General features: G+C 42.6%; 4 protein-coding genes across 10 annotated transcripts in view; 2 read left to right on the top strand and 2 right to left on the bottom strand.

Annotated features, from left to right (window-relative positions):
* cecr2 (CECR2 histone acetyl-lysine reader) overlaps window positions 1-20,110 on the top strand; it is a 178,097-nt gene extending 157,987 nt beyond the window's left edge. For 2 of the 3 annotated variants that reach the window (XM_068050654.1, XM_068050652.1), the window contains 2 exons: window positions 13,722-13,818; window positions 17,409-20,110. In XM_068050654.1, coding sequence (XP_067906755.1) covers window positions 13,722-13,818; window positions 17,409-17,414 — 103 coding nt within the window. In that variant the 3' untranslated portion in view covers window positions 17,415-20,110. The remainder of the gene's footprint in view (window positions 1-13,721; window positions 13,819-17,408) is intronic. The other variant, XM_068050653.1, reaches the window with a different exon arrangement.
* A 42,464-nt stretch (window positions 20,111-62,574) lies between these two features.
* LOC137379594 (V-type proton ATPase subunit E 1-like) lies at window positions 62,575-89,504 on the bottom strand. The gene is made up of 9 exons (XM_068050651.1): window positions 89,228-89,504; window positions 84,671-84,736; window positions 82,418-82,527; window positions 81,528-81,594; window positions 71,355-71,444; window positions 70,175-70,243; window positions 64,674-64,768; window positions 63,794-63,881; window positions 62,575-63,156 (listed from the first exon to the last, which is right to left on the bottom strand). The coding sequence occupies exons 1-9, from the start codon at window positions 89,258-89,260 to the stop codon at window positions 63,094-63,096; spliced, it is 681 nt and encodes a 226-aa protein (XP_067906752.1). The 5' UTR covers window positions 89,261-89,504; the 3' UTR covers window positions 62,575-63,093.
* Window positions 89,505-89,938: 434 nt separating this feature from the next.
* On the top strand, window positions 89,939-136,581 carry bcl2l13 (BCL2 like 13). 2 transcript variants are annotated; one of them, XM_068050645.1, is made up of 7 exons: window positions 89,939-90,210; window positions 91,085-91,225; window positions 91,977-92,081; window positions 97,057-97,213; window positions 109,340-109,409; window positions 118,137-118,271; window positions 135,067-136,581. In XM_068050645.1, exons 2-7 carry the CDS (start codon window positions 91,120-91,122, stop codon window positions 135,904-135,906), a joined length of 1,413 nt encoding a protein of 470 aa, XP_067906746.1. In that variant the 5' UTR covers window positions 89,939-90,210; window positions 91,085-91,119; the 3' UTR covers window positions 135,907-136,581. The 2 variants fall into 2 exon arrangements, with proteins under 2 accessions (XP_067906746.1, XP_067906747.1); XM_068050646.1 differs by lacking the exon at window positions 89,939-90,210 and adding an exon at window positions 90,236-90,889.
* A 6,035-nt stretch (window positions 136,582-142,616) lies between these two features.
* The window catches only part of LOC137379593 (BH3-interacting domain death agonist-like), a 17,671-nt gene continuing 16,108 nt past the window's right edge, over window positions 142,617-144,179 (bottom strand). For 3 of the 4 annotated variants that reach the window (XM_068050649.1, XM_068050650.1, XM_068050647.1), the window contains exon 5: window positions 143,834-144,179. This exon is cut by the window's right edge and continues 225 nt beyond it. The gene's annotated coding sequence lies outside the window, so the exon portion shown is untranslated. Of the gene's footprint in view, window positions 142,734-143,833 lie in introns of those variants that run through there. The other variant, XM_068050648.1, reaches the window with a different exon arrangement.

Here is a 144,179-nt window from a genome sequence, read left to right as displayed (position 1 = left end):
GCTGACTCAGTAGTGTGTATAAGCTGGGGATGTTGGCCGCTTCAAGGACTTCTGTGTTGGAGATATAGTCCTGCCACCTGATGCCAAGTATTCTCCGAAGGCAGCGAAGATGGAATGAATTGAGACGTCGCTCTTGGCTGGCATACGTTGTCCAGGCCTCGCTGCCGTAGAGCAAGGTACTGAGGACACAGGCCTGATACACTCGGACTTTTGTGTTCCGTGTCAGTGCGCCATTTTCCCACACTCTCTTGGCCAGTCTGAACATAGCAGTGGAAGCCTTACCCATGCGCTTGTTGATTTCTGCATCTAGAGACAGGTTACTGGTGATAGTTGAGCCTAGGTAGGTGAACTCTTGAACCACTTCCAGAGCGTGGTCGCCAATATTGATGGATGGAGCATTTCTGACATCCTGCCCCATGATGTTCGTTTTCTTGAGGCTGATGGTTAGGCCAAATTCATTGCAGGCAGACGCAAACCTGTCGATGAGACTCTGCAGGCATTCTTCAGTGTGAGATGTTAAAGCAGCATCGTCAGCAAAGAGGAGTTCTCTGATGAGGACTTTCCATACTTTGGACTTCGCTCTTAGACGGGCAAGGTTGAACAACCTGCCCCCTGATCTTGTGTGGAGGAAAATTCCTTCTTCAGAGGATTTGAACGCATGTGAAAGCAGCAGGGAGAAGAAAATCCCAAAAAGTGTGGGTGTGAGAACACAGCCCTGTTTCACACCACTCAGGATAGGAAAGGGCTCTGATGAGGAGCCACCATGTTGAATTGTGCCTTTCATATTGTCATGGAATGAGGTGATGATACTTAGTAGCTTTGGTGGACATCCGATCTTTTCTAGTAGTCTGAAGAGACCACGTCTGCTGACGAGGTCAAAGGCTTTGGTGAGATCAATGAAAGCAATGTAGAGGGGCATCTGTTGTTCACGGCATTTCTCCTGTATCTGACGAAGGGAGAACAGCATGTCAATAGTCGATCTCTCTGCACGAAAGCCACACTGTGCCTCAGGGTAGACGCGCTCGGCCAGCTTCTGGAGCCTGTTCAGAGCGACTCGAGCAAAGACTTTCCCCACTATGCTGAGCAGGGAGATTCCACGGTAGTTGTTGCAGTCACCGCGGTCACCTTTGTTTTTATAGAGGGTGATGATGTTGGCATCGCGCATGTCCTGGGGTACTGCTCCCTCGTCCCAGCACAGGCATAGCAGTTCATGTAGTGCTGAGAGTATAGCAGGCTTGGCACTCTTGATTATTTCAGGGGTAATGCTGTCCTTCCCAGGGGCTTTTCCGCTGGCTAGGGAATCAATGGCATCACTGAGTTCCGATTTGGTTGGCTGTATGTCCAGCTCATCCATGACTGGTAGAGGCTGGGCTGCATTGAGGGCAGTCTCAGTGACAGCATTCTCCCTGGAGTACAGTTCTAGGTAGTGCTCAACCCAGCGGTCCATCTGTTTGCGTTGGTCAGTGATTATGTCCCCCGATTTAGATTTGAGGGGGGTGATCTTCTTGATGGTTGGCCCAAGAGCTCTCTTCATGCCATCATACATTCCTCTGATGTTTCCGGTGTCTGAGGCCAGCTGAATATGACTGCATAGGTGTTGCCAGTAGTCGTTTGCGCAACGCCTAGCTGTTCTTTGTGCAGTACTTCTGGCTGCTTTAAGTGCTGCGGATGTTAAATCGCTGGGGGCTTTCTTGTAGTTCAAAAGTGCAATGCGCTTAGCGGCTATGACAGGTTCCAGCTCTTCATTATGAGATTGAAACCAGTCTGCATTTCTCTTCGCACTTTTGCCGTAGGTGGTCAAAGCTGACTCATAGATGGCGTCTCTGATGTGGGCCCACTTGGTCTCAGCATCCCCTGTGGGAGTGTTTTGAAGGGCTGTTACAAGTGAATTTAGAAATTTTTGTAACAGCTGTGGGTGAGAAATTCTGCTCGTGTTGATGCGCGGGTGGATCTTCTGCTTGGAATGATGCAACTTCTTTGGTCTGAGTCTAACCTTGCTGCACACCAGGGAGTGGTCGGTGTCGCAGTCCGCACTGTGGAAGCTGCGTGTGATTTGAACACTGTTTAAGGCGGCTCGCCTTGTGACAATGAGGTCTAGCTGGTGCCAACGACGTGATCTTGGGTGCCTCCATGAAACCTGGTGACAGGGTTTAGTGTGAAAGAACGAGTTGGTGATGCAGAGGTTATGATAGGTACACAACTCAAGCAGTCTCTGCCCGTTCTCATTCATCCTTCCAACGCCATAGCGCCCAAGGCAGGAGGGCCATGAGTCATGGTCGGCCCCAACCCTGGCATTAAAGTCCCCCAGCAGGAATAGGTGTTCGGTGTTGGGGATGCTGCTAATGATGTTATGGAGTTGTTCATAGAACTGGTCTTTAGCTTCAGGTGCGGAACAGAGTGTTGGAGCATAGATGCTGAGTAGGTGTACTGGACCAGAGGTGGTGAGCAGTCGGATGGACAGTATGCGTTCCGAGCCATTTGAGGGAGGCTCTATCATGCTGAGCAAGGAGTTTCTGATGGCGAAGCCCACTCCATGCTGTCTTGGTTCTTCAGGATCCCTGCCCTGCCAGAAGAAGGTGTAGTCTTGCTCTGCTAGAGAGCCACTCGCGGGGAGGCGAGTCTCCTGAAGTGCTGCAATGTCCACATTGAGTCTACTGAGCTCGTTGTTAATGATGGCGGTCTTCCGAGAATCGTTGATTTGTGTAAGGTCTTCCGACAGGCCAGGACACATAGTTCTGACGTTCCAGCTTGCAAAGCGAAGGGCTGGTACCTTCTTTCCTTTTTTCATGTTGTTTGGTGCGGTGTATCAGTCCACTTTTCGGGCAATGACCCTGAGCTCCAAGCACCCATTGAAGCAGGCAGACTGTGGCGGGACAGAACCTTATTGACCGGGGGCTGCCCGGTTTGAGGCGGGCGGTAGCTGTCCAGTGAGGTGCAATGACCTCTCCCACCGACAAAGGCAACCCGTGGCGCCCAGTTTCTACGCCAATTTATCTGGACTTATAACCCGTAACTGCTGCCTTCCGTGTTGTTTCAGTCGCTGTGAGGCAACTATGGAGTGACCTCTCCATGGCGCATGCCTGGGCAAATTTATGGAGGTTGAGAGTTGCCCAGTCGTCAAAACCCCCCTCTCGGCCTTTCTGGTGGGGTCCAAAGGAGTGCAGGACACGACGTTTGGCACCAGTATGTCTGCAGGAACTGCCGGAAACATGCCAAAGGTGACACATGACCGCCTACGGGGTTCCGCTACGGATTTTCTGTTAGGGTTTACTCCCTTAGCCTTGGTCTCTCCCGAGACGCCCACAAGGCAGTGGGGTTGTTGGGGCCCCTACACAGGTGTAGGATGGTGCCGGTGGGAGGAGGGGATGCAAGGGGGAGGGGTAGAGGGAGGGGGTGGGGGGGGGGGTGCAGGGGAAGGGGGTGCGGGGTGAAGATGGTGCGAGGGGGGGGCGGGCTGGGACGGGGTTGTGAGGGGGTGAGCTGAGAGGGTGGAGCAGGGAAGGGGACGGGGGTGGAAGGGGGGTAAAGGGGGGGGGGGAGGGGGGGTGGAATCTGGTGCAGGTAATAAGCCATTTCCTCAGTGCCCACCATCGACGTCCGGAAAGCTCATCCACGTCCTTCGGGAGGTGAAGCATCATTTGGCAGACTTAGAGGTGATTACATTTGCTAAGGGTTTTTTTTGCAGTGGTTTAAATAAAGGCATGCAGCATTGCCGACAGTGCGCTGCAGATGCTCTCCGAGCCATCTCCCGCGGGCGCTTTGAAGTTGCGGCCGGGGGGGCCGTTCGTGGATGTTTTGGGTGTTCGGGGCACCTTTTCCCAGGACTTCTCTCGGGTCCCGCAGCTCCTTCTTCACCTCAATGGACTTACCGCATGCCGTGGCTGCAGACACTCTGGACTGTGAAGACAGCAGGATCGGAGATTAAAGTATCGGCAGCTGTTCTCGTCAGTTTCATCCGGATCAATTTCATTGAGAAAACAAAGAGCAGGTGTGGCTGGGGGAGGGCAGTGGGCCCAGGTAACATACACTGAACTAACTGTTAACTTTTAGATAGGGCTAAAATGAACTGATTTAAAGACTGGTATATGGCTTGATAGAATTGAGTATTGCTACAATTGACCATCTCTGAAAATGCTCTGATGTATTTCAGTATCCTGTGGAGTGCTGGGAGTAAACTAGAACAGAGTGCTGTCTGGAGCTTAATAGATTTTGATCCATCTAAACTACTTAGGAATGCACTGAAAAATATTAGTTCATTTTACGTTTTATTATTCATTCAATGGCAAGGCCAGTATTTATTGTCCGTCCCTAATTGCCCTTGAGAAGGTGGTAGTGAGCTGCTGCCTTGAACCACTGCAGTCTGTGTGGTGTCGTTACACCCAAAGTGCTGTTAGGGAGTTCCAAGATTTTGATTCAGTGACGATGAAGAAATTATATCTTTCCAAGTCAGGATGGTGTGCAACTTGGAAGGGAAATTGCAGGTGATGGTATTTCCATGTGCCTGCAGCCCTTGTTCTTCTCGGTGATAGAGGTCGCAGGTTTGAAACGTGCTGTCGAAGAAGCCCTGGCTAGTTGCCACAATGCATGTTGTAGATGGTACACACTGCTGCCACTGTGCACCAGTGGTAGAGGGAGTGAATGTTTCAGGTGGTGGATGGGATGCCAGTCAAGCTGGCTGTTTTGTCTTGGATGGTTTCAAGCTACTTAAGTGTTTGTGGAACTTCACTCATCCAGGCAATTGCAGCATATTCCATTACACTCCTGACTCGTGCCTTGTAGATGGTGGAAATGCTGTGGGGAGGTGGGTCACTCGCTGCAGAGTACCCAGCCTCTGACCTGTTGTAGCCACGGTATTTATGTGGCCGGTCCAGTTAAGCTTCTGATTCAATAGTGACCCCTTGGATGTTGATGGTGGGGTATTCAACAATGGTAGTGCTGTTGAATGTCAAGAGGAGATGGTTAGGCTTTCTCTTGTTGGAGATGGTCATTGCTTGGCACTTGAGTGCCGTGAATATTAGTTGCCACCTGAATGTTGTTCAAACCTGAATGCTGTCCATGTCTTGCCGCATACACGCATGGACTGCTTCATTATCTGAGGATTTGTGGATGGTACTGAACACTCTGCAAACATCAGCGAACATTTCCACTTCTGACTCTATAATGGAAGGTCATTAATGAAGGAGCTGAAGGTGGTTGGGGCTAGGATGATGTCCTGGGCTGAAATGAATAGTCTCCAACAACCACAGCTCCAACCAGTGGTGAGTTTTCCTCTGATTCCTATTGATTTAAATTTTACTAGAAGGCCTTAACGCCACACTTTGTCAAATGTTGCCTTGATGTCAAGGGCAGTCACTGTCGCCTTACCTCTGGAATTCAGCTGTTTTGTCCATGTTTGAACCAAGGCTTTAATTAGGTCAGGAGCTGAGAGGTCCTCGTGGAATCCAAACTTGGCACCAGTGAGCAGGTTATTGATGAGTAGCACTGTTGATAACTTCCATTTGCTTTGCTGATGTTTGAGAATAGCCTTGGGCAGTAATTGGCCAGATTGAATTCGTCCTGCTTTTTGTGGACAGGACATACCTGGGAAATATTCGACGTTGTCAGGTAGATAGCTGTGCTGTAGCTGTACTGGAACAGCTTGGCTAGGGGCGTAGCTAGTTCTGGAGCACAAGTCTTCACTAGAGCCATAGCCTTTGCTATATCCAGTGCGCTCAGCCATTTCTTGATATCACATGGATTGAATCGAATTGGCTGACGTATGGCTTCTGTGATGCTGGGGACCTCCAGAGATGGCTGAGATAGATCATCTACTCAGCTCTTTTGGCTGTAGATGATTGGAAACACTTCAACCTTGACTGTGATGTGATGTGTTAACAGAGCTAAATAACCAGATTATTTGAAGTAGCAACTATACAAGCTAATAAAGAAACAAAAAACCATTTACCTTTTTGCTCCCAGCCACGAAAAGCAGAACTCAACTGCTAAGTTTTCCCACTAACTTTATTTACCAAATCAACCCAGGGACAATATGTGATCTCAGCCCAATTACAAACTCTTCCTATAAATACTGTAACAAAGAAAGGGTCTCAGTGTTGAATTTTGCATGTTCGTTGGTTTCTTTTTGCCAGTTCTAAAGCTTGTATTCAAATTACTGTGGTTTTCTAGCCTTGTAATTTCTGTTCATTAAATAACCTAATTTCTTGCTTTCATTAACACACACTAAAGTAAAATAAGATGGCTATTTCAAGGAATATAAATTTTAAAAATGGGTAGATGTTAAAATAAGGAAATTGATGGAGCATTGAGTTTGAATACTCTCTTTTCAGTGATCAGTACTACTGGTAGGGAAGTCAAGTGTATGTCTCTAATTGGAGGATTCTGTGTAAAATTAGTTTTCCTCATTTCCATCTAGTTCCCAGTGGATGCAAGTCTTCATTATATTATAAAACTCCTATATTTGGAAACTTGTTGGCAATTTCAGTCCGAGACACCTTGGGGGTGGCTGAAATGAGAAGCGGTTATGGTGTTCTAGAGCAGTAGAGGTACACTTCAGGGGTAGAACAAAGAACAGTACAGCACAGGAACAGGCCATTCGGCCCTCCAAGCCAGCGCCGATCTTGATGCCTGCCGAAACTAACACCTTCCGCACTTCCGGGGCCCATATCCCTGTATTCCCTTCCTATTCATATATTTGTCAAGATGTCTCTTAAACGTCGCTATCGTATCTGCTTCCACCACCTCCCCTGGCAGCAAGTTCCAGGCACTCACCACCCTCTGTGTAAAAAAGCTTGCCTCGCACATCCCCTCTAAACTTTGCCCCTCACACCTTAAACCTATGTCCCCTAGTAACTGACTCTTCCACCCTGGGAAAAAGCTTCTGACTATCCACTCTGTCCATGCCGCTCATAACTTTGTAAACCTCTATCATGTCGCCCCACCACCTCCGTCGTTCCAGTGAAAACAATCCGAGTTTTTCCAACCTCTCCTCATAGCTAATGCCCTCCAGACCAGGCAATATCCTGGTAAACCTCCTCTGTACCCTCTCCAAAGCCTCCACGTCCTTCTGGTAGTGTGGCGACCAGAATTGCACGCAATGTTCCAAGTGTGGCCTAACTAAGGTTCTGTACAGCTGCAACATGACTTGCCAATTTTTATACTCTATGTCCCGACCGATGAAGGCAAGCATGCCGTATGCCTTCTTGACTACCTTATCCACCTGTGTTGCTACGTTCAGTGACCTGTGGACCTGTACGCCCAGATCTCTCTGCCTGTCAATACTCCTAAGGATTCTGCCATTTACTGTATACCTCCCACCTGCATTAGACCTTCCAAAATGCATTACCTCACATTTGTCCGGATTTAACTCCATCTGCCATTTCTCCGCCCAAGTCTCCAACCGATCTGTATCCTCTGACAATCCTCATCATTATCCGCAACTCCACCAACCTTTGTGTCGTCCGCAAACTTACTAATCAGACCAGCTACATTTTCCTCCAAATCATTTATATATACTACAAACAGCAAAGGTCCCAGCACTGATCCCTGCGGAACATCATTAGTCACATCCCTCCATTCAGGAAAAACACCCATCCACTGTTACCCTCTGTCTTCTGTGACTGAGCCAGTTCTGTATCCATCTTGCCAGCTCACCTCTGATCCCGTGTGACTTCACCTTTTGCACCAGTCTGCCATGCGGGATCTTACATTTACCTTGTCAAAGGCTTTACTAAAGTCCATATAGACAACATCCACCGCCCTTCCCTCATCAATCATCTTCGTCACTTCTTCAAAAAACTCAATCAAATTAGTAAGACACGACCTCCCCTTCACAAAACCATGCTGTCTCTCGCTAATAAGTGCGTTTGTTTCCAAATGAGAGTAAATCCTGTCCCGAAGAATCCTCTCTAATAGTTTCCCTACCACTGACGTAAGGCTCACCGGCCTATAATTTCCTGGGTTATCCTTACCACCCTTCTTAAACAAAAGAACAACATTGGCTATTCTCCAGTCCTCTGGGACCTCACCTGTAGCCAATGAGGATGCAAAGATTTCTGTCAAGGCCCCAGCAATTTCTTCCCTTGCCTCCCTCAGTATTCTAGGGTAGATCCCATCAGGCCCTGGGGACTTATCTACCTTAATGCTTTGCAAGACACCCAACACCTCCTCCTTTTTGATAATGAGATGACTGAGACTCTCTGCACTCCCTTCCCTCGGCTCATCATCCACCAAGTCCTTCTCCTTGGTGAATACTGATGCAAAGTACTCATTTAGCACCTCACCTATTTCCTCTGGCTCCACGCATAGATTCCCATCTCTGTCCTTGAGTGGGCCAACCCTTTCCCTGGTTACCCTCTTGCTCTTTATATATGTATAAAAAGCCTTGTGATTTTCCTTAATCCTGTTTGCCAATGACTTTTCATGACTCCTTTTAGCCCTCCTAACTCCTTGCTTAAGTTCTTTCCTACTGTCTTTATATTCCTCAAGTGCTTCATCTGTTCCTAGCCTTCCAGCCCTTACAAATGCTTCCTTTTTCTTTTTGACTAGGCTCACAATATCCCGTGTTATCCAAGCTTCCCGAAACTTGCCAAACTTGTCTTTCTTCCTCACAGGAACATGCTGGTCCTGGATTCTAATCAGCAGATGTTTGAAAGACTCCCACATGTCAGATGTTGATTTACCCTCAAACAGCCGCCCCCAATCTAAATTCTTCAGTTCCTGCCTAATATTGTTATAATTAGCCTTCCCCCAATTTAGCACCTTCACCCGAGGACTACTCTTATCCTTATCCACAAGTACCTTAAAACTTATGGAATTAAGGTCACTACTCCCGAAATGCTCCCCCACTGAAACTTCGACCACCTGGCCGGGCTCATTCCCCAATACCAGGTCCAGAATGGCCCCATCCCTAGTTGGACTATCTACATACTGTTTCAAGAAGCCCTCCTGGATGCTCCAGAATAAGGAGGGAGCATTATCCTGTATCTAATATATGCTGCTGTACCTGCCCTGGGACAGCTTCTTGCTGATTTTGATGGGAAAATATTCCATTTGCCAGTACCGTGATGAGCACTTCATTCAAAAATCACATATGGTAGCATTCAGCCTTCTAGGCCAGGAAGGTTTTGGGTTGTGGCTCATTTGATCTTCACCAGAGTAATAATGGGGAATTGCAATTAACCCAAGCACTTGGGGGAGGGCAGGGGTTGGAAGCAAGATTTAACCATGGGTTTTACTTGTGACATCCAACAACATTCTGTTGAAAGTGCATGTGTGTAGTGCTAATTGAACCCAGAATAAGGCTCAGGTTCAGTTGTGATGTATCCATAGTTGAATAGTCCATTAACTCTCAATGCCCAGACTGTCATAGGAAGTTGGACCGGACACCCAACAATGATGGTGTGTCGCTCGCCATAAATCGCCACCTTCAGGAGAGGAATGGTTGAGGGACAGTGGAGGAAAGGAACGTAAGCTCAGAAAGTATGAAATGATAAAAACCCGTTCCACTTGTATAGAACACCCCTCTGTAAACTATATTCAATCTACTACTCCATCATAGACTCTTCTCCACTCACTTAATCTGAGCACTGGTTCTATACAAAGGTGCTGTTAATTGCCTAAAGCTAATCAAACAAAATGACAGAAATTTCATCCATCCTTTCATCTCCACTATTCAGTTCTGACCTGCTGCCTTCCCCCAACATTTCCCTCTGTCATACATGTTACCTGCCCTTGTTTTGCATGAACAGCCAGCTGTCTCTGCTACATTCGCTCTGCACAGATGTGCAAATGGGGGCTGAAACCAGTTGGCATGTTTAGCCTCTTCCAGCTCATGCAAGTGACAAGAGAAACCTTCAGCCTCAGTTTTGTTGACTCTGCCAATAACACTGTGACATGCCAACATGGGAACTTACATGGTAGCTCGTGTTGGTAACTGTAAAACTATAGTGCATAGATGAGACCTTACTGATCTGATAATTTCAACCGCATTCTCTTGTTTCATGACAACAGCCCAGGATCTAGTAGAGGCAATATAGTCCGCTCTGGGAGAATTGAGGGTTTTTTTTGTCCTCCAGTGGAAATACAATACTCTTATAAATTTCAGGAACAGAAAGGTGAAGGAGGAAAAGAGGAAATCAGAAGGTGGCAGGGGAAATCAGACTATCTGAGAATGAACTGAGGAGGAATAATATATGGAAGAACACAAATGATCTGAAGTACTGGAGAAACAAAACTAGAATTGTGCATGAGTGAAATTTGGAGTGATTCAAAAGGTAAAGCAGAAGCACAGAACTGAAATGAAAGATCTCAAGAATCTGCTGATGACAGAACAAAACAACTTTTATTTATGAAGCACCTTTTAACATTAAAAAGTGCTTAGGTGCTTTGTGGAAGTGAGTGCAATATTGGGCACTAACCCAAAGGAAGAAAAGTTAGGGCAAAATATGCAAAAGCTTAATGAAAAAGGTAGGGTTGGAAGGGGCTTAAAGGATGAGAGGAACGTGGAAAGGAATTTATGAAAGGAAACTCGGAGTATGGGACCTAGGCATCTGAAAACGTAGCCAGTAGTGGTGGGGCAAAGGGAGGAAAGAATGCAAAGAAGGCCAGAGTCAGAGTATGGTTATAGAGGGCAAAACAGTCTGATAGCAAAGAGGTAGAGGGGTCAAGATGAGAGGTACCGCACATGTGGAAACTGGTCCTACATCTATGGATGAAGTATCAAAAGTGCAACTAGTAGTTGAGTAAGAGAAGAGAGGTTCCAAGGATGCATCGTTGGAGAACTCTGGAAGTTATTCTGGAGTGAGAAGAGATGTAAAAACAAAATACTTACAAACAGAAAATGCTGGATATGGTCAGGGAGCAACAGTGGGCAGAGAAACCGAGTTAATATTTCAGGTCGATGACCTTTCATTTGAACTGGAGAAAGGTTTTAAGCAAGTACAGAGAAAGGAAGGAGGGAAGGAAAGAACAAAAGGGAAGGCCTGTGATGGGGTGAAAGCCAGGTGTGATTAAATGGCAAAAGGGATGACGGTGCAAAGCAAAAGGTGTTGGTGATAGGACGAGTAAAAAATAAAAGACTGATGTAGAGGAACTAAAAATGACAAAAGTAGAATCATTACCAGCAACTACTGTCCAAAAGAAAATGGGAGCAGTGGTTATGATTTGAAATTGTTGAACTCCGTTTTGAGTCCAGAAGGCTATAAAGTGCTCAGTTGAAATATGAGGTGCTGTTCCTTGAGCCTGCGTTGGGCTTCATTAGAAAAGTGCTGGAGACCATGGACAGAGAGGTCAGAGCAGGAGTGGAGTGCAGAATTAAAATGACAAAGTGATCATAAACTCGGTATTGCTTGCAGACTGAAGGGAGGTGTTCTACAAAGTGATAACCCAATCTGCGTTTGGTCTCTTCGCACCACTCCACCACCCCCCCCAACCCTCCCCCCAACCAATGTAGAGGAAACTAAATTGAAAGAAGTACTAACAAATCACTCTTTCACCTGGAAGGAGTGTTTTGGGCCCTGGATGGTGGGAAAGGAGGAGGTAAAAGGGTAGGTGTTGCATCTCTTGCGCTTGCACAGGTAGGTGCTATGGGATGAGGAGGACGTATTTGGGGTGACTGAAGAGTGGACCAGAGGTTGCAGAGGGAATGGTCCCTTCTGACTGCTGAAAGGGGAGGGAAGATCTGTTTGGTGGCATCACCCCGGCGATAGCAGAAATGGCGGTGGATGATCCATTGAATGAGGAGGCTTGTGGGATGGAAGGCGAGGACACTGGGAGCACATGGATCCCTATCATTAATCTGGGAGGGAGGGGAAGTGGTGAGAGCGGAAATGTGACAAATGGGATCGACACAGTCAAGGACCCTGTCAACCACAGTGAAGGGGAATCCTCACTTGTGGAAAAAGGAAGACAGTCGGAAGTGCTAGTATCGAAGATGGCATCATCAGAGCAGATGCGACAGAGACGGAGAAATTGGGAGAAAGGATTAGAGTCCTTACAGGAACCGGGGTTAATGAAGTGCAATCAAGCTGGCTGTGGGACTTGGTGCGCTTACAGTACATATTGGTCGACAGTCTATGGCAGAAATGGAAGTAAATAAATTCAGGAAGGGAAGAGTCAGTGATGGGCCATCTGAAGATGAGGGTAGGGTGGAAATTGGAAGCAATATTGATGAGATTTTCTAGTTTGGGTCATGAGCAGGAAGTGACACAGATATAGTCATCGATGTCCAGGAAAAAGAAATTAGAGAGGGAATCTGCTATTGTTAGAAGTAATCCAGCAATGATTGGGTAGGTAAGAGTAGAATCCATGAAGCTCTGTGGGTCATTACCAGTAACAAAATTGTATACCATCACAATCTGTAACCTCGTGACCCAGCACATCCCTCACTACTTGTTCAGTGTAAATTGTAGAAGGTACATTGACAGCACCAAGCATAGCTTAGAATGAGTTATCAACCTGTTAAACCTACCACTAAGGGCTACCTACATTCTAAGCACTGAAAGCAGCAGGCTATGGACAGTGGCCCCACAGGTATGCATCAGGACAAAGCTCTGTTGCCCTACTGCATCCATTTGAGAATGGTGGTATGAACATTCTCATCCTTAGCTGTGATTGAGGCTAGCAGGTACATGCAAGAGACAAGCTTGGAGTGCTTGTAAGTGTCTTTAGCCAAAGTGCTGAATGAATGATCCTACTTGAGCTCCTCCTCATGAATGATCCTATTCAACCTCCGCCTTACGTGCCCTCCATCATATACACCAGTGCACATCATATGTGCATCATATTAAGAAGTGGCTATCTGCATTGGATGCAGCAACAGCTATGGCCCCTCATAGCATCCTGGCTCTGGTGCTTAAGTGCAGACCAAGTTAGTCCCTCATAAACTAAGATCTGATTAGAGACGAGAAACAGTACAAAATTTTCTTTTAACCACATCCAACCAGTGAGTCACTCAAAATTCTCAACCAACAGCTGGGAGCTCTAAATGTGCCCACAGTCAAAATAGAGAAATATTATAATCAATCTCTAATTGCCTTCAGAGGGTGAAGCATACAAGCCAACAATCTACTTTTTATTCATTTCAATCAATTCCTGATCATATATTTATTCAAAACACAAAAATAAAATGGGTTTCAGTGCCTTTCCACTTCTGAAGTGTGCTGCCTCTGTTCGCTGTCATTGGTGAGTTTCAGTGCCTTGTGTGCTAGTTATACTGAAGTGTGTATTTGGAGTCGAGGCTTTTGAATCCACAAGAACGAGTTTCTGAAATTCACACCAATATGATGGCAGTGGTTTTAGGAAAACAGTGTAGAAGCAATCGAGCGATCTGGATTTTATTGATTCGAATTGCCCGAGGGGAAATCATTCTGATACAATTGCAGGATGCATTTCTCAGTAGTGATATTTTGTCCAACTGGCAGCCATTTTTCAGATGCTGCCTTCCCTTGTGCAGTGTACCCGTAATCTTAAAGTGGTTGATAATGTGCACTGTGGACTTACTGATTGCAGAATGGAATTTACAGCTTTCCCAAGAATTGCAACTGTGATTTAGTTGAACTATAACCTCCCCTGTGTGGGAGAAAGTTGTTGGCATTTTACAAAAGTTAATATTTTGCTCAACAACTGCTGAATGCATCTGTCTCCTGTCCTTGAACTCAGGAAATGTTTCCACACCACTTTAGTAAATATATATTAGTGGGATCTATGTTGCTTGGTTTTAATAGAATGCCTGTCCAGGAGCACCCATATCAGAAGTCGTTGTCAGGAACAGAAATGGGTAAGGAAGTTGAGCAGAAGATGCCTACTTCATTTGCTGATCAGGTGAGTAATTATTCTTTCACAATGTTAGGAAATACAGCAGAGACATTTTTAATCTCTGCAGCCCATATTTATTAAATTAAATAGTTTGCATTTATATAGAGTCTTGATATGGAAAACCATCCTAAGGCAGAATCACAAAAGAAGTACGTCACGTCAAAGAAGGCAGTAATAGGGAAAGGGCTAAAGATGGATCAAATAAGTGTGTTTTAGGGTCAGTCTTAAATAAGGAGAGACGGGACAAACCTTTAGGGGGGGAATTCCATAATTTAGGGATCAGCACTTGAGATTGGGATACGGGCACAGCAAGTTAGTTCTGTGTTTGAGTAGTTTTAAATATTAAAGGTGGAAATGAAGGAATTATTTCCGATTATTAAACTGTCTCTAAATATGTATCTGTTTTGGGAATATTGTCATCCTGATCCTGTTCAGCTCTATTCCAACAATAATTTCTAAACCTTAGAAAGAAAGAAAAAATTGCATTTATATAGAGCCTTATCACATTCTCAGGGCATCTCAAAGCACTTCAAGTGCAATGAATAACCTTTTGGAAGTGCACTTATGTATTGAAGTTTTTTTTTCAAGTTATTTAGTTTAGTTTAGTTTAGAGATACAGCACTTAATCAGGCCCTTCGGCCCACCGAGTCTGTGCCGACCATCAACCACCCATTTATACTAATCCTACACTAATCCCGTATTCCTATCACATCCCCACCTGTCCCTGTATATTTCCCTACCACCTACCTATACTAGGGGCAATTTTATAATGGCCAATTAACCTATCAACCTGCAAGTCTTTGGCATGTGGGAGGAAACCCACGCAGACACAGGGAGAACTTGCAAACTCCGCACAGGCAGTACCCAGAATCGAACCCGGGTCCCTGGAGCTGTGAGGCTTCGGTGCTAACCACTGCGCCACTGCCGCCCCTTACTTATGCTAAGTAAGAAAGAAAAACTTGCATTTATTGGCATCTTTCATGATTGCAGGATGTCCCAAAGTGCTTTACAGCCAATGATGTACTTTTGAATTGTTTTCAGTTTTGTAATGGGACTGTTTGGGATAGGCTTCTGACTCACAAGGAAATGCATTTGTGAAACAAACAGCAGATTTCCAAGTCGCTTGATTTGGCGACTCTTAAATGTGGCGATGGGTTCCTGCACATCAATACCTGGCCAGCCCAAAAGAAGTTAGCCGATTAATCTGTGAAGAGGAAATGTATTATTCATTTCCCCCCCCATATACTTAATTGGCAGTAGTTTGTCACTATTAACTAACGTCCACTGTTTTTATTGATAACTATTATTGGGGCAGGCTGCAATTTTTAGGAAATGGTGGGTTGGATTTTCAAATACCCATGGGGTTGAGATTGGCTGCAGGCAAGCTTTGAAAATAGCACTCCTGGATGGCATGTCAGTCTTCTGACATCTTCGGAATGTGCTGCAATTTTCAAAGCAAGGGCAGAGGGAGAGCCGGCAACCTGCTCACCTCCAGTTAACTGCCCATTCAGCTCAAAGAGCTTGTTATAGGGCTGGATTGGTCCAGAAGAAAGTTTTCAAAGTGGCGAATGTGAAAAGCAAATGGTCTGGGGCACGTTAGTGTACACCTGTCAGGAGCACTGTGGGCAGTCATGATGTAATGTTGCTGCTGAATTAGTGCTGGAAAAAAAGGTTATTCAAACTGAGGTGCTAAAATTGTGACACCAAGTTGCCATCGCTTGAGCAGAGTGGGTCAAGTACCTTGTGATGAACCGTTTGGCCATTTGTATGCAACATGAAACTGCTGACCTTCTGCTCTCCTACCTGCTCCAATCTGCAAGGCGATAGCAAGCCCAGTTATGGCCGTCGTCTGCCTTTGAGCATTGTATTCCAGGGCTGTTCCTGCCTCCAGGCAGCACCCAGCTCCACTAATTGGGCATCAAGCTCTCCTGCAGCCCGATTAAGGGCTTTGCATATTAAAATAGTGTAGTGACGGGGACGCAGTAATGATCTGGACATTGGATTCCCGACCCCAGATTGAAAATCCAGCCCAGTGTGTCTCCAGTAGATGAATTTAGAAACTGCATCACTTGTTCATCAAGTTGAGAACCAGTTTTTAATTTATTATTGTAATATTCTATGCAATATTAATGACATCCTTCGTAGAAAATGGATAAACATCCAATCTTGCCAATAGTAGATTTGGTGAGATTATGACTTGAGAAAGGGGTGAAATTATGACACAAAAACTAAGGATTATACGAGGGAGTGACTGATGGGTCTTCAAATTGCAGACTGTGTCTTAAAATTAGAAATAAATAAATATATTGAAAGCTGTTTATTTGCTTTATTACTACAGTCAGTTTGTATAATGAGCAGGTCAAGTAAATTTGTTCTCCCTTTGTACTTTAAGATTTAATATATTATTTCTATCAACATTGCTATGTAACTTGTAATGACGGTGCTTCTATTTTTTTTTACATTTTTTTTTGAGGACTAATGTTAGAATTCTGGACATTGTTTTATTTGGGAAAACTGAAAAGGATTCCCTGGATTTTTTTACACTGGGGTCATTGAAAGGACACACAGGTCTTGTTTGAAAACAACATTTACTGGAAGTCACATAAATATCCAGCCAGGGCTTTTTGCTTTGGGGGAGATGTTTACAGAGAAGTGACATCAAGATTTATAGGGGCAGGAGGCTTGACTCTTGAGATATTGTTTTTGGTTTCACTTTGGACAGTGTGTTGGGGTGTGGACTGTTTTGAAGGCAGTTGGAGAAAACAAGCCAAGAGAGCAGCCACCATCAGCTCACCCTTTTCCATCTCTTTGAGAACTTCCTGAGAATCAAGTGTAAGAAATAGAGAAACTGACACCGCATTTCTCCTGAAAAACCTGCCAGAAACCCCCGTTGTCACATTTCTCCTGGAAAGCCTGCCAAACTAATCCTCAATATCGCTTGAAAAAAACTGTTCTAGAAAGATCCAGTGACAGTCATTTATGCATATTTGGGACACCAAACCAAAAAGGGACAACTGACATCTTTCCATATCTTTTTTTTTTCCCCAGACGTATTAGCAAGTATTTGGCCAAAGTGTTCTTTTTTGTCTTTTTTTGTAACAGAACTCTAAAGAGAAAATCTCTATTTTTTGGTTAACCGATGTGTGTGTCTGTGTGAGGAGCTAAGGTTAAAAGGGAACTTTCATATTTCAATCTGTGTTAATGTTTTGCTTTGTTACTGGTTAAGTCTTGTTTTATAATAAATTGATAAATTTGTTTATTAAAGAAAACCTGGTTGGTGTATTTTATTCTGGGATAAAAATAGAGTCTATGATTGACCGTATCGGTAACTGGGTAAACATTTAAATATATGTTGTGACCTGTGAAAAAGTGTAACTAGAAAAAACAGTGCATTCCTCCCGCCCCAGTCGTAACAAATTGAAACTATTTACCTGCAATATAAAAGTGCTAAATAAGCCTTTTATATAATTGCTAAACAGGTCTCATCCATTTTTATTTTTAGGGATATTTTTGAACTATAACTATACTTGGAAGAACATATTTGCTATTCTTCATTTGTATTTGGTGAATGAACACACGTTCTTTTCTATTCACAGAAATGAGCAAGATGGATGATTGGAACTGGAGCCAAGATCTAAGAGGACATTGTTGTGACAGCATTTCAGTGTTCTAGTTCAATGGGTAGATGCAATTTTTCATTTTTAAAAAAAAATAGGTATTATGAGAAACTCAGGTGTAAAAAATGTACTTTAAATTGTAGCATTTCTATCTGTGTAGGGATTTGGTTAAAACTGGTTTACAAGAATAAATGATGCCTTTTTCTCTAGTCTGTTGAATGTATCTATGAACAGGTAGCAACCAAGTAAGCAATATCTCATGGATGTAGCACTGCAGTAAGATACCCAAGCATCCTTTTAACAAACTGAGAATCATTTTGGAAGATTTCTGTGGAAATCAATTCTTGTTACTAAACCGTACAGCCACAGTTTTTTTTTGTGATACAGTAACTTTGTTGAAGGGTTGCAAGCTTTTGTTTCTATTTTGTATGTTTTTTTTCCCCTGGTTTATTCTGTGATGTTACAGTTGATACACTAAATTGTTGACATGAAAACCATTCTGCACTGATGCACAGAATGTTTGTTGTTTTGCATTTCTTTGTTTAAAATTGTCTTACTTTTGTAACATTTGATGTGTTCTCTGCTGCTGAAATTGTAATATTTAATCGCCAGTCTCAGGTTTGCTTGCAGTGACTATACCACAAATGCTAAATCCCAGTAAGAAATCAGAGACAACACTAAAATAAACTTTATTTTATTTAAAATATTTGATACAGGTTCACCAGCAAAACATTAGTTCCTGTACTGTATAAATCGACTGAGATAAAAGATAGGATAGACTATAGGTCATTTATTGATGTTTGATGCAATCAGCAACTCTATGGTATTGCAGCCTCAAAAACACACAATCTATCACAGCTGCATGTGTAAAGTTTTTTTTTAAATAAACCAGTTAAGTTGTTGGTGTGGGTACTGGAATTAATCAATTGATTTTTGGGTTTTTTCCCCGGTCTGCCATCTCCATTTTCATTTTGGCTCTCAAATGGGCAAATTAATCTATCACAAAGAAATTATGATGTATATTGTTACTGTGCTCTCTACTGCCCTCTTGTGCACTTGTTAATCAGTACAATTGGTGACCACGAAACCGCATCAAAGGATGTTTACATTTTCTCCTTTGAGTCAACCTGAAAAGCAGCTAGTTGAGAGGACTGTTTGACGAGATGGGGCGTGGTTCATATACAAAAAACAAAATCTGCTGTAAGAATTCCCAAGCCTGAAGTGTGCCATCAATATGTCAGCTTTATCACACCCCCCACCCCCCCCCCACCCCCCCCACACCCTCTCCCCAAAATCAGCTGGACACAATATGTTGCAGCAGGGGTAGAGGGGGCAGCTATGTCTACCTTGGAATTCCTGGAGTTAGAAAGGGGAAAGCTAACAAGGGATCACTATCGGTCAGCGCCTTGTTGGAAAGCACATGTGTGCGTGGAACTCATTGAGGGCAGGTTTGGGCTAGGTTATGATGCTGCTCTCAGTTAAAAGCTTGCTGACATGTGGTTACACTCTTAACTCAAAAATGGCAATTTTACATTTACCGGAGGACTGCCAGCACCTGTGGATTGGTACCCTAGGACAAAATATGGAACTTGCATTTAATTAATGGCTTTTACATCCTCATGATGGCCCAAAGTGCTTCACAGCCAATGAATTATCTTTCTTTATAAATTGTAGTTGTTGCTGTTTTGTAGGCAAACATGGCAGTGAATTTGCACATAGCAAGGACCCACACACACAGATGAGATAAATGACCAGTTTTAATGATGGTGGTTAAGGAATTAATGTTGGCCAGGACACTGGGGAAAAACTGCTCCTCTTTAAACAGTGGCATGGGAACATTTGCATTCACTCAATCCAGGTAGACAGTGTTTCAGTTTAACGTCTCATTCAAAAGATGGCTCCTCCAACAGAGCAGCATTCCCTTGATACTGCACTGGAGCATCAGCCTAAATTATCTGCTCAAGTCCTGCAGTGGGGTTTGAACCCACAACCTTTTGACTTAAAGGTTAGAATGCTACCACTGAGCCATGCTGGCACTAATGTCAGCATCTTTGGGTAAGCAGCATAGAAATTGAGAACAATGAAAGTGCATTGGATCCTGTTGCTCAATTTCTGACTTCTATTTTTGCAGCTACTTGAATTGCTTCCAGGAGCTCTGGAAAATCTATGCAGCAATAACCCCACTTATTTCTTTTATCAAAGCCTTGCTGTAGCATTTGATATTCCCATTGTAGAAAGGATATTTGTCTTGTCTGAAGGCAGCTAAGATCACACCCACTGAAAACACTCCAACAATTAATAATCTTTGATCAGACCACGTGGTTTTTAACCATTTTTTAATCATATAAAAGACATACCTCAGACTGTCAGTCCTGCAGTCTTCCACCAAGTCTGCACTAGCTACAGCCAGTATTTTACTCTTGTCCAAGGCACTAGATGCTGGGAAACATAAAACCTATTTATTTGTACTTTATATTTTGTATATGTTGAAATTTTTTAATGAAATGCAATGTCAAGTCACTTTGGTTACAGTTGTGACACATACCTCAGTTGTTCTGTACTAGGGCCCTTATTATGTAAGAAAACATTTTTATTGTTGCTTGACTGACATAGATTATTTTCCATATGAATTTACTATTTTCTATATTGTACATACTTAGAATAAATGTTTGAAAACCTCAGTCTAGTGGAGTCTATCTGTATGTTGTGGGGCTGCAAAATTTTATTTGAATCGGTCATATGTGTAAAATGCAAATCTTTCAGTATTAGTAAAAGTACAATTCTGGAGTCATTCTTAAAACTGAGGTAGAGAACACTGTTGAGTTACATTCCATTTCATAGGAAAAATATATGTTAAAAAGATGCGAAAGGCCAATCAGTCTGGCTTAAGATCCTGCTATTTTTAAATCTATGTATAACAGACTATTTTTATACACTTCACATTGAGACCTGCATCCCCCTTTACAGGTTGGTGCCTCTATTCCTCTACTGTAATTGAATCAGCAATCCTTACACTTTTTGTGCACTCAAATTGAACCCTCAATCACTGCACAATTGGAGTTGACTCCTAAGTCTGCAATTGGTCACGTTTCATTCATCTCCATTTCTTCTGCCTAAGAGTATATATATGTTGAAAGGAGAAGTGTTTTAATAGAAGTAGCATTGAATTATAGTAAAAACACTACAGATACAATACTGCCAAATAGGCAAAATCAGAAACATTAATCCTGAAATGTCACAACAGAATTATGCTGTGCAATCCAGCTGTACAGTTGAAGAGAGGTGCTGAACAGAGGCTGGATGCACCCCTATAGGGAGGAGGAAAATTAGAGGGCAAGGTCCACTGACTGGGTTGAAAGAGTGACATTGGCAGAGGCTGTTAAGACAGTCACTGGCATACGGTGCAGTATGAAGAGTACGGTATATAAAAGGAAGGAAACTGAGTTTTTTTTTTAAATAGCAAAAGCTTATTACCATGAATCTATTTACAATGGCTGTTACTTTTGTAGACATTGGGCTGAATTTTATAGGCGGCCACACATTGCGGCGGCACGCTTTTGAAGTCGGTGGACTTCAGGCGCGGATGAGCTATCGCTGAGCCCCCGTGATATTTCGCACGGGGTCTCATTTAAATGGAGAGGGCGGAACAGCTGCCCACAATGACGTAGAGGGGGTGGCCGTTCCGTCCCCAGCAATGGCGTCCGGCACCACGCGCAGTCCTGGCACCATTTTTAAAGGGCTTCAAACACTTTAGGAGCATTTGCATTGTTAAAGTGATAGAATGTTGAAAATTAAAGTAACACATTTAATAACATTCTCAATCCCCACACCCCCCAAGGAAGAGTTGATTGATTAATTGGACATTCCCCCGCCTCAAAAAAAAATTTGTACAGATCCTGACCTTTAATAAATTTAAACCTTGACCCCTTCCCACCACCCCCTCCACCAATCAAAAGGGTTCCCCTTCTCTTCCCCCCCCCCCCCCCCCTTGAAATTTTCACTCCTCCCTTCTTCCCACCAGTGTCACGGAACGGAGTTCCAAAGGCGCGCAGGTTGTGGCCGGCGGCCGTAATATCAGCGTGGGAAGGCCGCTGGGACAAGGTAAGTTGATTTGCATGATTTTAAAATTAATTTGAATATTTAAATAGGAGAACCCCTACCGGTAAAATGCAGTGGGGCCTTCTCGGCATCAGGGATCATGGCAGGCCACTCCCACAAGTATTTTACAGTCACCCCCTCCCTCCGACCACAACCCCTGACGTCGAGGGGCTGCTAAAATTCAGCCCATTATATCAGTAGCTCTGTGTCTCTGAATTTATTTCATGTTGCACTTAATTAATGATCCATGAACTCGAGGTAATACCAGCCTGATGGAACATCTTGTTGTGATGACTCAGATTTCCACAACACATTAGGACCCAGTTATTGTATGTGTTTTTCCCCATGGTGAACATCTGCTCTCAGCCAGATACTGAAGTGAGCTACTTTCCCAGTGGGAGGATGGGAAAATCTGAGGGAAGCTCTGCACCATTTTGTTTCATATCCAAAGTGCAGTTACTATTGTGGAAGTGTGCATGAGTGGGCATTTGATGAGAACAAGATCTGGTTCGGGTATGATACCCCATTTTCCCCCTCCCCCCCCCCCCCCCCCCCCCCCCCCCACCCCACCTCGCTCTCCTCCACCACAAAACTCACTTTATAGTTTCACACGTGAATGAGCATTTGGGCAAGATGTTGAAATGGAACTTCTACCTGTGCATCTGTACTCCAGTAAAGGAGGAAATAAATGGCAAATATTACACTTGTGCAACAAGATGTGTTCTGAGTTTAAGTTGGAGTATCGCTCAAGGTACTGGACTGTATCTGATATGTGCTAAATCTCACCTGGGTGTGAAATAGAAACACTGCCCCATTGAAAGCTAACATCCTTCAGCCTGGTCATGTAAAAAGGAAAAAGTGTAATTCTGAAATCACCAATCAGCATGGAGTATGTTTTCATAGTTGTATTTGCAAATCTGTGAAAATGAGCATTTTAGCTTTAAAATTACTGCACGCAATGTTATTGTGAAAAAACAATGCGCTTGTATCAAATTCCTCTCTGCTATTTTATTGGAGCTCGTAACCCAATAATTTGGTCACCTCCAGACTTTTTTTAAGGAAAATTTTATAAAGAATTTATTTTGAGTCTGTAGTGTGAATATGAATGCATGCCAGTTAGATCCAATGTGCTATTATTTGACTTTACTCAGCTCACTAATCCTCTAGCACAATCCCCAACTTGCTCTATCTGCTCTGTTAATTCATGCCCTACCCTTGTTAACACATACTCATTTTAACTGCTGGAGCAATTGTTTTTAGTTTTCTATAGCCTGTTCATCAGTTACAGTATGTAGCTTAAGTTCCTACTAAATACTTTTTACACTGGAATTCTACCCGGAAGAAAATCACAACTTTCTTCCAAACTTACCTTTCTTGCACAAGCCACTGAAAGATAAATATCAGAGGATCTTGGAGACCTACCATTATTGTGAAGTCCAACTCTAAGATTATCGACTGTTATTTCTTCAAAAGAGAAATGGATCTCTACACAGATTGAATCTTTTCACAAGAGTACACCAGCAGAGATCCATCTATCATCCAATCCACAACCCTTTTTAAAGAAGATCTATATCATGGCCGTGACTTCTGAACTGAAGGAATTGTTGAAATGCTTACCTTTGTCATTTTCCAGAAGTAAGATCTTTTCAGTAATTTCTTGTTTTTAAATGCCCTGAATCCTGGAAAGTCCAAGGAAATCATTGCCTCTGTGGGCTTGACAGTATTTTTAAAAATTTCAGCTTGCACCTTCTAATTCTCAGTACAAATTCACATTTTTGTAGAAATAACATTTTCCTTGAAACATCACCTATGTTTGATTTGTTCTATGGGTAATAGTACCTTTCTATGTTTGTTGTGATCCAGGTGGCATAAGCAATCCATTGCAGATATGAATTTTGCATTTTTTTCCACAGCTTCTGTTTTTAGAGGTTAACACAATACTTGCATTTATATAGAAATTTCTCATGTCAAAATGCTTCATACAATGGATTCACTTTGGACTGCTGTACCTGTTAGGTAAACAAAGATGGCAGCAACATCCCACAGTTCTTAACCTCCCTGCAATGTTGTATCAAAATTAAAATAATTATCTAATTATAATCATGTAAATTATGGAGTACAATTATTTTGTAGTAATCAGGCCACAATAACTTTTCAAACATTGAAATCACTACAGTTGTATAATGAAAACTTGTTTCCTTTTAAAAGAAATTGGGTTTTATGGTATTTTGTCAAATGATTGGCAAGGTACAAGGTTGTAATCCATTCCATGGTTCAGACTTTGTGAACAAACAAGTAACAAAAGTTGTGATGTAATCGGAGTCTCAATTAATTGGAAACACATTGCTCTTAAGCTAGAATTCAGTCAAAGTTACCAAAATACACATCAGTGTTTACTCTGTGTCTCTTTATGGCTTGGACCCGTAGAGCATCCTTGCAGAGTCTCACTTGGGTTCGGAGCCATACTCTGGACATAACAGGAATGAGTGATCAATACCAAATAATGTGTTAAAGCAATAATTTTTATTAAATAATTATTAAACAATTACTGAAAATAGGAGATAAATAATTTTATTAAAAAGAAAGGAAGGAAAAGAGTCTAGAAAGACAACAATCTTATAGCACAACTGCTATAACCCCAAATTAGTCTCTTCAGACAGCTCCCTAAAATGGTACCATTTCCCCCTTGGTACATACATCACCAAGTCTCTGGAGAGCCTTGCATGGGGTGGACTCTCCGGTCAGTTACTCCATTGACGTCCCTTCCTCCATTGTCTTCAGTGGTTTCATCTACTCTGGCTGCAGCCCTGAATGTCGGATGCTCTGCCCCTTTAAGCCCAATTTTCTGGCTCCATTACAGCTTTCAGAGGCCTCCATCAGACTTTCTCAAAACAAGAGTCTGACAACCATGACTCCTTAACAAATTCTTGTCAGGCACGACGAGGGTGTTCAGGCTGTTCACACATCCTTTGATGGTGTCCCTCACCTGCCATCCATCAGGTTATACTGTCCGTCATTTAAACTCCATCTTCTGACTTCTCTCAATAGTGGATTAGGTTATCCATTGTCCTGGCTTGTAATTCAAGGGTCATTGAATACCATAAGAACTGACTTCTGTTTTAAAACAATGGGAAACTGTTAGTTTCAAAAAGAGAAAGACAGTGGTTCAGACAAAACAACAGCTGTGCATAGCCTGCTTTGACCAGCATAAAAACAAAAGGAAAGAGTTCTTGGGAAAAACAAGTTCACAGTTAATAATATTACTAAATCAATGTCTACAAAGTAACCTTTAAAAATTCACTGCAGGTTTAACAGGTTTTTTAAAAAAAATCAAAAACAAGGCAGAAGTAAAATGGAGGCCTTCGACCTGCAAACCTCAGTTAAAGGAGCTCCATCAGTCACAAAATGTAGCATCACTAATACTGTGATTCTGTCATAAGCAATTTGCCAACTAAGTTTCTGGAAAATATCTCCTTAATTAAAGTTGGTTGACCTTCCATAGGTTCAATGGATAAATGCACTCCTCAGTATAGTACTGAGCCATACTATACCTCAGGAATATCCCAGATTGAGTCTTGGGGCTGAACTATCATCTTTAACACCCTAGACAGCAAGCTTCATCTAGCAGGAGTGCATGTCAGGAAGTTGGACACAATCCAATTTCTAGGCTTCACTGTCAATGTTCGTATATGAGGAATAGTCATTTGGGTGAGATACTGGAGGCTCCGGGTGCATGTGGAACTGCTCTCCAGCAATTACTGTTTTCAGAGAGGATGGATGAGGGAAAAAAATTATATTTGTTCTGCCTCATAATATTAATTAGCACTTTAGTACCCTGAAATTTACATTGTGACGATTAGCATATGAATGCCTAAAGCATTTGTATCCTTCATCTGTTATTTTAACAGAGGCACCAATGTATTTAAAATAAACTGGTTAATGTATCTATCAAATAGAGACAAGGAAATTGCACCTGAAAGCATTATATCCTGGCATGTTAATAACTACTGTGAAATACATTGTATTCTGCCAGAAATGTTTTGATTTTTTTAAATTACAGAAAAGCAACTAAACCAATCCCTGTTTACAGATATTCAATATCAGCAACTTCTCTTTAGTAACAACAGAGGTGCTGGTGTACCGATGGAGCATGCTGCAAGTTTTGCATTAAACATTGTGACAAGAGCTGTCCTGGTGGCTCAGTTGGTAAAGTGAGCATTCCCTGCTGGAAAGTATGCATATGTGGATGTCAAGTGGGAGCAGGATGGGGCTCAGCTGTTACCACTCCAATCAGTCAAATAGCTTGTCAACACTTAATAACTAAACTCACATACCAATTGTCACTTGGGTAAGGTATCACAATTCAACCAGCACCAATGGAACTGCACCTTAACAAAAGTTAACACTTTTTCAGGAGGGAGGAAAAGGGAGACAATTGTCCAGAAAAATAAGATGTGATGTGACGGGTATTTAATCTGTCTGCTAACTATAATTCTGGAAGAGACGCCGGAGAAACAGACGCCGAGATCCCCATGTCTCCTCTTCGATGGAAGGCCTGTGGAATTTAGTGCCAATCAGGCACTTAAGTGGACAGCGGTGGGCATTCCATGGAATCAAGGACCCCATCTCCGTAAGTTCCATCCTTGCAGAGCTGTCGGCCAATGAAGGGCTAGCAGCTGTAGTGCCAATGTGGAGGCAGTAGCTGCCGCAGGTGCACCCACTGGAGGCCGTGGAGCATCGCTGGATCCAGATCTTGGGTAGGTCAGGGTGGGAGGGGTCTCATGGGGTGCTGGTTGACAGCCAGGTCCCTTGTTCAGGCACTAAATGCCTGAACAAGGGACCCCACCCCGCCTCCCACCGGAGCCGGTAAGCAGCCCGCACGGTTTTCCTTGCCGTGAGGCGACAGGGCTGCCCATCGCATGGCTAATTGCGACTGGCAGGAAGAGGCCCTTAATTGGGGGTTAATTGCCTAGTTAAGGGCCTCAATTGGCGGCGGGACTGCAAGGCCATTCACAGGTCTTCCGGCCCCGGACCAAACTTTGGAGGAGGTAGGATGGTGGCGGGAACACACCACCGCCTCCAAACCTGCTGCGGGGGAGAGCATAAAATTGTCCCAGTGTCCCTAGAGTAGGACTGAAATTTCAGATAAGGTTCTTGCTTCTGATTGCTATGACTGCTGGTAAATACCCATTTGTAGATGTTGGGTGATAACATCAATCTCAGCAGGTTCACTGGATTGTCCTCTAAGGAGAGCTTAAGTAAACTAGGCCTCTCTTCCCTAGAGTTTAGAAGAATGAGAAGTGATTTAATTGAAACATAAAATATTTAAGGGGCTCGAAAGGGCAGATGCTGAGAAGATGTTTCCCATGACTGGGGAATCTAGAATACGGGGTCACAGTCTTAGAAAAAGGGGTCGGCCATTTAAGAGTAAGATGAGAAATTTCTTCACTCAAAGAGTTGTGAATCTTTGGAATTCTCTACCCCAAAGAGCTATGGATGCTCAGTCGTTGAGTATATTCAAGTCTGAGGTTGATAGATTTTTGGGTACTAAATTGTGCGGGAAGGTGGAGTTGAGGTAGATGATCTTGTTGAATGGTGGAGCAGGCTCAAAAAGGCCAAGGAGCTTACTCCTGCTCCTATTTTTTATATTATGTAAAGCACTCCACAGTTGAATACCTGGTCAATGCTCACAGTCTGTTTCATACATGAGTTGTGATTTGGCGGGGAACAGCTGCCACCTTCAAACTCGTTTTTAACCTCTAATTAATTTTAATGTGTAGGTAATATTTCATATGGTGAGAGTCATAAGGCATGAGTTTGTTACTCCTGAGTTATAAGAATTTTTTTCCATTGAGGATGAACAACATTCCATAATCTTGATAACTGCCTTATCGCCTCAACAATGGTTTTAAAAAAGGGCTAATTCTTTACATGGTCACAATAACTGATTAAAATGCAGCAGTTACCTTGCGACAGCATAACATACTTCAATATTTCAAACTTTTTAAGAAGCTTATCTACAACAGGACTTTTATAGCAAGGGTAAAACACTCTCTAAACTCTGGGATAAAATCTATTTTTTCACTTATTAAATATACTTCTTGGATAAATTTGACAGCCAAAGGAACTCCAGTGCATATCTTCTGATCGGTTGGCTTTTTTCCTCTCCTGTCCCCACACGCACCCCACAGATTTTCAGGATTACTCTTGTCTCTTCATCAGGTGAGGGGAAAGAGGAGTTTTACTTCAGTATATTCAAATTGATGTGCTATTTATAGTTACAGTGATTGTTGAAACAATTCTTTCAGATACGCCAGAGGGGCAGGACTACAGGTTCAGGACTATAACAAAGAAATAGCATTTATATAGTGTCTTTCACAACCTCTGGGTATCCTAAAATGCTTTATAACCGATGAAGTACTTATTGAAGTTTGTTTATGTAGGGAAACAACAGCTTATTTGCACACAAGGTCTCACAGCCATAAGATAAATGACCAAGATAATCTGCTTTAGTGAAACAGGTGAGCCCTTTAGCACTTAAAGTGGCACATATTCCATCCACTGGTACTGGTGCCAAAGAGCCTCCTTTCTAATGCTTACTGACTGTGCAATCCTTTAACCTCTCTGTTAACATTAAGGTCAGAAGTGGGGATGTTTGCTGATGATTGCACCGTGTTCAATTCCATTCACAACTCCTCAGATAATAAAGTAGCCTGTGCCCACGTACAGCAACATCTGGCCAACATCCAGGCAATGTTCCCTTTAAAATTTATTTGTTGTGTGCGGCCTCTTTAAGTTCTATTGCGCTCCCATGCACATAGGTTATTTCTGACAGAGAAAGGCCCGCACAGTATCTTTCCGGCTATTGCGTGGTCATACACCCGTGCAGTTTAGGAAAATATTGCATCTAGGCTTGGGCTGATATGTGGTGCAAATATTACTTGCCACTTAAGTGCCAAACAAAAACCATCTCCAAAAAAAGAGAGATTAAACACCTCCCTTTGACATTCAACAGGATTACCATTGTTGAATTCCCTACCGTCAACATCCTGAGCATCATCATTGACCAGAAATGTAACGGAACCAGCTACAGTAGTGATCGGAGATTCGTTAGTTAGGGGAACAGACAGGCGTCTCTGTGGCAGTAAACGTGACTCCAGGATGGAATGTTGCCTCCCTGGTGCCCGGGTCAAGGATGTCACGGAGTGGCTACAGGACATTCTTCTAGGGGAGGGTGAACAGCCATGGGTCGTGGTCCACGTTGGTACCAATGACATAGGTAGGAAGAGGGATGACGTCCTGAAAGCATATTTTAGGAAGTTAGGAAGGAAATTAAAAAGTAGGTCCTCCAAGCAGTAATGTCAGGATTACTACCAGTGCCACATGCTAGTGAGCATAGGAATAGGAGGATTGATCGATTGAACACATGGCTGGAGAATTGGTGTAGGAGGGAGGGCATCATTTCTGAGGCATTGGGACTGGTTCTAGGGCAGCTGGTACCTGTACAAGATGGGCAGGCTACACCTTAACAGGACCGGACCTAATATCCTCACAGGGAGATTTGCTAGTGCTGTTGGGTAGGGTTTAAACTAGCTTGAGGGGATGGGAACCTGAGGCGGAGCTCAAATTGGCAGGAAGTAAAGCTGGTAACAGGAGGTAGAAAAGTAGCAAGCAACATTAGAAGGCAGGAGAAACAACGGCGAGCATCAACTAGGCTTAGAATGCAGAATAACGTCAAGAAGGCAAGGTTAAGGGCACTCTATCTGAATGCATGCAGAATTCGCAATAATGTAGATGAATTAAAGGCACAAATAGGGTGTGATATAATTGCCATTACGGAAACATGGTTACAGGGTGACCAAGACTGGGAACTGAATATTCAAGGATATTCGACATTTAGGAAGGACAGGAAAAAGGAAAAGGAGGTGGTGTTGCACTGATAATAAGGGATGCGATCAGTACATTAGTAAGAGAGGATCTCAGATCAGAAGAACAAAATGTGGAATCCGTTTGGGTGGAGCTAAGAAACAGAAAGGGGCAGCAAACATTGGTAGGAGTTGATTATAGGCCACCAAACAGTAGTGGTAGTGTGGGGCATAGCATTAATCAAGTTAGAGAAGCATGTAGCATGGGTAATACAGTAATCATGGGTGACTTCAATCTGCACATAAACTGGGTAAGCCTAATGAGCACTAATGCTGTGGAGGATGAGTTTCTGGAGTGTGTTAGGGATGGTTTTCTGGAGCAATATGTTGAGGAACCGATTAGAGAACAGCCTATTTTAGATCTAGTATTATGTAATGAGAAAGAGCTAATTAATAATCTTTAGGGATTTAGGGATGAGTGACCATAATAGGTAGAATTTTACATTATGTTTGAAAGTGAGGTAGTTCAATCTGAAGCCAGGGTGTTAAATTTGAACAAAGGAAATTATGAAGGTATGAGGGGAAAATTGGCTGAGTTGGATTGGAAAAATACATTAAAAGGTATGATAGTGCATAGATAATGGATGGTCTTTAAAGAATTAATACATAGTTTACAGCAACTATACATTCCTTCAAGGTACAAAAACCCCAAAAGTAAAGGCAGTCAATCATGGCTAACAAAGGAAGTTAAGGGTTGTATAAGATTAAAAGAAAAGGCCTATAAAGTTGCCAGAAATAGTAATAAACCTGAGGATTGGTAGGAATTTAGAATACAGCAAAGGAGGACCAAGAAACTGATCAAGAAAGGGAGAATAGAATATGAATGTAAACTAGCAAAAAGCTTCTATAGGTACGTAAAAAGGAAACGTTTGGCTAAGACAAATGTGGGTCAATTACAGGCAGAGTCAGGGGAATAGAGAAATGGCAGAGAAGCTAAATGATTACTTTATGTCTGTCTTCACTGAGGAAGATACAAGAAATCTTTTAGAATTAGAGATCCAAGGGATTAGGGAGAATGAGGAATTGAAGGAAATTAGTATTCGTAAGAAGGTTGTATTGGAGAAATTAATGGGGCTGAAGGTTGCCAAGTCCCCAGGATGTGATATTCTACATCCCAGAGTGTTGAAAGAGGCAGCTGTGGAGATAATGGATGCATTGGTGATCATCTTCCAAAATTCTATAGATTCTGGAGCAGTTCCTGCATATTGGAAGGTCGCAAATGTCACCCCACTATTTAAGAAGGGAGGGAGAGAGAAAACAGGGAATTACAGACCTGTTAGCCTTACATCAGTAGTAGGGAAAATGTTAGAATCTATTCTAAAGGATGTGATAAATGGACACTTGAATAATAATGATCTGATTGGGCGTAGATGGATGGATTTATGAATGGGAAATCATGTTTGATGAACCTGTTGGAGATTTTTGAGGATGTTACTGAATTGATAAAGGAGTCAGTGGACGTGGTATACTTGGATTTTCAAAAGGCCTTTGATAAAGTCCCCCACGGGAGGTTGGTTAGCAAAATTAAAGCATGTGGGATAGGAGGCAATATACTGGCATGGATTAAGGATTGGTTAACAGGCAGAAAACAAAGAGTAGGAATAAATGGGTCGTTCTCATGTTGGCAGGCTGTGACTATTGGGGTACTGCAAGGGTCAGTACATGGGCCCCAGCTGTTCACAATATATATCAATGATTTGGATGTGGGGACCAAATGTAATATTTCCAAGTTTGCAGATGACACAAAACTAGATGGGAATGTGTGTTGTGAGGAAGATGCAAAGCAGCTTCAAGGGGATTTGGACAGACTTAGTGAATGGGCAAGAACATGGCAGATAGAATATACTGTGGAAAATGTGAGGTTATCCATTTTGGTAAGAGCAATAGATGTGCAGAGTATTTCTTAAATGGTAGGAAATTAGAAAGTGGAGATGTACAAAGGGACCCGGGTGTCCTTGTCAATATGTCCTTGAAAGCTAACATGCAGGTGCAGCAAGCAATTAAGAACTAGTGCCATGTTAGCCTTTATCACAAGAGAATTTGGGTACAGCAATAGTGAATTCTTGCTTCAATTGTATGGAACTTTGGTTAGATAGCACGTGGAATACTGCCTTAGGAAGCATATTATTGCCATAGAGGGAGTGCAACGAAGGTTCACCAGACTTGTTCCCGGGATGGTGGGACTGGCCTATGAAAAGTGATTGGGGAAACTGGGCCTGTATTCTTGAGAGTTTGGAAGAATGAGAGGTGATCTCATTGAAATCTACAAACTACTTAAACGGATAGACAGGTTAGATGCAGATAAGATGTTTCCCCTGCTTTGGAGTCTATAACCAGGGGACACAATTTCAAAATAAGGGGGAAGCCATTTAGGAAAGAGATGAGAAATTTCTTTACTCAGAGGGTTGCGAATCTTTGGAATTCTCTACCCCAGAGGGCTGTGGAAGTTCGGTCATTGAGTATGTTTAAAGTAGAGATGAACAGATTTCTAAATACCAATGACATAAAGGGCTATGGGGATAGTGTGGGAAAAAGGTATTGAAGTGGATGATCAGTCATGATCGTATGAATGGCGGAGCAGGCTCAATGGGCTGAATGGCCTACTCCTGTTCCTATCTTCCTATTTCTGACCAGCGTCCCACCTTGCACCCTCCATAAACCTAAACTCAGCTAAAACTCTGCTGCCTGTATCCTATTCGCACCAAGGCCCATTGCTGACCTACATTGGCTCCTAGTCTAGCAATGTCTCAATTTTAAGATCCTCATACTGGTTTTCAAAACCCTCCATGGTCTCACTCCTACGTATCTCTTTACCCTCCTCTAGCCATACAAACCTCCAATTCTGGCCTCGTATTCATTCCTGATTTTCGTCATTCCAACATTGGCAGACATGCCTTCAGTTGCCTAGGCCTTAAGTTTTGGATTCCCTCCTTAAACCTTTCCAGTTCGCTGCTATTTTCTCCTCCTTTAAGACGCTCCTTAAAAACCTACCTCTTTGAGCAAGCTTTTAGTCACCTGTCCTACTTACTGGCTCATTGGCAAATTTTGCTTGATAACACTCCTGTGAAGTGCCTTGGGAGTTTTACTACATTAAAGGTGCTATATAAATGCAAATGTTGTTTTGAAGTTATCCAATTTTCACCACTCTTGATGATTCAAAGTTGTATTTTATCTGAAATAGGAACTCTTGGGCAATGCAGAGGTGCAACAAATCAGAGCTCCTAAACACCACAGCATGGAATGGTAGACGTGTGTGTAAGTTCAAGGGTAAGTTATGGATGGCTTCTCACTCGGGATATTTTTGTACATCTTCTATCATCTAATTATACAGTAACATTGATCAAAGCCTGGCAGTGTCTATGTTTTGTCACATTCGAAGTGTATCCAGACCTCAAACGTTCACCAATCTTGGAGATTATGCTTCAGTTATTCAGGGCACTGGTGAGACCACATGTGGAGTACTGTATACAGTATTAGTCTCCTTTGTTAAGGAAGGATATAAATGCATTGTAAGCAGTTCAGAGAAGGTTTACTACACTAATATCTGGAATGGGCAGGTTGTCTTATGAGGAATGGTTGGACAGGCTAGGCTTGTATCTGCTGGAGTTCAGAAGATGAAGAAGCAACTTGATTTAAACATATAAGATCCTGAGGGGTCTTGACAGGGTGGATGTGGAAAGGATGTTTCCTCTTGTGTTGTCCATTTAAAACAGAGATGAGGAGGAATTCTTTCTCTCAGAGGGTCGTTAGTCTTTGGAACTCTCTTCCTCAAAAGGCAGTGGAAGCAGAATCTTATTTTTAAGGCAGAGGTAGATAGATTCTTGATACGCAAGGGGTGAAAGGTTATTGGGGATAGGCGGGAATGTGGAGTCGATGTTACAATCAGATCAGCCATGATCTTATTGAATGGCGGAGCAGGCTCGAGGGGCCAAGTGGCCTACTCCTGCTCTTAATTCATATGTTCGTATGAGCTTTGGAAGAGCATGATCTGATTTTTGAAGTAGGGATCTGATGACATCATATAGACCGAGATGCGATTTTAACTGGATCAGTGGTCCCATCCAGTCGACAACCTGCTAAGTAAAATTTAGCCAAATAGGCTTTACTGATGGATATGACTGGAAGCTGATTTTAAAGACACACTACTTGCAAATACTCAGGCCATTTGGATCAATGTGCCAATGTGAGTGGTGCATTTCCAAGTCAGCTTTGAGTCTCCAGTTTGCTTTTTGGATTTTTTTTATCCCTTACCTACTCTCATTAAGATTGTAATAAAAACAAGAAATGCTGGAATCACTCAGCAGGTCTGGCAGCATCTGTGGAAAGAGAAGCAGAGTTAACGTTTCGGGTCAGTGACCCTTCATCGGAACTCATTAAGATTGTAATGGGTTCTGCAGAAATGGGTAAATAGGGAGGTGGCAAAGGCTTTAAACTAGTAAGACGTGGGGTGGGGGGATACTACAAAAAATGAAACAAGCATAAATGTAAAGGAAACAGGAGAGGAGAGCATGGGACTGACTAAATTAAAGGAGGACATTAGAATTAGAATTAGAACATTACAGCGCAGTACAGGCCCTTCGGCCCTCGATGTTGCGCTGACCTGTGAAACCATCTGACCTACACTATTCCATTTTCATCCATATGTCTATCCAATGACTACTTAAATGCCCTTAAAGTTGGCGAGTCTACTACTGTTGCAGGCAGGGCGTTCCACACCCCTACTACTCTCTGAGTAAAGAAACTACCTCTGACATCTGTCCTATATCTATCACCCCTCAACTTAAAGCTATGTCCCCTCGTGTTTGCCATCACCATCCGAGGAAAACGACTCTCACTATCCACCCTATCCAACCCTCTGATTATCTTATATGTCTCTATTAAGTCACCTCTCCTCCTCCTTCTCTCCAACGAAAACAACCTCAAGTCCCTCAGCCTTTCCTCGTAAGACCTTCCCTCCATACCAGGCAACATCCTAGTAAATCTCCTCTGCACCCTTTCCATAGCTTCCACATCCTTCCTATAATGCGGTGACCAGAACTGCACGCAATACTCCAGGTGCGGTCTCACCAGAGTTTTGTACAGCTGCAGCATGACCTCGTGGCTCCGAAACTCGATCCCCCTACTAATAAAAGCTAACACACCATATGCTTTCTTAACAGCCCTATTAACCTGGGTAGCAACCTTCAGGGATTTATGCACCTGGACACCAAGATCTCTCTGTTCATCTACACTACCAAGAATCTTCCCATTAGCCCAGTACTCTGCATTCCTGTTACTCCTTCCAAAGTGAATCACCTCGCACTTTTCCGCATTAAACTCCATTTGCCATCTCTCAGCCCAGCTCTGCAGCCTATCTATGTCCCTCTGTACCCTACAACATCCTTCGGCACTATCCACAACTCCACCGACCTTCGTGTCATCCGCAAATTTACTAACCCACCCTTCTACACCCTCTGCCAGGTCATTTATAAAAATGACAAACAGCAGTGGCCCCAAAACAGATCCTTGCGGTACACCACTAGTAACTAAACTCCAGGATGAACATTTGCCATCAACCACCACCCTCTGTCTTCTTTCAGCTAGCCAATTTCTGATCCAAAGCTCTAAATCACCTTCAACCCCATACTTCCGTATTTTCTGCAATAGCCTACCATGGGGAACCTTATCAAACGCCTTACTGAAATCCATATACACCACATCCACTGCTTTACCCTCATCCACCTGTTTGGTCACCTTCTCGAAAAACTCAATAAGGTTTGTGAGGCATGACCTACCCGTCACAAAACCGTGCTGACTATCGCTAATGAACTTATTCTTTTCAAGATGATTATAAATCCTGCCTCTTATAACCTTTTCCAACATTTTACCCACAACCGAAGTAAGGCTCACAGGTCTATAATTACCAGGGCTGTCTCTACTCCCCTTCTTGAACAAGGGGACAACATTTGCTATCCTCCAGTCTTCCGGCACTATTCCTGTCGACAATGACGACATAAAGATCAAGGACAAAGGCTCTGCAATCTCTTCCCTAGCTTCCCAGAGAATCCTAGGATAAATCCCATCTGGCCCAGGGGACGTATCTATTTTCACATTTTCCAAAATTGATAACACCTCCTCCTTGTGAACCTCAATCCCATCTAGCCTAGTAGCCTGAATCTCAGTATTCTCCTCGACAACATTTTCTTTCTCTACTGTAAATACTGACGCAAAATATTCATTTAACACTTCCCCTACCTCCTCTGATTCCACACACAACTTCCCACTACTATCCTTGATTGGCCCTAATCTAATTCTAGTCATTCTTTTATTCCTGATATACCTATAGAAAGCCTTAGGGTTTTCCCTGATCCTATCCGCCAATGACTTCTCGTGTCCTCTCCTTGCTCTTCTTAGCTCTCCCTTTAGATCCTTCCTGGCTAGCTTGTAACTCTCAAGCGCCCTAACTGAGCCTTCACGTCTCATCCTAACATAAGCCTTCTTCTTCCTCTTGACAAACGCTTCAACTTCTTTAGTAAACCACGGCTCCCTCGCTCGACAACTTCCTCCCTGCCTCACAGGTACATACTTATCAAGGACACGCAGTAGCTGCTCCTTGAATAAGCTCCACATTTCGATAGTTTCCTTCCCCATCCTACGCATCCTAAATCTTGCCTAATCACATCATAATTTCCTTTCCCCCAGCTATAATTTTCGCCCTGCGGTATATACCTGTCCCTGCCCATCGCTAAGGTAAACCTAACCGAATTGTGGTCACTATCACCAAAGTGCTCACCTACATCTAAATCTAACACCTGGCCGGGTTCATTACCCAGTACCAAATCCAATGTGGCATCGCCCCTGGTTGGCCTGTCTACATACTGTGTCAGAAAACCCTCCTGCACACACTGGACAAAAACTGACCCATCTAAAGTACTCGAACTATAGTATTTCCAGTCGATATTTGGAAAGTTAAAGTCCCCCATAACAACTACCCTGTTACTCTCGCCCCTGTTGAGAATCATCTTCGCTATCCTTTCCTCTACATCTCTGGAACTATTTGGAGGTCTATAAAAGACTCCCAACAGGGTGACCTCACCTCTCCTGTTTCTAACCTCTGCCCATACTACCTCAGTAGACGAGTCCTCAAATGTCCTTTCTGTCGCTGTAATACTCTCCTTGATTAACAATGCCACATCCCCCCCTCTTTTACCATCTTCTCTGTTCTTACTGAAACATCTAAATCCCGGAACCTGCAACATCCATTCCTGCCCCTGCTCTACCCATGTCTCCGAAATGGCCACTACATCGAGATCCCAGGTACCAACCCATGCTGCAAGCTCACCCACCTTATTCCGGATGCTCCTGGCGTTGAAGTAGACACACTTTAAACCAGGTTCTTGCTTGCCAGTGCCCTCTTGCGTCCTTGTAACCTTATCCCTGACCTCACTACTCTCAACATCCTGTACACTGGCACTACAATTTAGGTTCCCATTCCCCTGCTGAATTAGTTTAAACCCCCCCGAAGAGCACTAGCAAATCTCCCCCCCAGGATATTGGTACCCCTCTGGTTCAGGTGAAGACCATCCTGTTTGTAGAGGTCCCACCTACCCCAGAAAGAGCCCCAATTATCCAGGAAACCAAAACCCTCCCTCCTGCACCATCCCTGCAGCCACGTGTTCAACTCCTCTCTCTCCCTATTCCTCGCTTCGCTATCACGTGGCACGGGCAACAACCCAGAGATAACAACTCTGTTTGTTCTCGCTCTAAGCTTCCACCCTAGCTCCCTGAATTTCTGTCTTAAATCCCCATCTCTCTTCCTACCTATGTCGTTGGTGCCTATGTGGACCACGACTTGGGGCTGCTCCCCCTCCCCCTTAAGGATCCCAAAAATACGATCCGAGACATCACGAACCCTGGCACCTGGGAGGCAACATACCAACCGTGAGTCTCTCTCGTTCCCACAGAACCTCCTATCTGTTCCCCTAACTATGGAGTCCCCAATGACTAATGCTCTGCTCCTCTTCCCCCTTCCCTTCTGAGCAACAGGGACAGACTCTGTGCCAGATACCTGTACCCCATTGCTTACCCCTGGTAAGTCGTCCCCCGCAACAGTATCCAAAACGGTATACCTGTTGTTGAGGGAAACGGCCACAGGGGATCCCTGCACTGCCTGCTGGTTCCCTCTCCTTCCCCTGACGGTAACCCATCTACCTACTTCTTTTACCTGAGGTGTGACTACCTCCCCATAACTCCTCTCAATAACCCCCTCCACCTCCCGAATGATCCGAAGTTCATCCAGCTCCAGCTCCAGTTCCCTAACGCGGTTCTCGAGGAGCTGGAGTTGGGTGCACTTCCCGCAGATGCAGTCAGCAGGGACACTCTTGGCGACCCTTGCCTCCCACATTCTGCAAGAGGAACATACAACTGCCTTAACTTCCATTCCCTCTATTCTAAATTCCCAACAAATCTACTGAAAAACCAAAAAAAAAATGTCAAAACTTGTTAGGTTAGCAATCCAACGGACAGAACTTCTTAAATAAGAAGCTTACCTTATCAACACAACAGAGTCCTTTTTTTTTGGTTAGAGGAGAAATGGTGAGAGAATAAATAAAGTTATAGAACAGGAATGTAAAAAGATGCTTACAAATAAAGTGAGAGGTGCTGCTATTAAAAATAAACTAAACTGTGCAACAATGCATTGAGTCCATAATAAAGCAGGGGAACTGGAAGCAATAATACATTGTGAGGAATCAGCTGTAGGAGTAATTAATCAGACATTGGCTGCAGAAAAATCAGGTCTGGGAATTAAACATTGCAGGGTGTATAATGTATTTAGAAATGATAGGGCAAAAAAGGAGGTGGATTAGCTGTATTTATGAGAGATAGTGTAGTGGCAGTAGAAAAAAAAGTGGCGTATCCATCAGTAAGACAGAAATAGAATCAATGTTTATAGAAATAAAAGATACTAAAGGATAAATCACACTAATAGGGGTAATCTACAGAACACTTAATAGTGGAAGAGAGGCAGAGGAAAAAATACACAAACAAATTAGGTAAATAATTGAAAAACAGAATAACAATCAGGGAGAATTTCAACTATCCTGCAAATTATTTGCCCAGAAGAGGTAGGTAAAGGGGATAAGAAATGGAAGTTCCTATAAAGTGTACCAGACTCCTTTTGTAATCCAATATGTAAAAAACCCAACAAAGGAGGATTTACTACTGAATCTAGTAATGGGGAATGAACCACAGCAGATAAGAAAAGTAAAAAAAGGGGGTACATCTTGGTAATAGTGACCATAAGATAATACGGTTTAAAATAATTAAGAAAGACATCAGCTTAACAAGACCAGGGTAATAGATTGGTAAACATTTGATTTTGAGGAGCTGAGAACAGAACTGAGGAAATAAAATGGATAGCAATATTGGAAAACAATGATGTAGAAGAGCAATGGGAAATATTGAAAACCGTGTTCAACACAGTCCAGAAAATATATTCCTCTAAAAAGCAAGAACAAAATAAACACTAATGAGACACCATGGATGAATAACAGCATAAAGGAAAAATTCACGGTAAGGAAAGAGATGTACACCAAGTACATGGACAACAGGAGACAGCATGACAAGTGAGAATAAAAAGGGATTAGGAGAGAAGTAAAAAAAAATTAAGAAAACAAAGAGGAACTATGAAATTAAATTATCAAGGAACATAGAACTGAGGGAGTGCTGCACTACTGGAGGTGCTATCTTTCAGATACCAAGGCCCCAAAAAACAGCAGTATCCTGGCCAACATTTATCCCTCAATCAGCATCACAAAAATGGATTATCTGGTTATTATCACAATGCTGTTTGTGGAAGTTTGCTTTGCACAAATTGGCTGCCACATTACAACAGTGACTACACTTCATTGACTGTAAAGCACGTTAGAATGTCCTATGGTTATGAAAGGCGCTATAAAAATGCAAATCTTTCTTTCTTTAAAAGAAGCTGTCAAGTTTTCAGATGCACTATTACACAAATTTACTCATTTGTTTTAAAAAAAGGTGTAGTGCCAGAGGACTAGCAGATAGCTAACGTTATACCTACATTTAAGAAGGGAGATGGAACATGTCCAGGGAACTATAGACCAGTCAGCTAAACAGCAATGGGAGGAGAGATGACAGAATTCCTACTAAAGGAGAAAATAGAAAAACATCTAGAAATCAAAAATATAATAATGAATAGTCAGTGTGGACTTAAAAAGAGGATGTCTTGCTTGACCAACCTCATTGAATTCTTTGAAAAGATAGCAGAAAGAGTAGACAAGAGTAATGTAATGAATGATATATATGTAGATTTCCAAAAGGCCTTTGATAACATACCACACAATAAACCAATGAATAAAGTCAGAGCATGCGGAGTAAGGGGACAAGTAGCAGAATGTTTAGCTAGCTGGCTGGCTGCAAGACAGAAAACAAAGAGTAGGGATAAAGGGTAGTTATTTAGAATAGCAGATGGTGGGAAGTGGGTCCCACAAGAATCAGTGCTGGGATCAGTCTTGTTCACAAATTTATGTTAATAATTTAGACTTTGGAATCAAGTTCTGAATGCTGGTGAGAGTGATGGTTCCTCAGGGGAGTGCAGCCAGACTCTAGCCCACAGCATCATGGCTGGCTCAACAGTACAGGGGATGCAGGAGGAAGCTTGGAAAATTAATAATGATAAGAGATTCTATAGTTATGGGAACAGCTAGGCGTTTCTGTGGCTGCAGACTTGAATTCAGGATGGTATGTTGCCTCCCTGGTGCCAGGGTCAAGGATGTCACTGAGCAGCTGCAGAGCACCCTGAGGGAGGAGGGTGAGCAGCCAGTAGTCCTGGTCTATATTGGTACCCAACGACACAGGTAGAAAGAGGGATGAGGTCCTGCAGGCAAGGTTTAGGGAGCTAGGAAGGAAACAAGCAAGCAGAACCTCAAAGGCAGTAGTCTCCAGATTACTCCCGGTACCACACACTAGCGGGTACAGAAATAGCAGGATAGAGCAGGTGAATGGGTGGCTGGAGAGATGATGCAGGAGGGAGGGTTTCAGATTCCTGGGCACTGGGACCAGTTCTGGAGATGGGCCACGACTGCTGGCTACTCACCTTCCCCCCTCAGAGTGCTCTGCAGCTGCCCAGTGACATCCTTAACCCTGGTACCAGGAAGGAGATTGAATCTGTACAGGTTGGACAGGTTGAACCTGAATAGAGCCAGGACCAATGTCCTTGCTGGGTGATTTGCTCGTGCTATTGGAGAACGTTTAAAGTAACTTGGCAGGGGTGTGGGAACCAGGAGGTAAATTTAGAGAGAAAACCAAGGTGCACAGAGAATTGGGACAGATAGCAGTAGAGTAGAAAATAGTAAGGTATTAGGTGGGTTCAGTGTAAGAGGGAATGTAATAAAGTCTAAATTAGGTTTACTGACATGTATATGAATGCACTTGAATGCACAGAGTGTGGTAAATGAGGCAGACACACATAGCCGTATGGAAATATGATGTCATGACGATCACGGAGACCTGGCTCAAAAAAGAGCCAGACTGAATACTAAATATTCCTGGTTGCAAGGTGTTCAGGAAAGATAGGGAAGGAAGGAAAGGAGGAGGAGTAGCTGTATTGATTAAGGAGAATATTACAGCGGTGAAGAGAGAGAATGTCCTAGAGGGCTCAGTGACAGAATCTATTTGGTTACAGCTAAGAAACAATAGAGGTACTATTACACTGCTGGGGGTATTCCATAGGCCACCAACTAGCAGGAAGGATATAGAGGAATAAATCTGCAGGGAAATTACAGAGAAGTGCAAGAATTATAGAGTAATTATAACTTCAATTATCCTAATATAGACTGGGATAGTAATTGTGTAAAGCGCAGAGAGGGGCAAGAGTTTCTAGAGTGTGTTCAGGAGAATTTTCTACATCAGTATGTTTCCAGTCCAATGAGAAAGGATGCATCACTGGATCTGGTTCTGGGGAATGAGGTAGGTTAAGTGAATCAAGTGTCAGTAAGGGAATATTTAGGGGACAGTGATCATAGCATCATAAGGTTTAGGTTAGCTGTGGAAAAGAACAAGGTGCAATCCAGAGTAAAAATAATTAATTAGGGAAGGGCCAACTTCAATGGCGTGAAAATTGATCTGGCCCAAGAAAATTGGAATCAAGGAGTGGAAGGCAAAACTGTAACTGAACAATGGGCTGTTTTTAAAGAGAAGATAGCTCGGGTACAGTCAACTACATTCCCAGGAGGGATAAAGGGCAAATAGATCCAGAGCTTCCTGGATGACAAAAGAAATAGAGAGCAAATTGAAGCAGAAAAAGGGTGCCTATGACAGATGTCAGGTAGATAGTACAACTGAGAATCAGGCTGAATATGGAAGGTTCAGAGGGGAAGTGGAAAAACAAAGAAGAGAAGCAAAGAGAGAGTATGAGGAGAGACTCGTAGCTAACATAAAAGATATTCTAAAAGTCTTCTCGGCACATAAATAGTAAAAGGAAGGTAAAAGGAGGAGTAGGGCTAATTAGGGGCCTAAAAGGGGATTTACACATGGAGGCAAAGGGCATGGCTGAGGTACTAAATGAGTACTTTGCATCTGTCTTTGCCATGGAAGAAGATGCTGCCCAAAGTCATGGTGAAAGAGGAAGTAGTTGAGACACTGGATGGGCTAAAAATTGAAAAAGAGAAGGTATTAGATAGGCTGGCTGTACTTAAAGTTGATGTCACCAGGACTGGATAAGATGCATCCAGGGATACTTAGGGAAGTAAGGGTGGAAATTGCGGAGGCACTGGCCATAATCTTCCAACCCTCCTTAGATACAGGTGTGGTGCCAGAGGACTGGAGAGTTGCAAATGTTATACCCTTGTCCAAAAAATTGTGTAAGGATAAGCCCAGCAACCACAGACATGTCAGTTTAAACTCGGTGGTAGGAAAGCTTTTAGAAATGGTATTTCGGGACAAAATTAACACTCACTTGGGGAAATATGGATTAATTAAGGAAAGCTAGCATGCATTTGTTAAGGGCCAATCATGGTTAACTAACTTGCTTGAGTTTTTTGATGAGGTAACAGAGAGGGTTGACAAAGGTAATGTAGTTGATGTGCTGCAGATGGAGTTCCAAAAGGCATTTGATAAAGTGCCGCACAATAGGCTTGTCAGCAAAGCTAGAGCCCATAGAATAAATGGGACAGTGATAGCATGGATACAAAATTGGCTGAGTGACAGGAAACAGAGTAGTGACGAATGGTTGTATTTTGGACTGGAGGAAGGTATATAGTGAGATTCCCCAGGGGTTGGTGTTTGGACCCCTGCTTTTCTTGATGCATATTAATGACCTAGACTTGGGTGTATAGGGCACAATTTCAAAATTTGTGGATGATACAAAACTTGGAAGTTTTGTGAACTGCGAGGAGGTAAGTGATAAACTTCAAGAGGCCATAGACAGGCTGGAGGAATGGGTGGACAAGTGTTAGATGAAATTTAATGCAGAAATGAAGTGATTCATTTTGGTAGGAAGAACAAGGAGTGGCAATATAAATTAAAGGGTACAATTCTAAAGAGGCTGCTGGAGCAGAGGGTTCTGTGGGTATATGTGCACAAAACATTGAAGGCTGCAGGGCAGGTTGAGAAAATGGTTATATGGGATCCTGGGCTTTATAAATAGAGGCATAGAGTACAAATACAAGGAAGTCATGATAAACCTGTATAAAACACTGGTTCAGCCTCAACTGGAGCATTGTGTACTGTTCTGGGCACTACACTTTTGGAAGGATGTTAAGGCATTAGAGAGGGTGCAGAAAAGATTCACAAGAATGGTTCCAGGGTTGAGGAACTTAAGTAAGGTGGATAGGTTGGAGAAGCTGGGGCTGTTCTCCTTGGAGAAGAGAAGATTAAGAGGAGATTTGATAGAGATGTTCAAATCGTTACAGAGTATATAGGGAGAAACTATTCCCATTGGCTTAAGGGTCAAGAACCAAAGGACACCAATTTAAGGTGATTGGCGAAAGAAGCAACAGCGTCATGAGGAAAATCTTTTTTATGCGGTGAATGGTTAGGATCTGGAATGCACTGCCTGAGAGTATAGTGGAGGCAGATTCAATCATGGCCTTCAAAAGAGAACTGAATAATTATAAGAGAAATAAATTGCAGGGCTACGGGGAAAAGGAAAGGGAATGGGACTAGGTGAATTGCTCTTGCAGGGAGCCAGCACAGACATGACAGTCCGACTGGCCTCCTTCTGTGCTGTAACCATTCTATGATTCAAAAGGCACAATTTCTAAATTTTTGGAAAACACCCAATTGGGGGAATAGTCAATAGTGAGGAGGACTGCAACAAAGTACAAAAATACATGAATAAACTTGCAAAATAGACATATAATTGACAAATGAATTTCAACATAGATATGTGTGAAGTATTATAATTTGGTAAGAAAAATAAGGAGGTCACATATTACTCGGAAAATAGGAATCTAAATGGATTAGAGGAGCAAAGGGATCTGGGAATAGAAATACACAAATCACTATGTAAAAATACAGGTTAGTAAAGTCATTAAAGAGAAGCAAACCGGGCACTTGAATTTATTTCTAGAGGGATAGAATTGGACAACAGAGAGGTTATGCTAAACTTGTATTGAACCTTGGTTAGACCACGCTTAGAGCGTTGTGTACAGTTCCGGTCATCATATTATAAAAAGGATATAGATGCACAGGAGAGGGTGCAAAGGAGATTTATATGGAAAATAGCAGAACTGCGAGGTTATACTGATCAAGAAAGGATGAACAGACTAGGTCTCGTTTCTCTTAAAAGAGAAGGCTGAGGGGTGACCAAATAGAGGCCTTTAAAAGATTGAAAGATTTTGATAGAATAGACAGAAAGAGAGAGAGTTTCCACTTGGGGAAGAGCAAAAATAGAGGCCATCTATATAAGGTAGCCACCAAGAAATCAAATCGGGAACTCAGAATTAATTTTTTTACCCAGAGAGTGGTGAGAATGTGAAACTCACTACCACAGGGAATAGTTGAAGCGAATAATATAGATTTGTTTAAGGGGAAGCTAAATAAGCATATGATGGAAAAGGAATAGAGGGTCATGGTGATAGAGTTCATTGAGGAAGGAAGGGGAAGAGGCTCGAGTGGAGTATAAATACCGGTATGGACTGATGGAGCCAAATGGCCTGTTTCTATGCTGCATATTTTGTGTTTTGAGACAAGGGCCGGGATTTTACATTGGGCGGATGGGAGCTGGCCATCGACTGAAAAGTCAGTGGCGAACCTGCTTCCGCTTCACCTGGGGATTCCATCCGCTTGAGCGAGGAAGTCCCGCCTCATTGAGCTGCTGGCCAATTAGCGGGCTGGCAGCTCTTAGGCCCAACAGTGCCACCGGGCGCAGTGGCCACTGCTGGGACTGCAGCCCAGCCGACCGCAGAGGAAGACATGGAACCGGGAGTTAAGGTAAGTTTTGGTTGCCTCACCTGGGGTAATCGGTCAGGCCCCGGTGAGGCAAGGATGGTCGGATGCGGGAAGGGGGCCATATTGGGTGTTGGGGGTGGTTGGGGTAGCAGGGGCGGCCCTCCTTCAGGCACCCTGTGCCTGATCATCAGGGCCCCACCCCGGGACAATCATCAGCCGCCTGTTTTTCCCAGGCAGCTTTTCCAGGCTCCAGGGCACCCGGTTGCCACACAAAAAATCCACGTGGAGGCGGGCAAAGGCCCTTAAGTGACCATTAAGTGGCCACTTAAGGGCCTTGATTGGCCTGGAGCAGGCGGGCCATTTTTCGCACCCTCCCATTCATTGTGGTGGCGTAAAATTTCAGCCTAGATTTTACATGGCAACCTTTTGATCTGCAAAACCTGTGAACATTGACTCCTGTTGTGAGGGCCCAGCTGCAGCCTTCTGCAAGTAACAAACTGCCTGAAGTAAATTGCAGAGCACTGATGCTGAGAGGGTAAGACACCACGTAGGCTGGAAGTGGACTCCCCGCAACCTTGGAGGACTTCCAATAACTGATGTAACTGCGAGTGTGAAGCAAGCTGTTTGCTTCGCATTACCGGCCCCCTGGTCTGCACCTCTGTCCACCTCAACAGAGCTGGGAGAAGACCTCGCCCTCCATTTAGCTATCACCTGGGCTGTCCTGTTACCAGTACCTGCTGCTGCTCAGTAATCCTTGGTGTCCGGACCCCTCTGCCTCACTCGGTCAGTGTGACCATCTCTGTACTGCTACTTTTGAGGGATGAACTTTTCAGAAGCTCCCCCCCCCACTGGTCCTAGTCATTTCCTCCTTTGTGGTGTCTTCTTTGTTGGGCTGAAGCTGTTGAGGTTGACCTGAAGGAAAGATGAAGGGACAGTGGCAGATGACAAGCTTAACAATGCAATTTGATGTAGTCAAGCTGCATGATTATACTTTTTGCCAATTTGTAAGGGGTCGAAGTGATAGAGACTCTGTTCACAGAGGCGCCAGCCTTGAAATGTCCTAACCTGACAGCTCTTGCTGGGCCACTGATCTGCACGCTTGTTTCTGCAGCTCTGACAACATTTTGAGGTTGGATGGCCCTCCCCGGTCCATGTCCTCTTCCTGTTGATGTGCACTGTCTTGTCCTTCAGAGGAGTGGAGAGTTATTGAGTGCCTTGTACAGAGAGTGCGCATGTTAGGCTTATGCATTTTGTGCAGGTGCCAAGACAAGACGAAGCAAGAGGCAATCCGGAATGGAAGATGTTGAATGGGAAGGAAGTGTGTGAAGCGAGGAAAGAGCCATGATAGAAATTGGTGATTCTGCTAAGGCTAACGAGCTTGAAAAGAATGGTGTGAATGACTGCTGTGAAGGGAGCAAGAGGTGTGTATCTTTCTATTGAGAATGCAAAGTGGTATAATGTGGCCTTCTGCTGGGGAAGGAGGTGGTGAAGGGGAGGGACTGATTGAGACTGGTGGGGGAGGAAGGAAAGGAATATTATTACATGTTGACAGATATGGAGCAATGCAGAACATGACTCACCCTTGCTACTGTAGTGAGGTCATTGAAACATTTCCTGTAATGGGCCACATCCTGAGGGTGATGCTCATAGAGCTGACAACCTCAGCAATCTATCTCCACACCTAGTGAACTTGCTTTTTGAGAGATCCTCTAGGCTGGGAAGAGAACGTATCCTCACCCTTATCTTTTCCTGCAGGACCTCCAAGTCAGTCTCGGAGAACCTGGGGCCTTGCCCATGACTCACGCTTCCTCTCTTGCTCCACTATTCCAACAGTGAAGCCTTGCAAAACCTCACTTTCTGAGAAGCATTCCCAATTTAAATCGGCCTCAGGGTGACTCACTGCGGAAGTGGATGGGTTCCCCAGTACGTCAACAAATCAGGTGGAAAACTCAACAGTGAGATTATGATGAAGCTTGGGAACTAAAATACCCCAAGGTTATTTTTGACTGCAGTGGGTGAGTTTTGAACAAAGTCTATTTCATCTGCCGAAAATTGATCCAGAGTTAAAATCAGGGCTCAAATCCTGAATTAGTTGTACTTCCCGAAAGTGCAATGAGGGTAAAGATAATGGGCAGACTTTTATCTAAACAGACCTGCTAACGGCACAGGGACCGGCAACAGGTCAGGAACTCATTTCTTTTATCAGAAAGCTTGGCTGTGCTCTTTAACTCAAGCATTCTGAATCCGTGTTTCCCAACCAAAGTCAGTGGGGGTGTGATGATGACCTGCATCAGTCAAAGGAAGGAGTTCTATTTAAAGGGACCCCAGTAGGGGTCAGAGTGACTGAACTGTACATTGCTTCCTGAGGCTTCAGCAACCACAGGAATGGAAAGGAGACATGGGAAGGCTGCCCCCTGTGTCTCTGAATATTACCTGGAGGTCTTGCTATGGGATCTGAGGGACTAAAGTGAAGTGCTGTATCTAAGGGATGGGATTAAGAGGCCAGCCTCTCAAATGAAGCAGGTGTAGATGGAAATGGCCGAGGAACTGAATAGCAGGAGTGTGGCCCCTTGAACCTGGATACAGTGCCCCAAGAGAATCAATAACCTTATGAGGGCAGGGAAGGTAGGTGGCATAATGCTTTCAGGTGCCAACTGCCCACACTCTGACTTCAACAGCATTCTCCTGCACAGCAGTCCTCAGACCAACACACCTTGCAGCCCCACTCATTCCTCTCTCCAGGCACCTCTTCACTTCCCCATCTGAATGGCCAACACTTGCACTCACCCTTACCTTACTGATATCTCACATGCATGGCTCATAGTCACCTCCACAAATGTTATCATTTGCTCCTCTCACACAATATATTTCACACACTCATAAATTCTACTTTCTCCTCTTGCAATAGAAGAGAATGCAAATCTTCAGTGAAAGGCAGAGAACCAGGGGTCGCCCTCCAATGATAATCACCTTGACGGTCAGTGGCAATGTATTCTCATCGGGTCCACTGCGAACGTAAGAGCATAGGAAATAGGAGCAGGAGTAGATGAAACGGCCCCTTGAGCCGACTCCACCATTCAATATAATCATGGCTAATTGTCTGCCTCAACTCCACTTTCCCACCTGCTCCCCAAGTACCTTGATTCCGAGAGACCAAAAAATCTATCTATCTCAACCTTAAATATATTCACTGATGGAGCATCCACAACCCTCTGGGGTAAAGAATTCCAAAGATTCACAACCCATTGAGTGAAGAAATTTCTCCTCATCTCAGTCCGAAATGATCAGCCCTATCTGGAGACTGTGCCGCCGTGTTCTAGATTCCCCAGCCACAGGAAGCAACCTCTCAGTGTCTACCCTATCCAACCCCTTCTTGTATGTTTCATTGAGATTGCCTCTCATTCTTCCAAATTCCTGAGAGTATAAGCCCAATTTACTCAGTCTCTCATCATAAGACAACCCTTTCATGCCAGGAACCAATCCAGTGAACCTTCACTGTATCACCTCCAATGCAGGTATATCCCTCCTTAAATATGGAGACCAAAACTGCACATGGTACATTAGGTGTTATCTCACCAAAGTCCTGTACAATTGTAGCAAGACTTTTTTATTCTTGTACTCCAATCCCCTTGCAATAAAGACCAACATGCCATTTGTCTTCCTAATTGCTTGGTGTAACCTGCATGCTAAAACTTTCTGTGTTCCGTGTATGAGTACACCCAAGTCTCTTTGTACATCAACATTTATAAGTTTCATGCCTTTTAAAAAAATATTCTGTTTTCTGTTCTCACTACCAGAGTGAATAACTTCCCCACATTATTCCCCATCTGCCACCTTGTTGCCCATTCACTTAACCTGTCTATATCTCTTTGCAGCCTCTTTTGTCCTCACAGCTTACATTCCCACCTAGCTTTCTATCATCAGAAAATGTAGATACATTACTCTCTGTCTCTTTGTCTAAGAGATTAATGTGGATTGTAAATAGCTGAGGCCCCAGCACTGATCATTACGACACTTCACTAGTTACAGCCTGACAACTTGAAAATGCCTCGTTTATCTCTACTCTTTGCTACCTGTCCATAAACCAATCCTCTATCCATGTTGCTATATTACCCCAAACTCTATGCACCCTTATCTTGCATATTAGCCTTTTGTGTGCCACTTTATCAAATGCCTTTTGGAAATCCAAGTACACTACATCTACTAGTTCCCCTTTATCTACTCTACTAGTTAGATCCTCAAAAAAACTAAAAAAAAGAATTTGCCAAGCATGATTTCCCTTTCGTAAAACCCTGTTGACTTTGTTTGATCCTACTATGATTTTTCCGGGGCTTCAGTTCAGATCCGAGTTGGTTCTGGGTCTAAACTCACTGTAATAGACAGGTGGGGGAATGTGTTAAAGTATTTTAAACTGAATTGTCTTTTTAGATGTTGAAGGTGGAATCAATCTTCATGTTTTACTGAAATCTCTTGTTTAGTTTTTGTTTCATTATATCTAGAGGGTGTAAAGTACAGTAACGCCTGGGGTGTAAAGTCCAGTATCACTGCAGGGGGAGAGGTGGGGAGGGGAGTGTAAAGTACAGTAACGCCTGGGGGTGTAAAGTCCAGTATCATTGCAGGGGGAGAGGGGGGGTGCGGGAGTGTAAAGTACAGTAACGCCTGGGGGTGTAAAGTCCAGTATCATTGCCGGGGGGGTGGGGGGGGTGGGGAGTGTAAAGTACGGTAATGCCTGGGGGTGTAAGGTCCAGTATCATTGCAGTGGGGGGGGGGGGGAGTGTAAAGTACAGTAATGCCTGGGGGATGCTCTCAAGGATAAAACACCTCCAAATAACGAGAATTCTGTGGTCGGTATTATTCAGGCATTTAAAGAGAAATTCAGATCCCCTGGCGAGCAGGCCAGCCCACAGCCTGCACGGCCTCCTCGATGTCGACGTCCTCCAGGCTGACATTGCGCTCGTGGTCGCCATCCAGCACACAGTTGCCAATCCCAACCTGTCTGCTCAACCTGAGGAGCTCAAACTCCTGCTGCTCGTTTAATGCCGGAGCAGCTATAGGGCCGCGTCGGAGCCGGAGCCGCAGTGCCCGGACTGGGGCAACGATGAGCGCTGGTCTCGGACGGAAAATCCTTGATCAGATCCCGGGAGAAGAAGCTCCACATCGCGGCCGGCCATAGCACTGACCCTCCCCTCCCACCCTCGCACCATCTTCCCCCATCCCCTCCCCTTTCCTCCCCACACCCATTCCCCCCTGCACCCCCTTCCCCCTCGCACCCCCTCCACCCTCGCACCCCCTTCCCTCACCCCCTCCCCCCTCGCGCCCCCTTCTCTCACCCCCTCCCCCCTCGCGCCCCCTTCCCTCACCCCCTCCCCCCTTGCACCCCCTTCCCCCTCACTCCCTTCCCCCCACCCCATCCCCCTCGCAGCCTTTCCCTCCTCGTAGCCCCTCCCCCCTTCCCTCTCCCTCCATGAAATCGCACAGTTTACTTGTTAGGGCCCCTGCCCAGGGATAGGAGCTAACAACCTCATTGCCTTGTGGGCGTTTCGGGAGAGACCAAGGCTGAGGGAGTAAACCCTAACAGAAAATCCAGAGAGGAACCCCTAAGGTGGTCATGTGTCACCTTTGGCATGTTTCCGGCAGTTCCTGCAGCCATACCGGTGCCAAACATCGTGCTCTGCACTCCTTTGGACCCCCTAGGAAGGCCGAGAGGGGGGTTTTGCCGCTTGAGCAACTCACAACCTCCATACATCCCGCCCAGGCATGTGCCATGGAGAGGTCACTCCATAGTCGCCTCACAGCGACTGAAACAACACGGAAGGCAGCAGTTATGGGTTATAAGTCCAGCTCAATTGGTGTAGAGATTGGGTGCCACGGGTTGTCTTTGTCGGTGGGAGAGGTCATCGCATCTCACTGGACAGCTACCACCCCCTTCAAACCAGCAGCCCCCGGTCAGAAAGGTTCTGTCCCGCCACAGTGCACCTGCTTCAATGGGTGCTTGGAGCTCAGGGTCATTGCCCGACAAGTGGACTGTAACACTGCACCAAACAGCGAGGCAAAAAAAGGAAAGAAGGTACCACCCCTTCGTTTTGCAAGCTGGAGCGTCAGAACTATGTGTCCTGGCCTGTCAGAAGACCTTACACAAATCAACGACTCTCAGAAAACTGCCATCATTAACAATGAGCTCAGTAGACTCCATGTGGACATTGCAGAAGTTCAGGAGACACGTCTCCCTGCGAACGGATCTCTAAGAGAGCAAGACTACACCTTCTAATGGCAGGGTAGGGATCCAGAAGAACCAAGACAGCATGAAGTGGGCTTTTCCATCAGAAAATCATTGCTCAGCATGATAGAGCCACCTTCAAATGGCTCGGAACGCATACTGTCGATCCGACTGCTCACCACCTCTGGCCCAGTACATCTACTCAGCATCTATGCTCCAACACTCTGCTTCCCACCTGAAGTCAAAGACCAGTTCTACGAGGAACTCCATAATATCATTAGTAGCATTCCTAATACCGAACATTTGTTCCTGCTGGGGGACTTTAACACCAGGGTTGGGCCCGACCATGACTTATGGTCCTCATGCCTTGGGCGCTATGGCATTGGAAGGATGAATGAGAATGGACAGAGACTGCTGGAGTTGTGTACATATCACAACCTCTACATCACCGACTCGTTCTTTCATACTAAACCCTGTCACCAGGTTTCATGGAGACACCCAAGATCACGTCATTGGCACCATGAGCTGGACCTCATCATCACAAGGCGAGCCTCTATAAACAGTGTCCAAATCACATGCAGCTTCCACAGTGCGGACTGCGACACCGACCACTCCCTGGCATGCAGCAAAGTTAGACAAACCAAAGAAGCTACATCACTCCAAGCAGAAGGGCTGCCCGCGCATCAACACTAACAGAATTTCTTATCCACACCTGTTATTTAAGTTTCTAAATTCACTTGGAAAAGCCCTTCAAAACACTCCTGCAGGGGATGCAGAGACCAAGTGGGCCCACATCAGAGACACCATCTATGACTCAGCAATGACCACCTTTGGCAAACATGAGAAGCAGAATACAGACTGGTTTCAATCTCATTTTGAAGAGCTGGAACCTGTCATAGCCGCTAAGCGCACTGCACTGTTGAACTACAAGAAAGCCCCCAGTGAGTTAAAATCCGTAGCACTTAAAGTAGCCAGAAGCGCTGCAAAAAGAACAGCCTGACACTGTGCAAATGACTACTGGCAACACCTATGCAGTCGTATTCAGCTGGCCTCTGACACCGGAAACATCAGAGGAATGTATAATGGCATTAAGAGAGCTTTTGGGCCAACCATCAAGAAGATCGCCCCCTTCAAGTCTAAATCAGGGGACACAATCACTGACCAACACAAGCAAATGGACCGCTGGGTGCAGCACTACCTGGAACTGTACTCCAGGGAAAATGTTGTCACTGTTACTGCCTTCAATGCAGGCCAGTCTCTGCCAATCATGGATGAGCTGGACGAACAGCCAACAAAATCGAAACTCAGTGATGCCATTGATTCTCTAGCCAGTGGAAAAGCCCCTGGAAATGACGGTGTTACCCCTGAAATAATCAAGAGTGCCAAACCTGCTATACTCTCAGCACTCCATGAACTGTTTTGCCTGTGCTGGGATGAGGGAGCAGTACCATAGGACATGCACGATGCCAATATCATCACCCTCTATAAGAACAAGGGTGACCGCGGTGACTGCAACAACTACCATGGAATCTCCCTGCTCAGCATAGTGGGGAAAGTCTTCGCTCGAGTCGTTTTAAACAGACTCCAGAAGCTGGCTGAGCGTGTCTACCCTGAGGCACAGTGCGGCTTTCGAGCAGAGAGATCCACCATTGACATGCTGTTCTCCCTTCGCCAGCTACAGGAGAAATGCCGCGAACAACAGATGCCCCTCTACGTTGCTTTCATAGATCTCACCATAGCCTTTGACCTCGTCAGCAGACGTGGTCTCTTCAGACTACGAGCAAAGATCGGATGTCCACCAAAGCTACTAAGTATCATCACCTCATTCCATGACAATATGAAAAGCACAATTCAGCATAGTGGTGCCTCATCAGACCCCTTTCCTATCCTGAGTGGCGTGAAACAGGGCTGTGTTCTCGCACCTACACTGTTTGGGATCTTCTTCTCACTGCTGCTCTCTCATGTGTTCAAGTCTTCAGAAGAAGGAATTTTCCTCCACACAAAATCAAGTGGCAGGTTGTTCAACCTTGCCCGTCTTAGAGCGAAGACCAAAATATGGAAAGTCTTCATCAGGGAACTCCTCTTTGATGACGATGCCGCATTAACATCCCACACAGAAGAGTGTCTGCAGAGACTCATTGACAGGATTGCGGCTGCCTGCAACGGATTTGGCCTAACCATCAGCCTCAAGAAAACGAACATCATGGGACAGGACGTCAGAAATATTCCATCCGTCAATATCAGCGACCACGCTCTGGAAGTGGTTCAAGAATGCACCTACCTAGCTCAACTATCACCAGTAACCTGTCTCTCGATGCAGAAATCAACAAGCGCATGGGAAAGGCTTCCACTGCTATGTCCAGACTGGCCAAGAGAGTGTGGGTAAATGGCGCACTGACACGGAACACAAAAGTCCAAGTGTTTCAAGCCTGTGTCCTCAGTACCTTGTTCTACGGCAGCGAGGCCTGGACAACGTATGTCAGCCAAGAGCATCGCCTCAACTCATTCCATCTTTGCTGCCTCCGGAGAATCCTTGGCATCAGGTGGCAGGACTGTATCTCCAACGCAGAAGTCCTCGAGGCGGCCAACATCCCCAGCAGATACACCCTACTGAGCCAGCGGCGCTTGGGATGGCTTGGCCATGTGAGCCCCATGGAAGATGGCAGGATCCCCGAGGACACATTTTACAGCGAGCTCGTCACTGGTATCAGGCCCACCGGCCGCCCATGTCTCCGCTTTAAAGACATCTGCAAACGTGACACGAAGTCCTCTGACATTGACCACAAGTCGTGGGAGTCAGTTGCCAGTGATCGCCAGAGCTGGCGGACAGTCATAAAGGCGGGGCTAAAGAGTGGCAAGTCAAAGAGTCTTAGCCGTTGGCAGGAAAAAAGACAGAAGTGCAAGGAGAGAGCCAACTATGTAACAGCTCCGACAACCAATTTCATCTGCAGCGCTTGTGGAAGAGTCTGTCACTCTAGAATTGGCCTTTATTGCCACTCCAGGCGCTGCTCCACAAACCACTGACCACATCTAGGTGCCTACCCATTGTCTCTCAAGACAAGGAGGTCAAAGAAGAAGAAGACCATGATTTTCTAAGTGCATTGTTCCTTAATAATTGATCCCTGCATCTTCCCAATGACTCACGTCCAGCTAACTGGCCTGTAGTTCCCTGTTTTCTCTCTTCCCTCCTTTCTTGAATAGTGCCGTTTCATTTGCTAACTTCCAATCTGCTGGAACCATTCCAGAATTAAGAGAATATTGAAAAATCATAACCAGTGCCACTATTGCTGCAGCTGCCTCTTTTAGAACCCTAGAATGTAAGCTGTCAGGTCCTGGGGATTTGTCAGCTTTTAGTCCCTTAAGTTTATCCAATTCTTTTTCTCTGCTGATATTAACTTCCTTAAGTTCCTCACTCTTATTAACCCCTTGGTTACTCCATATTTCTGGTATGTAATTTGTGTTTTCTACTGTGAAGATGGACAAAATAATTGTTCAACGTCTGCCATTTCCTTGTTCTCCATGATAATTTCTCCTGTCTAAGGGACCAATATTTATTTTAGCTACTATCCTTTTTATATACATGTAAAAGCTCTTAAATTTTTTTTTTATTTTCTTGGCACGCCAACTCATTCTATTTTTTTCCCTTTTTATCAACTTTTTGGTTGCCCTTTGCTGATTTCTAAAACACTCCCAATCCTCAAACTGGCTACTATTCTTTGCAACATTATAAGCCTCTTCTTTTAATCTAATACTATCTTTAACTTAAAAGCAAAATACTGCGGATGCTGGAAATCTGAAATAAAAACAAGAAATTCTGGAAATACTCAGCAGGTCTGGCAGCATCTGTGGAGAGAGAAGTAGAGTTAACTGTCTTTAACTTCCCTAGTAAGCAACAGATGGATCTTTTTTGCTAAGTTTTTGTTTTTTAGTGGAATGTACTTTGTTGAACATTTTGAATTGTTTCTATAAATGTTTTCCACTGTTTATTGACCGCCATACCTTTTAGTTTATTTACCCAACCAACCTCAGCCAGCTCTGCCTTCATAACTATGTAATTGGCTTTCTTTAAGTTCAAGATTCTTGTTTGGGACTGGAGTACATTGCTTTCAAACTTGATATGGAATTCAATTGTATTAGGATCACTTTTTCCCAGAGGACCTTTTACAATGAGATTACTAATTAAACCTGCCTCATTGCACAATACTAGATCTATAATAGCTTTATCCCTAGTTGGCTTATAACATATTGTTCCAGGACAGTGTCATGAAAGCATTCTACAAATTCATCTTCTAGACTATCTTTGCCAACTTGTTTTGTCCAGTCTATATGAAGATTAAAGTCCCCCACAATTATTACATTGCCTTTGTTACAAGCTCCAATTATTTCTTGCTTAATGTTCTGTCCAATGGTATAACTGCTGTTATGGGGCCTCTTAACTACTCCCACCAGTGTTTTCTGACCATGTTTATTCCTGATCTCCACCCATTCTGATTCTACTTCTTGATCTTCTGAACCAGGATCCTTTCTCACGACTGTCCTTATGTCATCCTCTACTGTGAGGGATACTCCTCCTCCTTTTCCATTCGGTCTGTCTTTTCAAAATATTGTGTACCCTGAAATATTTATTTCACAACCTTGGTCACCTTGTAACCATGACTCTGTAATGGTGATTAGATCTAAACTATTTATGCCACTAGGTCATCTATCTTATTGCGAATGCTTTCCGCATTGCGATAAAAAGACTTTAATTTTATTTTTTACATTTTATTCTTTGCATGGATTTTATTTGCTGATGCACTATTATCATGAAACACTCTGTCCCTTCCTGTCCCACTCTGCTTGTCTTTACCCAAATCGTTAACACTGCTCTATTGGCTCAACTTTTGTCTTTAGATTTCTAAATATCACTTCACCTAACCCTGCCCCCTTCTCCTTTATTTTAAACCCCTATCCACAGCCTTAGCTATTCAATTTGTCAAGACACTGATCCCAGCCTGGTTTAAGTGGAGCCCATCCCAAGCAACAGCTCCGTCTATTCCCAGTATTGGTGCCAGTGCCCGATGAATCAAAACCCCTTTCCACACCATTCTTTGAGCAACACGTTTAATTCTCTAATCTGTTTGACACTATGTCAATCGATGTGTGGCTCAGGTAACAATCAGAGATTATTACTTTTGAGGTTCTGCATTTTAATTTGGATCCTAACTCCTCAAACTCTTTCAGCAGTTGATGAGCCTAGGGAAGGGAGTGTAGATAGTCTCAGTCATCTCATTATCAAAAAGGAGGTGTTGGGTGTCTTGCAAAGCATTAAGGTAGATAAGTCCCCAGGGCCTGATGGGATCTACCCCAGAATACCAAGAGAGGCAAGGGAAGAAATTGCTGGGGCTTTGACAGAAATCTTTGCATCCTCATTGGCTACAGGTGAGGTCCCAGAGGACTGGAGAATAGCCAATGTTGTTCCTTTGTTTAAGAAGGGTAGCAAGGATAATCCAGGAAATTATAGGCCGGTGAGCCTTACGTCAGTGGTAGGGAAATTATTAGAGAGGATTCTTCGGGACAGGATTTACTCCCATTTGGAAACAAATGGACTTATTAGCGAGAGGCAGCATGGTTTTGTGAAGGGGAGGTCGTGTCTCACTAATTTGATTGAGTTTTTTGAGGAAGTGACGAAGATGATTGATGAAGGAAGGGCAGTGGATGTTATCTATATGGACTTCAGTAAAGCCTTTGACAAGGTCCCTCATGGCAGACTGATACAAAAGGTGAAGTCACATGGGATCAGAGGTGAGCTGGCAAGATGGATACAGAACTGGCTCGGTCACAGAAGACAGAGGGTAGCAGTGGAAGGGTGCTTTTCTGAATGGAGGGATGTGACTCGTGGTGTTCCGCAGGGATCAGTGCTGGGACCTTTGCTGTTTGTAGTATATATAAATGATTTGGAGGAAAATGTAGCTGGTCTGATTAGTAAGTTTGCGGATGACACAAAGGTTGGTGGAGTTGCGGACAGTGATGAGGATTGTCAGAGGATACAGCAGGATATAGATCGGTTGGAGACTTGGGTGGAGAAATGGCAGATGGAGTTTAATCCGGACAAATGTGAGGTAATGCATTTTGGAAGGTCTAATGCAGGTGGGAAGTATACAGTAAATGGCAGAACCCTTAGGAGTATTGACAGGCAGAGAGATCTGGGCGTACAGGTCCACAGGTCGCTGAAAGTGGCAATGCAGGTGGATAAGGTAGTCAAGAGGGCATTCGGCATGCTTGCCTTCATCGGTCGGGTCATAGAGTATAAAAATAGGCAAGTTGTACAGAACTTTAGTTAGGCCACACTTAGAATATTGCGGCAATTCTGGTCGCCACACTACCAGAAGGACGTGGAGGCTTTGGAGAGGGTACAGAAGAGGTTTACCAGGATGTTGCCTGGTCTGGAGGGCATTAGCTATGAGGAGAGGTTGAATAAACTCGGATTGTTTTCACTGGAACGACGGAGGTGGAGGGGCGACATGATAGAGGTTTACAAAGTTATAAGTGGCATGGACAGAGTGGATAGTCAGAAGCTTTTTCCCAGGGTGGAAGAGTCAGTTACCAGGGGACATAGGTTTAAGGTGAGAGAGGCAAAGTTTAGAGGGGATGTGCGTGGCAAGTTCTTTACACAGAGGGTGGTGAGTGGCTGGAACTTGTTGCCGGGGGAGGTGGTGGAAGCAGGTACCATAGAGACGTTTAAGAGGCATCTTGACAAATACATGAATAGGATGGGAATAGAGGGATACGGACCCCGGAAGTGCAGAAGGTTTTAGTTTAGGCAGGCATCAAGTTCGGTGCAGGCTTGGAGGGCCAAATGGCCTGTTCTTGTGCTGTACTGTTCTTTGTACTTTTGTTCTTGTTCTTGTTCAGAACATCATTCCTAGTTCTACCTATGTTGTTGGTTCCTATGTGGACCACAACAACTGGATCCGCCCCCTCCCACACGAAGGTTGTCTCCAGCTGCAAGGAAATACCTATGTTCCCCGTTGGAACTCCCAGTCGCAGCTGCAGAAAACGGTATCTATCTGCTGACTATATTGTCCCCTATCACTTCTACATTCCTAATCACTCCCCTCACTTGAATGGGCTCCTGCATCATGCTGCTATGGTCAGTTTGCCCATCCACCCTGCAGTCCTTATTCTCATCCACACAGGTAGCAAGTGCCTCGTACCTGTTAGTCAAAATCAAGGTCCGAGGCTCCTCCATCACGACATCCTGGTTCCCCATACCTGCCTGACTCACAGTCACACCCTCCTGTCCCTGACCATTGACTAACTCTAAAGTTCTACTTAACCTAAGGGATGTGACTTTCCTCCTGGAACAAAATGTCCAGGTAATTCTCCCCCTTGCTGATGCCCTGCAATGTCTGCAGCTCGGACTCCAAGTGAACAACTCTGAAGTTGCTCAAGCAGACATTTACCGCAGATATAGTTGTCTGGGATTACAAAGCTTTCCACAAACTCCCACATGTTGCAGTTATGGCACACAACCTGCCCTGCCATGTCTGTCTAACCTTATTTATTTCTTTGATTATTTAACTAGTTACTAATTTAGTAGTAAAGTAACAGCACATTGCAGTCTCCAAGCTTGGAGACAAAAGATCACTCCAGCTACTGGAGGATTTTTTTGTTCTTTCATGGAATGTGAGCATCACTGATTATGCCAGCATTTGTTGCCCATCCCTAATTGCTCTTGAGAAGGTTGTGGTGAGCTGCCTTCTTGAACTGCTGCAGTCCACCTGGTGCGGGTACACACACAGAAGGGAGTTCCTGGATTTTGATCCAGCGACAGTGAAGGAACGGCAATATAGGTCCAAGTGTGACTTGGAGGGAAAATTGCAGGTGGTGGTGTCCCCATGCATCTGCTGCCCTTGTCCTTCTAGGTGGAAAAGGATGCAGGTTTGGAAGGTGCTGTCGAAGAAGATGTGGTGAGTTGCTGCAGTGCATCTTGCATATGGTACATACTGCTGCCACTATGTGCCAGTAGTGGATGGAGTGAATGTTTAAGTTGGTGGATGGGGTGCCGATCAAGCAGACTGCTTTGTCCTGGATGGTGTTGAGCTTCATGAGTGTTGTTGGAGCCACAATCATCCAGGCAAGTGGAGAGTATTCCATCACACTCCAGACCTGAAAAACAAAAAGAATAAAAAGCAGCACCTCCTTCCCGCTTGCACCAAATTTCTGACTTCAGCACTCAATTAAACAAAGCACTCTGTTCCCTGATCACTATATGCTCCACATTCTGTACCCTACACTGAAGGAGGCTTCAGACATCAGCACAATCTGCTGTGAAAGTCTGATCCTCATGTTCAATCATGTCAAGAAAGCCGTTAGACCCTGTGTTGGGGGTATCACCTCCTTCAAGCTAGATCTCTATGTCCATCCCCTCTGTCCTCTGGAACATCATGTGGTTGAGGAGAAGGCAACTGGAGGCAGCGAAGATGGAATGAATTGAGACGTCGCTCTTGGCTGACATACGTTGTCCAGGCCTCGCTGCCATAGAGCAAGGTACTGAGGACACAGGCCTGATACACTCAGACTTTTGTGTTCCGTGTCAGTGCGCCATTTTCCCACACTCTCTTGGCCAGTCTGGATATAGCAGTGGAAGCCTTTCCCATGCGCTTGTTGATTTCTGCATCTAGAGACAGGTTACTGGTGATAGTTGAGCCTAGGTAGGTGAACTCTTGAACCACTTCCAGCGCGTGGTCGCCAATATTGATGGATGGAGCATTTCTGACATCCTGCCCCATGATGTTCGTTTTCTTGAGGCTGATGGTTAGGCCAAATTCATTGCAGGCAGACGCAAACCTGTCGATGAGTCTCTGCAGGCACTCTTCAGTGTGAGATGTTAAAGCAGCATCGTCAGCAAAGAGGAGTTCCCTGATGAGGACTTTCCGTACTTTGGACTTCGCTCTTAGATGGGCAAGGTTGAACAACCTGCCCCCTGATCTTGTGCGGAGGAAAATGCTGTGAACATAATCCTTTCATATAGGCAGGACAGCAGCTATCTCTTTCACTGTTCAAAGGTTTTCAAGCCTGTTAGTATCAATGAACAATGACTTCCTGCTGTGATCTTGCCTTGCTGATCCTGGCAAATTCCACACAGCTCGGGAAACCTGAGTGCTGGCTGTTAAAGTCAGAATGCTGGGTTAAATTCACAATTAATTGTCTATTTCCATGTTGAAATTACCTACCCAACAGTTCCACAGGACTTTCCCACTTGTCTGCAAACTTGCCGGGGTTAAACCCACAAGTGGGTGAAATCATGACAGGTTTCCACCCAATGTCACCTTTCGACGCTTTGACCCCCTGTCCGCATTCAAACCTGACCTTTTGGCAGTCCAAATTCTGCCCAATGTCACCTCCTTAGCTTTTTCCAGCATCTACTGCTTCTAGTGCCACTTATATCAACTTTCCTGAGTTTTTTCTGAGTGAGCTCAGTGGTGCACAACTTCAGTATTCTATTTGACTCTGAGCTAGGCTCTGTTTATCGACAAGACTGCATTCTTTCACCTTCAGAACATTGTCCACTCAGGCCCATAGCTCACCTCCTCTACAGCCAAAACTCTTGTCAGATCTTCATTTCTCAAAATTGCCAACCACCCTGCTTTTACCCTTCACAATCTTTAGCACTCCATTCAGCATAAAATCATGTACAATCATCATCCCAGATTTCATCCAGCTCCACTGGCTGCCTAAACTCAAATGAATCAACTTCAAATCTGTCCATGGCCTCACCCTGCTAATTTCTGGGTACTTTGTCCAGCAAGTATCTCAGCCTGGTCTCTCTATTGCTCTAATTCTAGATTGCTGCTGGTCCCCTGCTTGATCGACCACTATCAGAGGCTCAACACTTCAGCCTTTCTGTTCGCTGGAATGGGATTCTGCTGCTGAATCCCTCGTTCATGTCTTTATTACCACTAAACTTGACTATTCCATTCATGCATTCCAAGCTGCACCCATCCAGGCAAGTGGAGAGTATTCCATCACACTCCTGACTTGTGCCTTGTAGATGGTGAACAGGCTTTGGGGAGTCAGGAGGCGAGTTACTCACCTCAGGATTCCTAGCCTCTGACCTGCTCTTGTAGCCATAGTATTTATATGGCTACTCCAGTTCAGTTTCTGGTCAATGGTAGCCCCTAGGATGTTGATAGTGGGGGATTCAGCAATGGTAATGCCGTTGAATGTCAAGGGGAGATGGTTAGATTCTCTTAGAAATGTTATGAACAAGCATTTTCAGTCCAAAAGTGACTAAGAACTAGGTTTACACTGACATATAATCCACAAAAAAAAAAAAAATCTATGCAACCAGCAGTAAAAAATTGCCATTTCATTATCAGTGGACTGTTTTTCACACCTCACCAGTAATTAACCAGCTCTGCTCCTAGTTCTCAGGCAATAAAGTTGAAGGAGGGTCAATATAGAAATGGTTGCTGGCTCTTCTTTCTGTCACACATCCAGTGCTACTGCACCCATGCAACTATCTATAGCCTTGTCACTACGGAGCTATTCCCATCCAGTGTCTCCTCTTGGATCAGACAGAGTGGATGATTTCTTCAGTCCATCCTTAAAAACCAAAAATTTACCACAGCAAAATCCAGGCTACTGGAAAAAGCTGCCCAGAAGTGCACAATCAGGTCCTTTGAAGAAAGTTGAAAATGGCCAGTAAAAATGCATATCTAACACCCTTAGACAATCCCACCATTTAAATTAGGACAGTAAAATAAACATGCAGCAGTCTTAGAAATAGGAACAGCTTAGGAACTTCGCTCAAGCCAAATACAGCACAAATGAAATATGAAGACATTCAGGGAAGAGTGTATTATTTATAGTGTACAAATTGGAAAGGAGACAGTTACAAGGTGATGTCAATGTTAAATGCATCTTACAGATATGTTTCTATCCATTTTGAGGGCCCGAGATTACCATAAATTGGGCCTTTATTCTCTGGAGTTTAGAATCGAGGTGATCTCATTCAAACATTAAAAAAAAATTTGTAAGAACAGGGCTCAACAGGGCGGATGCAGGAAGAATGTTTCCCCTGGCTGGGGAGTCTAGAACCAGGGGACATTGTTTCAGAATAAGGGTCAGGCCATTTAGGATTGAGATGAGGAGGAATTTCTTCACTGAGGGTGGCGAATCTTTGGAATTCTGTCTTAGCAGGCTGTGAAGGCTCAGTCGTTGAGTATGTTCAAGACAGAAATCGACAGATTTCTACATATTAAAAACATTAATGGAAACAGAGATAGTGCAGGAAAATGGTTTTGAAGTAGATCAGCCAAGATCTCAATGAATGGTGGAGCAGGTTCGAAGGGATGAATGGCCTACTCCTGCTCCTATTTATGTTCCTATAAATCATGCATAGAAAATGATAACTGTATAACATTAAATACCAAATGGTCAAATAACTGAAGATAAAACATTGAAAACTGCAGTCTTGAAATGGCTAATTGTCCAAACAAAATAAAGATACAATCCAAACAGATTCAGGATCCAGCAAGAATTTTATTTCAGAACCATATATACATATACAGTACCTGAAACACAAAATAACCATTTAAATTTAAATAGTATGAGATTGACATATCAGCAATACTGGATGCAATATATTTTCTACAGATTTCACTACTGCTCTACATTTTGGGAAAATCACCCATCTGCTGCAATTTCAACGACTGATGCCAAAATGAAAAGTAGCTGAAGCTTTGTTCACATTTAGAAAAAGAACAGATTAATATATACAAAAAAATACAACAGATGTTGAGACTCCAATAATCTGGGGTTACTCAATAAACCGAGTGATCTCCCAATGCTTCTGGCAATTTCCCTTAGCCAATAGATACAGAAACTACCAAATTAAGTAGTTTCAAACACATTTTAGATGTAACACCACATAAAAGCAAGTACAATGGATTACTTTTCTTTAAATATAAGTCTGTAACTTTTACATCTTTTTACTATATTCTGTGTGCCCAGATACAGTAGTGGGTCTAAAGCACAGCTTTTAGTCCAAGAACTTCCGGTTTTGATTGGCACCAAACAAAGCCACTCGGATTTCTGGCATCATCTAAAAGACAAAATGAAACATTAGTGTTTGTACTTCTATGATAATGAGCTACGCTGCAATCAGCACGGATGCCTTCTAATGTGATCTTCATATATCCATGTAAAATAAATTTAAGTGGCTCAGTGGCCAGCCACACAGAAACCTGAAATTTAGCAGGCTTACATTCCCCATCCTTTTACATTTATCCTCACCATCAGAGATAGCATCTGGGTTGTAAAATGGCTGCTTAAGAAATGTCTCATCAGGACTTCAGGACCAGACACACAAATGCAAGAGAGAGAGTGAATGCAAGTGTTATGTAATCATACTAGAAGTACTTGATAGCAATCAGCAGTTGGTTATTACTTTTAATTTTTAATCACAGAAACACTGAGGCTCTATAGTGTTTCCACTGCCACTTCAGCAGAGATGGGTTAGCTGGGAACAAACTTAGAAACTTACCAGCTTGTGTGGCTCAACACATTACTCAGTACATTAGTCCACTGAACCAAAGGAACACTCTAAAAGGACATACTGTACACAGTAAATGCTACACAAAAAAAGGGAATGAGCAGCTTGTTTCAAACACATGGTTGTCACTGTTTACCAGCCAAACATTCATTTCATTTTCACAGTGCTTCATGAACAATTTCCTTACCTGCTGTGCAATGAGGTCCAACCTACTCTCCAAGGTGTTGGAAACCTTTATTTTCCCAGTAGAATTATACATCTCAACACCTCCAGCACTGAAGAGAAAGGAAACTTTTATACGAATATTCTTGACACTATGTATTTGTTGCCCAGTGACCAACTTTTCTTTTTAAAAGAAAAAAAAGGCCCCTACAACCTACATCAGTTAATTCGTGAGCAAAAGCAGTAGGTACATGTGTAAATAACAATTTGCATCTGTAATAGAGATCAGTTACCCCAACATCTGTTGTCAGGACATTACTACAATCTATAATTAAGAATAAATAAATCAAGGCAATATCACAAGTCTTCCTGTAAAAGGTATGGTCAGAGATTTGCAAAAGACTGTATTTCAATTCAGATTACACACACAGCTGTCAGTAAGTTACTGGAGAGGTAGGAATAGGCTGATCAGTTTGAACTTCCACTTGCTGTGATGGAGGACTCTGCTCCTGAGCAGCATTACAACTGGAAGCCCGAAGGCAAATGCTGTTGTGAGTGGAACTACAACTTGCATCTCGCCAGTCCAGGATTAGGAATCCAGAATGTTATAATGGGAAATACTGGGCTGCTGAAATAGTTCAAGTCTATAAAAATGGATATTTAAACTTTGAAAACTGTAAAAAAAAAATCTACCTGTATGTGAAACTAACAAAGTTCAAAATATTCATGTGTGTTGGATTATAAAAACTGTAAGTGGTTATCACTGAATCAGAACAAGATTAGACTAATTGCCATTTTGTAAACCACATTTTTTCCTGCTAAATATACCATACTTTAAATGAATGTGTGGAAACAAGCTGAATCCAAGTCTCTTCAAAACAAAGAAAGCTGCAGTAGATGCTTACATGTCTTCAGGTAGAAAGTTTTCCTGGTCAATGTGAACATCAATATCCTTATTTATGCAGTTCTTGTAAATGGGAACATTCTTGTTGATGGAGGTCTGTGTGGAATTGAAAAAAAAAAGTAAAAATACACAGAGATTTGTGACATTTAATGCAAAACAGCCTTTCCTCTGACCATGAACAGTGGTAGCACTGCAGCAGGGGACATGATTAAACCTGAACGAATTAACAGACTTTTTCATTACAAAACGTTATCAGAATTTATAATTGGCTCAGATTTTGCCACCAGAAGCAAAGCATGTCCTTTAGGGAAGGAAATCTGCTGTCCTTACCTGGTCAGGCCTACACGTGACTCCAGATCCACAGCAATGCGGTTGACTTTTAAATGCCCTCTGAAATGGCCTAGCAAGCCATTCAGTTGTATCTAACTGCTACGAAGTCAATAAAGGAAGAAAACTAGACAGACCACCCGGCATCGATCTAGGCACCGGAAACAGCAGCAAACACAGCCCTGTCAATCCTGAAAAGTCCTCCTTACGAACATCTGGGGGCTTATGCCAAAGTTGGGATAGCTGTCCCACAGACTAGTCATGTAGCAGCCTGACAGTCATACTCTCAGAATCATACCTTACAATGTCCCAGACACGACCATCAGGACAGACCCAACATAGGTGGCGGCACAGTGGTATACAGTCGGTAGCGAGTTGCCCTGGAGTCCTCAACATAGACTCCAGACCCCATGAAGTCTCATGGCATCAGGTCAAACAAGGGGAAGAAAACCTCCTGATTACCATCTACTGCCCCCCTCAGCTGATGAATCAGTACTCCTCCATGCTGAACACCGCTTGGAGGAAACACTAAGGATGGCAAGGGCACAGAATGTACTCTGGGGGACTTCAAGGTCCATCATCAAGAGTGGCTTGGGAGCACCACTACTGACCAAGCTGGCCCAGTCCTAAAGGACATAGCTGCTAGACTGGGTCTGCGGCAGGTGATGAGGGAACCAAGAGGGAAAAATATACTTGACCTCGTCCTCACCATTCTGCCTGCCACAGATACATTTGTCCATGACCGTATTGGTGGGAAAGACAATCGCACAGTCCTTGTGGAGACAAAGTTCTGTCTTCATATTGAGGATGCCTTCCATTGTGTTGTGTGGCACTACCACCGTGCTAAATGGGATAGATTTTGAACAGATGTAGCAATGCAAAACTGGGCATCCATGAGGCACTGTGGGCCAACAGCAGCAGAATTTGTACTCAACCACAATCTGTAACCTCATGGCCTGGCATATACCCCACTCTACCATGGCCATCAGGCTGGGGGAATCAACCCTGGTTCAATGAAGAGTGCAGGAGGGCATGCCAGGAGTAGCATCAGGCATACCTCAAAAAATGAGAGGTCAACCTGGTGAACCCAGGACTACTTGCATGCCAAACAGCGCTAAGCAATCCCATAACCAACGGATCAGATCAAAGCTCTGCCGTCCTGCCACATCCAGTTGTGAATGGCGGTGGACAATTAAACTAACTGGAGGGAGTGACTCCACAAATATCCCCATCCTCAATGATGGGGGAGCCCAGCACATCAGTGCGAAAGAGAAGGCTGAAACATTTGCAACAATTTTCAGCCAGAAGTGCAAAGTTGATGATCCATCTCAGCCTCCTGAAGTCCCCAGCATCACAGATGCCAGTCTTCAGCCAATTCGATTCACTCTGCGTGATAGCAAGAAACAACTGAAGGCACTGGATACTGCGAAGGCTCTGGGCCCTGACAATATTCTGGCAATAGTACTGAAAACCTGTGCTCCAGAACTAGCCATGCCCTAGCCAAGCTGTTCCAGTACAGCTACAACACTGGCATCTACCCTGCAATATGGAAAATTGCCCTGGTATGTCCTGTACGCAAAAAGCAGGAAAGTCCAACCCAGCCAATTACTGCCCCAGTCTACTCTCGATCAGTAAAGTGATGGAAGATGTTGTCGACAGTGCTATCAAGTGGCACTTGCTTAGCAATAACCTGCCAAGTGACGCTCAGTTTGGGTTCCGCCAGAGACACTCCGCTCCAGACCTCATTACAGCCTTGGTTCAAACATGGACAAAACAGCTGAATGCAAGAGGTTAGGTGAGGTAAGACTGACTGCCCTTGACATCAAAGTAGCATTTGACCTAGTATGGCATCAAGGAGCCCTAGCAAAACTGGAGTCAATGGGAATCAGGGGAAAAACTCTTCACTGGCTGGAATCGTACCTAGCGCAAAGGAAGATGGCTCTGGCTGTTGGAGATCAATTATCTGAGCTCCAGGACATCACTGCAGGAGTTCCTCAGAGTAGTGTCCTCGGCCCAACCATCAGCTGCTTCATCAATGACCTACCTTCAATCAGAAGATCAGAAGTGTGGATGTGCGCTGATGATTGCACAATGTTCAGCACCATTCACGACTCCTCAGATACTGAAGCAGTCAGTGTCGAAATGCAGCAAGACCTGGACAATATCCAGGCTTGGGCTGATAAGTGGCAAGTAACATTTGTGCCACACAAGTGCCGGGCAATGACCATCTCCAACAAGAGAGAATCTAACCATCTCCCCTTGACATTCAATGGCATTACGATCGCTGAATCCCCCACCATCAACATCCTGGGGTTATTAAAGAAGAACAGTACAGCACAGGAACAGGCCATTCGGCCCTCTAAGCCTGTGCCGATCTTGATCCCTGCCTAAACTAAAACCTCTGCACTTCAAAGAAAATGACCAGAAACTACCATGGCTACAAAAGCAGGTCAGAGGCTAGGAATCCTGCGATGAGTAACTCACCTCCCGACTCCCCAAAGCCTGCCCACCATCTACAAGGCACAAGGAGTGTGATGGAATACTCTCCACTTGCCTGGATGGGTGCAGCTCCAACACCACTCAAGAAGCTCGACACCATCCAGGACAAAGCAGCCTGCTTGATTGGCACCCCATGCACTCCCTTCAACACCGACACACAGTGGCAGCAGTGTGTACCATCTACAAGATGCACTGCAGCAATGCACCAAGGCTCCTTAGACAGCACCTTCAAACCTGCGACCTCCACCACTCAGAAGGACAAGGGCTGCAGATGTATGGGAGCACCACCACCTACAAGTTCCCCTCCAAGTCACACACCATCCTGACTTGGAACTATATCGCCATTCCATCACCATCGCTGGTTCAAAATCCTGGAACTCCCTTCCTAACAATGTAAGTGTACCTACCCCACATGGACTGCAGCGGTTCAAGGAGGCAGTTCACCATCACCTTCTCGGTCAATTAGGGATGGGCAATTAATGCTGGTTTAGCCAGCGACGCCCGCCTCCTAGGAACAAATTTAAAACAAAAGGGTTCTCACCGCTGACCTCGAAGTAAGCTGCCCATCAAAGATCTAGCAATCTCTGGCATGGTTTTACCTTTTCCCCAACAGCAGTTTAAAGTCTGGCACCAAGTCAAGTGTATGCATTAGCATGCAGCAATGATGTCAGAAAGCAGCTAAGGAACCAAATACATTTAAGTATTCACACAGAGCAAACCAGGAAGTTAACACCATTTGAATCCCTTCATTTTTAATTTAAATTTTCAGATAGCAAAATAAGTGACTACAATTGGATCAAGACAGAAGCTAAAACAAAAAAAAAAAAAACTTTAAAAATGTTATATGGGGAAATTAGAGAAAAATTTAATATTCCACAAATTAAAAGCATCTTTTCAGGGCCAGTGAGTGTGTTTAGTAATTAGGAAGTTAATAGGCTGTTAAAAACCCAGTTACACTTCATTCAAAGTGCAACTTTTAAGGCTGTTTACAATGAGACTAGCAACATGAGTAGATGTTTTCGTCAAATCACGTATTTGAGATTGCAGTTAGTGAGAACCTCTGCATTGCACCCTGTGGAGGAGCTTAGACTCTGAAAACAACTTCTAGATTTCAGTTTTATTTTTGCACATGTGCAGACTCCCAAAGTTACTGTTAGTTTCAGTGGAGTAATGGTGGCAAAACTATCAGCATTCGCAATCATTACCGCAGCAAAATCCAGGCTACTGGAAAAAGCTGCCCAGAAGTGCACACAGATGGAAGAATGATATATTCAATACCATTATTCTGTCTGTCACACTGTTATCTGTCAGGCATTCACGCTTTTTCCAAAAAAAAACCAAAGGCAGTCATTCGTTAAGAACAGAAAACATCCCAGTCACAATGCCTGCAGACTCTTAATTGACCTTCCAACAGGAAAAGCCTAAATGTTCTGACCTCTGCATGAGCAACAATTAAACAACTCATTGGGATGTTACCAATTGAGCAAAAGTTGTAGATTTAAAAAAGATATACATGTCTGCATTTTAGCATTATACAATGTAAAACATGGCGTGCTGCAATGTTCTACTGCTTATAAAACACCAATTCCTAATTCGAGTAGTACCACTGTAGACTAGATATGCATGCAAATCTCCCATAACCACAGTCTAATTGATAAGCAAGCACAATCTCTGGCCAGAGTTTAACTGCTTTTCAGAAGTGGAGCGGGGAAGAGGAGGAAGAAATAAGACACCAGAAAAGGGAATCTGCAGATTGGAAATTGCTTTTGAATTTCAGAGACCAGCTGAGAAGCATTCAGCTAGATGCAAGACCTCCTGAAGTACTAGATTCTTGGTGGGAAATACAACAGGTAAACAAAAATTAGTGTTTCAAGAGAAAAAGTATACCAAGTTGTGTAATTATGAGAAATGCACATTTCCATTGAAAGGATTAGGATTTAGAAAGTCAAACTCTCCAGAAACAGTGAAATAATTAGTACCTGGAGTTAGGGATGTGGAAACAGGTCTAAAAATAACATTCCCAGCCACAGTCAATCTTGCTGTCAAACATAGAAGTTGTAGGCATAGATGTAAGCTGAGAGCAGTGGGAATAGGCCCATGGAACTACACATGCTAATAGGAATCATCTTTAGGAAAGGATGGAGGGAACAGGAATGATGAGTTGGGGGGGAAGCTCATCAAGAATAGAAGTGTTTTGTTAACACATTCATTCAAATAATATATGATTCCATCTGTTGAAAAAGATTTGAAATTATATCTAAAATATCATACATGTCTCAATGCAATAATCACAATAAAAGAGTTGCTAGGACATATAGCCATTTTAACAGGACATACGTTTTAAAGTACAACGCCATTCTCCACCCCGACCCCCCTTTTGTTCATAAGTAGTGATAGGCCCACCATTCAGCTAGATGCAAGACCTCCTGAAGTACTAGATTCTCCATCACTACCATTTTTTCAGTCAATAACTGAAAGCAAGGTAAAAATGGACAGTTTGTTAACATTCCTTTTTCTTTGTTTGATTCAGGTTATAACGTGCCCAACATGCAAGCACACCATATTAAGGCCATACAGGATTCTAGGTGGTATATTAGCAAAATATTCACAGAAAATAAATGTGTTAATATAAAGTCACTTCGGAATGGTAGTTTGAACTGAACATCCACACATTACCTTAACTACTGCAGTGTCTTGTTTGCGGCATCGAATAATGACTGTGGGTTCCAGCAGTTGATAAAAGCCCTAAAATGGGGTGGGAGAAAAATCAGTTACTAACAATGTCTAAGGTCACACATTTTACATTACAATAGAAAATAGGAATAACAAAACCAAGAGTACATTGATGTGACAGTTTTAACCCTCAAATCAGGAAATAGACCATTTACAATAAACAATGTAAAGATGTTTAACAGTATTCTATGTGCTGTTCTAAAAGTAATTTTTCAGCATTTATAAAAATTTAGTTCCATGCTCGGTGCAAGTCCATTTTACTAATTTTTGCCAATGTCAAGACCATCAAGGCACCTCTAGCCTTGAGAAAACAGGACTCCTGCATTCCACTTCCATTGGTTGGCATCCTTTCATCTACGAAAGGTGGACACGCAGCAAACAATCTATTTAGGTGGAGTGTCTTCTCTAGGTTCACCTTCATTGATGGCTCTGAAGGCCAATCCTTGAGAGGCAGGTTCTGCCACAAGTGCCACACATGAAACTGCCATGTGACACTGCAAGTTGCTTTCAGCACTGGCACCTGTTGCCAGCCTGCTGTAGCCATTGGTTGTCCTGATAGTACATGTCAGTCCACAGGATGTGTCACCATTTCTCTCTTTCGCCACCTAGTGACTCCCAGGTGCGATAGTTGATATTTAGTGCCTTCATGTCACACTTGCAAGCATCCTTGAAACGGAGCTTTGGGTGCCCCATTGGTCGTCTGGCAACAGCTACCTCACCGATCAGAAGATCCTTGGGTATGTGACCATCTTCCATCCTGAAGACGTGTCTGATCCACCAAAGCCGTCTGTTTGATTAGGGCCAAAACACTTGGGAGTTGTGCCTTTGAGAGGACTGCTGTTTGTGATTTTGCCCTGCCAGGATATATCCAAAATATACCACAGCTACCACGAAAAGCAGCTGACGAGATTCCAGCACACCAAGCAAAATGTGAACCGCTCTCTCTCTATTTCCCCCAGCACCCTGTCCCCCACCCACCCCAAGAGCAACCAGAAAACAGATTTCAACATGGCATCTAGTATCATCACTCACCGATATTCTACATGGGAGGGACTGGACTTATGCAGTGCAGCTGAGATCAGAAACTATAGTTTAATACTTGTGCAATACTACCCATCCTTACCTGCAGTATCAATCCATCCAGCATTGTTTGGTATCTCACAGCATCTTTTGTCACTCTGCCCAGTCTCTGTCTGGCTTCATTCAACAGATCCTGGAAGCCAAATAAAAGCACCCAATAAGAAGGAGCCAATCTTGAAAACAAGCAATAGCTGACCACCCACAAATGATCTTAATAAAAAAGTCTGACATTTCACAACACAAGGTCATAGAGGGATCGGAGGACATGCCCAACCCACTACATCACCTCCCAAATAATTTTTTTTAAATGTTTTGTAAATTCCAAAGTAATGGATGTAAGCATTGCATTTTTGTTTTCTCTACAAGAAAAAATTATGCTCACTTTCATCAAAAACTGCTTTATTGCAATTTGGAAATGAATGATCCCCGATTTAAAAACTTTTCTTCCATTATCAGCAGATGGCCTGGGAGGAGAAAATACTTTAAATTCATTTTCCCTTTCTTAAAAAGTTGCTTAATGCAAAAGCAGGATTATGAATCCTGCCGCATTGACCAGTGCATTATTCTGGTCATAAGAACACAAATAGGAACAGAAGTCCATACAGCCCTTCAAGCCTGCTCCACCATTCAATAACATAGCTGATCATCTACTTCAACTCCACCTTCCCAAACTATCCTCATCCCCTTTAGTATCTAAAAATCAATCTCAAATATACTTAATGACTGAAAATCCACAGCTCTCTGGGGTATAGAATTCCAAAGATTCACAATCCTTCAAGGTGAAGTAATTTCTCATTTCAGTCCTAAATAGCCAACTTTTTATTGAGACTGCGACCCTTAGTTTAGTTCCAGGTTCCCCAACCAGGGGCCCTTAAAAATGTTATATATTTAAATGAGATCACCGCTTATTCTTCTAAAGTCCAAATATAGGCCAAGTCAACTCAATCTCTCCTCATAGGACAATCCCTTCATCCCAGGAATCAGTCTAGTGAACCTTGTTGCACTCCCTTCAAGGCAAGTATATCCTGCCTTAGGTATGGAAATCAAAACTGTACAAAGTACTTCATGTCTGGTCTCACCAAAGGCCCTATAAAATTGTAGTAAGACTTTATTCTTATACTGGAATCCCTTTGTACTAAAGGCTAACATACCATTTACTTTCCTAATTCCTTACTGTACCAGTATGTTAACTTTATGAATTATGTACAAGTACACCCAAATCCTTTTGAACAGCGACATTTCCCAGCCTCAACAAGTAGGAAAAATGCTTTTCTATTTTTCCTACCAAAGTGGATAAATTCACAATTCTCTATTATATTCCATCTGCAACATTCTTGTCCAATTACTTAACCGTTTTATTTAAATCGTTTTGCAGCTTCCTTGCATCTTCTTAGCTTATTTCCCACCTAGCTTTGTATCAAGGGCAGAAAATTTAGAATTGTGCTCACTTTTCCAATATTGCCTCATATTCCTGGAGTGGGAGGTTGCTAGGGCATATCCTAGTACACTGATTTTTTTTTTTTTAAAAACACTAGAATTTGTACATTCTGGCTAATGTTACCTGAAATATCAATTGTGAAATTTTTTTTTATTCATTCATGGGATGTGGGCGACGCTGGCCAGGCCAGCATTTATTGGACATCCTTAATTGCCCTTGAGAAAGTGGTGCTAAGCTGCTGCCTTGAACCGCTGCAGTCCATTTGAGGTAGGTATACCCACAGTGCTGTTAGGAAAGGAGTTCCAGGATTTTGACCCAGCGACAGAACGGCGATATAGTTCTAAGTCAGGATGGTGTACGACTTGGAGGGGAACTTGCAGGTGGTGGTGTTCCCATGTATTTGCTGCCCTTGGCCTTCTAGTTGGTAGAGGTCGCGGGTTTGGAAGGTGCTGTCTAAGGAGCCTTGGTGCATTGCTGCAGTGCATCTTGTAGATGGTACACACTGCTGCCACTGTGCATCAGTGGTGGAGAGAGTGAATGTTTGTAGATGGGGTGCCAATCAAGCGGGCTGCTTTGTCCTGGATGGTGTCGAGCTTCTTGAGTGTTGTTGGAGCTGCACCCATCCAGGCAAGTGGAGAGTATTCCATCACACTCCTGACTTGTGCCTTGTAGATGGTGGACAGGCTTTGAGGAGTCAGGTGGTGAGTTATTCGCCTCAGGATTCCTAGCCTCTGACCTGCTCTTGTAGCCACGGTATTTATACGGCTACTCCAGTTCAGTTTCTGGTCAATGGTAGCCCCTAGGACGTTGATAGTGGGGGATTCAGCAATGGTAATGCTGTTGAATGTCAAGGGGAGATGGCTAGATTCTCTCTTGTTGGAGATGGTCATTACCTGACACTTGCGTGGCACGAATGTTACTTGCCACTTATCAACCCAAGCCTGGATATTGTCCACGTCTTGCTGCATTTCTACACTGACTGCTTCAGTATCTGAGGAGTCACGAATGGCGCTCAACATTGTGCAAACAGCGAACATCCCCACTTCTAACCTTATGATTGAAGGAAGGTCATTGATGAAGCAGCTGAAGATGGTTGGGCCCAGGACACTACCATGAGGAACTCCTGCAGTGATGTCCTGGAGCTCAGATGATTGACCTCCAACAACCACAACCATCTTCCTTTGCGCTAGGTATGACTCCAGCCAGCAGACGGTTTCCCCCCCGATTCCCATTGACCTCAGTTTTGCTAGGGCTCCTTGATGCCATACTCGGTCAAATGCTGCCTTGATGTCAAGGGCAGTCACTGTCACCTCACCTCTGGAGTTCAGCTCTTTTGTCCATGTTTGAACCAAGGCTGTAATGAGGTCAGGAGCTGAGTGGCCCGGGCGGAACCCAAACTGAGCATCACTGAGCAGGTTATTGCTAAGCAAGTGCCGCTTGATGGCACTGTTGATGACACCTTCCATCACTTTACTGATGATTAAGAGTAGGCTGATGGGGCGGTAATTGGCCGGGTTGGACTTGTCCTGCCTTTTGCGTACAGGACATACCAGGGCAATTTTCCACATTGAAGGGTAGATGCCAGTGTTGTAGCTGTACTGGAACAGCTTGGCTAGGGGCACGGCAAGTTCTGGAGCACAGGTCTTCAGTACTGTTGCCGAAATATTGTCAGGGCCCATAGCTTTTGCAGTATCCAGTGCCTTCAGTCGTTTCTTGATATCAAGTGGAGTGAATCGAATTGGCTGAAGTCTGGCATCTGTGATGCTGGGGACTTCAGGAGCAGGCCGAGATGGATCAACTCGGCACTTCTGGCTGAAGATTGTTGCAAATGCTTCAGCCTTATCTTTCACACTGATGTGCTGGGCTCCCCCATCATTGAGGATGGGGATATTTGTGGAGCCACCTCCTCCAGTTAGTTGTTTCATTGTCCACCACCATTCATGGCTGGATGTGGCAGGACTGCAGAGCTTCGATCTGATCTATTGGTTATGGGATTGCTTAGCTCTGTCTATCACATGCTGCTTACGCAGTTTGGCACACAGATAGTCCTGTGTTATAGCTTCACCAGGTTGACACCTCATTTTGAGGTATGCCTGGTGCTGCTCCTGGCATGCCCTCCTGCACTCTTCATTGAACCAGGGTTGGTCTCCTGGCTTGATGGTAATGGTAGAGTTGGGGACATGCCGGGCCATGAGGTTACAGATTGTGGTTGAGTACAATTCTGCTGCTGCTGATGGCCCACAGCGCCTCATGGATGCCCAGTTTTGCATTGCTAGGTCTGTTCGTATTCTATCCCATTTAGCACGGTGATAGTGCCACACAACACGACGGACGGTATGCTCAATGTGAAGGTGGGACTTCGTCTCCACAAGGACTGTGCGGTGGTCACTCCTACCAATACAGTCATGGACAGAAGCATCTGCAGCAGGCAGATTGGTGAGGACAAGGTCAAGTGTGTTTTTCCCTCGTGTTGGTTCCCCCACCACCTGCCGCAGACCCAGTCTAGCAGCCATGTCCTTTAGGACTCGGCCAGCTCGGTCAGTAGTGGTGCTACGGAGCCACTCTTGGTGATGGACATTGAAGTCCCCCACCCAGAGTACATTTTGTGCCCTTGCCACCCTCAGTGCTTCCTCCAAGTGCTGTTCAACATGGTGGAGTACTGAGTCATCAGCTGAGGGAGGGTAGTAGGTGGTAATCAGTAGGAGGTTACCTTGCCCATGTTTGACCTGATGCCATGAGACTTCATGGGGTCCGGAGTCGATGTTGAGGACTCCCAGGGTAACTCCCTTCCCTCCCTACTGTATACCACTGCCCTGCCACCTCTTGTGGGTCTGTCCTGCCGGTGGAACAGGACAAACCCAGGGATGGTGATGGCAGAGTCTGGGACATTGTCTGTAAAGTATGTATCGGTGAGTATGACTATGTCAGGCTGTTGCTTGACTAGTCTGTGGGACAGCTCTCCCAACTTTGGCACAAGCCCCCAGGTGTTAGTAAGGAGGACTTTGCAGGGTCGACAGGGCTGGGTTTGCCGTTGTCGTTTCCGGTGCCTAGGTCGATGCCGGGTGGTCCGTCCGGTTTCATTCCTTTTTATTGACCTCGTAATGGTTAAGTATAACTGAGTGGCTTGCTGGGCCATTTCAGAGGGCATGTAAGAGTTAACCACATTGCTATGGGTCTGGAGTCACATGTAGGCCAGACCAGGTAAGGACAGCAGATTTCCTTTCCTAAAAGGACATTAGTGAACCAGATGGGTTTTTACAACAATCGACAATGGTTTCATGGCCATCATTAGACTAGTTTTTAATTCCAGATTAATTGAATTCAAATTCCACCTTCTGCTGTGGTGGAATTCGAACCCATGTCCCCAGAGAAATACCCTGGGTCGCTGGGTTACTAGTCCAGTGATAATACCACTATGCCACCGCCTACCTGAGAATAAAAGAAAAATCAGTTGACTTTTGGGTTTTCATTACACCAATCAGACGATCACTTCCCCAAAGGCTACCTATCGGTATCCAACTTTCAACCCCCACCCAAGTACACTGGAGCACTCTGTCACCTACAGAACAGATTAGAGACACTGTATCCCCTCTAATCCTCCCCGTTCAAGCGGTCAGTTTTCTTTTCCCCATCCTTGAGCAAGACAATACTCTTTCTTCATAGTCTACATTGAATTTTGGCCACAAAACTGAATATGCTGATAGCACTATTGAAACGTTAAGCACAGATGGTTACCATGGATTTGTTTGCAAAAGCTATAAACCAAATTCTTAATTGGGGTGGGAAAGTACTATAATTTTCATTACTAACAGTAATGCGTCATTTCTGATGGGAAAAATTAAAGTCAATTTTTTTTTTTATTATTCGTTCATGGGATATGGGCATTGCTGACAAGGCCAGCATTTATTGCCCATCAAAATGTGGTGGTGAGCTGCCTTCTTGAACCGCTGCAGTCCATGTGAGGTAGGTACACCCACAGTGCCATTAGCAAGGGAGCTCCAGGATTTTAACGCAGCAACAGTAAAGGAACGGCGATATAGTTCCAAGTCAGGATGGTGTGTGACTTGGAGGGGAACTTGCAGGAGGTGGTGTTCCAATGCATCTGCTGCCCTTGTCCTTCTCGGTAATAGAGGTCGCAGGTTTGGAAGGTGCTGTCTAAGGAGCCTTGGTGCATTGCTGCAGTACATCTTGTAGATGCTACACGCTCCTGCCACTGTGCGCCGGTGGTGGAGGGAGTGAATGTTTGTGCATGGGGTGCCAATCAAGTGGGCTGCTTTGTCCTGGTTGGTGTCAAGCTTCGAGTGTTGTTGGAGCTGCACCTATCCAGGCAAGTGGACAGTATTCAATTACAGACCTGACTTGTACCTTGTAGGTTGTGGACAGGCTTTGGGGAGTCAGGAGGCAAGTTACTCATCACAGGATTCCTAGCCTCTGACCTGCTCTTGTAACTACGGGATTTATATGGCTACTCCAGTTCAGTTTCTGGTCAATGGTAACCCCCAGGATGTTGATAGTTGGGGATTCAGCATTTGTAATGAATGTCAAGGGGAGATAGTTAGATTCTCTCTTGTTGGACAAGGCCTGGCACTTGTGTGGCGCAAATGTTACTTGCCACTTATCAGCCCAAGCCTGGATATTGTCCAGGTCTTGCTGCAATTCTACATAGACTGCTTTAGTATGAGTCATCGTGAATGGTGCTGAACATTGTGCAATAAGCAGCACACATGATTGATTGTGAACTTATGATTGAAGGAAGATCATTGATGAAGCAGCTGAAGAGGCTGGGCCTCGGACACTACCCTGAGGAACTCCTGCAATGATGTCCTGAGGCTGAGATGATTGACCTCCAACAACCACAACCATTTTCCTTTGCACAAGGTCCAACTCCAACCAGCAGAGAGATTTTTACCCAATTCCCATTGACTCCAGCTTTGCTCGGGCTCCTTGATGCCATACTCTGTCAAATGCTGCCTCGATGTCAAGGGCTCTCACCTCTGGAGTTCAGCTTTTTTCTCCATTTTTGAACCAAGGCTGTAATGAGGTCAGGAGCTGAGTGGCCCTGGCAGAAGCCAAACTGATCATCACGGTCGGGTTGGATTTGTTCTACTTTTTGTGTACAGGACATACCTGGGCAATTTTCCACATTGCTGGGTAGATACCAGTGTTGTAGCTGTACTGGAACAGCCTGGCTAGGGGCACAGCTAGTTCTGGAGCACAGGTCTTCAGTACCATTGCCAGAATGTTGTCAGGGCCCATAGCCTTTGGAATATCCAGTGCCTTCAGTCTTGATACCACACGGAGTGAATCGAATTGGCTGAAAACTGGCATCTGTGAATTCAGGAGGAGGCAGAGATAGATCATCCACTCAGCACTTCTGGCTGAAGATTGTTGAAAATACTTCAGCCTTATCTTTTGCACTTATGTGCTGGGCTCCCCCATCATTGAGGATGGGGATATTTGAGCCTCCTCCTGTAAGTTGTTTAATTGTCCACCACCATTCACAACAGGATGTGGCAGGACTGCAGAGCTTGGATCTGACCCATTGGTTCTGGGATTACTTAGCCCTGTTTATCGCTGCTTCTGCTGTTTGGCGCGCAAGTAGTCCTGGGTTGTAGCCTGACCAGGCTGACGCCTCATTTTGAGATATGCTTGGTGCTGTTCCTGGCATGCCCTCCTGCACTCTTCATTGAACCAGCTGGATGGAAATGGTAGAGTGGGGTATATGCCAGGCAATGAGGTTACAGATTGCAGTTCAATACAATTCTGCTGTTGCTGATGGCCCACAGCGCCTCATGGATGCCCAGTTTTGCGTTGCTAGACCTGTTCAAAATCTATCCCATTTAGCACAGTGGTAGTGCCACACAACACGATGGAGGGCATCCTCAACGTGAAGACGGGACTTTGTCTCCCTAAGGACTGTGCAGTTGTCACTCCAACCAATACTGTCATGGACAGATGCATCTGCAGCAGGCAGATTGGAGAGGACAAGGTCAAGTATGTTTTTCCCTCATCACTGCCGCAGACCCAGTCTAGCAGCTATGTCCTTTAGGACTCAGCCAGCTAAGTCAGTAGTGGTGCTACCGAGCCACTCTGGTGATAGACATTGAAGTCCCCCACCCAGAGTACATTCTGTGCCCTTGCCACCCTTAGTGCTTCCTCCAAGTTGGGGGGGGGGGGGTGGGGGGGTGCGATAGGTGGTAATCAGCAAGAGGTTTCCTTGCCCATATTTGACCTGATGCCATGGGGTCCGGAGTCAATGTTGAGGACTCCCAGGGCAACTCACTCCCGACTGTATACCACGACCACCACCTCTGCTGGGTCTGTCCTGCCAGTGGGATAGGACGTACACAGGATGATGATGGTGTTGTCTGGGACACTGTCTGTAAGGTATGATTCCATGATTATGACTGTCAGGGTGTTGCTTGACTAGTCTGTGGGACAGCTCTCCAAATTTCGGCACAAGCCCCCAGACGAAGGAGGATTTAGCAGGGTCGACAGGGCTGGGTTTGCCATTGTCGTTTCCGGTGCCTAGGTCGATGCCGGGTGGTCCGTCCAGTTTCATTCCTTAAATAAAAGCAAAATACTGCGGATGCTGGAAATCTGAAATAAAAACAAAGTGCTGAAAAAACTCAGCAGGTCCGCAGCATCTGTGAAGAGAGAAGCAGAGTTAACGTTTCAGGTCAGTTCTGATGAAAGGTGACGGAAACATTCCATCTGCTTCTCTCTCCACAGATGCTGCCAGACCTGCTGAGTTTTGGTTTCATTCCTTATTGACTTTGTAGCGGTTTGATACAACTGAGTGGCTTGCTAGACCATTTTAGATGGTGTTAAGAGTCAACCACATTGCTGTGGGTCTAGAGTCACATGTCAGCCAGACCAGGTAAGGACAGCAGATTTCCTTCCCTAAAGGAAATTAAGTGAACCAGATGGGCTTTTAGGACAATCAACAATGGCTTCATGGCCATCATTAGACCACCTTTTAATTCCAGATTTATTAACTGAATTCAAATTCCACCATCTGCCGTGGTAGGATTCGAACCCATATCAATACTTTGAGTCTCTGGGTTACTAGTCCAGTGACGATAGCACTACGCTTTGGCTCTTACTACCAGATTTCTCCTTTTCCACAATTTTTATTGGCCAACATTAGTAGCCCTCTAGTAACTTATCAAAAAGGCTATTATTCACATGTGAGCCAGTGAGTTTTGTGGACTAGTTGTTCAGTGAAAGCTAAAGGCCGGCTCAGGTCTGCAAATGAAACTCGACCCAAGCCCTTTCATTTTTTCTGTGCCCAACCCAACCATCAGTTAACCTAGCTTCCGTTTTTCACTTTGTTGCTTATCTGCACAAGCTTAAAAAAACCTAAAAAATCTTTCAAGTCCAAAAAGCACATTCACATTGCAGCCACGTACCAGAGGTGGTGATACAGTGTGTCCGACCAGAAGAGCCACCCAAGCCCGAATGCCGGACCCGGAAGAGCGACCCGACCCAGACACATGTCGTCGGGTCCAGGTCAGTTAGCCATGTTCTAGTGAGAGCATCAAGTAGGAGCCTAATTCAAACGTTGGTTAACGATTGGCAATGCAAACTCTAATTATTCCCTCCCGCTCCCGCCACCCCCAACCCCACCCAAATGTAGTCCAACGGCATTTCTAACACCAAATCTGCTGCCCCAAATCAGCACAAAAGAACAACTGAAGCCGGGATCTTTCGTCTGTATGGGTTTGTGCCAACAATGCCAAAATGGTGGCACAGTGGCTAGCACCGCAGCCTCACAGCTCCAGCGACCCGGGTTCAATTCCGGGTACTGCCTGTGTGGAGTTTGCAAGTTCTCCCTGTGTCTGCGTGGGTTTCCTCCGGGTGCTCCGGTTTCCTCCCACAGCCCAAAGACTTGCAGGTTGATAGGCCATTATAAATTGCCCCTAGGTAGGTGGTAGGGGAATATAGGGACAGGTGAGGATGTGGTAGGAATATGGGATTAGTGTAGGATTAGTATAAATGGGTGGTTAATGGTTGGCACAGACTCGGTGGGCCAAAGGGCCTGTTTCAGTGCTGTATCTCTAAATCTAAAAAAATTAGTCATTTATTTTGTTCCCACATAATGCTTCATGCTTGGTTGAGGAAAGGCAAGATGACCACCATCCACCAATTTGCCACAGTCATTCTGTAATCTGGACCCAGGTAGTGCACAAACATGGCTAGGCAATTTTTCTTTCCTCTCAATGCAGAAGATACCCTTTCAGTGACAGGCCCAGACTATAATTTCACCACACAAAGTAACTGAGTATAACTTCTCACTCCATAATAACTATTACATGTTTAGAAATTCAAACATGCTATAACAACCTTTACTTATATTGTTCTTGCAACAGTCCTTCAATAAAGATCAGTGTTACCATGACAAAATTGTATTTTTAAACCAAAACCTGCATCAGTCTCAATATCTAAGAATAAAAAGTCAGTAAGTCTACTACTGCAACTTCAACTTCCAAAGGGTTGAACATTAGCCAGACAATACTTTGTAAAAGTTGTGTTGCTCTTGGCTCATGTGAAAATAAGCAACAGTTTACGACCTGATTCGGACTACATAAAGTCCTACTGACGCAATGTGATTAACAGCCAATATAAAAGGCATGGCTGCAATTAACTAATCAATGGCTTGGTGCATGTGATCTTCATACCTTACGGCCAAGAAAAACCATTACAAACATGCTTTTCCACAAACTTAAGCAACCATGAAATTGTATTTCTGTTCATTTAATAGATTAGCAATCTCACCGAAATCAGATCATCTCTGGCTTTGAGGACCTTCAACCTAGCCTGGTTCAGCAAATTGGACATTTGACTAAAAGCAAGAGGTTAATAAAAAAGTCAGTCAATTTAAACGCAAGAAAAATGTCAGTACACCCAACATACTCAGAATATTCAGTGTAGTCGCCAAAGAACATTTTTTCAGAATGATCTTAAAATGAAAATGGTTGCATATTTTAAATTTTCATGCTCCCTAAATAAAATTACATGGTTTCTTTACCTCAAGTAAACTGGCATTGCAAGTCAAGAAACACATTTAAACAAGGAAATTTGAAAACTACTGAAATATTAGCATTCGATGAATTTTATTTTCAAAGTGATTCTTCACAATGCAGCCAGCCAGTGACATCATCCGACTGCGCCAACCTGCGCACATGTGCAAACTGGCTCCTGCTTGTGTGCTGTGCTCCGCACTGCCAGGACCGGTTGGCACATGCGCAGATGAAGTTATCGCGTAAATTGCCAGGATTGGTACACGCATACACAGATGAGGTCATCACATAACGTGGGATAGCTCGCAAGCGGAGAAGCGGGGACAGAGCGCGGGGGGGGGGGGGGGAGCGGCCGAAGACCTTGGTGACGGCGGTGGGTGCGCACTCCTCCTGCGCGCCCCCCACCCCCCGCCCTCACTCTCTGGCCATTCCCCACCGCCCTCACTCTCCGGCCATTGTGTGCTACCATGTATTCACGTTGCCTTTGTGTGATTATTTGAGCAGCACCATCGTTAGTCCTGGCAGCTGCTTGGTCACTGACTGACGTTTTAGTTGAACAGGTTGCATTTGCACATGTGCCAGTGCAGTGCCACCTAGTGGCTGCATTGTCAGCAAACGCACCCTTTTATTTTACATAGTACTTACATTTTCTTCTGCTGTTCAATTTGCTTTTCCTTCTTTTCATAATACTCCATGATCTTTAACCTTTGGGTCTGTACAAGACGACCCTTTTCAATGTTAAACTCCTCTTCTGCCTGCAATCCAAGGCATTCATTTTCAACATATTTCCTTCATTTGAAATTAGATACAAGTATATGGCTTTGCAAACTTAAGTTTGCACAGGCACAATCATAGTGAGCTCTGTGTACGTTCCATAAAATATTCTATATCTTACTGCATGTAAACTATTTTAAAGCTCTGAGGAGGGTAAACTATTTTCATATCCTTTATGTTTTCCTTGGTATCTGGTAGCTTAGTACCATCTGCAGTGACCTCTTCACAGGTCTGACAATGGCACTCAACTATCCACGAGGAGTTTGAACAATTTCCACCTTACTCTGTGGAAAAGCAACTCAATTAAAATGAGGCTACCAGTAAATTCAAGGGAAGTAAATTTGAAGCTGCATCTACCACGTGGTACAGAACCACTCCAGCAGAAATTGTCCAAATTAATCTACCGATCTATGCTAGATTGGCTAATCTCAGCAGAAAGAGCATTAACAATCTAAAAGCATCCCAGGCAAACGAGGGTCCCATCTTCTGACTGCATTTCAGCCGTCATTGGAACTGTTCATCTGGAGACACCAAATACAAACATGGCATAGGGTCTGATCGATTCAACTTGTTAACATTCATGTCCAGACTCTCAAAAAGAATCGCCAATCAGGCAAGGTGTCAGAAGCCTAGTACTTTTGTTTTCTCCAAATTAGGAATTGCCTAAAATATTATGCAGATCCAAATGATGCAACTCTTCTCCCAAAAAACAAACTACCCCTGTAGTTGTGACATGGGCGTTTTCTGATGAGCATAGATTTATTTAGGTCCAATCACATTCTAAACAGGTACAGTGCAAGTTCTAACATTATTTGTGTTACAAAATTCAGACATTATATTTTAGGAAGTCTAATATTTTATTTCCCTGCTTCCACATATCTCACTATATACTAGTATATAGTTTGCGAATGTCACAACATACATTATTCTCGGGACGTTGGTGCGAGAAGGTGACGGTGGGCCTCCTCTTGAACTGAAATGGCTTGGTGGGCCATTTCAAAGGGTTAAGAGTGAACCACATTGGTGTGGGACTGTAGTCACATATAGGGAAGATTAGATAAGAACGGCAGGTTTCCTTCCCTAAAGGACATTCACAAATCAGTTGGATGTTTATGACAATCCAATAACTTCATAGTCACTTTTTAAAAAAAATAAACCGGATTCAAATCCTACCATGGCAGTTTGAGAATCTGAATTCATGTTTGCTGGATTATTAGTCCAGCCTTGGGTTTACTAGCTAGGTACATAATCACTACACTACTACATTGTAAAATGCATTTTTATCTGAAGATCATCTGCCTCGTGCTGCATTACAAAGCAGCAATAGAAAACTGCTCTGGCATAATCATCTATTTTGCATAAATCTGCATAAACATTCCCTAGTTGCTATTTGAATCATCTTCTAAATTCTGTTGTATAAAGCTTTTCTCGGTATCAGTTCTCATTCTTTATTGCAACAATCAAGCTTTGAATGCAGAATGAGGAAGGGCTGAGAACCAACAGGGAACCATTAGGCAAGACGGCATCATCTGCCACGTTTATTTATTGCAGTGAATTCTGAGAATACTCGGAATTAACTGTAAGAAATAAATGTACTGACCTTACTGAATTTGTTATATGGGATCTTTAACCAATGAAGGCAGCAACTGGCTTGAACCTGAGTTTTCTCAGATAATACTGCAGGAATAGATTTTGCTTTCTCTGAGCAGAAAATATTTTTTTACATAAAATATGCATGACAGACAGGGTGCAGGAAAGACAAAAATGTACTGAATTATAAGCACTTTTTGATAGCATATTCACCTAAAAGGTGGGAAAGACTTGCAGCAAAATTCAACAGCTTGTTCTACAGCGCTAAATTAATTAGGCTAACATACTTATGTTAAAGTATTAAATACAAATAATGAAATGGACCAAATCATGTCAAATAGTGACAATTCTGCAAGCAAACTATACGACAAGGCCCAATTTGGATCAATACTGCTTTAGTAAATTGTACATAAACACAGAATTATAAATCTGAGAGACTGATGTTCTCCACAACAATGATTTGGTTGGAATAATCCAGAATGCCATCACAAACTAGAAGTCTAAAAAGAAATACAAAATAAGACAAAATCTCACCTTTGCATCTATTTCTTCTGCTTTTTCATTGGCCTCCTGCTCAATGAAGGCCATCATGTGTTTGATCTATAGAATAAAAAAATTGAAAAAATCTCGAGTCATATCATGACTTTTTATGCTAGATATCTTCTTTGGTTCAGCACCAGTTGGCACTTCTTACGCACAGAATCTCTCACCCCACACAAAGAAGGGCATCTTTACCTTTTTTTTTAAGTGAGAACCTCTCTCAAGTTCCAGTTTACTGAAATATACTGTGCGCTGCCACATGATCAACTGCAATAGGCAGAAGAATAAGGCATTCAGGCCATATAGCTCAGTTATGAACTAACAGACAAATGTGCTTAAATATTATAGATAGTTGAGCAGTACTCTATGCTTCTACCTGGTATCAAACCAGGGACCTTTAACATGCAAGGTGAATTTGATAACTACTACACTATAGGAACAGGCTGCCAAAAAGAGAGTATATTTACAGTAGTTACAAATGTATTAATTTCCTAAAAAAGGAAAAAAATAGCCATCACATCCCATGTGAATCTTCAACATAAACCAGAATGTTGAAACAAAAAGATCCTTTACTTCTTACATAGTTATCCATGATCAATGAACCTCTGACTAGCTCTGTATTGCTCTTAGTTTCAGATCAACTAATTCAGTCACGATACAGCCACAATTTCTTTGGGGATTCTACAGAACAAAGGAATTAAAAACTATATTTGTTTTAGCTACATTAGACTGTCAGCCAGTGGTTTCCAAGTGTTATTTGCCCACAAATATACAGCAGCCAATACAGTAGGGCTGAAAGGTATTACTCAATCACCAACCAATTAAATAGAACGGCAAAAGAAAAGTCCATCAAAACCATGTTTAATTGTATAGGCCTCATCAATCCAATCACCATGCCAACTGCTCATTTACCACTGTAAGGTAGAATGTCTACCATAGTGGGCCAATAAGTTTATCCTGCGATAAGATGGACCATGCAGAACAGGGAAAGATAAAAGTTAAACCTCCTGGATATGCACAGTGTGACACTGGACAAGAAAATGGTCAGGCTTGGTAGTGATGTCTCCTATGACCGATAGCTCTATTAACACTCTTCAACAGGCTCATACATAAGGGTGCAAAAAAAAAGCCACTGGCCGATACATTGGAAGATAAATGGCACTCAAGGAACCATATTACAGCAAGGAGACAATACCTCTGGCCAGGGTAAGAAATTAAACAAGTAAAAAAAAAAGTGATGAGTTGCACTAAACATAGATTAAACAGAGGGTTTAAGTATAAAGTCTCTCACTGAGAGCAGTTAGGTTGCACATAGAAATAAGCCATTTATCCCCGACTGTTTCACTAATGACATTATGGCTGATCTGTATCTATACACTATTTACCCACCTTTTCTCCTTATCCCTTGATAGCTGTAATAACCCCATTATTATCCTTTTGACACTGCACAGATACTGTCGCTATGCCAATGTTATGTAGATTCTTTGTAATATTAGTTAGAAGTGTATTAGGATTTCTGCTGCATTACTGTTTCATAAAATATACAAAGTTACTTAAACATACAATCCTGACTACCAAGTATCAAAAGTGTTAAACAAAAAGTTTGCAGTTAATTGTTAATAGATTTGAAATAGTCAACCTTTCAGGTTTTTTTTTAAAAACACACACAGACCTTTCGGGATAGAATTTCTAAATAAGCAAGCTAACTCATTTGTGGTTTGTATTGCATGTAAATACAGTTAATAAAGAGAAACTGTTCCCAGTGGCAGAAGGGTCAGTAATCAGAGGAGACAGATTTAAGGTGAATAGCAATTCTTTTTTTTTGTTTATAAACACAAGTTGTTGTGGTCTGGAACACACTGAAAAGGTGACGGAAGAAAATTCAATAGAAAAACAAACAAACATTCAAAGAGAGAAGTGAACAAATACTTGAAGGGAAATCTACAGGGCTATGGGGAAAAAAGCAAGAGAGTGGGAATAATTGGATAGCTCTACAAAAGAGCCAGCACAAGGAAGATGGGCTGAATGGCCTCCTTCTGTGCTCTATCATTCTATGATTCCAAACCAACACAGTAAATTACAATGGTCTAATCTGCAAATTATTTCTCCGTATCTTTATTGCATATTCTCAAGAATAGGCTATGGAAAAGACATGAAACTGGGGACAACTGAATCTATTCCATGGGCTAAATTGTGGGAACAGACACAAAGTTTTTCTGATACAAGACAGAAAGGCTCTCCAAGGAGCAGAGGGACCTGGGTGTATATGTCCATAGGTCATTGAAGGTGGCAGGGCAGTTTGAGAGAGTGGTTAATAAAACATACAGTATCCTGGGCATAGAGTACAAGGGCAAGGATATTATGTTGAACTTGTATAAAACACTAGTTCGGCCTCAGCTGTAGTACTGTGTCCAGTTCTGGGCGCCACACTTGAGGAAAGACGTAAGGGCATTGGAGAAAGTACAGAAAAGATTCACAAAATGGTTCCAGGGATGAGGAACTTCAGTTATGAAGATAGATTGGAGAAGTTCAGGCTGTTTTCCTTGGAGAAGGCTGAGAAGTGATTTGATAGAGGTATTCAAATCATGAGCGGTCGGGACAAAGTAGATAGAGAGAAACTGTTCCCACTTGTGAAAGGATCGCAAATGAGAGGGCAAATGACTGAAAGTACTGGGTAAGAGAAGCAAAAGTGATATGAGGAAAAACTCTTTCATACAGAGAGTGGTTAATGTTTGGAATGCACTGCCGGAGAGCATGGTGGAGGCAGATTTAATTGAACCATTTAAAAGGGAATTAGACTGTTATATGAAAAGGAAGAATGTGCAGGATTACAGGGAGAAGGTGTGGAAGTGGATCTACAAAGGCAGGGGAATGGAACTGAGTAAATTGCTCTTTCGTACAACCACTTTTCTCCCTGCAGGGAAATGTAGACTCAACTTGGGATGAACTCATACCGCCAGGAACTTAGTACAAGTAGCTCTGCCTCCCACGCGAGAACAAACAAGACTCCAACTCCTTCCAACCAGGTGCTCTAGCTCAAACCAGATTACAACGCATCACAGTACAGCTCTGCTTACTGACAACGAGGATTTGGCTAAAGTCAAAACAGAGCAAGAGACACTAGTTCCAGTTTAAAAATGTGAATATGTGTAAAACATATTTCATTTAAAATGTTCATAGAAATACATGTCTAATTCAAAATAATTTAGATGTTCCGATCCAAAAGCTTGAAAATTAACCAAACTGAATAAAAATGAACAATGGCATTCAACAAGGTTAAACATTAGCTCAAGTTAGAAAATATCAGCTATTTTAACTGTTTAATGTAAACACATTTAGGTTTTTGTTCAACATTATACTTAAATCAGCCATTTATCTTTGCTAACTTTATATAAATTTAAAGAGACTGAGTAAGTGGCAGTGAACTTTTTTTTTAAAAGGCAAAATCTTTTAAACTATACTCAATTGAATTATGTTTCTGGAGAAGAGGAAAACTGACTTAACATTTCTACTTAATCTATTGTTACTAGCTCTCCACAGATGTTAACCAGTCTTTTCAGATACTTTTTTTTTAAATAAAAAAAGATCCAATATTCAGGTTTTTAAATCTCCGTCCATTGCAATTTTGTAGCCCAGTACAAGAGCACTGCTATTGTTACCAAGTTAACATTTGCCCAAGGTATAGGATACAGTAATTGAAATTCACATCTGAAGTGATTATTCAAATCTGAAATTTATTCCATACAAAATGTACAAATCTTCAATTAAACTGAAAATGTATTTACTTCACAATTAAAGTTTTTTTTGTTTGAAATAGCCGATTACAAGTTTCCTGAAATTGCGTAATATTGTACTGGCAAGATGTGGAAGCCCATTTCCATGACTCAGTACAATTTAAGGGACAATTCAAATGTTATGAAATGTTAGGAGCAGCACAATGGCGCAGTGGTTGGCACTGCAGCCTCACAGCTCCAGCGACCCAGGTTCAATTCTGGGTACTGCCTGTGTGGAGTTTGCAAGTTCTCCCTGTGTCTGCGTGGGATTTCTCCGGGTGCTCCGTTATAAATTGTCCCTAGTATAGGTAATTGGTAGGGAAATATAGGGACAGGTGGGGATGTGGTAGGAATATGGGATTAGTGTAGGATTAGTATAAATGGGTGGTTGATGGTCGGCACAGACTCGGTGGGCCAAGGGGCCTGTTTCAGTGCTGTATCTCTAAACTAAACTAAAAATCACATACACATACAAAACCCACTAATATCATAATGTCATCCCTCTAGCTCCTCCCCCTAACCGCCATCTTGCAGGCTAAAGCAGATCATTTTTGGATGCAGAGGGCATGGATTTGGGATTATGGTTCAATTTTCATTCACCACTTTCCTATTAAGAGGCACTCAGCCTTAAACTTTTTCACGAATCCCCTGCGATATAGACAAGAGACTAAAGTTTAAAATGCAGCACAATCCTGGCTAAATGATTCACCCACTTCCTTCATATTTTCCTACACCCGCCGCTCCAATCGCCAGGATATCACCTAGACCCTTTCCTTACCTGTTTCTGTACATCGGCGTCGCTCAGCGCCATCGTCGTCGGAGGTCTACGTGTCTTCGAGAGAGGAACCGGAGATTTTCCCACAGATGGGGAAAGTGCTTGTGTTTTGCTCGCTAGCGGGGGTGGGGAGATATTCCCTCTGATGTTAATACCGCTAGCTGGGAAGATGGATAGATAGCCACTCACTGCACACGATACAACGGCAAACGCTCAGCTGACTGATAGGCACCGGCCGACAACAGCAAACCCCTTTGGGTATTGGCAATCACCTGATCCAGCCGCCGTGGGGGCGTGGCCGTGAGGCGCAACGCCTTCTCCCTCACACCCTGCCCCCCCTCCCCCCGTTTTAAAGTAACTCCGCACAACCCATTTTTTGTTTCCATATATGTATGCGCGTGATTTCCTTCATGTTTTGTCAGTTAAACCGGTGGCCCAACTCAAAAAACACCAGGTTCCGAGAGGATCCAAATTCCTGTTATTAAAAAGAACCACGTGCGTGATGACATCCATAACTTATTGCATGCTGGGAATTAAGAGCTTAAATCGGATAATTTACCAGCAAGGATGAAAAAAAGTTTTTCCATCATAAGGAATAATTCAATTGCCTGTATAAACCAATATTCAGATTGAAGACCTTTAAAAAATATTTTTGTAGACTCCACTTTTTTTTCTCTTTGACCTTTAACCCGCGCGGTTTCGGTTAGCTTCAGCTGGCGGAGGCGAAGAGTGATTTTATTTTCTCTTCTCTGTTTGGAGAATAAACTGTTTCTAATGTGAATCTTTAGAAAGCAATATATCGAGGGTAGACCCCTGGTGGTTTAAAAAAAATTAATTGAAGCTGTGCCCTTTGACATTTTGCCCCCTTGTGTTGCCGGAGGGGGTGGAGTTAGTCTATCTCTTTGCCCCCTCAAGATGGTGTGCGTCTAAATAAGGAACTTGTACAGCAGTTGTAACTACACCGGCTTGTCCCGTTCGAAAGTGCGGTAAGTCTGTCTGGTTCACGCTGGCATTTTTTGATAAATTATGAAGAGGGAGTGAAAGTTATATTGGCGATTGTTAAAGTAGAAGGCCAGCGTTTGTTTAAATAATTAAATATTCAGTTTGCTGTTTATTGTTGGTAGAGACACCATTTATGAAATGAAGAGATTGAATAGTGTCCTACTGTTAGCAAAATTTCTGTAATTTTTCTTATCGTTCGAGTTATTTTAATATGATGGACCAATTTAAAGAACGGAGGAATTAGACATTAATGTTAATGCTGTATTTATGATGCTATGGACTATTCTCAAGTTTGTATAATGTTAATAATGGATAAATGACACAAGCTGATGTGATATAAACGTTGTTCCCATTGTACAATCGCGCGTCGACTTAGTGCAATAGACAGGCATCAAGAGTCGCGTCGTTCGTGACCTTTCTCCTGATGGAAGTGCACATGGGCATTTGGTGGGGTCGTTGAACAAAGGACATATTGACTTTGTTCTTTTCTGCGGTTTGCTTACTTTAAAGGAATATGTTAAAAGTTCACGTATTTGCAAGCTTTTGAATATTATAAGAATTTGGATTTTAATGCTAAACGCTTTCACCATTTACCCTTTTGGATATGGGATCGCGAAGTGTGTTCTAATACTTCTATCATTATAGAAAAACATTTCGGAAAAAGTAATCAACTTTTTAAATGTCTGTTTTTGTTTTATTTATTGGCAAATATGAAGAATATGTGTAATGTGTAAAAGTTTAGCTAGTACTAACTGGAGTGCAGGTTCTGCTTGTCTGTTTTTATTTTTCGAACAAAAAATGTCTTTTTTTTGTTCTCCTCCCGCACCCCTCCCCCTCCTCCCCTGTATCATCACATAGTTGCAACTTTTGACCTCCATAAAGATAACGTGAAAATGGCTACAGCCATACCTGAAGGTTTTCATTATGAGACCAAATATGTTGTCTTGAACTACTTGGGACTGGTTTCACAAGAAAAGATTCCGGAACCAACAGGAGAAGGTAATCTCAACAATGTAATATTGAATTAAGAGGGATGCACTTTATAAAACATGAAAGCAAATTACTTAAAATTTTCTGTAGACTAATTTAATTTATCTTCTTAAATGTTGGCTGATTGATATAGTTACAAGAACCGTGCAGTACAATAGTCGTTTAGTATAGTATACCCTCAAATATACTTGGCAAGTTTTACTCAATTTGTTCTTTGGCTATTAAAGAAGTAAAAACCTTTATTCATTGCCCTTTTTGTTCCAGGAGCAAGTTACTTGAGTTTATATTTTACCTGTAAAAGTAGTCTTGGGCTCAATTTTATATTGCCTTGATAATTCTTTAAAAAGTAGTTTTGGAAAGTAAGCCTTTATGTAGTTTTCTGTAGTTGTACATAACTTGCTACTCACTTTCTGCATGGTTTGTTATGAAATCTGACAACATGTCATAGGCTATCAGTATAAAGTGCACTGCTTTGGAAATGGAAAACTATTGATAGGCTGAAAAGAATGTGTTTTTATGAGGTTTAACATAACAATCTAAATATTGAAGTGGAATGCTGAAACAATGGCATGAAGGATGGCAAAATCGTTTTGTCTCTTTTTTTTGTGAAGCTTGAATGGATGGCTGGTTTAATTTATTAGGTCAGTGGAGAGATGAGCTTTAATTGGCCAAATGGCCTCTTCTCGTCCATGAAGTTATAGTGTTGTTATGTAACCTCGCAGTATAAAACTGGTGATATGGTGCTAACTGTTTTTTACAGGGACGCAATTAACAGAAAGGGCTCCTTTGCAGAGGAATGTAGCTGAGAAAATTAAAATGGAAATAGAAGAAGAACTCAAACTTCTGCACGATGAGATCAATGAAGGTTGGTTCAGATGTTAAATGCTGGATTGGTTTTGTTATTGGTGAGCTTCACCTCTTCAGTACATTAGAGAACTTGATGCATTTGACTTGAGATGCATCTTATTGCAATTTGTAATAAGATCTCTTCATTTATTAATGAAGTATGTGAGGCGAGCAATTTGTGATTCATAAGCATTGTAAGGATGCCAAAGCACACTGTAATGTTACGTTGTACTCTGGTATCCTGTAATACTTAGTTATTCTACTGGTGATGAAGCAAACAATACTTCTGGGTGGTAGCTAGTGGATATAAAATGAAGACCAAGTACACAGATTTTTTTTATCAGTATGGATATAAACATGCTTAAGTACAAGAATATGTTTATTTAAAAAAAAATCTATTTATACAAGCACACTTGAGCTTTATAAAACAGTTGCTTCTTCTGTCAACAGTTATTCCTACTCTTAAATTATTTAACACCTGATCTATTCTGAAAATGGGCGGGTTGCCTTATGAGGAAAGATTGGACAGGCTAGGCTTGTATCTGCTGGAGTTTAGAAGAGTAAGAGGCGATTTGGTTGAAACATAAGATTCTGAGGGTCTTGACAGGGTGGATAAGGAAAGGACGTTTCCTCTTGGAGAATCTAGAACTAGGGGGTCACTGTTTAAAAATAGGACAGAGATGAGAAATTTCTTCTGAGGGTTGTGAGTTCTTTGGAACTCTGGGGAACGAAGCCGGACAGGTGGTTGATGTGTTGGTGGGGGAGCATTTTGGTGACCATAACATGGTACAATTTAAGCTTGTTATGGAGAAAGAAATAGACAAGTTGCAAAAAAAGGTTTTGGATTGGGGGAGAGCGAATTTTAGTAAAATGAGGCAGGATCCGGCCAAGGTAAACTGGAAAGAGTTACTTGTCGGGAAATCTACAGAAGAGCAGTGGGGGGCATTCAAAAGGAATGGGGAGGGATAGGCCCAACATGTTCCCTCTACAGCAATAGGTAGGAGCAACAAGCCTAGAGAACCATGGATAACCAGAAACATTCAGGGTATGATGAGGAAAAGAGAGGCTTTTAGCAAATACAAGGAGAGCAAATCAATGGAAGCAGTAGTGGAGTGCAGAAAGTGTAGGATGGAGCTTAAGAAAGCAATCAGGAGAGCAAAGAGGGGATATGAGAAAGCTGGCTGGTAAAAGTAGGGAAAATCCTAAGATATTCTATAAGTATATCAATGGGAAGAGGATAACCAGGGGAAAAAGTAGGACCCATTAGGGACCAAGGGAGAAATTTGTGGGTGGAGCCAGAGGACATTGGTAGGGTGTTGAATGAATACTTCACATCTGTCTTCACCCAAGAGAATGAGGATGTTGATATGGAACTTGGAGAGAGAGACTGTGAGGTTCTTGAGCAAATTGTCACAGGGAGTAACAAGGTATTGGAGGTTTTGGAAGACTTAAAAGTGGGCAAATCCCCAGGTCTGGACAATTTTTGTCCCAGGATGCTGTGGGAGGTGAGGGTGGAGATTGCAGGTGCTCTGACCCTAATTTTTAATTCCTCTCTGGCCACGGGGGAGGTGCCAGAGGACTGGAGAACAGCTAATGTGGTCCCACTATTTAAGAAAGGTTGGAGAGATAAGCCAGGGAACTATGGACCAGTGAGTCTCATGTCAGTGGTAGGGAAACTATTGGAGAAAATTCTGAAGGAGAGAATCTATCTCCACTTGGAGAGGCAAAATTTGATTAGGAAAATAGTCAGCATGGCTTTGTCAGAGGGAGGTCATGCCTAACAAATTTGATTGAATTTTTTGAGCATGTGACCAGGTATGTAGATGAGGGTAGTGCAGTTGATGTAGTTTACATGGATTTCAGCAAAGCCTTTGACAAGGTCCCACATGGGAGACTTATCAAGAAAGCAAATGCACGTGGGATACGAGGTAACTTGATAAGGCGGATTCAAAATTGGCTTAGCTGTAGGAGACAGAGAGTGATGACAGACGGCTGTCTTAGTGACTGGAAGCCAGTGTCCAGTGGCATACCACAGGGATCTGTGCTGGGTCCCCTATTTGTCATTTATATAAACGACATAGATGACTATGTGGGGGGGGTAGGATCAGTACGTTTGCGGATGACACAAAGATTGGCCGAGTGGTTAACAGTGAGGTGGAGTGTCTTAGGTTACAGGAAGATATAGACGGGATGGTCAAATGGGCAGAAAAGTGGCAGGTGGAATTTAACGCTGAAAAGTGTGAGGTGATACACTTTGGAAGGAGTAATGTGACACGGAAGTATTCAGTGAATGGCCTGACACTGGGAAGTTCTGAGGAACAAAGGGACCTTGGCGTGTTTGTCCAGAGATCTCTGTTAATAGGGTGGTGAAAAAGGCATATGGGATACTTGCCTTTATCAATCGAGGCAAAGATTACAAAAGCAGGGAGGTCATGTTGGAGTTGGATAGAACTTTTGTAAGGCCACAGCTGGAGTACTGTGTGCAATTCTGGTCGCCACATTATAGGAAGGATGTGATTGCATTGGAGGGGGTGCAGAGGCGATTCACCAGGATGTTGCCTGGGATGGAACATTTAAGCTATGAAGAGAGGTTGGATAGGCTTGGGTTGTTTTCGCTGGAGCAGAGAAGACTGAGGGGTGACCTGATCGAGGTGTACAAGATTATGAGGGGCATGGACAGGGTGGATAGGGAGCACCTGTTCCCCTTAGTTGAAGGGTCAGTTACGAGGGGTCACAAGTTTAAGGTGAGGGGCGGGAGGTTTAAGGGGGACTTGAGGAAGAATTTTTTTACCCAGAGGGTGGTGACTGTCTGGAATGCCCTGCCTGAGAGGGTGGTAGATGCAGGTTGCCTCACTTCCTTTAAAAAGTACCTGGATGAGCACTTGGCACGTCATAACATTCAAGGCTATGGGCCAAGTGCTGGCAAATGGGATTAGGTAGACAGGTCAGGTGTTTTAATATAAAAGCAAAATACTGCGGATGCTGGAAATCTGAAACAAAAACAAGAAATGCTGGATTCACTCAGCAGGTCTGGCAGCATCTGTGGAAAGAGAAGCAGAGTTAACGTTTCGGGTCAGTGACCCTTCTTCGGAGCAGGTGTTTTAATGCATTGGTGCAGACTCGATGGGCCGAAGGGCCTCTTCTGCACTGTATTATTCTGTGATTCTATGAAAAGGTGGTGGAAGCAGAGTCTTTGAATATTTTTAACGCAAAGGTAGATAGATTCTTGATAAGCAAGGGGGTGAAAGGTTATTGGAGGTAAGTGGGAATGTGGAGTTGAGGTTACAATCAGATCAGCCATGATCTTATTGAATGGTGGAGCAGGGCCGAGTGGCCTACTCCTGCTCCTAATTTGTATGGGAAATTTGGTCATTATCCACGCTTTTCTGTGTAGAGATCATTTCTGTCAATAGTATAAATTTCTGGTGTGAAGCATTTCTGTTCAGTATCTATTTTGAATTTTTTAAAATAATTTTAATTGTGAAATTGCATTTTAGTATGCATGAAGTAACTGCCTTTTAAAAATGACACAAATAGTGTAAGAGTTAGGCTGATAGCTGAATTTTACTTCCAGGGCCCTGATATTGACGCCAGGCGTATTCTGGGTCCGGAACCTAGAGGTTGCTGAGGCCGGACCCTGGAGGAGATTCTCGAGGAGATGGCCTATCAAGCATCTGCCTCCAGGAGCTCCATCCAATTAAGGATAGCAAATGGGCTCTGCAGTCGTGAGGGCCAGTGGGAGCGCCTGAGACTCTGGTTAGCCGGCAGCCCCACTGGGTGCTGCTGCTATAGGTGGAGGACTGCGAGGGTGACTCAATATGGAGACATCCTCTGAAGACTTGCAAATGGAACAAAATATACTGTGGCCGCAACTGCCAGGCCATCATTGTGGAGGGGGAACCCTTCCATAGGATGGTCAGCATGGAAGCATTTTGATGCTGGGTTGCTTTGCAGGATGTGTCTCTGGAGCTATTCCCCGGCCACCCCCCCAACCTTGGGGCCTGCTGTTTGCCACCATTCCATCTATGAGTTCCAGCCACATTGGGAGTGTCTCTACCACCTCGATTCCAGATTGCATGCGAAGAGTAGCCTCATTTGGCATGTTAATTTTCTGGTGGGTGGGTAGCCATCAGTGGCGGCAGGTATCCCACTGGCCCCCCAGAAGCCACCTCCCTGAAAATCGGCCAGAGGCGGGAACATGCCGGCAGACAGGCACAGTGGCCAGTGGCAAGAAATTGCTGGCACATGTACATCTGCCATGGGGTGAACATTCTGCTCTATGTGTCAGAAACTGGTAACTGGAAGAGTCTTTTGTTAAAAATTACTTGTACAGAAAGATGTATCTCTCTTTACATTCTTATAATTGGGCTTTGCTACACCAGAAACTTGATGTACCTAGTTCCAACTTGTAATTTTGTTGCTGTGCTGTGAAATTTAAAAGTCCTGCCTGGGTTAATTTGTTGTTCAAATTTTGAAGTACTACATAGTTTTACTTTTTTATTCCTTTTTTTTTGGAATTGTTTCCTCTCTGCTTCAGTGATGAAGAAAATGCTTTCTTCATTCTGTCTTTTGGAGAAGTATTAGGTACTAAGTGGAACAGATATGCCTGTTTGTTATTGGACAGATCAGAGCAAAGGTTCTATAAGATCAGTAAAAAGGAAATACTTGATTTTTTTTAATACTTCTGTTTTCAATTTCAATTCAGTTTCATATAACCTAGGGCCACAACCAATTTGTAATGCAGACTGGATCAAAGTTTTTGTGCTGTGAGATACCAAAGGTCTATTAAATGAAATTTGTTTGTTTAACTTTGAAGTTTGGGGATCAAATTTTCAGAGTTTAATAGTGCAAATGTGTGTAAAAGCAGCATAATAAATTTAGTACCATATTTATAACGCCATCTCCATAGAACAGGAGTTCTGTTTGGTTAAGTTCTTTTGTTCCTAAACTTTTTTGCTTTTTTTTTCCCCTTTCACTTGTCTGTCTACTTCTAGCCTTTGCCAGTACAGGATTTGAATGCCATACCTCTCCAGTATTTAGTCCAGCAAATCCGGAAAATTCAATAGAAGATTGCCTGGCCCAACTTGGAGAAAAAGTATTTCAGGAGCTTGCTGTGCAACTGCAGGCAGCACTGCAAAATATTTTGAGCACGTGAGTTATGTGTTTCTGATGTTTACAGCATTGGTAAAATTCTCACTAAATGGAAACCACATAGTATCCCTTACTATGCAATACATCTACTTCTATCCCTGACCCCACCATGAACACAGCCATGCTTTTTTGATTCCTCAGCATGGTAGATAAGTAAGCAATCTTTAACTTGAACACCAAAGACGTGAATACAAATTGTGCTGACTTGTCTCTTATTTGGCAGCCTTCCAGAGTTTAAGAGCTTGCCATGTGTGAAATTATGCTATGTTGATGTGTAGGCTGGGCTTCTACCTGTTTTAATTATCCACTTCGTTAGGCTCTGGTTTCTCTGGGCCAGCTATGGGCATGCAACCTACTCAGAGCTTTGTCAGCACCACTTTGAGCTGTTCCCCTGGAGAAACAATTGGTTTCCACTTGCCACTTCCCCAAAATGACATGACTACTATTGGAAACAGGAAATTACTTCTCTGTTACAACTCAATTCAGCCTATCTAATGTAATGTTTGCAAAAATGCAATGCTTCATGCAGGTAGCTCTTGACATTGGCAGGAGTGTTATGAACATGTAATATCAAGCAGCTACACAATATAATTTTCAGGGCATTACCTGAATATTTCACACGCGAAGCTCAAAATTGTTTGCTGACTTCTTTAACTACCTACCAGCCTCAGCAGGTTTGTGTTTTGTGAATCTTTATAGGGCATGGACTTTTGTACAGATTTACACTAACAGTTATAATCTAGTTGCAGGTGAGAATTGGAATACCTTGCAGGTAGAGGAGAGAGGGCCAAATAGAAAGACCTGAACCATTTTTACTGTATAATACAAGTTCAGAATCTACCAGATAAACATTTGTTATATAATGTTTTAATAATTGTCCGGAAAAAAACTTGGAACTTGCTTTTAATTTGATACAGCTAGGGAGCTTTCCAAGTAGCATTCCCTGAAGAATCGTCTTTCATAAACAGCAGTAGCATTGATCTCTGCTTGATTACTACTATGCTTTTAGAACTTGATGTAATGCAATTGCTTAATTTGTGTATGTATATTGCATTGCAACATTTTCCATTTGCTTTCAAAAAAAGAAAACTAATGACATTTTGAGTAACTCAAATCCATCAAAATTTGATTGGATCTTCTAGTAGAAACCCCTAAATGTAAAAAATTCGAAGTCCTTCTGGCCATCTGTTTGGAATGGCTGCTGTAAAAGAATTTTTTTCCAATTTCGAGAGCACAGTGCATTAATGAATCCTGTCAAACTTGTGGTGCTGTTTGTGAAAATGTATTTCCTATTTCCATGTTTAAAAATGTGGCTAGCCAATCTTGTGTTGGATTGCACAGTGAGTTGGGTTGGATACACCACTTCAACAATGGTAATGTCCTCTTCCCTCAGCAAGTTGCCAGTTTTCCTTTTGAAGGGCTGTGCTACTCCTTACCTGTTGTACTTTTCGGCAGTGACTGCAAAATGAAATGCTTTGTGGCACCTAATCTAATTTTTTTCCAATGGATTGTATAGGCATGACCTCTAGTCCTAGCAACCCTATCCACTTAAAATATTCTATTGAAAAGGGCCAAGTCAATGCTTTCCCTATTTTGAAAACATCAGTCACATCATCTCTACACTTGCATTTCTCTGAAGTAAATAACCCAATTTGTCTTTCATCAAAGTTTTTACAACTGTAAGTTTAGTTGGCATCCTGGTATCCTACTCTTTCACAGTTTCCAGTATCTCATTGCTCTTTCCATATGCAGGAACTAATGGAGAGAATATTTCAAACATCTTGCATTATTTTGCAAACATGCAACATAAAGTGTCGTATGGTTTTTAGTAATTTTGCTCAATGGTCCAGGAAATACAATTAAACCCTATTTATTTTCCCTATAAGAGAAATAAAGACCTGGATTTATGTGGTGCTTTTCATGAATTCTTGTGTCCCAAAGCACTTTACAGCTAATGAAGTATTTCAATGAAATGTAGTCATTGTTGTAATGTAAGAAATCTATTTGTAAATTATTTGTGCACCTTTTAATGAATCATCAACCAGTACCCCTGCCTGCAGTTTCCTCCTTGAACTTAACCTGTAGTGAGCACCCTGCATTATGTAAACATGCCTGGAGTTCTCTAATCCTAAATGCATGACAGACCATTTGTACGTGTGTTAACTTGGTTTAAATTGTCTGAAGATGTCTGAATCTGTGTGTGACATTGATTTTGATCTGAAAAACTAAGCTTGCACATTTTCATGTTGTTTAGTAAAAGGCATTGAAGTGGATGATCAGCCATGATTGTATTGAATGGCAGTGCCATTGTATTGATGGGCCGAATGGTCTACTCCTGTTCCTATGTTCAGCCCCTCTTTGCTTGCCTATAGTGACTCCTGGTCACTGCAAGGCTTAAGATTTCAAAATTCTTATCTTTCTACTTAAATTGCTCCATGACCTAGCCAACAGCCCTACCACATCCTTCCCAGAGCACTCGGTTTCTCTGATTCCAGCTTCCTGTGCTTTCCCTCCCATCCTCCTCCCCACCATGCCTTCAGCTGCCGAGGTCCCAATTTGGAATTTGTTCCACTTCTCCATCTTTTTTTTTAAGACCTTCCTTAAAATCCATCTCTTTGTCCAAGCTTTTGTTCACTCTCTCCTAAGTGTTCTGTTTTGACTTGGTGTCCATTACTTCCTTACTGCTGTATGCAGTACCTTGGACTTTTTTCCTATACCAAAGTTGCTATATAAATGAAAGTTGTTGATAGCCCAACCTCAAAGGTATTATATAAACAAGCACAACCTTAAACCATTAACTTAAAACTACAAGTGTGTGGTTGTTGCCTATTGCTTTGCTTTGCAAACTGGCAAAGGGTAACTTTACTAAATGTAATTGAAGTTAACTCCAAAAATTCTGAATTGTTGTATTAAATGAAGCCCAGCTAATGAGTCTAAAACCAAGCTATTATACTGTTTTTGATCATTATATTGACAATTCTATACTTGCCTGCATAAAAATGGCAAAATAAAACACATATTGCAAAAGCAATTTACTGTGGATCCTGGAAATCTGAAGTAAAAACAAAATGCTTGAATCACTCAGCAGGTCGGGCAGCATCTGTGGGGAGAGAGAGAGAGAGTGATAATGTTTCAGGTTTGTGACCTTTTATCAGAACTGGGAAAAGTTAGAAATGTAATGGGTTTTAAGTAATACTATGTGGGGGGGGGGGTGGGGGGGAGGGTAAAAAAAAACGAAAGGGAAGGCCTATGATAGGGTGGATGTCAGGAGAGATTAAATGGCAAAAGAGTTGGCGCAGGGCCAAAAGAAGTGGTAATAGGAGAAGTAAATAAACAAAAGATGCATCTAGAGGAGGTACGAATGGCAGGTAGATGAACAGCTGCCACCTGAAAGCAAAAACAAGGGGAAAAGTGAGACTAAAATCGAAACCTGCAAAGCGAATGGAAGCAAAATTGGGGCAGAGATTACAGTGAAATTATTGAATCAGTAAGTCTGGAAGATTGTAGAGTGCCTAATTGTAAGATGAGATGCTGTTCTTGGAGCTTAAGTTGAGCTTCATTGGAACACTGCAAGAGGCCAATGATAGAGGTCAGTGTGAGAGTAAGGTGGGGAATTAAATTGATAGGTGACCGGTAGCTGGGAGTCATGCTTGTGGACTGAACGGAGGAGTTCCGCAAAGTGGTCACCCAGACTACGTTTCGTCTCTCCGATGTAGAGCAGACCACACTGTGAACAATGAATATAGTAAGCTAAATTGAAAGAAGCGGTCATAAATTGCTGTTTCACCTAGGCATATTGCATCTCTTTTGGGCTGGTGTTGATCCATCTTTTGAGATGAGCAAGAGTTAAGTGGTGTTTGAGCCTGTATTGTGTATGCCTAGTGATGGCTGAACTATAACTGAATCTTCTAATTTGAGTCTGTTTATGTAGGGAAACAACATTGCAATAAACCCTAAACTTGTACATCCTGAGATTTTTCTACACTACTGTATTAGTTTTTGAGAATTGCTGAAAATAGAGACATGTTGTCGAAGCTTTTCATCTTGTACTCATCAGGACAATATGCACGAATAACCAATATAAGGGAAATCAACAACTTCTACTGCATGAGAAGAGAGTGCTGATTGGTTGGCAAGTGAACTCTGGTAGAGGCATTGCCAAGGAGAATGCACCTGTTTATGGTGACTGACAATTAACCTGCCAAGCTTTGTTTGAAATTTAAACCAGATGGCTTGACTCGATTGGTCAGGGCATTGCCCTGAGGAATGAACCAGCGAATGGCTGACTTATTTTGTTCAGCTGAAACAGGTACAATGTGTTGTACATGTTCTTTCTGCCTGCAAAGAACAGGGCCCTGTCTATGAATAGATGCATCTTCCAATACGCGCAAATGCGCCACACTGCGAGCCCTTCTGACTATCTTAAATTGGTTGTCAGCGTAATTCTTGCCACACTGCGGATTATTTAGCAAATGTTGTCCAATCACGGAATCACATCTAACGTTGGACACTTTTGTGTTTTGCAAGATCGCGCTGGTTGGGTACGGCCTGTACCTTGCCCGTTGCGAACAGCGGAAGGGACATGTTTGATACGATTCGCCAGTCTTTGGGACGTATGGGCTATATACCTATCATCACACTAGCATTGAAAGTCATATATCACATTACTTGTGTGATAGGTAGGTCGTCTTTTTGGCTTGACGGCAGCATCCTGCTGGTAGTGAACTCAACACATGTTGCTACTGCATAGTAGCAGCATGAAAAAGCTAGCTTTACCTTTTGCTCAAATTTTTGGGATACATTACCCTTCCAGGGTAATTTGAGGTAGACTGGGCACTTTTCACGGCCAAAAATGATGGCCTTAAGCCCATGCATAAGTTTGCACGATATACAGCGAGAAATGATCTGATCAGGGTAGCCATTGTCACGCAGGATGTCTTTGATTCAGAGCCAACGACATGGGTAGAAAGAGGGATGTGGTCCTGCAGTCAGAAGTTAGGGAGCTAGGTAAGAAATTAGCAAGTAAGACCTCAAAAGCAGTAATCTCCGGATTACTCCCAGTGCCACCTGCAAGTGAGTATAGAAATAGAAAGATAAGATAGATGAATGCGTAGCTGGAAAGATAGTGCAGGAGGGAGGGCTTTAGACTCCTGGGACATTGGAACCAGTTCTTGGGGAGATGGGACCTGTACAGTCCGGACGGGTTGCACCTGAACAGAGCTGGGACTGAGTTCTTTGCGGGACGTTTTGCTTGTGCTATTGGGGATAGTTTAAACTAGTTTGGCAGGGGGATGGGGACCTGAGGGTAGACACAGTTGGGATAAAATCAGAAATGAAAATGGAAGGCAGAAAATTAATGGATGTGTCTAGAAGACAGAGGAAACAAAAGTTAGAAAAAAAGTTTGGCAGTGCTCAAGACTGCCTATTTCAGTGCAAGGAGTATAGTTTAGTTTAAAGAGATACAGCACTGAAACAGGCCCTTCGGCCCACCAAGTCTGTGCCGACCATCAACCACCCATTTATACTAATCCTACACTAATTTCATATTCCTACCACATCCCCACTTGTCCCTATATTTCCCTACCACCTACCTATACTAGGGGCAATTGCTAATGGCCAATTTACCTATCAACCTGCAAATCTTAGGCATGTGGGAGGAAACCGGAGCACCCGGAGGAAACCCACGCAGACACACGGAGAACTTGCAAACTCCACACAGGCAGTACCCAGAATTGAACCCGGGTCGCTGGAGTTGTGAGGCTGCAGTGCTAACCACTGCGCCACTGTGCCGCCCATGACAAAGCAGATGAGCTGAGGGCACAGACAGACACGTGGCAGTATAATGTAGCTATTACAGAAACATGGCTTAAGGAGGGACAGGAATGGCAGTTCAACATTCCTGGTTATAGGGTTTTCAGACGCGATAGGGAGGGGATTAAGAAAGGACGGGGAGTGGCAATATTGGTCAAGGAAACTGTTACAGCTGTGAGGAGGGATATGTTGGAAGGTTCATCAAATAAGGCCATATGGATTGAGCTAAGGAACAAAAAAAGGGGCAATCACACTGCTGGGAGTGTACTATAGACTCCCAAGCAGTCAGAAGGAGATAAAAGAGCAGATGTGTAGTCAAATCTCTGAGAAGTGCAAAAACAATAGGTCAGTACTAGTAGGGGATTTTAACTACTCCAATATTAACTGGGATAGTTTTAATGTGCAAGGAATTGAGGGAGCAGAATTCTTGAGATGCATTCAGGAGAACTTATTTGGCCAGTATGTAGCAAGTCCAACAAGAGAGGGTGTAGTTTTAGACTTTATTTTAAGAAATGAAGATGGGCAGGTGGAAGGAGTGGCAGTGGGAGAGCATTTTGGTCGTAGAGATTAGAATTCAGTCAGTTTTAACATAATTATGGAAAAGGACAGAGATAGAACAGAAGTTAGTTCTCAATCGGGGCATGGCAAATTTTACTAAACTGAGGAGTGATTTAGCGAAAGTGGACTGGAAAGGTAAAGGAAAGGACTTGAAGGTAAATCAGTGTCAGAGCAGTGAGAGGCATTCAAAGGGAAGATTCAGGGGGTTCGGAGTAAACCTGTTCCCACAAAGAAAAAGGGTAAGACGGCCAAAACTAGAGCCCCATGGATGTCAAGGAGCTTACAGGGTAAGCTGAGGCAGAAAAGGAAAGCTTATGTCTGACACTCAGAACTCAATATTATAGAAAGCTGAGAGAAGTATAGAAAGTGGAGGGGTGAAATCAAAAAGGAAATTGGACTCCATTGACTAAATAATCCACAGTGTGCTAAGAATTATGCTGACAACCAATTTAAGATGGTCAGTAGAGCTTGCAGTGTGGTGCATTTTCGCGGACTGGAAGCTACATATATTCGTATACAGGGCCCTGTTCTTTGCAGACAGAAAGAACATGTACACACATTGCGCCTGTTTCAGCTGAACAAAATAAGTGACAGCCATTCGCTGGTTCATTCCTCAGGGCAATGCCTTGACCAGAGTCAAGCCGTTTGGTTTAAATTTCAAACAAAGCTCGGCAGTTAATTGTCAGTCACTAACTGGTGTATTCTCCATGGCAACGCCTCTACCAATCAGAGTTCACTTGCCAACCAATCAGCACTCTTCTTATGCAGTATAAGTTGTTTTTCCTTACATTGGTTATTCTTGCATATTTTCCTGATGAGTGCAAGACAAAAAGCTTCGACATGTCTCTATTTTCAGCAATTCAAATTCTGTACTAGCAAATGACTATTTGGACTGGTTTTATAAACTATTTGCATTGTGGGAAAAAGGCTTAAATTATTCTGAGAATATGAACAAGCTGCTGATTAATGCAAGATTTTGTAAGGTTGGGCTATGCTCCTTAAGTTTGTATGTAAAAACTTCATTTGATTCCCACCACCACCTTGGGCCATATATGTGTAGAACCTTGCTGCGGTTGTTGTATGAGTAATTGAATGTCTGTCTGAAAATACCTTATTTTAAGGCAGTATCCAGTATAACTAAAAGGCCAAAATAATTGATGTAGATGTTACTGGAAGCTGATATTCTTAACTTGCTATATACTGTTCGAAGTTTATAATTTGTTATTGTGGAAAGGTACAAGTGAGAAAGTTTAGAATTTAGATAGTGAAGCAAATTCTCCATGACGTTTTAGGCTTATAACGTTGTGGTAAGAAATGGGGATGACTTTCCTAGGGGTATTCCTAGGTGAGTGAAGCCCAATGGAAATTCACTTCCATATTACCTGTGTAGTTTTGATATTTAATTGAGGACTTTGAATCTTTCTTGTTAAAATTGTTCCAGGGCAATAAACACCTCCCCTCAAGAAAAAAAACCCTTGACCAATCTGTCCTTGCAAACTGCTTCCATCTCCTACCTCCCTTTTCTATACCAAGTGCTTAAGCATTTTATCACTTCCTAAATCTGTGCCCATCTTTCCCACAATTCCATGTTTAAATCCCTCCAGTCAGGTTTTCACCCCCACCACAGTACTGAAGCCACCCTCATCAAAGTTGTAAATAATCTGTGTGTGGTAAACTATCCCTCATCCTTATCAACCTAAAATCATAAGATAGTATAGCACAGAAGGAAGCCATTCGGCTCAGAGTCTGTGTTGGCTCTTTCTGAAGTGTAATCCAGTTAGTCCTACTCTCTCACTCTTTCCTCATTCCTGTAACTTTTTCTCCACAGTGGCGCAGTGGTTAGCACTGCAGCCTCACTGCTCCAGCGACCCGGGTTCAATTCTGGGTACTGCCTTTGTGGAGTTTGCAAGTTCTCCCTGTGTCTGCGTGGATTTTCTCCGGTTTCCTCCCACAAGCCAAAAGACTTGCAGGTTGGTAGGTAAATTGGCCATTATAAATTGCCACTAGTACAGGTAGGTGGTAGGGAAATAGAAAGACAGGTGGGGATGTGGTAGGAATATGGGATTAGTGTAGGATTAGTATATGTGGGTGGTTGATGGTCGGCACAGACTCGGGCCAAAGGGCCTGTTTCAGTGCTGTATCTCTAAACTAAACTAAACCCTTTTGAAAGCTACAATTGAATCTCTTTTCACTATCCTATTGGACAGTGCATTCCAAATCCTAACCACTCGTTATGTAAAAAGATTTTCCTCACGTTGCCCTAGTTCTTTTCCCAATCGCTGCTGTCACATTGGCTACAACTGGATAAATGCAAAAGGAATGGAGTGTCGCCTGCAATGGCCAATCGCCTTCCTTTCCCACTCCTAACCCGTTATCTCTGGAGTCATCAAGAACCAATTCTTGGCCCCCCTATTTTTCATCTAAAAACTGCCCCTCGGCAATATCATCCTAAAATACAATGTCAGCTTCCACGTATATGCACAAGAACAAAATGTAAATTATATCTTTTTTTAATTAAAAAAAAAACACTGCTCTTTTTCACCACTACCTCTCTCAAACCCTCCATTGTCTGATTTGTCACACTGCTTCTCAACATCCAGTACTGGATGGACAGAAATTTCCTCCAATTAAATATTGGGGTGACCCATCACAAACCTTGTTCCCTAGACACCGACTCCATCACTGTCTCTGGAAATTATCTGAGGCTAAACCAAACTGTTCACAGCTGTAGTTTCATAATGGACCACTGAGGTGAGCTTCCAACCACACATCTACTTCATCACGAAGTCTGCATACTTTCACCTCTGTGACATCACCTGACTCCGCCCCTGCCTCAGCTCATCTGCTGAAACACTCATTCAGGCCTTTGTTACCTCCAGACTTGACTATTCCAATCCTCCGGGCCAGCTTCCCATCTTCCACCCTACGGAAACTGGAGCTCATCTAAAACTCTGCACATATCCTAACTGACCAAGTCCTGTTCACCTATCAGCCCTGTGTTTGCTGACTTAACTTACATTGGCTACTGGTCCCACAACAACTTGATACTTAAAATTTTCATTTCTATTTTCAGATCCCTCCACTGTTTCAACCCTCCTAATCTTTGTAACCTTCTCCAGTCCTAGAAGCCTGCGAAAGCTTTGCTGCTCTATTTCTGGCCTTTTGCACCTACCCGATTCTGAATCACTCCAGCAATGACGACTGTGACGTCAGCTGTCTTGGTCTTGAGCTTTGGAATTCCTGTCTCAACCTTTTTTCTCTCATTTGCTCTCTTTTTTTTCTCTAGCTCGCACTTTCGTTCTCTCACCCGCACCTGCTGTCTCTCGCACCCTCTGTCTGTTCTTTTTCCCCCCCGCTTTATGGCTGTCCTTAAAACCTACCTCTTGGTCACCTGTGCCAATATCTCCTTATGTATCTTGGGTAAAATTTTGTTTGATAACGCACTGTGAAGTGCCTTGCAACGTTTTGCTATATTGAAGGCATATATAAATATAAGTTCTTGCACAGCCATCTAATGCTCAAAGTATAACAGTTTCTGAAATAAAACAGAAAATGATGGAAAATCTGGCAGGATCTATGGAGAGAGAAACAGTTAACGTTTCAGGTTGATGACCCTTCTAGAATTGAAGAGTTATCGACCTGCAAGATTAACACTCTTTCTCTACACAGATCCTTCCGGACCTGCTGAGTATTTCCAGTATTTTCTGGTTTTATTTTAAACTTCCAACATCCAGAGTACTTTGCTTTTATAACAGTTTTTGACTTCTGTTGAAAGGAGTCATTTGTGCATTTGTTTAAATAATTTTTTTGGTATATTTGTAGATGTTAGAGCATCATAAGTAGGAGCGGGGATAGGCAATTTGGGCCTTCAGGCCTGCTCTGCCATACAATAAACTCATGGCTGATACTCGACCTACATGTTACTAAAATGCTTTTTTTTTTTGCATGCATAAAAGTATCTTGTTCCCTATACCTGACTCTTATTTTCCTGGTTTTAGGATAAACACTAACTAAAAGTTGGCTAGTTTGAGACAACAATATTTACATCTGATATTGGAGAAGGATGTTGTCCTGCATCAAAAGTAAAGCAGCAGATTGGATTGGATTTGGGGAGTTTGCAGAGATCATTGTGCAACTGTAGCCCAACTGGGGTGAAATTGTTTGGCGGGGAGTCCTTTTAACACCAATGAAGTTTTAGTTCATTTACTCTACAGAATCACAGAATTATTACAGTGCAGAAGGAGGCCATTTGGCCCATCGTGTCCACACTGGCTCTCTGAAAGAGCAATTCATTCAGTCCCATTCCCTTGCCTTCTCCCCATAACCCTGCAAATTCTTCCTTTTCATATAACTGTCTAAATTCTCTTTTGAATGCTTCAGTTGAACCTACCTCCACCACTTTCTCAGGCAGCGCATTCCAGACCTTAACCACTCGCTACATGAAAACGTTTTTTTCCTCAAGTCACTTTTGCTTCTCTTACCAAATACTTTAAATCTGTGCCCTCTCCTTCTCGATCCTTTCATTGAGTATTAACACGTTTTGTGTGATAGAATTTCTTTCAAAGCTTTTTTCCCCTGTTTAGTTTGTGTATATAAGTAGTCACTGTAAGGAGTGAGGTTTTGAAGTGAATTACACGTCACTATAAAAGAACAAAACTTGAGCAAGAAAGAATGAGGAGTTTGTTGACTAGAATGTGCTGTACTGTAAAGTAATCGTGACATTCTGAACCCTGTGCAAAAAGTAAAACGTACTGTTCGCATTGTTTGATCCTCAAATTATAAACTGAAGGATATTTTGGTTTAGCTAAAATAACTTACTAGTTATCATTCCCATTTGCCAGTTCTTGGCATGCAGGGTTCTCTTAACATACCTTTTCAAATTTTTGAGCATATTTACCTTTTATAACATGCTATTTTTTAAAGAATGTTGCAACAATCTGCATCATTTGATGTCTTGACCAATGTATCCAAACAGTAGCTGATTTCATACAGATCAGCAACACCCCAGGGCTCAATTCCATCTGTGCTGATTCAGTGGCCCACTGCCAAGGCATCAGTGGGGCTTTTACTTTGTCCTTTGTCAGGGTTCCAGCTGCTGACCTCTATTCTATGTTGGTCATTTGCAAATGGGGACAAGATTGGGTTCTGCAGTGATTTCCCTTTGTAATTAAATTGTCTGTGAACACTTTCCATCAAACGTCATGTATGTATAATAGTTACTTGGGTGAATTATCAAATAGTGACCAGTATCTGTAAAACTGAATCTTTTTAAAATAAAAAGTCCACACCCTTGGGGTGGGGGGGAGGGGTTGGTGGGAAGAGACAAATTGTTGAGAAGGCAAACTGCTATAAAATGAATTGAATGTTTTTTTGGACTATTGCATTTATATAGCACCTTTTAAATGTAGAAAAAGTCCCAAGATGCTACACAGAATCGTAATCAGGTGAAAATGGACGCTGAGCCAAAGAAGGCAATTGTTAGGAGGGGTGACTAAAAGCTTGGTCAGAGGCAAGTTTTAAGAGGGAGGTGGAGAAGCATTTTAACAGTAAATACTGTTGTTCATATATTTTAAGTAGACTTACAGAAATCAATTTTGCATGCATGCTTCTGTGTAAGAGGAACAATTTTTATTCTCCCCACTTCCCTTTTCCATTATGGATAGTTTATGATGAGTGTTGGTGTGGAATTATTAAAAGAAGTGGCAACAATTTATATGGCAATCAAGCTTTATTGTCCTGGTTTTTGTCTTTTTGCAGGTCCCTTGAGTATGAGGTGTACAAGGAGCAAGCAAATCAAGTTGCCAGCCACACCAGTGGGTGGAATAAGGTAAGAATAGCTTTAGTTTATTCTGAGAACGTTCCAGACAAGGTAACCATGGAGCTGAATTTCAGTACTAGTGTCATGGCAGTGAGAAGCAGAGTTGCATGTAGCAGGCAGTGGGATAGCAAATGGAAGCACTTTAATGAAGCAGACTAGGATTGGGATGAAATTGACCTTTCAGTCTACGGCTCCCAGTGTTTCATGCAACTGTAAAGAATATTTAGAAGGTGCATGTTGGAAATAAGTCCGTTTGTATTTTTTTAAGTGCTAGAAATGTGCTTCTCAATTCTGCAATGATTCAGAACTTCTCTTGTGTTGGTGATTGCTCTAGTATGTTGCAGCACTGTAATATTCCCAGCAATGAGTTAGTAAATGCAAATCAAATGCTAAAATATTACAAACCAATTATAAATGGTGTGGAAATTAAAGTGACTATGAATCTCTCTTCAATTACAGTTCTGGATCTTTTGACTCAGCTTGGTGCAGATCTGGCGGTGGTCTGTCCAGCAGTAAGCTCCCCTCATAGCACAAGTTAACTTGATGTCAGTATTTTCCTTCTGTCTGACAAGCACATAGTCAAGGAGATGCCAGTGCTTGGATCAGGGGTGTTGCCAGGTTGTCTTGTATTTTCCTTATGGTAAGGTCATGCTTGGCACACAACAAATGTTGGAGGGTTCCATTTGATATTCCCTTTCCAACTGTCGACCGAGGATGTTTGATCATGTGTGGTCCTGTCTGACTCTGGCATTGAAATCGCCCATAAAGATAATTTTGTCATTTTTATGGACTGATCGTAGGAGATAGTCCAGGATCATAAAAACTGTCCTTTACATCGTCACTGTTGGTCTTTGTGGGAGCATATGCACTTATAAGTGTTGTTTCTCCTGTGTTGTTGCAGGGGCTCAATCATTTGATGCCTTTGGGAAGATATTCTAGATCCTTTGTAATCTCTCTCTTGATGGCGAAACCCATCCCTGCTTCAAAAGAAGTGTATCCTGCTCCTATTTCTTCATGCTGGCCTTCCCCTCCTCGTCTTGTTTTGCTAAGGGCAGCTATGTCTACACCATACTGTCTAAGTTCCCTGGCTACTTACTGCTGGTTTGGTGATAAGTAGGGTGCAGACATTCCAGCATGCTATTGTTGTGGTTGGTGACTTTGAGCTGAAATTTATACATCCTGCAGCTGAAATCAGCGGCGGGCGAAAACAATGGCGGATCGCTGAGCTGCCGCAATATTAAGCGTGACGGCTCTTTTAAATATCCGGGGCGGGCTGTCCCCGGCAATGGCGTCAGTTGCCTGTGTGTAGGCGCTGATACCATTTTTAAAGCGCTTCAAGCCCTACCATTCCATTTAAATATTTGAAGAGCCATTTAATTAAAAAAAATTAAATACATTTTATTCTGTCCCACTCCCACACCCCCAATAATAATTAAATTAATGACTTGCCCTCTTCCCTGCGCCCCCCCAAAAAGTATATAAACTATAACCAGTATTAGACTCGCCAACTTTAAGGGCATTTAAGTGGTCATTGGATAGACATATGGATGAAAATGGAATAGTGTAGGTCAGATGGTTTCACAGGTCGGTGCAACATCGAGGGCCGAAGGGCCTGTACTGCGCTGTAATATTCTAATTCTAATAACCGCTCCCACCATCTTTTACACCAATGATATTACTTTGACCCCCCACCACGCCCCATACTGAGAAACTTGTCTCCTCACCCTTCCCCAGGGCTCAGTTCCCTGGATAGAGATCTGAAGGCGGGGGACTGGTGCCCAGCAGCACGAAGATCGCACTGGGACAGACGGCGGGAGCATAGGTCTCATTAATTCCTTGATTTTAAGTAAATTAGATATTTAAATCGCAGTCATGTTGCCGCGGTGGGGGGGGGGTGCCACGAGGCCTCACCACCACTGGCAATATTGGGCCGGGCTTTCCTGGCATCAGGGTGCATGGTGGCCCTCTCCCGGAGGCATATTCTAGCCACCTCCCTCCACTCCCGACGTCAGGGGGTCTATAAAATTCAGCCCTTTGTATTTGTCTTTGCTTTCTTGTATAGTTTCTTGCCGCTAGATTGAGTCACTCCCAGCTGCGGTATGCTGGGCAGTAACATAAGAAGCAAGATTTGTTTAGGCTTCCTTATATCGGCCTCTCCCATGAAAACTACTTAGGGCAGCTGGGTTGTCACATAGTGTTGCCTCTGATGTTGCTTCCGGGTACACCTAGCAACCGACTGTCAGCTAATGGCTGCTGCCCCACTCGCTCAGCTGCTTTTTGCACGATCCCAGAGGCAAGGGGGATCCAAGATGTTTGCATTATCATTGTGCCATATTTCCTGAAAGTATCAAATACTTGTAGGTGTCACCTTCCATGCCGCAATGGACTTGTTTTGCCCTTCCAACATGTGTCCCTCCACTGTGAGGTAGAGGTTAACTGGGTTCACTATGAGAAGGGGTGGATAGGACTCGAAGTGAGAGACTGTAGATCCAGAGAGGACTTCCGATCAGAGATCGGCCTCCTTTTCACTATTAAAACATTAGCTAGGTCCCATCTAGTAAACAAGATGAGTCGCCCCACAGCCTCTGAACCCCCAAATTAGTGTCCTAATTTAACAGTAACTAAACTGTTTTGAAACTGATGAAGATTCTTTGATACAGTGAAAAAGTTGAGTACCATCAGAGTAAAGAAGGCTATGGATAAAATACCAGAATGCATAACTTGTAGAACTGTAAATGTTATATAGATACACCTATTGTAACCTTAGGATTCACTGAGCTGACTTTTGCATATCTGAGCAGCGTTGTAGAGTGAGTTTGATGCAAATAATAGAATTATATCCTGTGACTTGTTGGAGGCAGAGCTGACCTCATTGTTTTGTCATGCTATAATGTGGACTAGTTGCATAAATTTAATTCAAGCTGTACTGAGAGTTTGATGCAGGAAATTAATACTGGAAGCTTGCATATTGCATTTTGTGTGTTGGAGATCAAACTTGGTGTGGCCTTGATCTTTCCCATTCCTTAAATACCTTGTGATTCATTGCAGCTGAGCTTTAGTTTTCTTAAGCGCGCACACAATCCTTGAATAAAACCCATTTCCAGTTCTCATTTAATGGGATAGTGATTGTTTGACTCACTTGAATGATAGTTGAAGAACATAAAGCTTAGAATAAGAAAAAGCCATTTATTGCCTATTCCCAAAATCATAGTTGACATTATTGTTGATTTCACATCTATTTTGTTTGGTCTCCAAAGGGCAAACATTCACACAATTTTCTTTCTGCTTTTCAAAGTTAAACCAGTAGAAATCCACATCTTTTCCCCTCTTCACTATTCAATCCTGATTATGCTGTACAACAGTGACTACACTTGGGAAACAGTAATCCATTTAGTTGTAATGGCTTTGGGATGTCCGTAGTATGTTTGATTACATGCTCAATACTGTTTTTTTAATCTCACTCATAAATAAAAACTTTTTTTGGAAGAGTTAATAGACTGTGCAGCAGCAACTGCTGCAGTTGGGAATTTATTCTCCTACATTTTGGAGGGGAAAGAGCATGCAAATTTCTTCTGGTTCCACTTGGGGCTTTAATTTTTCTTTTTCCAGTGGTGCTTTTTCGACCTACACTCTCAATCTGTAATACTCAATTTTTGTCTGTCCGGACTGTGTTGATTAGTCAGTTTAAGGGGTGCGGGTGGTGCCTGGCGCATGTGGGGCACGCGGAGGACTGGAGCTTGACGCATTTGCGGTTGCCAACCATTGGTGGAGGGGGTGGGTGGTGGTGGTGGAGAACAGAAACAGCAGAAGGTAAGGGGAGCCAAATAACAGTTATCCTGGCTGGATAGATTCCATCTGGGAGGGATGGGGATGGCATGGGAGGGTTGGATGAGACGATGGAGTTAGTCAAGTGGCAAAATGGCAAGGACAATTATTTGATGCAACCTACTATTAGAAAGCTATTCTTTCTGCTAAAAATGAAGATTCACTAAATTTGAATGAAAAGGTTTTAGAAAAGCTGTCTGGTGAATTAAAGGAATACATCAGTGTTGATTCTATAGACAAAGATGATAACAGTCTATACCCTCCAACGTTTCTGCACAGTCTGACTCCAATGGGCATGCCACTGAGCATATAATGGTGAGCTGACTTCATTGTTTTTATAATTATTTGATGATCTAGCCTATTTCAGAGTGCACTAAGAATCTATCACATAATGTGAAACTTGCATTCCTCACAGGCCAGACTGGGTAGAGGGGGGAAGGCATTAGTGAACGAGTTAATTTTTAAAAAATTAATCCAGCAGCTTTCATGGTCATCTTTTTCTGGTACTAGCCAACAAATTACCAGACATATTAATTTCACAACTTGTCCTGGTGAGATTTGAACCATGCTGCTTGTCACTTTATTTATTTATTATTTATTTAGAGATACAGCGTTGAAACAGGCCCTTCGGCCCACCAAGTCTGTGCCGACCAACAACTACCCATTTATACTAACCCTACAGTAATCCCATATTCTCTACCACATCCCCACCATTCTCCTACCACCTACCTACACTAGGGGCAATTTACAATGGCCAATTTACCTATCAACCTGCAAGTCTTTGGAGGTGGGAGGAAACCGGAGCACCCGGCGGAAACCCACGCAGACACAGGGAGAACTTGCAAACTCCGCACAGGCAGTACCCAGAACTGAACCCGGGTTGCTGGAGCTGTGAGGCTGCGGTGCTAACCACTGCGCCACTGTGCCAAAATCTGGATTTTTTGTTTGACCAATTAAGGTAATTTTAATTCATTGAGGCTCTCCAAGATGACCCAGAATAACTTCTGTTATTTCCACTGAACCTTCTCTAATGCACTAATATCTTTGTAGGTACTGTGATAAAACTCTACAGCATGTGTGTAGTGTTAAAGGAGTTTGTTTTGGTTCATAAACTGAGGTTACCCATGTTTCCTTTATTAAATTTCACATTGAAGTGAAACTTTCAAAGAACAACCAATAATCTTGTTCCATTCTTTGCCATCTTTTTAATAGGAATCTATTTGATACAATTTACAATAATGTAAACTTCGAAAAACATTAATTGTTGAGTTGGTATTTGACCCAACAGACTGAATTAAGAACAACTCTATGGTGATTGGATAATCTCATTAAGTGTGCTGTACAGATTTGGGTTTTAACTGATTTGAGAGGGTATGGACTCTGCAGTGTGCTAACTAACAGTAGGGTAGCCAATATGGAAGTTATACTGAATTCCTAAAAGCCGTTGTAGGTGGGCAGTGGGGAAACGGCATTGGTCCTGGTCAACAGTGCTGGGGACCAATGACTCTCCTTGGAGCTGTTCTTCTGAGGCTTTTTTTTTAAGTATATGCATTCATATACTGTTCCAGTACAACCACAACACTGGCATCTATTCTGCAATGTGGAAAATTGCCCAGCTATGTCCTGTACACAAAAAGCAGGACAAGTCCAACCCAGCCAATTACTGCCCCATCAGCCTACTGTCAATCATCAGTAAAGTGATGGAAGGTGTCATCAACAGTGCCATCAAGCAGCACTTGCTTAGCAAATAAGCTGCTCAGTGACGCTCCGTTTGGGTTCCGCCAGGGCCACTCAGCTCCTGACCTCATTTCAGCCTTGGTTCGACCATGGACAAAAGAGCTGAACTCGAGAGGTGAGGTGAGAGTGACTGCCCTTGACATCAAGGCAGCATTTGACTGAATATGGCATCAAGGAGCCCTAGCAAAACTGGAGTCAATGGGAATTGGGGAAAACCCTCCACAGGCTGGAGTCATACCTAGCACAAAGGAAGATGGTTGTGGCTGTTGGAGGTCAATCATCTCAGCCCCAGGACATCACTGCCGGAGTTCCTCAGGCTAGTGTCCGAGGCCCAGCCATCTTTAGCTGCTTCAATCATAAGGTCAGAAGTGGGGATATTCGCTAACTGTGCAATGTTCAGCACCATTTGTGACTCCTCCGATACTGAAGCAGTCCATGTATAAATGCAGCAAGACTTGGACAATATCTGGGCTTGGGCTGATAAGTGGCAAGTAACATTCATGCCACACAAGTGCCAGGCAATGATCATCTCCAACAGGAGAGAATCTAACCATCTCTCCTTGACATTCAATGGCATTACCATCGCTGAATCCCCCACTATCAACATCCTAGGGGCTACCATTGACCAGGAACTGAACTGGAGTAGCCATATAAATACCGTGGCTACAAGAGCAGGTCAGAGGCTGGGAATCCTGCAGTGAGTAACTCTCACCCCCCTGTCCACCATCTACAAGGCACAAGTCAGGAGTGTGATGGAATACCCTCCACTTGCCTGGATGGGTGCAGCTCCATCAACACTCAAGAAGCTCGACACCATCCAGGACAAAGCAGCCCACTTGATTGGCACCCCATCTACAAACATTCACTGTCTGCACCACTGACGCACAGTGGCAGCAGTGTGTACCATCTACAAGATGCACTGCAGCAACGCACCAATGCTCCTTAGACTGCACCTTCCAAACCCGCAACCTCTACCAACTAGAAGGACAAGGACCGCAAATGCATGGGAACGCCACCACCTGCAAGTTCCCCTCCAAGTCAAACACCATCCTGACTCGGAACTATATCACCGTTCCTTCACTGTCGCTGGGTCAAAATCCTGGAACACCCTTCCCAACAGCACTGTGGGTGTACCTACCTCACGTGAACCGCAGCTGTTCATGAAGGCAGCTCACTGCCACCTTCTCGGGCAATTAAGGATGGGCAATAAATGCTTGCCTGGCCAGCGACGCCCACATCCCATGAATGAATTTAAAAAAAAATTAGTGGAATTATGAGTGTCACTGGCAAGGCCAACATTTGTTGCCCATTCGTAATTGCCCTTGGGAAGGTTTTAGTGAGCTGCAGATATGAACTGCAGTCTCTGTGGCGAAGGTTCTCCTGCAATGCTGTTAAGTAGGGAGTTCCAGGATTTTGATCCAGTGACAATGAAGAAGTGGCGATTTATATTTCCAAGACATGAGGGGAACTTCAGAGGATGTGGTACTCCCATGTGCTCTTATCCTTCTAGGTGGTAGAGGGCATGGGTTTTGGAGGTACTGCTGAAGAAACTTTGGCATATTGCTGCAGTGCGTCTTGTAGACGGCGCACACTGCAGCGATGTTGTGCCGATGATGGAGGGAGTGAATGTTTAAAGTAGTGAATGGAGTGCCGATCAAGCAGGCTGCTTTGTGTTGGATGGTGTTGAGCTTCTTGAGTGTTGGACCTACGCTGATCCAAGTAAGTGGAGCATATTCTATCACTCTCCTGACCTGTGCCTTGTAAATGGAAAGGCTGTGGGGAGTCAGGTGAATACCAAGCCTCTGACCTGCTCTTGTAGTCACAGTATTTATGTGGCTGACAGTTCAGTTTCTGGATGTTGCTGGAGGGAGAATTCAGCGATGGTAACCCAGTTGAATGTCAAAGGGAGGTGGTTAGATGCTCTCATATGAACATATGAATTAGGAGCAGAAGTAGGCCATTCATCCCCTCGAGCCTGCTCCGCCATTCAATAATATCATGGCTGATCTGTTTGTGTCTTGAATTCCACACTCCCATCTACCCCTGATAACCTTTGATTCCTTTGCCTGACAAGAATCTATCTACCTCTGCCTTAAAAATATTAAATGAGATGGTCATTGCCTGGCATGAATATTACTTGCCACTTGCCTGAATGTTGTCGAAGTCTTTCTGCATGTGGACACGGACTGCTTTGTTATCTGAGGAATTGCGTATGGAACACAATGCAATCATCAGTGAACATTCCCAATTCTGACCTTATGATAGAAGCAGCTTTTAATAGTTAGGCCTAAGACACTGGCCTAAGGAACTCCTGCAATGATATTTGGGGCTGGAATGAATGGCTTCTAACAACGACAAGCATCTTCCTTTGCGCCATGTATGCCTCCAACCATTGCAGAGTTCACCCCACCCACCGATTTCCCCTTGACTTCAATTTTGCTAGGGTTCCTCAGTGCCAAATTGGGTCTAAGTGCTCACATAAATGGCCATCCTATAAATGGCATTTTATCATGCTCTGAATTTTTAAGTTGAAGTCCTGTTTTTCCTATTTGCTGAGTACCATTTTTGAAAGTTTTATAAATGTTAAGTGGGACCTTACCAATTACCTATTTTTAATTTTATGTCATGCCTCATCCAGGGAGTGATTTAGACTAAAGTAAGGGCTGAAAATCCATTTAAAGAAAAAAAAAATGGAGTAGCTGTTTTCTCTGAATTTAACCACGCACTAACAAAATTGCATTATCAGAAATTGTATATTCTGAAGTTGCATGTTACTGTAGTTTTGGATTAGCAATTCTGGAAACATTTATGGGGTCTTGCTTTTAGAATTATTGATAAATTCAGTTTTTATGTTGTCAAACTTGTATTAACATTTGGAATGCAAAATAAAACTTCCCAAAAAATAATTAATATCAAAAAGCTGGCAAATAGTAATCCTTTATAGTGTAGGCCAGTTGTACAACTATGTAAGTAAATTATCAAAGTACGTGAATTGAAAGAAATTAAAATGCTGTTCAGTAATCCATTGTTCATCAAGTGTGGATTATTTCTTGATTTATACCATGTGTGTAAGTTAGAACAAATGTACTTTTATTCTAAAAGTGGGAAGTTATGTGATCTATGCTTTGTAGTTTATCCCTGCTTTGAACCATATTATTTTTACTTATTTTGTAGGTTCTGATCTCCCTAGTGTTGTTACAGCAGCTACTAACCAGTCACAGCCAACAGCCACTAAAAGCACTAGTGGAACTTGGAGTGAAGTACATTGAGGAAACTAATGCTGACTATATCATCCAGCAAGGAGGATGGGTATGTTTGTCAACTAATCCTAACTTCAACTTCAAAAATATCTAATGACTTTTTCGCTTGCCCAGTGAGGACTATCCAGGTACCAAAAGTTGGAAAGTACTCCTTTTGACAGCACCAAAGCTGAATTGAGTTCTTTAGATCAGCTACAACATGGCAAAGTAGTTTGCTGTACTATATATATCAATCTTGCAAGATTAACCCTTAATACACCAATGATACTTCTTCCTCCCACACTTAACATCATGCAGCTTTCAAGGAATTATTGACTCGAATGTGAAATTGTGGTTTTTACTCTGCACAGAGATTCAGAATCTCTCTTTTAATATAGGGCCTTTGAAATTATTAGAGGAAAAACCTTTCTTTTATTCAGTCTGATATGAATTCAAACCCCCAAGTAACAAGTGAAAGAATATCGTTGCTGTAGCACTTTTTTTAACGATAAGAACTTTGCGAGGGATATCAAGATTAACACACAGGTTTTTACAATTATAAGAAAAAGCGAGGTTAGGGGTGGGCTCCTTGAAAACAGATGAAGGTAATATTACAAATGAAAATGAGGAAATAGACTTGTTGAATAATTGCTGTCAATCTTCACAGTAGAGGAAGAGGATAATATACCTGACATTCCAGGGGAATTATTAATGAATGAAGGATTGGAACTCACTAAAGTTAAGATAAGCAAGAAAACAATATTAGAAAAAATAATGATTCTGAAGACTGACAATCCCCAGGACCTGATGGCATCCACCTCCTCCAGTGTCCTAAAGGAAGTAGGTGAGGAAATTGCGGATGCTTTAGTTGTAATCTTCCAAACCGCTCACGATTTTAGCAGTTATCCATTTTAGTTTGGAAATTTGCAAATGCAACTCATTAATTCAGAAACGGGGAAATTTATAGACTTATTAATGTAACATCAGTTGTAGGAAGTTATTGGAATCTATAATTCAGAACAGAGCGACTGAGCACTTGGAGAAATTTGAGTTGATTAGAGAGAGCCAACATAAATTCATAAAGGGTAGGTTATGTCTAACGAGCCTAATTGAATTTTTTGAGGAAGTGACTAAAGTAGTAGGTAGGGGAATGTCTGGATGTAATTTGTATGAACTCCCAGAATATATTTGATACACATAAGAGACTGTTAACTAAAATTAACGCTCATGGAATTGAAGGCAAATTATTGACCTGGTTAGGTGGTAGAGGGCTAACATCGAGATGATGGAATAAAAACAAGAAATGCTGGAACCACTCAGCAGGTCTGGCAGCATCTGTGAAAAGAGAAGCAGAGTTAACGTTTCGGGTCAGTGACCCTTCTTCGGAACTGGATGATAGAGATGATGGATATATGCTCATTGGAAGGAAGTGACTAATGTCCCACAAGAATCTGTTCTGTGGCTCAACCATTCGCTATATTAATGACTTGAATAACAAAATACAGAGCATAGATCCTAGTTTGACAATGACACAAAGATTGTTGGTATAGTAAGTATTACAGATAGGAGCAAAAAATTACCAAGAGACATTGATAGATTAAGAAAGTGGACAGAATTGTGGCAGATTTCAATACAGGGTAAGCGTGGGGTCGTCCATTTTGACCAGAAAAGGATCAATCTGAGTATTTTAAATGGTGAAAAATCTAGGAACAGTGGAGGTCCAAAGAGATTTAGGGGTCCATGTACACAGATCACTAAAATGTAATAGATACAAAAATAATCAAAAGTGCTAATGGTTTGATAAAGTGCTAGAATATAAAGGGGAGGAAGTTTTGCTATGGCTATATAAAGCCCTTAGTAGATCACATCTGGAACACATGTAGAGTTCTGGGCACCGTACTTTAGAAAGGATATATTGGCCCTGGAGGGAAAGCAGCACAGATTCACCAGAATGTTACCAGGGTTCCAAGGGTTAGATTTAAGGGAGATTACATAAACAAGCAGATTATGGGGTGGTTTGGTTGAGGTTTTCAAGATTTTTGAAAATAATTGATGGGATAGTTAAGAGAATTTTTATTTCCTACTTGTTGGCCAGTCTAGGACAAGGGTACATAACCTTGAAATCAGGGCAGGGCCATTCAGGAGAGGGGTTAGGGAATACTCCTTCCCACAAAGGGTGGTAGATATGTGGAAAACTCTCCCACATTAATAATTTTCAATTAATACTTCGAAATCTGATATCAGTAGATCCTTTTTTAAGTCAAGAGTATAAAATGATATGGAGCCAAAGCAGTTGGATGGAGTTAAGATACACATCAGCCACAGTCTCACTGAATGGTGGGTGATCCAGGTGTAAGGAGCAGAATGGCCCAATCCTGTTCCTGTGTTTCAAAGAAAATATTTTAGGTTCTTTTAGGATTGACACACTGAGGAGTTTTTGATTTATTTTCAAATCCTTTCTTTGGAAAAATAAGTGTTTAGCTTTAATGGTTATTATAACCAAGTTTTTAAAAAATATTATTAAAAAGGTCAGTTAATATGCTGTACAGAAGTTATTTCCCTTAGTGACTAAACAAAAGGGATAATAGCTTGCCCAGGTAATTGAACATTTAACATTTGTTGTGTTTTGTAGTCCTATTATGAAAAGGATAAATTGAGAGTGGCTTTTTGAAACAAAAGCTGTGAGAGTAGTTGGGCTTTTAAACAGATCACTGCAAAAGGTTTAGAACTGTTCAAATTCAGTGCTCGAGGAACAGTTAGAGGACCATTTTATTCAAGCGAAGTAAGGTGGCCCAATAATGTGGGAAGAATGGCATGTCCTAAATTTAGTGTCTGGGGATGAATTGTACTGATTGAACTAAGTGAATCTAATAACTTGCTCTGTATGTTCTGTAACTATGGAAAAAATGCAGCTTACCAGTTTTTATATTGAGCCTTTTCTCACCAATATTAACTTGGTCTGCTTTCAAAGAGATTGATCAAGAGCACATGTGAAAGGCATGAATGTCTGATTCCAGTCACAAGGAGGGTGTCATGCTGGGCCCCCACCTGCCAAGAATAAGGCACATTCATGAACATTGATATTAAACAGTTACTGGAGTGAAAAAAGGACTTGTTAAACAGATCAGCTGTGGCTGGAAAAGATATTTGCATATGAGGGACATTCCAGAGACTGCTAAGGTGAAGCAATCCAAGATGTGGTCAGACCAGTTAGTCACATGACTAACCTGCTTGGCAACCTTGGTTTTTCTGAATTGTACAAACAGTTTGAACTGGAAGTGTCTATTTGCTCCTGGACTGAGAATAACTCTCCTGTCTGCTCCCATCTTTTTCTCACAAGCCTCTGAACCCCAAGAGAGAAAAGTCTCTCACAGCGAACAAGGTTTAAGAAGAATACAGGGCCCCAACGAAAAGATCTACCTACAATAAAGGACTCGACAGTAAACTCAAAGAACGTAACAAAAACTCTTCAGATATTGCCTCAAACTTTTCCATTTTATTTTTCTTCTCTTTTCTGTCTCTATTTGCATGTGTGTAACTCCAGTAACATACATCATGTATGCATGCTAGCGTGGACGTGTCATGTATCCGTAGGTGTCAACTGAATTAGAGTTTAAGTTTAATAAATTTCAACTTTTCTTCTTTGAACCTAAGAACGCCTGTTTGTGTCGGTTTCTTTGTCTTATAATTGGAAAGCGGTGAACAAGGATTCACCGAAGGGGAGCTAAAAACACGGTGTGTTTAAAATTAAACCCTGTTACAGTAAGACCAGGTGAAGGCTGAGAGGAACCCCTAGACACCTTTCTCACCTGGTTGTAACAAGGGTATTATTGTTCCCTGGGTTGCACTATTTTATAAGTAAATACGAGCAGTGTGAGTCAACCTCCATAAAATAAAGATACCCAGACTGCTTACAGGAGTGACTGACATGACTGAGCACAGAAGGTGTCCTCTTGGACTGAATTTGTAATGATATTTTACTGAAAACTTAATAGCAAGAGATTTGTGTGTGAATGCTATTGTGTTTTCTTTATTCTAACCCTCACTTTTTATCATGGATGAATTTGCTCACCTAGGCATGTAATTGCTATCTATCTACCAGAAAGGTTACTCCTTCATTGGAAGCCTCATCCTATTTTTATTGTATAAATGTCAAGATTTACCTAGTTTTATCAGTGGTGCAACAAGGCAGTCATCCCTGTGTTATGGCTTTGGTTAAAGAAGCTGTTCTATAAGCTAAACACCATTTTATGGAAAGTGGTAACATGAGGAAGGAGTGAGATCAGTAATATTTTAGGTTTCTGGAGGAATAACATTCAAGAGGAGAGATTGTCAAAGTAATTAAAATTTAAGATGGCTAATGTATTTAAACATATAGTCTAATATTAGTGATAGCTAATCCTGATGTGAATAGTTTTATTGCTGTAACTGTTTTATTGCAGTTACTGTAAATTATATCTTTGCTTTAACTCAAAATTTACAAAAGCATTCAGCTCAGAAAAAGAAATATTTTTCCGGGGCATTTCTGGTCTATGGGTTACAATGTTGTGATCCTTTTCAAGAGACATGTAAAACAGCTGTTGTGACGACCAAGGCAGGAGGAGTGCACTGTTAATTCAGTCCCATTTCTCCACAGGTCACAGCATATTAATAAATTTTCCTACTTAACCGAAACAGCCAATTAGATACTCTATTTGTCCCCAGAATAAGGCACACTGACCAGGTTTCTTTAATCAACAACAAAGTTAACCGTTTATTATAAAACCAAGTCTTAACCAATAATAAAGTAAATCTGTATACGAATTGAGATATTAAAACTTCTTCTTTTCCTTAGCCCTCATGCACACGCACATACATCCAAAAACCGGTTAACCTGGGGAAAAAAAAGGATTTCGGTGTATAGCTGTTTCAAAGGAATGAAAGGAATAATAAAAAAACATAGATTGTCGTGATCTGGAAAGAGGTTCTTTTGGTTTGGCAAGGTGTCCCAAAGTCGATTAGTTGGATGCCACTTTGTCTTTCCAGGTGAGGTTGATCAACAGTCTGTGATGGGTGGGCGTTCAAAGAACTTCAACGGTATAAGGCTTCCCGTAGGTTTCCATCAGGGGTGTAGCAACAGGTGTCAGTTCTCACATTCGATGCAAAAGGCCTTTTTTTAATTAAAAAAATGCAAGATTTTTGCAAATTCAGGGTTTCTTTGAAAATGCAGGAGGCAGCAATACCACTTCATACAAGCTTTTACTTTTCAAGAGCAAGGATTCTTTACAGAGAGGTAATACTTTACTGGTTGTTCTTCTGATCTCCAGGCAGCTCAAAATCAAATTTCAATTGCCTGCTTTAGTCCAACCCACTGACTTTAACCAATACCTTTTGAGAAACAAGTCACATGCCAAGTCATAAATTCTCTCTTGTCACAACAGAGGGTAGCCCTGAGGTCAAACCCCCTGCTGGTTTCCTTGAAATTATCTGCTTTCCAGTCCTTGTTTACCAGTTCAACTTCTGTTGAATTTCCTTTCAAAACATCCATAAAATTCAGCTATCTCCAGATGTCTCAATGTCCACTGAAATCCTTTTTCAATTTTAAAAATATAGAATCCCAAGTTTTAATACAAAAACAATGGAAATCCTCAACACTGTACATGTAAGACCAGTGATATCTATACAGGAAATAAATTAGGACTATTTTCAGAACAGCAATCATGTTGTACTTTCTTTGGCTATGCATTGAGTTTAATCATTTTAACCTTAGTTCCACAGTATAAAAATGAAAGGTGGCTTGTTATTGCAGACCCCAACCTGCCAAGAATGAGGCATATTAATTTTGTCATAAGAACATTTATTTTAAACTCTTGCTGGAGTGAAAAAATGACTTGTTTGAAGATCACCAGACACTGGGCTGGAAGGACATTTGCATTCTAAGAGACGCTGCTTGTGGAGACAAAGGACTATTCCCTGATCCAATTAACCCACATGGATTTTGATCACCAGACACTGAAGGTGTAAGGAAGCACATTCCAGGGCCTACTAAGGTAATATAATCCACAAACCTCGCAGGAGAGACGGTTCCAAATAAGGAGCTAGTCACATGACTAACCTGCTGGGCAACCTGGGAAATTTTGAATTGTGCCACACACAAAGGAACAGAAGGCAGTTTTGCAACTGAAGCTGAAACAAGGATGCTTCCCTCCTGTCTGTGTGTGTATGTCTCTCTCGCTTTGTCCCAATCCACCAGACCCACAGAAGACATGTACACCTCGAGAGAAAAGACTCCAACATCGTAACAAGTTGGAAGCGTGAACTGGGCCCCAACGGATAGCAGGACTTACCGGCAACCAAAGACTCCACATTGAACTCAAAGGACAGTAAATAACTGACACAGATTGCCTCAAACTTTTCCCCTTTATTCTTTTCTACTTTTTTTGTCTCTATCTACATGTGTTTATCGTGTATGCATGCTAGTGTGGTTGCGTCGCCTATTCATAGTTGTTAACCGGATTAGAATTTAAGATGAATAAACTTCTACCTTGTTTAAAATCTGAGAAAACCTGTCTTGATTGATTTCTTTGCCTTACAATTGGAAAGGGGTGAACAAGGATTCTCTGAGGGGGGGCTAAAAACACGGTGTTTTGTACAATTGAACCCTGTTACGATTAAACCAGGCAAAGGCTGAGAGGGAACTCCTTGTCACCTGGTTGTAACATGGCTCAACATAGAATAAAACATTAATTGGTACTTCTATTTTACAGTATGGAAGGCCATGTTTAAATTACCAGCAAAACAAAACTCTTGCCATCCTTTTGTTTTTTATTACTTTGTAGTCTGGCTGCGAGAGTCACTGGCAAACCACATTTATATCGTCCATCCCTGAGAAGGTGGCAATGGGCCTTCTCTTTGAACCACTGGAGAACTTGTGGCGATTGTGCTTTTACAATGGGAGATAATTCTGGGAGAGTGACCCAGCCGTGATGCATGTTTGTCAGGATAGTGTGTGACTTGGGGAACTTGCAGATAATCATGACCCACAGATGTTCTTGGTGGTGGAGGATTCAGGGGTAGGGGGTACTGCCAAAGTAACCTTGGTGAGTTGCTACATTGAAGCCATAGCCTATTGGTGATGGGGGTGGGTATTGATTGAGTGCACTGTCATGAATGATGATGGGCTCATCTAGGCAAGATGAGTGTGATGCAATCCACATGAGACTAGATGGTGGAGAGGCTTTGACGAATGCAAAGGTGAGCCACTCACCACAACATACCCAGTCTGTGCCCTGCTCTTGTAGCCGCTAGTGTTTGTATGACTGGATCAATTCAGCTTCAGGTCAGTGTGATCTCCTCCAAAATGTTGATGGTGAGCTTTGTTAGTGCCAATAAAGGTCATTGGGAGATAACTGGTCTTTCTCTTCAATATGTCATCCCTATAATATGAATATTGTCTTTCACCAGTAAGCCAAAGACTGGATGTTACAGAGGCCCTAATGTATTCAGACAAGGGCTGCTTCATTATTAGTGAAGTCATGAATGGAGCTGAACACTGGAATCATTAGCAAGCAGCCTTACTCCTAACTTTACAATGGAGGGAAGTTCTAACAGCTGAAGTTGATTGAGTCAAGGACACTTGAAATGAATGACTGTCCTTGCCCTGCCCTGAGCCCCAAATTTTGAGGGCTCCGTACCAGCAGAGACGATAATTTGGGAGCAGCTGTTCCAGCTGAAATTTCTTTCCAAGGTTATGGATTTTCATTTTGATTACTTGTGCAAGTTTGAATTTTTGAAAGCAGTTGTGAGAAGGATTCCCGCGGTATTAATGAACCATGATTTGAAATCATGGTCTTAGCTTCTGCAAAGCTCAATTCTCCACTAGTCATCCACTATATTCCAATGAAGGTCATTTGAGTGCAGCTGTGTGACAAAGGGTTTGTAGCAACTTTTTAAATGCTGGAGAAAGATGCTGCCTCTTTATTTACTAAGTTGGATGGTCTTATCAGCAGATGGTCTGTTTCCTCATTTGAAACAAGATAAATCAGCAGTTTCAAATTTTCCATGCTCTGAGAAGCTATAGTGATGCATCTGAAATTTGAGAAATTTTAAATCTGTAGTTTTTAACTGGCTGGGAACCTGGGCAAGCAGGTACCAGCAATGTTCCTTCTGTCTCCAGTGTAGCAAAAAAAATATTTTGCCTCCTAGAGCTATTGTACAGGATATAAAGAGTTTAAAAAGCTGTTTAGTCTTTGGTCAGAGAGCTGCATCAGCTCACGCTTTTTCGGAGGAACCCAATAAATCAGACAAGAAAAAGTGCACTGTGTAGAAGTTCAGCTCAGTTTTTCATTATCTGAAGTAAGAAATCACTCCACAAGACGATTTGTGTTATGAGCTACTAATTATTAGTGGTGATTCTTGCTGTGCACGTGTCGTGCACCTCAGTCCTCCTTGCCCAAGCCTGTGTGTGGATCAGTGTCTATAATCTTAATGCTAGATTTAAGGATATCAATCTCCATGCCTCTTTTTGTTATTCATTCATGGGATGTGAGCATCGCTGGCAAGGCCAGCATTTATTGGCCATCGCCACTTGCCTTTGAGAAGATCCCGGTGAGCCACTGCCTTCAACCACTGCAGTCCCTGTGGTTTAGGTACACCCACAATGCTATTGGGAAGGGAGTCCAGGATTTTGACCCAGCGATGATGAAGGAATGGTGATACATTTCCAGGATGGTGTGTGACTTTCAGGAGAACCTTGAAGGTGGTGGTGTTAACGTGCGCCTGCTGCTCTTGTTTTCCTAGGTGGTAGTGGTTGTGGGCTTGGAAGGCACTATCAAAGAAGTCTTGGGGAGTTGCTGCAGTGATGGAACATCGTGTCCCAGTGGTGGAGGGAATGAATGTTTAAAGCGGTGGATGGGGTGCTGATCGAGTATGCTGCTTTGTCCTGGATGTTGTCGAGCTTCTCAAGTGTTAAAGTTGCACTCATCCAGGCAAATAGATACTGTTCCATCAGACCCCTGACTTGTGCCTTGTAGATGGTGGAAAGGTTTTGGGGAGTCAGGAGATGAGTAACTTACTGCAAAATACCCAGCCTTTGACCTGCTGTTATAGTCACAGTATTTATGTGGCTGGTCCAGTTAGTTTCTGGTTAAAGTGAACCCACCCCCCACAGGATATTGATGGTGGGAGATTTGGCAATGGTATCACTGTTGAAAGTCAAGGGGAGGTGTTTAGATGCTCTCTTGTTGGAGATGGTCATTGCCTGGGACGTGTGTGGCACAAATATTACTTGCACTTATCACAAGCCTGAATGCTGTCCAGGTCTTGCTGCACTCAGGCACAGACTGCTTCATTATCTGATGAGTTGTGAATGGAACTAACCACTGCAAATATTGCCATTTTTGATCTTATGATGGATGGAAGGTCATTGACACAGCTGAAGGTTACTGGGCCTAGGACACTGCCTTGAGCAACTCCTGCAGCTTTGTCCTGGGGTTAAGATGATTGGCCTCCTACAATCTCAACCATCTTCCTTTTTGCTAGATATGACTCCAATATGACTCGAACCAATGGAGAGATCCCCCCCGATTTCCATTGATTTCAATTTTACTAGGGATCCTTGATGCCGCACTGGATTAAATGCTGCCTTGACGTCAAGGACAGTCGCTCTCTCCTTGCCTCACCTCTGGAATTCAGCTTTTTTGTCCATGTTTGGACCAAGGTTGTAATGGGTTCTAGAACCAAGTGGTCCTGGTGGAACACAAACTGAGCATTGCTAAGTAAGTACTGCTTAATAGTATTGTTGATGACCCCTTCCATCACTTTGATGATTAAAATTAGACTGATGGGGCGATAATTAGCCGATTGGAATTTGTCCTACTTTTTGTGGATATATTGGTAGGTTGATTCCATGACAACTTCTGTTTATGATGAAAACAGAAAATGCTAGAAATATAATCATCTAAGAGCAAAAGCTAGTCTAATTTTGGGTAAGACCACTTGTCCACACAATAAATCATACCCAAATTGCTACAGTTTTTTTCTGATCAACCAATGCATGTCTGATTTTACTTCATATTTACTTATTTCATGTTTGACTTCATATAAGCATTTCTTGGGTAACATGATATTCTTGGAATAAAACAAAAAATGCTGGAAATACTCCACAGGTCTGACAGCATCTGTGGAGAGAGAAACAGTTAGCATTTCAGCTCGGTGACACTTCGACTGCCTTAATGAGTCCTATTCAAATTACTACCAAGTTTCTTCCTCAAATAGCTTCTTGGAGAAGATGATATGTGCTGGAAGTTAAAGGAGTGGCGTGAACTGACATTTTTCAAGCTGTAAGGTCAGAAAAGCACAAGAACACAATCGTTTTGGCAGATGAGAGCTATAAGGCTGCTATAAGTACTATATAATCAGGAGAATTTTCTATCCACTCTCCTATTGTTTGTTGGAAATGTAAAGCGGCTGTTTTTTAAGACTACAAGTTAGCCAGTTTGATCATTAGCTGATGTCTAAAGTGACCTTCAGGAATGTTACTGCACCTATAAATTGCATGTTGGACTTAACTTTTTGGTTAAATTTTCATAACCAATGTTTCCTGTTAGTATCTAGCAAGGTGTTGTGTTCAGTTTGCTTAACAAATACAATATAAAATTTGCATTTTGCCAAGCAGTTTTTTTTCTTATTACAAAGAAGCTTGCAAATGCAACTTCATACTTGCTGTAATATTCAACTGCATATATAATCATACAGCCATTCCCTAGTCCGTTTGAATTTTTATTACTTAATTAGCTTTGTTATGTTACTTCAGTTTCTAGGTAGACCCCTGCCAGATCTGGCAGCATCCAGTCTTGTTATCTGGCAGTTGTAGGAATTCACACACACACCAATTTTCTTGCTTGTCTCTCTATTCATAAAACAAGTGGCTGAGCTCTTTTTCAAGGTCCACAAATCCTAGGTAAGGAGAAGCTGGCCCTCAATACTTTTAACCCTAAATTTAAGTAAGCTGCCTTGATGTGAAGAGTTTGCTAGATTGTGTAGATTGAATACAGAAGGTTCAGCTCAGATGATCCACTTTTCAATATTACCACCAGGCGGTGATGATAAATCTACCCTAATGTTTTTATGTATACCTGAGCTGGTTAAATCTAAACTTGAATGACAACGGTTGGATTGATGTGTTTTCTGCAACTTTCTTTTGGACCTGTTTTGAACTGTCAGACAAAGAAACTTTGGACAATTTATGTTACTGTCAATTTTAATGATTTGAACTAAGCTATTGCGGTGATATCCAAGGGAAGGTGTCAATAATCTGAAGCTAACCTTTGAGTCAAGACCTGTACAGAAACAACCATCTGGCTGAATTTACAGTGCATTTCTGATTGATGAACTTAACATCAATCAAGTTGCTATTTTAATCAATTGCTGGGAGGGTTTGTGGTTTCTACCTCTTTCTATTTTTTTTAACGTTGAAGAGTTCTTATTTATCTAATAAATACGTTTTAATCTTTAACAAGCCATTAACCCTAAATAATGGATTTTCTGCTGTAGGGATCCTGTGGGAATATTTAAATATCTCTGAAATGCAAGGGCTTTGCTGTGGTGCTGCAATTTAACAATGAAATCTCCATGCCATGAAGCAGATAAGCACAGCTATCAGTCCTACTCTACTGACTTTTGAATCTGAGCCATTGAGTTTGGAGGTACTCTGGGGTGTGGCATCTCCCAGAATTAAGGAGGGAAAATCAGAGGGTGGATTTGCACCTGGAAAGTCCAAGTTCCTGCTGCCTACTTAAACATTAATAGTGGCTTAGGAGCAGTGCCAGGCAATGCAATTGGCGAATTAAAAAAAAAACATTTTAACAAGTAATCCTGCACAAAATAGCCCATACATTCTACTTAAAAACACTATTGACATTTGATCGGGCACTCGAGGGAAGTTTTAACCTAAACCTCCTGGTGCAACTTGGGTTTTTACACCCTGCCAAATTTTACTCACCACTGCAATTAATGGAAGGTAATATTGAAATGTGTGTAAAACTGGCATTCCAACTGATCCCACGGGTTTCGCACCAGGCGAGTTAGGTTAAAATTACCCTGAAGATCTGATCAAATGTGAATTTTAAAAATTCTTTCTTAAACATTTAAGATTGTTACATAGTATCTTCAGTACTTTGAAGTACTTCTTTATAGAAGGAATTAATTATTCTAGCCAATTGACCCTCTTCTCAAATTGGCAGACATTTTCCTGTTTCAAATTTTGCTAATGGTAGAACGCTTTCAGTTATTGCTGAAAGATAGAGATTGTCTATAGTTTTTTATTCACATTTTTGTAGCTTGTAAAATATTAAATAACCCTATTTTAAGTCTGACCATCTGGACATTTGTTTCTACAAGAAGAGGTTAACTGTCTTTCTGTATTTGTTCAATCCATTAAGCAAACCCTGGCTATATTTTAGCATGTACTGACCTTTGTTCGCACTTGTAGTGTGTGCAACGCATTCTATCCAGTTATCCCTTTCTGAATATTACAGCATATTTTAAGGGGAAAGGAAGACATTTTGTTGGTGAGTTTGACATTTTTCATTGTAATCTCTATTTCCCCACTACCACCCTAACCACCTGCTGATATCAGGTAGCGAACTTGCCTTGTGGAGATAGGGCATCAGCCAAGATTCTTTCTCTCAGTGCATAAGTATTAGTCCAGTAATTTTACCTCATTCATCACAGACTACGGTAATGCGTTTTTAAAAAAATCATTCATGGGATGTGGGCATCACTGGCCAGGCCAGCATTTATTGCCCATCCCTAATTGCCCTTGAGAAGGTGGTGGTGGTGAGCTGCCTTCTTGAACTGCTGCAGTCCATGGGAGGTAGGTACATCCATAGTGCTGTTAGGAAGGGAGTTCCAGGATTTTGACCCAGCGACAGTGATGGGATGGTCATATAGTTCCAAGTCAGGATGGTGTGTGACTTGGAGAGGAACTTGCAGGTGGTGGTGTTCCCATGCATTTGCTGTCCTTGTCCTTCTCGTTGATAGAGGTCGTTGGTTTTCAAGGTGCTGTCTGTGAGTATGACTGTCCGGCTGTTGTTTGACTAGTCTGTGGGACAACTCTCCCAACTTTGTTAGTAAGGAGGACTCTGCAGGGTCGACAGGGCTGAGTTTGCCATTGTCGTTTCCAGTGCCTAGGTCGATGCTAGGTGGTCCGTCTGGTTTCATTTCTTTTTTTATTGACTTTGCAGTGGTTAGATACAACTGAGTGGCTTGCTAGGCCATTTCAGAGGGCATGTAAGAGTTAACCACATTGCTGTGGGTCTGGAGTCACAGGTAGGCCAGACCAGGTAAGGACAGCAGATTTCCTTCCCTAAAGGACATTAGTGAACCAGATGTGTTTTTACAGCAATCAACAATAGTTTCATGGCCATCAGATTTCCAGATTTATTAACTGAATTCAAATTCCACATTCTGCTGTGGTGGGATTTGAACCCATGACCCAGAGCAATACCCTGGGTCTCTGGGTTATTAGTCCAGTGACAATACCACTGTGCCACCGCCTCTGAAGTATTAGAAATGACTCTTATGGTGCAGATTGCTTTGAGAAAGTACTAATCAGGAGCCTCCTCACAATGGGAATTATGTCGTTGCTTTAAAAAAAAAAGTCCAATGTTATGGGTGTGAGCTGGAAAAAGAATTAGATTAAGGATTTGTGGAGAAAAACACCAGTATGGACTTGATTGGCCAATGGTTGTTTATGGGCTATAACATTCTACATGTTTAAACCTTAAAACTCCTGCTCTTGCTCATTTTCTAGTAATTCCTGCTCATTATCTGCTTAAAAAGTGAGGATTTATGCAAATCTTGAGGGTAGGTTCAGGCCTGGGACTGATATGTCCAAAGATTGCCTAGCTATGTTGATACCTTTTTAGTATTGTGTTTATAAACTTGCTAAATAATTTCATAAATAGTAGTGGGGAACCTATTCGAAATAGAATTGTAGCCTGTAATTTTATTGTATCCAAGAATGTGCTTTGAGGTAGTGTTTTAATATTGGATTTTCTATTTGCAAACATTGGTCTAGCCTGTACACTTGCTGTAATTATCCTATGAAATTCAGCAACATTTGGACATACAATGGAATTAAATGCAAGGATTGATCCTGTTAGAGGAATTGCAGTTCAATCACCCATGAAGCTGTCCTGCCACAGATTATAATGGAAATGTTTTGCCTGAGGTTGAATGTTTCTGCACTGCTGCACTATTAAATAAGCTTTTATTCAACTTCGGTGATAAATTTAATTAGTTCTTGCAAAATCAAATTGTAATTTATAATATTTCAGAATTCCAGCTTGCACAAAAGTGATGCCAGTAAATCATATTATGTGGCTGTTATAACCTTCCTATTTATATGGACTCAAATGTTGCAGAGGTTTAACTGATTTTCTTGGCTGAGGGGGAAAAAAAGCGAATAAGATTTCATTTATAAATTTTGTTGCGTATAAAGCTATACTATCTTAAAATGAAGACTTTATTGCAATTAATCCTTAATAAATTGCCTCTTGGGTTTCCTTTTTTATAGTACAGTAATCCTCCAAAGAAGTATAAGGTTACTAGAATTACCCTGCAGGATAATTTCTAGCTTCCACCCTTTCAGATGTTGCACACATTTCTCTCTGATCATGTATTGGCAGAGCTGCTATACTTCCATTCTCCCCAAGCAACTTGGCCCTCCTGATAGCCATGCTGAACTGTTACACGCGAGCATTTTGGCACAAAGGATGAGGGACAAAGCAGGAAACAATAGTGTGCCAACTAAAACTTGAAAACTCATACATTTAGAATATTGTAAAAAGGAGGCATTAGCCAGCCTATGTTGTTTAAACATAGTAGAAAGAACCATACAAGTTTCGAGCATGAAAGAGGCTATTTGACCATCTTTTTCTGCAGCTTTATGTAAAGCATGACAGAATTAATCCTACTGCCCAGATCTTTCTCCTGTATTATCTTTTGCTTCAAATATGTATCCAATTTTTCCTTGAAGGATGCAATGCTCTCTGCTTCTATCAGTCACTGGAGCAGAGCATTCTGCTTCAGCAAATCTGAATATTCCTAGTAGCTCTCCTCACCTTTCTCTGGCCTACTGTGGGTAGCTAAGTGGGTTGGGGGAAGAACTTGACCATCACAAAAACAAATACTGTGGATGCTGGAAATCTGAAATAAAAATAAAAACTGCTGGAATTACTCAGCTGGTCTGGTAGTGTCTGTGGAGACAGAAGCAGAATTAGTGGCTCAGATCATCTCGTCAGCAGTGAAGCGTTGGCATTCGCCGCTGACTGCACAAAAAAATCCATTATTACCTTGTCCGTAGGCTGCAGCAGGACATGTTTTTATGACTTCCATGTTTCTATTTCTAAATTGAGAAATTTAATTGACAGAACTGGAAAAATAGATGTTTTTTCTTGATTAACTTGTGGCTACAATGCCATCCACAAGTGGGTGTGTAATGTTCTAAACTATTTTTATCATTAGAGGAATTTCAGATTGAAGTATTTAAAACCATTGTAAAACTGAAAATTCACTCATTTCATAGTATTTTTATCAAGTGTTGAATTGAAAACCGACTTTAATGTCCCCATATAAATTTTTTCAATGCCCATTTTGTTCAATTTTATTTAAAGCTGTGGCTGAGAGTTTATCCGGTGAACAGTCGCGCCCCACAACTGAGGAAGATCCAATGATTCTTTGCTGAATAAACTAATCTCTAGTTTGGCTTGCGGTAGTACTATTAAAGTTGGTCATTGATCCTGATTAGGGAGGGCAAATTAACTGGCTCTCCAGCAAGTTGGTGGTGTGATGCCCAAAAGAAAGAATTAACCTCTGGAAAGAATTACAGATATTAAATTAATTGATCCTGATTTAAAATGTAACTTTGAGTGATCATGGAGCAATTGAAAAACTGCAGAGATTCTAAATCAGAGCTCTGACTTTCCAGTGGTATTTTCAATGAGGAATGCAGTATTGGACCTGATGATCAGCATTGTTTGGGATATAATAAAACAAATTCAGTTATTATTAAGTGTTAGCATGCAACTTGCATGTAACTCCAACAGTTCTGGTGTAAATATTTGCATTTTTCAGACTCTTAGACTTGTGGTACAGGAACAAATTTACAAATATAGATGGCGGTACATGGCAGGTTTTACATAGAGAAGTAAAAGTTCCAACTTATGAGTCTGATTTCACATAAGCTGTGAATCAAATTTTGCTTTGTGGAGTTCTCAGATAGGAGGAAGATTTGGACCCCCAGCTTAACTGCTACTTTTTCATGCTGCAAAATAATCTTTTTAAAGCTCTCAGCTTTCTACTTTTGATGAGCCTAAATTGAGTTATTTGATATAGGGAGAGAACAAATTTAGAATCAAATCTGAATTTGCAACATTAAAACTATGACCGAATAAGACTTGTACTAAAATGTTTTTTTAACAACTCCTCATAACAATGACATTTTTGTTTGAATTTGTTATGCATCTTTTAAATGATTTCAAAATTGTACTGGGAGGTTTGATCTGATGCCCCCACTCTCGTGCTAATCATATTGTCAATGAACCAATTTCATTACTGTTCTCTAACTTGTGTTTCCAGGTTTCTGCTAGCTTTGATTCACACAAACTGCACACTCCAGTTTTCCTTTTTCACACACCAACATTGAATTACATATATAAATCTGCATCCTTCATGGACCAGTGCATTTATCTCAATACATTCTTGTCTGGTTGCATTATCTTTACGAAAAACACCAATCTGATTTAATGGTTGACAGAAGTGTGCAACGTACAAAAGAAAATGTGTTTACTGCATTAAATTTCATCTACATTTGTTATTTCTAGGGGACTGTTTTCAGTCTGGATTCTGAAGAGGAAGAAAGAGGAGAAACAGTAGATGATAGCAATGATATTTACATCTTAACTAGTAACAACTCTGGTCAAGTAAGTCCTCCTGAACCACTAACCACCACCAGTTCCTGGCAGGTGGCTGGCTTGCCAGCTTCACTATCTACTAGCCAAAGCTGGCACACTGAAGGCCTGCCAGTTTCTCTCGGAGCAGAGTCTTGGCAGCAGTTATCCATAGACCCAGAGGACATTAAGAGCTTGGAGAGTAATGGTGGCGGCGAAGAGAGAAGTGAAAACAATTCTTCTAATTCTGATATTGTCCATGTGGAAAAAGAAGAGATTACTGAAGCTGTTGAGACCCATGGGGTGGAGCTAAAAACTCACGTATCTACAGTAGCAATAGAGTCAACATCTCTACTTGCACAGCAGACTGCACCAGTGGAAGGTCAGCCTTCTGCTGAAGTAGAGAAAACCGATCCTATTTCAGTACCAAGCCCAATAGCAACCCCCGAAATGGAGGAAAGAAGTGTAAAACCAGCAGGAGAAAAGGCTGTAGAATCAAGTGAACTGCATCAATCAACCTCATTGCAAGAAATAAGAAAGCAATTGGAAGAGATTAAAAAAGGTGTCTGGGAAGATGTCCCAAAAACCAAACTGGAAGAGGTTGTTGAAAAGGGCAAAAAAGTTGAAATACCTCCCCTGACTAAGCCAGAAGATACTGAAGAAATTGTTCCTGCAAAAACAAATGCATCTGTTTTGTTTTATGGTGGAGCTGCTGCTTTTGCAATGTTGGCTGTAGCAGTCGGAGTGGCTCTAGCCTGGAGAAGAAGATTTTAATAAGTGAACAGATTCATTATTGAGCAGAGTAATTTGGAATGCTTTCTGTTCTACAATTGGTTTTGTGACTAATTAAGCCTATCTGTTTTAGTTGCACTGCAGAATATATGATCAGTGAGGAAAACCATGGTTAAATTGGGGTAGATAATCAACATAAATACTGGGCAGTACTAATACTGAGAAAATATAAACTTAGTCTACAGTGTAAAAGAAGTTTAGAGTACACAAAATGTTCTAAATTTTGAATGCAATAGAATCTGAGAATGAAAATGCTCAAATTTCAAAAAACACCCAAAGTGTTAAATCATTGTAGAGGAAAGAAGCTTTTGGTGAAACTGAAAGGGTTAATACAGAAAAGAGCAGTTTAAAGTTCCTTTCTGGGGAACGAAGTATTCAGGTCTTAGTTAACAGAGACCTTTTTTTTAATAATCTGAATTAATTCATTCTTTGCCATTTTGATTCTTAACTGCTGTAACACTAATTTCCAATTTTAAGATGTTAGCCTTGAGCAATGTGACTACAGTTTGATTTCATGCAGTTGCACCATGACCATTTTATATAAGGTGTACCTCTGTTTGTATATTTTACACTTTTCCCTCCCCCACATGCATTTGGTTTGCTTTCTTTTCATAGATAATGGAACATTTTTCATTAACTAATAAAAAGTGAGAATTTCGTGGATCGAATATGTTTGTGCAGTAGGGTAAAAGTAAGATTTAATGTAGTTATTGATTTCACTATTTCTACTGCTACTGATGCCAAGACAATGGATGTGGTGTTCAGTTTCTTTACATAGTAGTTCATTTTGGTTGTGATTAGGTGGAAGCCTGTATGTAACCTTAATTGTACGAAGAGGTGTTGAGATGGTGCACACGTTCCCGAGTGAGACAACATAATTGATTTTCAAAAGCAGCAGAAAGTGGTTTTCTAAGCACCAGCTTTGCAATTTGTACTGAATTTCGTAAATGAGTCACAACAATAAAACAATTTTACACCTGCAAAATAATCTTTATGCAAAACAGGACTTCATTCTGTAAACCCAATCTTGTAAGAACCAAAACTGCTGTAGTGCTTCATCTTCCCTTTCATCCTCTTAAAGAAACCAGCAGTTCGTACGATAGCCACATCCGTAAATTAAATATAGCTATCTGATTTTTTTTTTCCACATTAATTGTAGGATGCACCTTCTCCGTTAGAATTGCAATTAATATCTGGTTGTAACAGGTTGTTTATAGCTTCCATTATGGTGTGAGAAATCTGACTTGCTTTTTGGCATTTTTTTTGCATAATTTCTATTTTTTTTCTCTGCTCTTAACAGCCACTAGCATCACTCAGTTACAGTTGTCTCAGGCTGTACCTTATTTATATAATGTGCCAGAATGTAAAACTGCACTTAAGGGCATCCTAATTTTTCAAAACATTGAGTGTTATTAGTTGTTCTACTGAACAAACACCTAAGAATATAGTTGATCAGCCTTTCATGAATTTCCCACTATCTCTTGTTCTAGGAACAAGAACAATGATGCCTGTATGATGAGTTTTTTTAAAAACACACTTTAATGTGTTAAAGTCCAACAATAAGTGCGAGGAGCTTAACAAGTTCTTTTCCAGTGAGATCAAGATCAGTTCATTCTGCTGCATCCTTCCCTTTCGCTAGCCCTGAACTCACATCTTTCTCTAGTTTCTTTCCCATCTCCCCTCATGTCCTCTCTGCGCACATCTTGTCCATGAGGCCCACCTCCTGTTCCCTTGATCCTATTCCCATCCTGGTCCCAATGTTTGCTGATATTGTAAACTATTGTCTCTCTTCAGGTGTTGTCCCTCTCTCCTTTTAAATCTGCGGTCATCACCCCTCTCCTCAAAAAAAAAACAACCCTTGCAAACATCAACCTCCTTTTTCTCTCCGAAGTCCTTGAATGTGCTGTCACTTCCTACATCCGTGCCCATCTTTCCTAGAACTTCATGTTTGAATCCCTCCAATCAGGTTTCAGCACCTGCCACAGTACTGAAACAGCTCTTATCAAAGTCACACATTTTTGCTCCTTATTCTTCTTGACCTGGCTGCAGCCTTTGACACGGTTGCTCACAACATCCTCTGCCAATGCCTCTCCAATGTCATCCAGCAGGGTGGTATTGCTCTTATCTAGTTAAATTCTTATCTGTCTAATCGTAACCAGAGAATCACTTGCAGTGGTTTCTCTTCCTGCTCCCATACCGTTACCTCTAGTATCTCCCCAGGATCGGTTCTTGACCCCCTCCTATTTCACATCTGGATGCTCCCCCTTGGCGACATCGTCCAAAAACAGCGTTAGTTTTCATATGTCACTGATGATTATCAACAGACTTGTCAGATGAGCAGACATTTCCTCTAATTAAATAGTGGGAAGACCGAAGCCATTGTTTTAGGTCCTGGCTCCAAATTCTGTTCCCTACCTACTGGCTCCATCCCTCTCTCTAGCGCCAGTCTATGATTAAGCCAGTCTGTTAGCAACCTTGGGAGAGCTATCCTGCAAATTAGTCAAGTAGCAGCCTGACAGTCATACTTGCAGAAACATACCTTACATCTAATATCCCAGACACCACCATTGCCATTCCTGGGTTGTCCTGTTCCACTTGCAGGACAGACTCACCAGAGGTAGTGGCACAGTGGTATACAGGAGAGAGTTGCCCTGTAACCCTTCAACATAGCCTCCAGCCCCATGAAGTCTCATGGCATCAGATCAAATGTGTGCAAGGAAAGCGCCTGCTGATTACCACCTATAGCCCTCCTTCAGCTGATGAATCAGTACTCCTCCATGTTAAACACCACTTAGAAGAAGCATTCAGGGTGGCAAGGACATAATGTTCTCTAGGTGCAGGACTTCAATGTTCATCACTCAGGGTGACTCGGTAGCACCACTGCTTACCGAGCAGACAGAGTCCTAACGGACATATTTGCTAGAGTGGGCCTGCGGCATGTGGTGAGGAAACAAAGAGAGAGAAAAACCTACTAGACTGTGTCCTCACCAATCTACCTGGTGCAGATGCAGTTGTCCATGACACTATTGGTAGGAGTGACCACTGCACAATCCTTGTGAAAATGAAGTCCTGTCTTCACACTGAGGATACTCTTCATTGTGTTCTGTGGTACTACCATTATGCTGAACACAAGAAATAGGAGCAGAAGTAGAGCATATGGGCCTTCGAGCCTGCTCCGCCATTCAATACAATCATGGCTGATCTTGGGCTTCAATTCTACTTTCCTGCCCACTCCCCGTATCCCTTGCTTTTCTGAATGTGATCGATTCAGAACAGAACTGGCGGCTCAAAACTGAGCATCCATGTGTCGCTGTGGACCATCAGCAGCAGCATAATTGTATTCAGCTACAATCTGTAACTTCACAGGACTACTTGCCTGCCAAACAGCAGGAGCAGAGTGCAACAGACAGGGCTAAGCAATCCCAGCAGATCAGATCAAAGCGCTCCAGTCGTGAATGCATGTGGACAAATAAACAACTAACAAGCAGAGGAGCCAACTACTATCCCCATCCTCAATGATGGAGGAGCCTAGCACATTACTGCAAAAAACAAGGCTGGAGCATTTGCAACCATCTTCAGCCAGAAGGGCCAAGTAGATGATCCATCTCAGCCTCCTCCTGAGGTCCTCAACATCACGTGCCAATCTTCAGCCAATTCAATTCACTCCATGTGATATCAAGAAATGCTGAAGGCACTGGATACTGCAATGGGCCCTGACAACATCTCGGCAGTCGTACTGAAGACTTGTGCTCCAGAATTGTGCCTAGCCAAGCTGTTCCAGTACAGCTACAACACTGACGTTTACCCGACACTGAGGAAAATTACCCAGGCATATTCTATCCACAAAAGCAGGTCAAATCCAATATTGCCAATTACCGCCCCAACCGTCTACTCGTGATCATCAGCAAAGTGATGGAAGCTATCAAGCACCACTCAAACAGCAACAATCTGCTCGCTGATGCTCAGATTGGGTTCCTCCTGGGCACCTTGGTCCAAACATTGGCAAATGAACTGAACACAAGGTGAAGTGAGAGTAATTGCCCTTGATATCAAGGCAGCATTTGACTGAGGGTGGCATCAAGGAGCCCTAGTCAAATTGAAGTCAATGAGAATCGGGGAAGATTTTCCACTGGTTGGAGTAATACCTAGCACAAAGGAAGATGGTTGTGGTTGTTGGAGGCCATTCCTCTCAGCTCCAGGACATCGCTGCAGGAGTTCCTCAAGGTAATGTCCTAGGCCCAACCATCTTCGGCTGCTTCATCAATGACCTTTCCTCCATCATAAAGTCAGAAGTGAGTATGTTCACTGATCTGCAAGTTCCCCTCCAAGTCCCACGCCATCCTGACTTGGAAACATTTTGCTAGTTCTTCACTGTGGTTGAATCAAAATCCTGGAATTCCCTCCCTAACAGCACTATAGGTGTACCTGCACCAGATGGACTGCATTGGTTCAAGAAGGCAGCTCAACATCATCTTCTCAAGGGCAATTAGGGATGGGCAATAAATGTTGGCCTTGCCAGCAATGCTCACATCCCATAGGATGAAGAAAAAAAACTTTGGCATCACGTTTGACCCCAAGATGAGCTTCTGATCTCATTTGTGCCGTCATTATGACCATCTATTTCCACGTCCACAACAGTGGCCAACTTCACCCGTCTCTGCTGCTGAAACCCTCATTCATGCCTTTGTTACCTCTAGATTCGAGTATTCTAACACACTCCTGGCTAGTCTCAGACATTATACTCTCCATAAACTTGAGGTCATCCAAACCCTGCTGCCCGTTTCTTAACCTGCGCCAAGTCCTGTTACCCTATCACCCCTGTGCTCACTGACCTACATTGGCTCCCAATAAAGCAACATTTTGAGTTTAGAATTCTCATCCTTGTTTTCAAATCCATGACCTCTCCCCTATCTCATCTCCAGCCCCACAAGCCTCCAAAATATCTGTGCTCCTCTAATTCTGACCTCGAGCAACCCTGATTTTAATCACTCCATTGGTGGCCACACCTTCAGTTGCCTTAGCCCCAGGCTCTGTAATACCCTCCCTCCATGTCACTTCCCTCCTTTAAGACACTCCTTAAAACCGACCTTGTTGACCAAGCTTTTGGTCATCTAACCTAATATCTCCTTTTGTGTCTCACTGTCATACCTTGTTTTATAATGCTCATGTGAAGCGCCTTGGAACGTTTTACTACATTAAAGGTGCTATATAAATACAAGTGGTAATAACTGCATTCTATTTCTTGGTTATTTTTATGCTGCTTTATCTGGTTTTAAATATTTTTCATTACCTGCAGCAAAATCAAATCATAATTTCAAAGCTATTTCTACTGTAGTAATATTGGAGATTTCAGTCTTTGCACCCAATGCTTATTGAACAGTTGACTACATCATGCTGTGCTGCCAAGTAGGAGGGAGCCTACGATCTGTAATGCAGACCTGGACTAATGTCAGACAAGTAAGCTTCAAAGCCCAGTAATCAGCAAATTTATCATTCCCACTCAATTGACATGTCATGCCATTGTTTTTTTTTGCCCAGCATGTTGGGTGCATTGTACTGTTGAATAATTCCAGAATTGAATGTCAATGGACATTGCTTAAACATTTAGCTTTTTAAAAAGCAAATTTTTCCTGGCATTTGCCTTTGTTGGGAAAAAAAAAGTCTGCACAATTATTATGGCATTCAATGGGTACCCGTTAATTCAAATTACTTAAGTATTTAAATTAAAATTTTAAAATTACACTAATTTAAAATGAGCAGTATAATCATGGTGACAAAAGTATTTCCTTTCTTAAACTTTTCTGTATTTTTTGTGAATTGATGATTGCGCTGATTGTTACTTAAGAAATAAACTGCAGATAGAAAAACAATATTTAGATTAGAATCCATTTGCTTTCCAAGGTTGCAAAAATTGGCATATTGTCCTCAGTTTGATCCTATGTTGCGTTAATTGATCACAGTTTGGGGAGCACTTTAAAAGCCTCTTAGCTTGAGCACCCCACAGATCTGCAAAATCAACCAGGTTCATTTTCCTGACAGTTGTCTACACAAACAGTGCACATATACTACCCATAACAGCATAGTTGGCTGCCAGCATGTGAATATTACTGCTAGCATATATCTTCCATAATATAAAACTAGGCCAGACTTTGCTGTCTGTAGTCACGTTAAGAATCATCATTTGAGAGTAAGGGACTCGAGGAATGCTGCTGCCTGTGCAACCATACCCTGGTATGCATTACACTTTCAGGTGCCAAGGGCATTTAAAGAAAACTCAAATCTAAATATTTATGCTCTAAATCTGGATGTATTTGCTTCTGGAGTTCGTGGGCTGTTTTGTACAGGAGAATTATTAACACATCACAAAACAATTAGGCAGGGGGAAACCAGCTTGTGTTTTTGTTCTGGTTTGTGACTCCAACTTTGAAATTATCTGTGTAAAGAACTTCAGATAAACATCAAGCTTGGTTATGATTTTTCCCTCTCCCCTCCCAACAGTCAAATAGTCTAGTAACACACCATCTTGACTCATGGAGAATGGCCACTGGCGTGCTGTACAGGAAAGCAGTAAATGATCATGGAATGGTATCCAATAAGAATCCATGCATTGAGAAGTAGGAAGAGAATCCAAAGTTGGAATTTGAGGTTAAGATTTTAATACTTTGTAGCTAATCAGCTCTGAAATAGATAAAATAGTTCATCTGGCTTACTGCATTAAACCTAAATAGCATGCTTCACTGCTCCCTCAATCTCAATCCATTGTGCGTCTCGATTGTCATTTTCTGTTCTGGTGGAAGCCCCACCATTCTCTGTAAATAGCATAGGCATATATGAATTATTGCTCCAGTCACAAGTAGGATAGCAAAGAGAACTTTACCCTAGAAGTTGGATTTAGAAAGTGAAACTAACTTCACGAGAAGCATAAATTTATGTTCCCTCACTCGCACTGCAATAGCTTTTTTGATTCCTGATTGTTTTTAAATCCCTTCAGTATGGCTTCCACCCTACCTACAGTGGAATCCAACTTAGTCAGTGGCATCTTGTGAGTAGTGTATTTATCCCTCCTTGATCTAGCTGTAATGCTGGAGATGGATGAGCACTCTACCGTACATGATTCATTCCTACTTGTCCCAACAGCTGGCACAGTTTCTCCAGTTCTGCAGAGTACCCCCTAAGATTGCATCCTTTTCCTCATTTACATTTATCCCTTGGTGCCATTATCCATCAACACCGACGGCGCAGTGGTTAGCACTGCAGCCTCACAGCTCCAGTGACCCGGGTTCGGTTCTAGGTACTACCTGTGTGGAGTTTGTAAGTTCTCCGTGACCGCATGGGTTTCCGCTGGGTGCTCCAGTTTCCTCCCACAGCCAAAGACTTGGACATTGATAGGTAAATTGGCCATTGTAAATTGCCCCTAGTGTAGGAGAATGGTGGGGATGTGGTAGGGAATATGGGATTAATGTAGGATTAGTATAAATGGCTGGTTGTTGGTCAGCACACACTCGGTGGGCCGAAAGGCATGTTTCAGTGCTGTATCTCTCTATGACATGGAGTCACTTTCTATCACACACACCCACTAACATCTAACTCTACCTTTCCTTCACAACTTTGTGGAGTAGCATTGAAACTTTGGTCCTCAGCTATTCAGATAAACCCAGTTTCTACATTCCAACAGTGCCAATGCTTCAAAAATGCTCTTCATTGGCTGTCAAGTGTTTTGGGATGTTTTTAGGTCTTAAAAAGTGAATGCAAGTTTTTTTTTTAAAAAGGACAGACAAGCGATAGAAGCGTTTTTAAATTGAGGCAAAGGGACATGAGAGCTTAAGGACATAAAATGGTTACTTTTTTAAAGTTTGCTTTATAATTTTTTTCTTTCATTGTTAAAATCAGCACTGAAGTACTAAACCACAAAAGTAATGTATATATTTATATAAGTTGTAAGCAACTCCCTTTCTTACATCATCTGACTTGTCTTAACACTTTTCTCATAACATGTAAACTATAAATTCAAAAGATATACAGTAAACTCAAATTAACATTTTCTTGTTCACAAACCACCAGTTTTTACATGGACAACATTGTCATCCACTAGCAATATCCTGTTAACATGTTTCATAATCAATTCATACTGGCATGAATTTAGAAATTACAGTCACCAAAAGAAAATGTGTAGAATAATACAGAATTGAAAGTTTAAAAAAAAAAACAGGAATGCACTTAAAAACAAGCAGCAATAAGTTTTGGCCCATAATCAA

This window comes from Heterodontus francisci, chromosome 18 (assembly GCF_036365525.1).
Source record: "Heterodontus francisci isolate sHetFra1 chromosome 18, sHetFra1.hap1, whole genome shotgun sequence".
NCBI lineage: Eukaryota > Metazoa > Chordata > Chondrichthyes > Heterodontiformes > Heterodontidae > Heterodontus > Heterodontus francisci.
This window is presented reverse-complemented; position numbering and strand designations above follow the sequence as displayed.

Bases quoted from the DNA above. Each gene is read 5' to 3' on its own strand.
- bcl2l13 (XM_068050645.1), top strand. From the start codon at position 91,120: ATGGCTACAGCCATACCTGAAGGTTTTCATTATGAGACCAAATATGTT. The intron at 92,082-97,056 runs GTTGGTTCAGAT...GTCTACTTCTAG, and splicing joins GCACGATGAGATCAATGAAG to CCTTTGCCAGTACAGGATTT. The intron at 97,214-109,339 runs GTGAGTTATGTG...GTCTTTTTGCAG, and splicing joins CTGCAAAATATTTTGAGCAC to GTCCCTTGAGTATGAGGTGT.
- LOC137379594 (XM_068050651.1), bottom strand. From the start codon at position 89,260: ATGGCGCTGAGCGACGCCGATGTACAGAAACAG. The intron at 81,595-82,417 runs GTAAGTACTATG...TCTTGCTTTTAG, and splicing joins ATTGAACAGCAGAAGAAAAT to TCAAATGTCCAATTTGCTGA. The intron at 64,769-70,174 runs GTAATGTGTGGA...AATTCCACACAG, and splicing joins AAGACACTGCAGTAGTTAAG to ACCTCCATCAACAAGAATGT.